Source organism: Engystomops pustulosus, chromosome 10, assembly GCF_040894005.1.
Source record: "Engystomops pustulosus chromosome 10, aEngPut4.maternal, whole genome shotgun sequence".
NCBI classification, from domain to species: domain Eukaryota; kingdom Metazoa; phylum Chordata; class Amphibia; order Anura; family Leptodactylidae; genus Engystomops; species Engystomops pustulosus.
This window is the reverse complement of record NC_092420.1, coordinates 48,691,363-48,835,541: the sequence shown is the minus strand read 5'-3', so window position 1 is coordinate 48,835,541 and position 144,179 is coordinate 48,691,363. Positions and strand designations below refer to the sequence as shown.

General features: G+C 41.6%; 4 protein-coding genes across 7 annotated transcripts; 1 reads left to right on the top strand and 3 right to left on the bottom strand.

Moving 5' to 3' along the window:
• Nucleotides 1-41,883: 41,883 nt before the first annotated feature.
• On the bottom strand, nucleotides 41,884-91,634 carry CDC73 (cell division cycle 73). The gene is made up of 17 exons (XM_072128235.1): nucleotides 91,385-91,634; nucleotides 83,363-83,468; nucleotides 82,246-82,315; nucleotides 79,655-79,717; nucleotides 79,497-79,549; nucleotides 78,201-78,289; nucleotides 73,477-73,693; nucleotides 70,369-70,467; nucleotides 68,243-68,321; nucleotides 63,162-63,226; nucleotides 52,532-52,589; nucleotides 46,820-46,855; nucleotides 46,647-46,734; nucleotides 45,971-46,132; nucleotides 45,124-45,224; nucleotides 44,293-44,434; nucleotides 41,884-42,469 (listed from the first exon to the last, which is right to left on the bottom strand). The coding sequence occupies exons 1-17, from the start codon at nucleotides 91,513-91,515 to the stop codon at nucleotides 42,433-42,435; spliced, it is 1,596 nt and encodes a 531-aa protein (XP_071984336.1). The 5' UTR covers nucleotides 91,516-91,634; the 3' UTR covers nucleotides 41,884-42,432.
• On the top strand, nucleotides 53,726-57,846 carry B3GALT2 (beta-1,3-galactosyltransferase 2). Its single transcript, XM_072128236.1, has 2 exons — nucleotides 53,726-54,260; nucleotides 56,189-57,846. The coding sequence occupies exon 2, from the start codon at nucleotides 56,328-56,330 to the stop codon at nucleotides 57,591-57,593; it is 1,266 nt and encodes a 421-aa protein (XP_071984337.1). The 5' UTR covers nucleotides 53,726-54,260; nucleotides 56,189-56,327; the 3' UTR covers nucleotides 57,594-57,846.
• Nucleotides 91,635-95,196: 3,562 nt separating the features above from the next.
• GLRX2 (glutaredoxin 2) lies at nucleotides 95,197-112,589 on the bottom strand. Of its 2 annotated transcripts, XM_072126795.1 has the most exons (5): nucleotides 112,275-112,586; nucleotides 107,813-107,893; nucleotides 103,046-103,109; nucleotides 100,823-100,999; nucleotides 95,197-97,907 (listed from the first exon to the last, which is right to left on the bottom strand). In XM_072126795.1, the coding sequence occupies exons 1-5, from the start codon at nucleotides 112,310-112,312 to the stop codon at nucleotides 97,785-97,787; spliced, it is 483 nt and encodes a 160-aa protein (XP_071982896.1). In that variant the 5' UTR covers nucleotides 112,313-112,586; the 3' UTR covers nucleotides 95,197-97,784. The 2 variants fall into 2 exon arrangements, with proteins under 2 accessions (XP_071982896.1, XP_071982897.1); XM_072126796.1 differs by lacking the exon at nucleotides 107,813-107,893 and having other exon boundaries at nucleotides 112,275-112,589.
• Nucleotides 112,590-118,276: 5,687 nt separating this feature from the next.
• IVNS1ABP (influenza virus NS1A binding protein) lies at nucleotides 118,277-134,628 on the bottom strand. 3 transcript variants are annotated; one of them, XM_072127425.1, is made up of 16 exons: nucleotides 134,459-134,628; nucleotides 132,489-132,566; nucleotides 132,276-132,401; nucleotides 131,679-131,799; nucleotides 131,066-131,235; nucleotides 130,096-130,171; nucleotides 129,346-129,519; nucleotides 128,366-128,491; nucleotides 126,335-126,442; nucleotides 124,532-124,661; nucleotides 123,836-124,060; nucleotides 123,634-123,755; nucleotides 123,286-123,412; nucleotides 122,550-122,681; nucleotides 121,827-122,000; nucleotides 118,277-119,309 (listed from the first exon to the last, which is right to left on the bottom strand). In XM_072127425.1, the coding sequence occupies exons 4-16, from the start codon at nucleotides 131,787-131,789 to the stop codon at nucleotides 119,056-119,058; spliced, it is 1,929 nt and encodes a 642-aa protein (XP_071983526.1). In that variant the 5' UTR covers nucleotides 131,790-131,799; nucleotides 132,276-132,401; nucleotides 132,489-132,566; nucleotides 134,459-134,628; the 3' UTR covers nucleotides 118,277-119,055. The 3 variants fall into 3 exon arrangements, with proteins under 3 accessions (XP_071983526.1, XP_071983525.1, XP_071983527.1); XM_072127424.1 differs by lacking the exon at nucleotides 132,489-132,566; XM_072127426.1 differs by lacking the exon at nucleotides 132,489-132,566 and having other exon boundaries at nucleotides 132,276-132,395.
• Between the last annotated feature and the right edge of the window lie 9,551 nt (nucleotides 134,629-144,179).

Genomic DNA, 144,179 nt, shown 5'->3' with positions numbered 1-144,179 from the left:
CGGTCCGTATCTTGACTTATATAGCCCACCTCAGTCAAACCCGATTCCCAGCATCGATTGCCATGTCCCCAGGCCCCGGGGTAGTGATGGAGGAGTCACACCATCTATCCCACACTTTATGAAATTTCGCAGGACATTTCCTATGTTTATATATCACCTTTTCATAGGGTATTATTGTGTTCACCAGGCCCTTCCACATGTGGCACATGGGGGGTCTAGGATTCATCCACCGCAATACAGTGGCTTTCCTAGCTAAGAATAAGGTTTCCCTCAGGAACACCCTTTCATGATGTGTCCAGACCTCCTCATCCAATATGCCAAACAAACATAAATCTAGAGTGTGGGGTATGGGCTTTTCCAGCACTGACGAAAGCAAAGTTAGGACCTCCTTCCAGTATCCCTGTAGAATCGTGCAGTCCCATATCATGTGGTGAATGTCAGCAGGTAACTGCCTACACCTATGGCATTCAGGGGTGGGGATCCGCTTCATTTTAAATAATCTTAGAGGAGTCAGGTAACTCTGATGAATAATATGCAATTGTATCATTCTATTATTTATAGCAGGTGAGACAAAGAGGTGTGGGCATTAAGGATTTCAACTTCTCTAAAGCTTGCAGGGGAGTGGAAGATACTTTAGCATCAGGTGCGAGTATATTAAAAAAATAAGTCATGCAGGGCCCTGGGATCGTATCACCCCAATTAGAGGGTATTTGGTGACATGCAGATCGGGGCTTGGGAACTGTGCAGATAGGGCATGGCGGATCTTGAGATACCTATAGAATTGTCTGTGGGGGATATCGTACCTTTCCCGCAAGTAGTCGAAGGAGACCAGTACGTCATTAATATATAAATTCTCTAGGGTCTATATCCCTATACCCAACCAGAAGTGACTCTCATTCAATTCTGCAAACATCATGTTGCGTCTTTTAGTGTCTCCCATCCCCCTCACGTTCCACGACATTATTTCATCTGACATTTCCCATTACTCTTGAATATGGCAGCAGTTAACTTAAACATAACATAACTATTGTACAAAAACACACCATTGTAGGCGTTAACTAAAGACCTTTCAAGGGTTATCTTGTACTTTACCATACGTGGCATAAAACAATGGGGTAGCCTGTACTAGATGTAACCGTATCAGACTATTGCTCCAGCATGCTGGGTTCCAAGATGCTTAGTGTAGTTATAGTCTGCAGCCAAAAAATAGTGACTTGTGGCCGTGTATAATGGTCCCATTATGTGTAATGAGGTGAGCATAATATTACCAGTGTCCTCGCTTATCTCCTCTCTCCTTCCCAGTGGGGAACAGCATGCGTGGAGGCGAGTTCATCAGCGTGGAGATATTCGATGGGTATTAACCCACACATCAGCATCCTCAGCGGAGGTGAAGAAGTGCGTACGTTCCTCATGAATTACTCGCAGGCAGGTGGGGAAGTTCATGCTATACTGGATATTTAGATCTCTCAGACGTTTCTTGACCCCTATAAACGATGCCCTAGATTTCTTCAGGGAATTCAGGTACTGGAAAGGGCCTTTGCGTCTGGCAGCTTGTAGTAGAGCGTCTATCTTTGCTGCTTATCAGCCGCGCCAGTAACGGTCTCGGTCTAGCCCCAGGTGAAGGGGGACGAGCCGGGACCCTGTGGGCTCACTCGATGGCAAAAAGCGTGGAGAGGGTCTGGCAGGACTTCTTTGAGCCAGGATTCCACAAATGCTACTGGATCCCTATCTTCAACCCACTCAGGTAGGCCCAGGATTCTCAGGTTGTTGCACCTTAATTGGTTCTCTGTATCCTCAGCCCTTTGCATCCACTGAGCCGCTGTCTGTTCCAGAGCTCGTATGCGACCAGTAGTTGGAGCAGTGGTGTCTTCAAGCAGGGAAATCCAGGCCTCTGTCTCCGTTACCCGTTCTCTTAGTTTCTGCATATCATTTCGGATAAGCCCCACATCAATTTTGACCTCTTCTATTCCGGTTGTCAGGGCAGTCGTGGACTCCTGTATAGCGGAGAGGAGTTGCAGAGATACCTCACGGTCAGTCTCTTCCATAATGGTGTACTCTGCAGCCCCCGGCGGGGTAGCGGCAGGCTTTTCGGCGGGAACATGGCCGCAGCTGCCAGTGGAGTCTGACCTTTCATATTTCCCGGAGCCCCTCTTGCAGAGGACCCCTTAGATCTTGCTCCAGGAATGGCTGCAGTGTTTTCGACAGGATAATGGAGAAAACCCAGGCTAGCTAACGGAGCTCGAGCTCAACATTAGCAACACAAAAAGTATGGGAATTTGCATTATACAGATGCCACAAAATGCACACCCTGGGAGAGGAGCAGAAATCACTACAGCAGCTGTGTGGATGTGAAACAGATTTCTCCTAGTGGCTTCAGTAACTAAAAAGAACTGCTATTTGGGGTGTACAGAACCCCCTAAACGCACACCCTGGGATTGGAGCAGAAATTGCTACAGCACAGTACAGCAATAGGAGCTAGACACTACACACAGCACATGCAGTATGAAATGCCCAGCTTGCAAAGGGCTGACAGTTTTAATAGGGCTGTGGCATCACATAAGCCTGCCGGTCGCTGATTGGCTTACAGGTCTGCAGATGTCATTGAGGTTGTTCCTTCCTCCTTCCCAGAGTTCTCTGCCCCATGTAACACATTGTGCTCACGGCCATTTAACTAAAAAAATTGAAAAAAAAACTTTGTTCCCACGAATCAGCATAAACTGAATAGAATTTTCCGTGAAATTCGTATTGAATTCCATTTCCTTCAATCGATTCGCCCATCTCTAGTTTCAAGTTACCATTTTGTGTTATTTTTTTGGAGTGGGAGCATTATTCACCACAATAGTATAACTAATGAAAGTTATGCCTTATCCACAGGTTATAGACTAAGTGATCAGTAAAGGTCTAACACTGTGACCCCATTGATCAATAAAATTGGTCTGTCACTGTGCACTCTGCCACTCCTTTCATATTTATGTGGCTGCAGAAAATTGAGTGGCATTGCATGTGTCCAACATCTATTCTTATCAAATACAGTAACTTAGGACCCTATTTTTTAATTGGTGGGGTTTTGACCAGTGGGACCACCACCAATCACAAGAACTAAGATTCAGAGTCCCTCTGTTTCAATGCACTGCTGAAGGAAGTTGAGTACAGTGCTAGGCTTTCCCCTACTGAATAGAGCAACAACACATGCCCAGAAGTCAGTTCCCCACTGGTCGGACACCTATCATCTATGCAACAAATAGGGGATTTTACTGGGAGGAAAGTGCTAGCATTTTGCTTTGCATGCATTCATTAAACCGGTGGAGTAATCTGATATGCTGCTATGAAAACATTGGCAGTTTGTGCTAGGACAGTTTAATACATGAGACATCATGTGTTAGAAATTGTTAAGACTATCAAGATTTCGCAGGCACTCAGTAAATGATAACATTCCACCTCACATTCAGAGGCAGAACATTCCCCCTAGCCTAGTTCTACTGGCGCACAGATGCAGTTTGTTACAGTGTGCTTGCTATAGTTAAAATAATCGTTGTGGTCCAGTTGCAGATCATAAAATAGGTGGTGTGGTTCATTCAGCTGCCAATGGCCACTCAACCCTGACACTGTATATTGTATAATATATTTTCCCCTCTTGTCAGTATTTATGTGTGCAATCAGAGTGGTAAAAGGTAGAAGGTACTGGGGGCAATGTCAGGAGAAAGGAAGGAATTTACTAAATTGAGAGCTTCACCAAACAAGGCTGTGTGGGTCTTGTTGAAAGAATAATTTCCGAAAAGAGCTTCAGTCAGTGCTATTAAAGTCTCAGATTCTTAGAGAGGTTGTGCGGTCTTAGAGGATTTGCTCCCAACTGCAGTCCCTGGGTACTAAAATGCATGTGTACCAGTTCCTCATACTAAATATGTCTTCTGCCAATCAGTGTGCATTCCTGGTGATGAGCGCCTCCAGTGGAGGTGCGTGAGCATTGTCAGGCACCAGGGGTAGAGGACTCACTGGACCACTCCGGACCATGACGTAAACCAACACCTGGGAGCGGAGTCCCCAGTTTTCACCAGAGCCCTCCGCAAAGCAGGTTGAACTTGCTAAAGCATGGTACCACCAGGTCACTGCACAGGCGCCACTTTGTCCGTGGTGGTGGCCAAGGCGAAGTACGAAATCATATAGCAGAATCGTAGTCGGGGACAGGCAGGAGGTCAGGACAGGCAGCACAGGATCAGAGTTGGGGACACAGCAAAAGGTCAGGACAGGCAGCACGGGATCGAAGTCAATAACGGAAGCGGGGTCAAAACAAGAATTCACAATACAGGGGACACAGGAAGAATATTTAACAGAATTGGTAGCCGGCCAGCACCAATTATCGGTGTGCTGGCCCTTTAAATCCCCGGAAGCCGGTCCGTGCATGCCTTAGGAGGCAGGAACTGCCAGGGCCAGCGCTGGATCGAGGAAAGGTGAGACAGACAGCGTGGGTCCTGGGGAGCGGAGAAGGGCACTGATGCGCTTGAGACCCAGGAGGTATCTTCTGTATTTGCCCCAACTCCATTAGTTGACTACAATTCTGATTCTGTAACTCTGTATAGTGAATTCTGTCTGATTGCTGCCTGCCCAGAATTTGAACTAGTATCCTCCTGCCCACAATGCCTCAGAAGTGCCCTTTTGCAGTGGCAGCATGAAAAATTAAAAAACTAATACAATTTCCTGTTTCCTAAAATATTCTCTAGTTAATCATTCCAAAAGCCCCATCATGGTTATTTTATATGAAGGCCTCCTCACCCCCTTGAATTTTTTGTACAGCCTTATGTGGGCCCCAGCACTTGCACAGGTATGCTCAGTGCCCTGTCCCTGTCACAGAGAAGTCCAGTACAGAAGTCCCAGTACAGGGGTTAAACAGTGAATACTGATAGGGATACTTGGATGACACCCTTGGACCAAAGTAATTCATATTTTCCAGGTCGGTACTGTTTTGGACCAAGAAAAAAATAATACTGATATTATTTTTTTGCCAACGGCAGTGTGTTGGGGCTAGTTATTTGCAAGACAAGTTTTAGTTTTTAATCTCTTTTTAAAAAAATGCTTTATGACTTTTACTAAATACTTTCTGCTTTATATAAAATACAATTTGTAAAGGACATCGTAATTTTTTTTATTATTATTTTAAATTTATTTAGATTTCATCTAAATTACCGTATATACTCGAGTATAAGCCGACCCGAGTATAAGCCGAGACCCCTAATTTTACCACCAAAAACTGGGAAAAACTACTGACTCGAGTATAAGCCGAGGATGTAGTATACAGTCATCCAGCCCCATGTAGTATACAGCCAGCCAGCCCTCTGTAGTATACAACCAGCCCCAAGTAGTATACAGCCTGCCCCAAGTAGTATACAGCCTGCCCCAAATAGTATACAGCCTGCCCCAAGTAGTATACAGCCGGCCCCATGTAGTATACAGCCTGCCCCAAGAAGTATAAAGCCTGCCCTCAGTATGCCAAGCGAATAATAAAAAAATAAACTTAATACACACCCTCCGACGATACTCACCTTTGATGCTCGGCGGCGGCTCCCGATCCTCGCGGCGGCTTCTCTTTTCTTTCTTCACTAGCCGGCAATCGCGTCCATGCGATCTGCCAGCAGGCGCACACTATGATGCGCAGGTGTCGCCACTGATGACATCATCGCCGGCGACACCGCTGCATCATATTGTGCGCCCACCGGCAGATCGCATGGACGCGACTGCCAGCTAGTGAAGAAAGAAGAGAGAAGCGTGTCCGCCGCTGAGGATCGGGAGCCGCCGCAGAGGACCAGGAGCCGTCGCTGAGGATCGGGAGCCGCCTCTGAGGTTCCGGTTGCCGGAGGGTGAGTATTATTTTTTTTTTTTCGTTATTGACTCGTGTATAAGCCGAGGTGAGTTTTTTCAGCACATTTTTTACACGAGTATATACGGTAGTCCCATATTTGGCTTTTACATAATATATTCCACTATACCATCATTATTACTGATAGGTAATCTCTGATAGGGTCTAATAGGGAAATGAGGACAGACCTGGGGGCCTTCATTAGACACTACAGACTCTGAGTTCATGTTAAAGTCTTCTGGCTGCGGTTAAAACACTGTTGTCGTGTAGCTCAATAAAACGCTGCGGTTGCCATCACCATGGCATCTAAAAAGTAAACCAATGATTTTCTGCACCCTGCATGCTGTTAGCATAGTACAAGCAGTACTGCACATCATATTCACATCCTAATGGGATTGTGGCCCAATAATTAACATGTGAATAAGAAACACAGGGGACGCAGGGGAGCCAAGCCATTAATGGCTTATTCTAAGGCCAGTTTCACATTATTTCGTGATCACGGATGTGAAGAATGCCATGCTACGGACTGATCACTATGCGAGAGACTGTGTATAATATTGCTATATGGTGTACGCAGTTCTTGTTTCATCAAAATATGTAGCAGAGCCGACACTGTACTGTCATCATATATCAATATTATAAACAGAGTTCAGTCCCCAGCATAGCGATCAGTCCATGGGGTGGCACTCATCACATCCGTGATCACGGACTGGTCATGGAATAATGTGAAACTGGCCTTATGGATAGGTCATCAATCTCTAAAACATGAAAAAAAAACTTTAATAGAAAGGTTATGAATATCATTAGCATTTACTACCCAGTGACAGCAGCATAAAATAGAAAGCTAAAGTTTTTGTACTATTTTACTCATGAATTAGGGTACATCTGAGATCATAAGACAGAACTATAGTAGAGACTTGTACCATTTGAGATTTTCTACCATAACATTAGGCAGTAAACAAAATAAAGATAACTATACTTATTATTCCACTGTTTATTGTACAGCTGTGAATAACCCCATCTTCCCAATGATTGTGCTGTATTGTCTGCTTTTCTGTGTTAACAAATATAACTCACGGGGTGTTATACACATTGTGGGTGGAATCATTAATCATATGGCTTCCCTTCCCAGACTGAATTATATGGCATGTGAATATGCTAAATGGCATTTGCCACAATTACCATAATCATCCATCATTTTGTTACCGCCCTCCTTTCATGAAGGCTTGAGGACAACTGGCAGTTAAAGCAGCGGATGTGCAATTTGCAAAAACAGAATGGAGAAAACACACAAAATTCTGAATCAATGCAAATGCTAATTATTTAAGCAACAAAATATTGCAGCTAAGGGATATGCTGGTCTGCGGTGGAAATTAACTCTAAAGGTTTCAAGTCCTTACACTAATAACGAGACCACCACCATTTATGTGAAACCAAAGACCTTTGGTGAAATTCCAAATGAGCATAAAAATTCCTTTCACAGATTGACGTAACTCAATAGCCATTTGTACAATGGCAGATTCTGACCGCAATTGAAATTCATCAGTGCCTGTCATGCTCCTTAAATCATTAGGAAGCGATGCATTATTAAAGAGGGTCTAAGACAGAAAGGCTTAGTAATTGCTATTGATAAGAAAATGTTGCTGATATTTGCTGGCTAGATAGCAAAACTGCGGGAAATCACTGGAAGACTTCAGAGTGATTTATAGGGCAACAAAAAGCAACGTAACCAGGTAAAACCACATATTTGGTTTGTGTTTAAGCATTACCCAGTGACAAGTGTATTGATCACATAGTAGTAATAGAAAAATAGACTATGAGACTGTAAAACCCACAAAGAAGCCAAACTCTTGCCTTTCCTTCACCCTTTTTGATGCTGATCCGATCCTCCAGCTGCAGTGGACCTGTACATACTTTTTTCCTAAAAAATAAAGTGTATATGGACAGCAAGAAACAGATAGGGTACAGGTGAAATTAAAGAGAATCCTTTATTTCTGCCTAACAAACAGTCAGCTCTGTAATGTATAAATTAATTTGATTTGAAATAGGATTTCTGAGTAAATCATGACAGCCTTATATATACAGCCTTATATATTTTTTAACACATGAATATGCTTTGACGTAGATGTATGTTTAGAGCTGTTGATATTCTGGAAAAAAAATTAAAAAGGCAGCGGTTTAAGGATCAAGGTCAAACGCAGTGCAACTGGACTTTGTCAGGGCCTTCTTTTGGCATGAAATGAGTTGCCAGGAAGAAGCTGACACGGGAGACCAAATCCGTGAGTAACTAGATTTACAGTAAGTGCTGGTATTAACACAATCTACAACTATACAATCTACTATGAGGATGTTCGACATGAAGACTTTGGACACAAAAAGTTGATTTTCACGTAATCTTGTGGATCATCACTGCTCAAAAAATTAGGTGAAAAAGTCTCTGTGTAGCCCATAATTTTTTTTTGACCAGGCTTTACTAGTCTCTTTGTCAATAGGTTGAGTCTCCTATTGATGATTGGACACTGTCAGTGTTTAAAAAGTACAACTTTATGTAGTGGTCTTTGTTCTGGTGCTGTATCTATGGAGTGCACTTGCCTCTGATGTTATAATTAACTTGTATGTGTTCTAACTTCTGGATCTGTGCTGTTTACATTGAATTTTTGTATACATGGGGTTTGTAAATATTTTGTGAAGGTAGGCATGTAGCCTTTATATTCATAGTTAGCCAAATGTTCAAATTAAAACCGGATATAACCTGGGGATAAAGTTGAAAAATGTAAATAAAATGGCTTTTACATACAAAAAAAAAAATTATAACATAAAGTTTATTTTAAATATTGGAATTGTATCTTAGAGTAGGTATATTTTTTTGTCTACAGTCTTGCTGGACTACAATACAGACTTTTAGCATGCAAAGTAGGAAACCCATTGTTAAAAATGTTAATACCACCACAGCCTTGTGACACTCTTTTTTTGTCTGCATGCTCCAGTGAGAAGAGAATGTTTAATCATCAATTTCTTGCTAAATAAACTTTCACAGAGGATTTGCCACATATTTGATGCATGGAAAAGGGGTGCAATATACAATTTTGTGGGATAGGGGGAAGGGAACCATAGAACAGAATAATAACACTCCAGCAAAATGAAGAAGGAAAAAGATGTGAACTGTGAAGTTGTTAAGAATGAAAGTAGTGTCTAAAGACAGGCTCATTTCCACAACCTTTGTTGACTACAATGGAGAGGCTATATAGCAAAAGATAAGCTAACAGAGGTAATATTTAGCAAATACCATCACAGTGCATGCACCAAGTTCAGCTGCTGCTCACATACACATAATTCCTGAATCTGAGAAGCCAGGACTTTACTGAGTTCATTATCAGTTCATATCACTGTGATTGCTGCTGCCAGGAACTGTATCGTCACAGATAACAGAAGCTAAAAATATACTAAATGTCATTTTGATAAGGGGAATTGTGCAGCCAAACAGTGGACTGTTATTCTGACCACCACTGGGTGGGGAACCATTCCTTTTAGATGCCACTCAGTTACTCAAAAAATACTTATGTTCATGTCAGGGGGGTTGCTAGGGCTGTAAAAGATCCAGGGCCTGGGCCCCAATACATATGTAGCGCTCTTTTAGTAATGCCCCCTCCTGAACATAACCCATCACATAACAACTTTACTGACAGTCTATACAGCTACAGAAACACCAGAGAAAACCCTACTTTTTCCCTCTAGTGACTGCAGGTGACGCCTCCTCCATCTTCTCCATTAGGCATCACCACATCTTATGTTCCTCATTGTTCCTACATCTTGGTTCCCTGGAAGTGTTATCCTGCTGCCGCCCCTAACAATTTCTCCCAAATACTGCGCTCACACTTTGTCTTGCATTTAAACAAAACCAGGTGCGTGTTACCCATCACGCCCCAACAGTAAGTAATGTGCCAACACAGCCCCCCAGTAATGTGCCCACGCATCCCCCCAGTAATGTGCCCCAAACAGCCCCCCAGTAATGTCCCCACACAGCCCCCCGGTAAGAAAAGTGCTCCACCCAGCCCCCCAGTAAGTAATGTGCCCCACACAGCCCCCCAGTAAGAAAAGTGCCCCACACAGCCCCCCAGTAATGTGCCTCTCACACAGCCCCCCCACTAAGTAATGTGCCTCACACACAGCCCCAACAGTAAGTAATGTGCCTCACACAGCCCCCACTAAGTAATGTGACTCACACACAGCCCCCCCACTAAGTATTGTGCCTCGCACACAGCCCCCCACTAAGTAATGTGCCTCACACACAGCCCCCCACCAAGTAATGTGCCCACACAGCCCCCCACTAAGTAATGTGCCCACACAGCCCCCCAGTAAGAAAAGTGCCTCACACACAGCCCCCACCAGTAAGTAATGTGCCCACACAGACCCCCAGTAAGTAATGTGCCTCACACAACCCTCCACTAAGTAATGTGCCTCACACAACCCTCCACTAAGTAATGTGCCTCACACAGCCCCCCAGTAAGAAAAGTGCCTCATACACAGCCCCACCAGTAAGTAATGTGCTTCACACACAGCCCCCACCAGTAAGTAATGTGCCTCACACAGCCCCCCACTAAGTAATGTGCCTCACACAGCCCCCCAGTAAGAAAAGTGCCTCATACACAGCCCCCACCAGTAAGTAATGTGCCTCACACACAGCCCCCACCAGTAAGTAAAGTGCCTCACACACAGCCCCCACCAGTAAGTAATGTGCCTCACACAGCCCCCCACTAAGTAATGTGCCTCACACAGCCCCCCACTAAGTAATGTGCCTCACACAGCCCCCCACTAAGTAATGTGCCTCACACAGCCCCCCACTAAGTAATGTGCCTCACACAGCCCCCCACTAAGTAATGTGCCCACACACAGCCCCCCACTAAGTAATGTGCCTCACACAGCCCCCCACTAAGTAATGTGCCTCACACAGCCCCCCACTAAGTAATGTGCCTCACACAGCCCCCCACTAAGTAATGTGCCTCACACACAGCCCCCCACTAAGTAATGTGCCTCACACAGCCCCCCACTAAGTAATGTGCCCACACAGCCCCCCACTAAGTAATGTGCTCACACAGCCCCCCACTAAGTAATGTGCCTCACAGCCCCCAGTAAGAAAAGTGCCTCACACACAGCCCCCACCAGTAAGTAATGTGCCTCACACACAGCCCCCACCAGTAAGTAATGTGCCTCACACAGCCCCCCACTAAGTAACAATCTCCCCCAAATACTGTAAGGCTGCGCTCACACTTTGTCTTGCATTTAAACAAAACCAGGTGCGTGTTACCCATCACGCCCCAACAGTAAGTAATGTGCCCACACAGCCCCCCAGTAATGTGCCCCAAACAGCCCCCCAGTAAGAAAAGTGCTCCACACAGCCCCCCAGTAATGTGCCTCTTACACAGCTCCCCCACTAAGTAATGTGCCTCACACACAGCCCCAACAGTAAGTAATGTGCCTCACACAGCCCCCACCAGTAAGTAATGTGCCTCACACACAGCCCCCCCCCACTAAGTAATGTGCCTCACACACAGCCCCCCACCAAGTAATGTGCCCACACAGCCCCCCACTAAGTAATGTGCCCACACAGCCCCCCAGTAATGTGCCCACACAGCCCCCCAGTAAGAAAAGTGCCTCACACAGCCCTCCACTAAGTAATGTGCCTCATACAGCCCTCCACTAAGTAATGTGCCTCATACAGCCCCCCAGTAAGAAAAGTGCCTCATACAGCCCCCCAGTAAGAAAAGTGCCTCACACACAGCCCCCACCAGTAAGTAATGTGCCTCACACACAGCCCCCACCAGTAAGTAATGTGCCTCACACACAGCCCCCACCAGTAAGTAATGTGCCTCACACAGCCCCCCACTAAGTAAAGTGCCTCACACAGCCCCCCACTAAGTAATGTGCCTCACACACCCCTCCACTAAGTAATGTGCCTCACATACAGCCCCCCACTAAGTAATGTGCCTCACATACAGCCCCCCACTAAGTAATGTGCCTCACACAGCCCCCCACTAAGTAATGTGCCCACACAGCCCCCCACTAAGTAATGTGCCACACAGCCCCCAGTAAGAAAAGTGCCTCACACAGCCCCCACCAGTAAGTAATGTGCTTCACACACAGCCCCCACCAGTAAGTAATGTGCCTCACACACAGCCCCCACCAGTAAGTAATGTGCCTCACACAGCCCCCCACTAAGTAATGTGCCTCACACAGCCCCCCACTAAGTAATGTGCCTCACACAGCCCCCCACTAAGTAATGTGCCTCACACAGCCCCCCACTAAGTAATGTGCCTCACACACCCCTCCACTAAGTAATGTGCTCACACAGCCCCCCACTAAGTAATGTGCCCACACAACCCCCCACTAAGTAATGTGCCTCACACAGCCCCCCACTAAGTAATGTGCTCACACTAACCCCCCTTGTTCTCCCCCTTCCCTATCATGTCTCCCCCCTTACCTCAAAGATGCAGCTCTCTCTCTCTCTCTCTCTCTGTGCACTGCTTTCCCCGGCTGGTCATGTGACCATGACATCATCACAGGTCCTTCAGCCTCTGTGACTATTATTCACCGGAGGCTGAGCTGCTGGGGAAAGCAGTGACAGCAAACGTTCTCATCACGATCCGTGCAGGACACGGATCGTGTTGAGAGAGGGGAGGATGCCCGGGGAGATCCGGGGCACAGGCCAAAAGATCTGGGGCACGAGCATCTAGAAAAAAGGGTTTCGATGTAAATTTAGAAGTGTTTTTGATAATGCTTAGTAATGAAAAATGATGAAGGCAGTGGTGAGGAGAAATAAAATACCAGGTCCCCAAACTTCCAAGGCAACAATACCAGAGGTGTAGCAAAATCTTATAGCAATTCACTTGGCCGTGCTTTCTGAGGGGGACACCTGGGAGGTGCGCTTCTACTGCAATTCTAAAATATAACAGTTCAATTCCTGCTGGCCAAATGCATGAAAGCCGACTAAAATCCTTGTATGGTCATATGGGTCTAGTATTTTAATGTTTGGGTGTGAATAGGAAGCTTTGGTATTTCAACATTCAATTTTTTTTACACTGAAAGTTCATAGTTCCTCAGCATCCAATGAGAGTGTATAAAAAAATAAAAAGGGAATAAAAGTACAATGTCTTTGGTACTTAATCCGAGCTTATATTGCTTATATTTACATTCTCACAACCATGAAAGGTTAAATTTGAGTGACTAAACCAAGTCTTACTTATAATATAAGAGCAGCAAAGCTAAAGTGGCAGAGCTTCCACATATTCTATAAAAACTGTTATAGTTTCTATTTCTCTCTTGCGTCTTAAACATTTTTAGTTGTCTACGTTGTTACACTAGCTTTGGGTTGTAACTACAGCGTTAGCAGCCATAGCAGATGCATCCAACCTGACACAATAATAATTTCCTGGGAACAGATGTCCATGGAGACAGAAATGAATTTTTTCGAACAAAGTCCCTTTACTAACTAACAGAGAGAGGGCTAGCATACAGTAATGGTGTCATAGGATCGTTAGGAGGCAAGTCACTTTTATTATTTTAGTAGTGGCCGCAGTTCAGAGTGGATGTAGGAGGTATTTTATTTATTTTAATAAAATAAATTGCTGCTGAGGGTTGTTGTATTGGGGGCTGTATATAAATAGATTAATGGGAATGTAAAAAAAATATATTAAGTGACTGGTATTTGTAGGAACGCAGTGCAGGGCAGACAATGACAGACAATAAGACAGTGAACCCTAACGCTAAACACCGTTCACGGCTGCCCCTACCTAGTTGCACAGCCTACACTAAGCAGTAGATGACAACTGGTAGGCATACCCATTCTGCAACAAAACAAGCTCTGAGGAGTAGTCAAATATGGGTCAGAACCAAGAGGAAAATGCTGAAGAGAAACAAATAGTCTGAAAACAGGCAAAGGTTCAAGAAATGTGAGTGGAGGAATATTCTGTCCATCTCAACTAACTTAACTGTTTGCAACTCAAAGCAAAATCCACAGGAGAGAGTCCGTGTGTTGGAAATCAATTAATACATTCAGGGGGGGAATAATCAGAGTTGGGACTAGTAAGGACAAAATGAAACCATACATCCTCAGCCACACTACACAGACAGAGGAAGGCTCTGAAGTCTGAACTGGTACAGATATTACATGGTAACCTTAGGTGACATTATATAGCACTGAATCAGGTATTAGCTTCTGTATCTACAGTATATATTTATAAACCTGAGACTGACGGGGCTTCTATATCTCACAACAGCCTATAGAAAACACTGGGGCACATCCAATCCAGTTCCCTACACTGTACTGAGGAGTCCCAATCAGGTCGAAACAGTGCTGTCTACAGTTGGGAGTCTGTTCCTTCTGGAATAGATATACTGGTTTAGCTTTATCCCACACCATATCTTTAGACTTTTTGTAGATCATACGTGGTGTTAAGGGGGCTGCCTTTCAAGGTAGCAAAAGGAGGCACTGTTTTCCATTTAACACCTTGGAAAACTTTTTGCATACTTCCCAGAATTCCCTAGTGGAGCATCTATGGCTTTAAGTCTCCACATACCTTTAAGGTGGCCTTAATTGGCAATCTCTCCATAAGGAGAACACCTACTGTCTGAATCTTATGACCGGATGGTAATAAACAGACTAAAAACCTGTGAGGCATGACAAGAGAGCCCTGGCTCTTATCTGCTTGTGGTCTCCAGGTCAGAGATAGAAAGTCATTAAGCTCCATTTATACTCCCATTCTTTCCTTAATTGAAATGTCCAATTAAAATAGTGATCTGCAAATATTCCATAGTGTGATCCTCTGTTAAGAAATGTACAGCTACTGGGAGATCTTTCCTTTAATTTTAATAACATATCGGTTTGAGTTCATGCGCTGATGGAGTCTGTGGACTGTTTCTCCAACATAAAGCCTGTGGTTGGACACTGTTCACACATAATCCACATTAGAAAACCTCCAGTAAAATGTCCCCTTGCTTTCATGTAGCTTGTGTGATTGTGGTATAGGTACATGGTCACCCTTGCAAATGTGCTGGCACATTTTACATCTGTTTTGCAGGCAGGATGAGGTACCATTTTCTGATGGGGGTCTCAGGGCATTTCTTGTATCCTTATGAAGGATCAGTTGGAGTACCTAGGAGTACATTTGCCACCTGTTGGGTGTCCTTATATGTGAGTAAATGGTCTATGTTGAAGGCTTTACTTATTTGGTTGTCAGTCACTTTTGGTCGGTAGACCAACTGGAGAAATTTAGACCTGAGCTCCAGGAGGTGTTTTTCCAGGTCTTTCTTGTCTGAACAGATACGGTTGTAGTATAAAGCCTGGCTGTATATGATGGATTTTGTGGTATGTTTGGGGGTGGAAGCTGTTATTTCACAGGTAGGCTGTTCTGTCTTTTGGTTTATGGAATATTGTTGTGGTTAAGTGGCTGTCTTGTATTGTATTGTGGTGTCCAGAAAGTGTATTTCCTCATATGAATAGCTTACTTTCAGATTTATGGTGGGGTGAAAGTTTTTGTAGCCCTCATGGAATTGAATTAGGGCCTCCTCACCTGCAGTCCAGATGATCAGAATGTCATCAATATAACGGAGGTAGATCATGGGTTTTGTGGTGCATGTGGATAAGTAAGCACCTTCCAGTTCAGCCATAAAAAAATTTGCATACTCTGGTGCACACCTTGAACCCATCGATGTTCCCATACATTGTAGGTACTGTTCCTCTTCAACACGGCATATATCTATACTACTGGTTATATGTCTGAACAGGTTTCACATCTTTTCTGGTTTGCAGGCAGAGGACAGTGAGCTACTGATAAATTGTAAACAAATTTTACCCCATTTTAACCCCTTAGTGCTCTGCGCCATAGCTGTACTGCGCTGAGTTCTGCAAAGAGCGCTCAGCGCAGTACAGCTACTGCGCAGAGACAATGCCGGTTCAGTTCTGCACAGGAGCCGAACCGACATCGGGTGTCGCGGGATGTCAGCGGTAATCTACCGCTGACATCCCCGGCTAACACCTGCGGTCGGCGTGGGCTCCGATCGTGGGTGTTTTAACCCATTAAATGCCGTGGTCAACGCGACCGTGGCATTTAACCTGCCTTCCGGGGATCTTTCCCCCACGATCGGCGCCCCCGTGCCGTTTTTGGGGGCGCTGATCACTGCTATGGCATCTCTGGGGTCGTTTGGGTAGTGCCTTTAAGATGGCGTCTATGATATCATCTTAAAGGCACAGTGTCAGCCTATGCATGTGCATAGGCTGTCACTGCTAATACCCTGCAATACATAAGTATTGCAGAATATTACCATGAACAAGCAATCAGATGATTGCTTGTTCATGTCCCATGGTGGATCAAGTAATAAATGTAAAAAAAAATGTTTTTCAATAAAAAAATAACTTTATAAATCATTAAAAATGCCCATAAGCCCCAAAACATGTAAAGAGACATAGAACTCTCAAAAAAGTCTAAATCATAACACAATCCCCACATATATAGTATCACTGCATCCGTAACAATCCATAGAATAAAACCGAATAACTATTGAACCCGTACAATGAACAACGTAAAAAAAAAACTTTTAAAACCCGCCAAAAATTATGATTTTTACCTCTTGAATCCCACTAAAAATGCAATAAAAAGTGGTCAACAAAACATATGAACTCCAGAATAATACTGTTGCAAGGTACAACATGTCCCACAAAAAACAAGCCATCAACCAGCTCTGTAGCCAAAAACGTAACAATGTTATGCCACTTGGAAGACGGCGATGTACAAATGATAGATTTTCCCCCACATTTTATTTCAATTGGCAAATTTAGTAAAACATAAGAAAAAATATTCATGTCTGGTATCCCTGTAATCGTATCGACCCATAGAATTAAGATAACATGATTATTGGGCTATACGGTGAACAAGAAAAAAAATCCAGTACAGAATTGATGCTTTTCTACTCGTGACCTCAAAAAGAGTTCCTAAATTTTCAACAAAAGGGGATACCAACCCGAAAATGGTAAAACTGGAAAAAGCATCTCATCCTGCAAAAAAAATGCTGTCACATGGCCCCAATAACGAAAAAGAGAACATTTTATAGCCTTTAAAAGGGGCCAATGAGGAAACTAAAATCCTGGCAGTTACAGGGCGCTCCTTACCTTCTGCGCCTCGCTGTGCCCCCATAAAACAAGTAACAACCACATGTTGGGGGTCTCTGCACTCAGGAGAAATTTCATAACAAATTGTATGGCGGGTTTTCTCTTTTTATCTGCAGATTTGAAAATCAGTTGATTATATAGGGAGGTTTTAATGCTAAATATGTAAAATTTAATTTCAAACAGTATTTATCCCCAAAATAGCCAATTCTGAAAATACGGAAAATCGCTATTCGATTTGTAAGCCGCGTGACGTCAAAATAAATTATCCAGACATTTCAAAAATTATGAAAATATAAAGTAGACATATGGGAAATGTTATTCGGCAAGATAGTAAATCTATCTGCCTGAAAACGCGATGATTTCGCATTTCGAAAATGGCAAATTTTTCAAAAAATTCATCATTTTTTCTTTTTTTGTAAATAAGCACAAAACTTATCAGCCAAAATTTACCACTAAAATTAAGTACAACATGTGGGGAAAAAACTATCTCAGAATCGTTGAAATGTAAAAACTGCAATTTTCCAGAAATTGGCTTCCCCCACTGCTGGCTATATACTGGGGCAGGGGACTGCCTATATACTAAAGGGGGCTGGATGGCTATATACTGGGAGGCTGTGACCAATGCATTTCCCACCCTCGGCTTATACTCGAGTCAATAGGTTTTCCTGGTTTTTGTGGTAAAATTAGGGGCCTCGGTTTATACTCGAGTATATACGGTATATTGGGGGTTTATATTTTACTTTTATTTCTGAGCCTTTGCAGTTGTTCACCAATGCTGTAAAAGTCAAGGAATAAGGCCTCAAATGCTTTCATTCCTGAGCCCTGTCATATTTATTAACATGATTAAGAAATACATCATGAGCCTCATAAGTAGAGAGATTACTTTTTATAACAGCACAAGCTGGATATTGGACACTAAACTTAAACTGTAACTTTCACTGGATGTTTATCCATTGCAGTGGAAAGTAGGTGTGGGGTCACTAACACTCCATGAGGGGTGTCATTTAAAAAAAGGCATCACTCTTCATGGGTCTCTACTGTTCTGGAATCTTAGGGGCTCTGCAAATGTGACTTAGCAACTGAAAATTATGCAAAGTCTGCCCTTCAAAAGCCAACTGGCTCCTCTTTCCATCCAAGCCCCAAAGTATGCTTTTCAAGCAGCCTCTGACTAAAAGCTCAATGGTCCTGTTCTGGGTACAGAGAAATTTACATCCACATGTGGGTTGTTTCTGTACACAGGAAAAATTGCATATGATAAAAGAAATTACTTGTATCATGTTTGAATATTAATGGTTTATTGAAAAATAATACATATATTGCCAAAAGTTGAACATTCCAAATAAAACCTCCATTTTGTTTTAATTCACGTGAGATGCAGTAAGGGTTAAAAACTCTACTCTACTACATAGAGGCTTTAAAACCCTCACAAAAGTAAATTAGTTCCTAATATCATTGATTCCGAAATTTTATTGAAAATTTGAAAAACTGCTGTTCTATTTGCAAGCCAGCCTAATAAAATAATTTTAAAAAGTATGCCAACACAGAGCACAGTAATGGATTATAATATAGGTGATTAGGCCGCAGATGGAGGGGTATGTGATCTCTAACTGCCGTTTTTCATGGACAGTGGGAGATCACATGACCCTCCATTTGCTGCCATTTTATGGACAGGAATGTCTGGTTGATGAGGTAAAAGACAGGAGGTTTCACTTATCAAGAAACAGAGCAGAACTTTTAATTGATGTGTGTTGGTAAATTACCTAATATCCTGCTCCTCACACTTTTACACACACATTACAAAAACATGAAGTAAAGTGAAGTAGAAATATGGTACATCTTAATAACTTATTTGCATGGTTTGACTGTCTGTAAAGCAAGACATTTAGTATTCTGAAAATAGCAAATTTTCGAAAAATTTACAGTGCATTCATAAAAAAACACCGAATATACCAAACAAAATTTGCCACTAACTTGCACAACGTCACAAAAAAAACTAAAGTTTCTAAAGTTATTACTAGATAAAGTGACATGCCATATTTGAAAAATGAGGCTTAATCCTATAGTTGATAATGAGTCTGGTCCAAAAGGAGTTAAATATGAGGATATTATGTTAGGAAAGCACAGGTCACAACTGATAGATCACATTAGTCTCAATATAGCTCCTTCTCTAAGACAACAGGGCACAAAGATCCGGCAGGAGACAAAGGAAGAGGCAAGCTATATATCAGGGAGCAGCCGGCCAGCGGCAATTAGTGGCTGGCCTTTTAAATTTCACAGAGCCAAAGCGTGGTTTAGGTTCCCAACGAAAAATGCGGTAGCCTACCAAATCGCAGAGAATCCACCCAATGACGGATGAGATGACCAATGGCTTCTCAGGTTGAACCACAGGAAGATGCTACTAGGAGACCAGGGCAGCATCCAAAGAGTTTCCTGTAGAGCCGAAATCCAGGAAGGCAGAAACTTTAAACTGGCTACCTGTCCCAGAGTGGAGTAGGACAAGTATGTGACTCTGTGGACGGAGTGGACAAGTCCTGAGAAAGTGCTCCAGACTGGCACAGTAGAGACACAGATTCTCTTGTAGTCGTCTGGAGCACTCAGGTTTTATGTACCTGCATGGCCTCCTCTGCAGCAGTCAAGGAGGGCGGCTCTGGTGGTCTTTGGAAGACTGGAGCCAAGCAGGGCATCCGACAGGTCCTGATCTGTGCTTGTTCAAGGCACTGCTGCTCCATATGCTCTGAGAACCGGACGTCAATCCGAGTGGCCAGGGTGATAAGGCCGTTCAGTGAAGACGGCAGGTCCCATGCAGACAGAGCATATTTGATACGCCTAGCCAGTTTTTCGAAGGCAGCTTCATTCCAAAAGTATGGAAATTAACCACATAGTCGCCAACTGGTAAGTGCGCTTCACCTAAATTCAGCAGGGCGGTCTCAGCAGAAGATGTCCGAGCTGGTTCCTCAAAGACAGACCGAAATTCAGTGAGGAACGGGTTGATATTAGCAGTGACAGGGTCGTTCCTGTTCCAGAGAGGGGTAGCCCATGCCAAGGCTTTCCCAGAGAGCAGGCTGACCACAAATGCCACCTTAGACCTCTCTGTGGCAAACTGTGTAGGCATCAGCTTGATGTGCAGTGAACACTGGCTGATGAAGTTCCTGCACGACTTGGCGTCTCCGTCATATTTGGATGGCATAGACAAACACAGTCTGGGTTCTACGGAAGGTGCCGCAGGGACTGGTCCAAGCTGCTGGCAGGCCAATAACTGCTGCATGATGGTGGTAAGCTGGTTAGGCTGCTGAGCCTTGATGGCCAGATCTTAAAGTCAGGATCGGACGTGGTGGACCCACTGAACCACTGCGAATGAAGATGTAAACCGATGCCTGGGAGCGGAGTCTAAGTGGCAGTCGGTATTCACCAGTGCCGCTGAGCGGGTTGGACTTGCTGAAGCGGGATACCCCTGGGTCGCTCCACAGGCACGACTTGCTCGCTGTAGTGGCCAAGGCGGGGCACAGAAATGGCAGGCCTAATAAGAGTCAAAGTCAGGAAGGAGCTCACAGGATTGGCGTCACAGGATTGGAGTCGGGGAAGTAGCAAACGGTCAAGACAAATGGCAGATAATCGAGGTCAAGAAATGGAGCAGAGGTCACAACGGATAGATTACAATAGTCTCAATATAGCGCTTTCTCTCAGGCAGCAGGCAGATCCAGCAGGAGACAAAGGAAGAGGCGCTGGCCCTTTAAATTCCACAAACCCGGCGCGCACACCCTAAGGGGCCACGGGCACCGTCGCTGGAGCGTGGACAGGTGAGTAAGCCTGCAGCCGACGCAAAGAGGTGCCGTGACACAGAGGTACGCAGGGTGCGACTGCAACCCGAGACATGGGTTGCAGGAGTACCCATGACACATGTGCTAATGTGTCTACAAAAAAATAAGAATTTATGAACAGTCATATGTAGGAGTCACATTAGCCTTAATTCAATTCACACTAACACTCTAGAATTTACATACACTATGAGCAGAGCCATAGATTTGGAAGTGAAAGCTACAGAAGCAGAAAACATTTTGGCACATTCCAGGACTTATTCCAGAAGATAAACACAAATTTGTTACATCACATCTGCAGAGAATGTAATTTCTGTTCACTATAAACACCAAAGCACAACAATGGAAAATAACATGACTCATATTTCATTGAATATGTTGACAAATACGTGTAGTAAAGTTGATGTATCAAAACAATGTCTCGTAAATGAAAAAGCGGAAAACACAATTAAATAAAAACCACTACTCACCTATTAATCTCCTTGTGATGCAGCACATATGCTCCTGTGGGGGCATCAACAGAGACAACTTACTTGCATATAAGGAGACCCAACAGGAAGCTTGAGTGCCCCTAGTAGTCACCTACAGCATTGGAGATCTTACATCATATTGCCATATTTCATAAAGACACAAGACTAAAGGAAATATTCCCAACCCCTCCTTTCTTTTATTTCAGGCAACCACCAAACCTGAAACAACTTGTCGTCTGGAGTGCCCTGAGACCTCCATCAGAAAATGGTACCTTATGCAAAATATGTGCACATTCACACAGGTAACCATGCCCCTGTAACACAATCACAGCAGATACATAAGATCAAGGGGACGTTTCCTGCAGGTTTGCTTGAACTCCAATATTAAAAATAAAGGATCCCCCACTGGCCCACATTTCTGCAGAGAGGACCACACTATGGAAGATTTGTGGACTATGGTTTTAATGGGACCTTTCAAGACACAGAGGGAAAGGAAAGAATGGGAGAACAAATTAAAGCAGAGATATAACACCTTATAGCAGAGATATACACCTAATCCATGCCAGTTCCATGACTCTGCATCACTGACATGAACGCCACAAGCAGACAAGATCCAGAGCTCTCTTATCACGCCTCAGAGGTTTTTAGTCTGTTTTTGTTACCATTCCTGTTGTAAATAAGATGTCTGTGTATATATCAGTCTGTTGTTTCAAAGATTTTTTTTAATACTTTATTTGTATGTGTATTTGTACACTACTGAACTGTCCCATCTCGATCAGTGCTTCGGAGCAGTGTGACACTTATATGTATGTTTTTGCATCATCTTCTTTTTCGGCACTCCACAAGGCCTTATCCATAATAGAAATCCCCTATGTGACCCCTGTGGATGAAATGTATGATTGATTCTCTGTCAACATTTGTCAGACAACATACTCAACTTTTTATAAATGAGCGTATTGGCGGCTATTTATCAGGGCTTGTACAACTGTTTTCTAGCATACATGACCTGAAATAATTGCAATTTTTGGTACACCACCAGAAATGGTAAAATATTCCCCTCTTTTTGCCACCTCCATGCCAAGAGGGCGTGGAGGGGTGTAAAAGGGGGTGTGGAGGACTGACACGCACAGGATGATGCAACTGAATTGCCAACAAGTACATGCAAAGAAGCACATGTATGTATGTGTATTTTAATAACTAACAATCTTTTTAAATGATCCTTTATATACAATGTTTTCATTCATATTTTATTGATATTAACATTAAAGATTAATTTGAAACTTAGTACATGCTCCCATAATCAACAAACACTCACATATTTTAACATACAGCAGTTCTCACCAATATAGGCAGGGTACGTTTATAAATGGTACGATGCATGTCGAGAAGCGCGATTCCCTGACGAAGGAGACACTAACAGTCTCCGAAACGTGTAGGAAAGTTTGTCCTTCTGGATTCCCCGTAGCGTGGTGACGTCACCCATCAGACCGTATCAGAACTGTGAACGGAGCAGAAGCCACCGGCCGGGGCTCTGCTACCCTATACAGGAAACATCACTGCGAACCTGCCTATGCTGGATACAAGTAAGATTTCTTGCGGAGAACGACTTGTAACATCACTCCTGCGATATTGAAACCTACGTAAGGAGCCATCACCCACTGAACGCTTGGACTTACAGCTGTATCCACGAACAGTAAGCTGGACATGATCGTTCACCTATAGGTACCTACGCACATCTATTGTTTGCCGTGAATTACTTACATTTTCTTCTCAAACAACCATACTAGTTTGGTTTTGAGTTTGTGCTATGAACATACATGTGCTAGTACCGGTGTGGAAATTGAATGGTCTAGTACTGTCTTGCTGCAGTGTGTTATGTACATATAGGTTGGGGCAGGTGTACATTTTTGTTTTTACATGCAAAGAAACCTGCTAGATACTGGGCTGGAGCCTCCTTATATATCTGTCGCACCGGAGGGGAGTTGTGCCATTTTTCATTTTATTTGTATTCATACTTCCTCTCTGCTCACAGTATGGCAGATGGCAAACCACACAACCCCAAAACGACAGCATAGGAAACCTGTAGTCAAGGTTTGTTTACTACTTGTTAAGCCTGTGGTATGCAAATCTCTATTTCAAGAATTTATAAGTAAGCAAAAGAGTTCAAGGAACATAACCTTTTACACTAAACTTCAGCGTTCTTTAAAGGTCAGTTCTGAATATCAAATTATACATATAAATATGCCTTTTGTATTAAAGCAAATTAATTCAAAACATGTTTTATTAAAAAAAAATAGCTTTCTGTGCACCCACCTTGAGATCTCCTCAAATATATATTTAGTAATGTGAATCAATGTTCCTTGCTGCTTAGATTTAGATTAAATTTGATGAAACAGCATCTTTATTCAACTTAAACTTCTATGATAATAAAAACTAGACATAAAAGAATCAGATTTCATTTTAAATGTACATTTTTCATCTTTAATCTGCACACATTGGTTATATAAGAGGATAAAAAAAAGTCCTTAAAATTAAACCAACAACCGGGGAAAGAAGGTCACAACAAGTCTACCGGAGTGTGACTTGAGATGGTAAAAAGGCTGTAAAAATAAAATAAAAATAAAAAAAATAAAACAATAATTTCCAATTTAGGGATTACGAATGGCTCCCCCCCACCACCACCACCACAAATATGGGATAGTAAGAAGAGTTTTTGCCTTCCACTGGATCAGTACTGTAGAATAATTGTAAGGATGTGTGTCTGTATTCAGACCAAATAAATACCATACTGCTACTGCATACCTGCTTTCATGAAGCTTAACCAGTTTTTGATGGATATACTTTGAACCATATGAAAGCAGATTTGTTAATGATCTGACTAATTTCGCTAATGATCATTGTAATCCACCTGACTGAACTGGAATTTGAAAGATTCCATCTGTTGAAAGAATCCTGGAGCTGTAAAGCCAAAACTATACCCAATTCCTGTTATAGCTATGCAGTGAGAAAATCTTCTAACAGAGCAGGGCTGTGGAGTCAGAGTCTTGGAGTCTGGGTCAGAAATAAAATGGACCGACTCCAAAAATATACAATACATGGTTAGAAAGAGTTCACTGCAGCATGTGCTGAATACAGTTTTATCAGAATTTGGTGAAATTATGTAATCTCCTATAAATGTCTGTTCTATTCCTGATCTAAGGATATAGGCTTTTAGTTGAGATGAACGTAGATGCACCTTTTGCTCATGCTCCATTTTCAGCAGTAAAGCTCCTCAAATGCCTGCACTTATTGTAGAAATGCTATAGTGATCAAGAACGCGGTATTAAGGCAGGATTGTACAGTGTATCTTCTCTCTGTATACTGCTTTAAAGGGGTATACTCGTCTGGGCATTCACATTCAGTTTGATAAATCTGCTATATATACATTTGTTCAATTAGATGTTATTAAAAAAAATGTTCCTGTGTAAAGATAATTTCCCATAAATGTAGTCATATGGTTCCTTAGAAACGAGATAGCTTCCTCGGATACGGCCACCTCTGCTGGACTGATTGCACAAAGAAACAAAAGGTTCTTGTATATAACAAATGTGCGGGAGTTACTGCAGGTCCCACATCCGTCCTGTAGTAATGATCGCTTAATACAAGAGGTCAGGCAGGACTCTATAGCTCTTGTCTGGCCCCCGCTGCCAGAGTGTAGGGTGGTCGTAACCGAGGAAGCTATCTCGTTTCTAAGGGACAACATGGCTATGTTTATGAGAAATTATCTTCACACAGAAACATTTTTTTCAATAACATCCAATTGAAGAAATGTTTATATATGGAAGATTCATGAAACTGAATGTGAATGCCCAGACGAGAATACCCCTTTAAGTGTTATTTTGCTTTTCCTCTGAGTACTGTTTTTAGATTGATTCTATACACTATACATAGAAATGAGGGGAAAAATGTTTTCTAACATCTCAAAATCTGAAATTCAGAAACACTCACGTGCAGAAGTGCTATAGGTATAGAAGCCAAGCCTTCCTGTTATATAGTACTGCTATACTGTGCAGCATTATGAAGTGAAACACTTATTGAGCTATTCCCAGCGAAAAGCCTGATATTGAAAGTTCAACCATTCAAAGATAATGGTAAGTGCCGAGCGCGTACCTCCCTGCGCCGGCTATAAAGTTTAAAAAGTGTTTTAAACCGCAATACAGCGGTTTAAAACACTAACAAAAATAAGCTCCGGCACCTGCTCACCCTGAGCTGGTGCTCGGTATTTCCATCTGAAACCTGCCACTACAAGTGGTAGGTTTCCTTTAAGGATGACTGCACCTCAGTGATTCTCAGCTGCAGTTGAGCAATTTCTTTTTGCAGGTGATCTATGTTCAATACTATAAAGTCCACACCATACTTATTGGAAATATGAATGAATTTTGCACAATAATTAGTCCTGAGTCCTGTGCAAACAAATTTAGTTGTATATTTGATCTCATATCTCTAAATACTTTATAATATTAACCCAATGTTATCATATGTAGCTGTAAAGTGATTTGCTTTTTGGATAAAGTTTCAAATTTGCGTTTTAATTCAATGTCTCCAGGTTTCTTCAGGAATGTAGCATCACCATGTAACCCCAAGATTATCCTTTCCCAGTCCTCATCCGTATAAGTAAACACATTCAATAAATCATCCAGAGTAGACTCCATCTTCAATAACAAAACCAAAAGAAAAAAAAACATGTGCTGGAAAACTTGATGCCAAGTAAACAAATTGATAGAAAGTTATAAGTCAGAGTTGTAGCGATGGAAAATACGTAGGCAGCACTCCAACAATCCAGGAAAGTTCAACTCAAGGTGAGATTTATTGTGGCGACATGTTGGTGTTGATCACCTTTTTCAAGCAACTAACAAGTGAACGCTGCTGGGTTTTTATAACAAGTGCTACATGCCAGGAAATGCATAAAAAAGTGGGCGTATACAAGTGCAGAGTGCAAAATTATATAAAATGAGTGAAAATTCATATATAGATTTAAATACAGGCAGTCCCCGGGTTACATACAAGATAGGGTCTGTAGGTTTGTTCTTAAGTTGAATTTGTATGTAAGTCAGAACTGTATAGTTTATCATTGTGACCCCAGCCAGAACTTTTTTGGTCTCTGTGACAATTGGATTTTAAAAATGTTGGGTTGTCATAAGAATCAGTATTAACACTAAAGCTTAATTGTAGACACCAGTGGTAAGTGTTATAGCTGTTTATTGTAGCCTAGGACTAAAGTACAATAAATTACCAATATCCAGAGGTCCGTTTGTAACTAGGGGTCGTATGTAAGTCGAGTGTTCTTAAGTAGGGGACCGCCTGTATACATTTAAAAAGATTTCATATCAATACATCATCATCACCCATATTCCTATTGTGATATAGCTATGTGCAAAATAATGCATTTAACATATTTTTGAATATGTTTAGGTAATAGTAGTGTGAACAGGTGGTTAAAAACCTAAATAGAACTGGACATACCTCCCCACGTGGAAACATATCAGAAAGAGGACAAACACACTTTGGAGTACTCCCTGCTTAACTGCGCATGTGTGAGAACCCGCGCCTGCACAGTGGGGTCGGGTGCCGACTGCTCCTATACATAGTATAGCAGGACCACTGCAACGAGTGTGCCCCTTTATGGTAAATAGACGGAGGATAAAACAAAACACTTAAAGACCTAAGAACATCATCAAGACTAGAAGCATGTGACCCCTTAAGTATTGTTTAGAAGATTAAACTTGCTATATCCCATGATGGCTACTTCTATCACACCCATCAGCGCTTTATATCTATTAAAAAGATCTCTCTTTAAGGTTTTATGAACTTTTTATAGTTTGATGTTGTGTATGTATTTTTAGCAATATTTTATTATTTCCAAATGCGTCTCATGAGTTATATAATATAGAGACCAATCTGCAAATGTATTTCTGTATGAAACTTTATTAAAGTGTACATCATTTAATTAGCAATGTCAACTAGTGGCAGCCGCCTTTTTATCTGTTAATCCTCTTATAGCTATAGTGCCAGCTATATTTTGTCTGTAGCACAGTAGACGTTGGTTATCTGTGGTGTATCATGTGTAAGATGGAGTGCCATCTATTTATTACAAAATTGATAGCCAATACCCTCATCATTTCACGCTTGGACTACTGAAACATTCTTCTCTGTGGTCTCCCAGCTAACTCTCTAACACCCCTCCAATCCATCTTTAAATTTGAGCCAACTGTCTGCTTGTTTTTCCTCTATGCCAGTTTTTCCACTAGTTACTCATTGCTCAGTGAATGCAATTTTAAAAAACTAAACATCACTTAGGGTGATGTCACACATGGCGATTTTAGGCCGCTTTTAGTTAGAGCGATTTCAGATCGTAAAAAACACACGTGTTTTTGTCCGTTTTTAATTGCGCAAATTTGGAAAAATTGACAACGCATGCGTTTTCAAAAGATACGATCTGAAAACGCACGAAACAACTAAAAATAGCGCAAAAATGGCCTAAAAACGCCATGTGTGACATCACCCTAGGCTGGTGCCACACATAGCGCTTTGTCTGCGTTTGAAAGCGCAAACGCAGACAAAGCCGCACCCACCCGGGCGGTCCGCCGTCCGATCGCATTGGCGTTTCTATGGACACACATGCGATCGGGCCGCGGGCCGCCCCGGTAGGCGCGGCTTTGTCTGCGTTTGCGTTTTCAAACGCAGACAAAGCGTTGCGTGTGGCACCAGCCTTAAGGTGCAGTCACACTTGCAGTTAAAACTGCATCACAATCAGCTTTGGGGGTTTTAGGTGCAGTTTTGTCAATTTAACAGGTGAAAGACATGAACTGAACAAGTGAATTTGATTTTGAAGGGGAAACCTACTCCACAAATGTCTTTCACCTGTTTAATTGACAAAACTGCACCTAAAACCCCCCAAAGCTGATTGTGATGCAGTTTTAACTGCAACGTGTGACTGCACCCTCACATGCAAGTCCAGGACTTGTGATCCCGTGCATCTCCCATACTCAGTTGTTTTCACATAAAAGTAAATTTTGCATTTCATTTAGGAAATCAAGGTCCCAGAGTTTTGAGGAAGAGTGGAGAGACATAAACCAAGCTGCTTGAGGGGACATTCACACGAGGCTTCAGCCTTGATTACATGCTGAGGTTACATTGCGTTTCCACTGCATCTGCTAAAACGCAATGTAACCTCAGCATGTAATCAAGGCTGAAGCCAGGGGAATCCGCCAAAAACGCAACGCACAACGTGACGCAACGCATCGTGTGAATGCGTCCTGAGGTGTAGTGTGAAGTTTCCACAATCAGCGATGGTTTGCAGAGCCATGTCATCTGCTGGTGTAGGTCCACTCTGTTTCATCAAGACCAAAGTCAGCACAGCTGTCTACCGGGGCACTTCATGCTTCCCTCTGCAAACAAGCTTTTCGGAGATGGAATTTTCATTTTCCTGCAGAACTTTTGACAGTGTAGACACGTGCCAATACCTGGTTTAATATCCACAGCATCACTGTGCCCGATTGGCCAGTAAAATCGTCTGACCTTAACCCTATAGAGAATCTATGAGGTATTGTCAAGGTGAAGATGAGAAACACCAGCTCTAACATGCAAACGAGCTGAAGGCTGCTATCAAAGCCACCTGGGCTTCCTGAACACCTCCGCAGGGCTGATCGCCTCCATGCCAGTGATGAGAAATGATGCAGTCATTCATGCAAAAGGAGCCCCACCGAGTGCATTTACTATACTTTTTTTATACCAACATTTATCTCAAAAATTTTGAATACATTTTTTTTTTTACAGAGAATGAATTTTGCTGTTTCCTTGTCTGTAAGCCATAATCTTCAAAAGTAACCGAAATAAACACTTGAAAAAGTTCACCGTTTGTTAATACTTTATATAATATATGAGTTTCACTTTATGAACTGAACAAAAAACTTTTCGCTGATAATCTAATATCTGCCTGGTGGAAGAATTGTCTGTTGCCCTTTTAATGTGGAGTGTCATATAAATACCCGAAGGTATCTCGTTTTACACTATTACAATGTGCAATTTGAACACTGGAATAGGTGATGTGGAAAATCCCCATACAATAAGATCAATTAGACAACCTAAGGTTAAAGTACCCTAGGGGGTCTGAAAACTAGTACAAAAAATAGATATAAAATATAAAAAAAAGTTTAAAAGAAATAAATAAAACCTATAAATTTAAATAAAAATTTAAACTTTGGAGCTGGCTCTGGCAAACATTAAGTTAGAAGAGGACCTGCCAGGGGCGTACTCAGTTTTTTTATTTTTTTATATAAAAAAGTTTATTCAGTTTTAAAAATATATATATTATAAATATGTACAGCGTCATTCCATCACTCTTTTCTCAAACTCAGCTACAAATGCAGAGGGTGCATGTGAAGCGTGCGGAAGAGTTAACCCCTTAAGGACGCAGACATTTTGTAACTTGAGGCTCAGCCCCATTTTTGGATTCCGACTTGCGTCGCTTTATATGGTAGTAACTTTTGAACACTGTTACATATCAAAGGGATTCTGAGATGTTTTTTCCCCACATGTTGCGCTTCGTTTTAGTGGTAAATGTCGGCTGATAAGTTTTACGTTTATTTACAAAAAAAAGAATTTTTTTTTCGAAATTCTAAATCATTGCGTTTTCAGGCAGATAGATTTACCACCTAAATAACTTGCTCAATAACATTTCCCATATGTCTCCTTTACATTTTCATAATTTTTGAAATGTCTAGATATTCGATTTGTAAGCCGCGTGACATCAAAATAAATTATCTAACATCAAATATTTAACATTTAAAAACCCCCTATATAACAACCCATTTTCAAATCTGCACCCCTCAAACTATCAGAAACAGCTTTTAGGAAGATTGTTAACCCCTTGAGATCTTCATAGTAATTGAATCAAAATGGAGATGAAATTTAGAATGGTCAAATTGTGGCGGTTATACGTTCATTTAGCCCTAAAATTTACACATTTCCAAAAGATAAAAAGGGAAAACCCACCATACAATTTGTTCTACAATTTCTCTCTATAAAATTTTAGCTTTTTCGTTATTGGGGCCATGTGACGGCATTTTTTTTGCGGGATGAGATGCTTTTTCCAGTGTTGCCATTTTGGGGTGGGTATCACCTATTGTTGAAAATTTAGGAACTTGTTTTTGAGGGCAGGAGTAGAAAAGAATCAATTCTGTACTGGATTTTTGACTTTTTTTTTTCATGTTCACCGTATAGACTAATAATCATGTTATCTTTATTCTATGGGTCGATATGATTATGGGGATACCAGACTTGAATATATTTTCTAACATTTTACTAAATTTGTCAAATGAAACCCTAATGTGGGGAAAAATCTATCATTTGTGCATTGCCGTCTTCCAAGTGGCATAACATTTTTACTTTTTTGGCTACAGAGCTGGTTGATGGCTTGTTTTTTGTGAGACATATTGTACTTTGCACCAGTATCATTCTGGAGTACATATGTTTTTTTTATCACTTTTTATTTATTTTTTGTAAGATTCAATAGGTGAAAATGAAACATTTTGGCAGGTTTTTAACAGTTTTTTTTTGTAACAGTGTTTATCGTGCGGGTTCTATAATGATTTACTTTAATTCTTCGGGTTGTTACGGATGCAGTGATACTATATATGTGGGGTTTGTTTTATGGTTTAGACTTTTTTTGGGTTACATGTCTCTTTATATGTTATGGGGCTTATGGGCATTTTTTATTGAATAATTTTTTTTTTTTACTTTTTCACTGTTTCCACCATGGGACATGAGCAAGCAATCATTTGATTGCTTATTCATGATATTACTCTGCAATAGTGATGTAATGCAGGGTATTAGCAGTGTCAGCCTATGCACATTCATAGGCTGACACTGTGCCTGAAAGAGGACGTCACAGATCGTCACCCCTCGTAAACGGCACAGGGGCGCCGATCGTGGGGGAAAGACCCCCCCAAAGGCATGTTGAATGCTGCAGTCACGCTGACCGCGGCATTTAACAGGTTAAGCACCCACGATCGGAGCCCACTCCGACCGCGGGTGTTACAGTGGGGTGTCGGCTATATGTTATAGCCGGCACCCCGTGCTTGCCGATGCCGGTTCGGCTCCGATCCAAAGCCGAACCGGCAGCATCTCAGCGGCGGATACATCCGCCGCTGAGCGCTAAGTCACTGCACTCAGCGGCAGATATATCCGCCGCTGAGCGCTAAGTCACTGCACTCAGCGGCAGATATATCCGCCGCAGACCGGGAAGGGGTTAAAGGGATAGAGGAGAGGATTATGTTGTTATTAGTAGCAGAGGGTGTAGGTGTTTAGGCTTCTCTCCACTGTGTGTATAGCGCTGAGCTCTGGATTAAGGGGATTTGATGAGCTGCACGGTGGGATGGCTGGGTCTTGTGGTGCACTGAGCCTTACTTACTGACTTTTGACAGTCTCAGGTGGACATGAGGGCTATCACAGCAATAATCTAATATCTGGAGCTTCATTGTTATCTCTCTCTTCTGGGAGCTGCTGCAGAGGTTTTAGGGGGGGGGAGGGGTACAGAAGACTAAGTTTGCTCTAGCACCCAATATACTCAGGTCCACTTGAGTTGAGGATTTCCCACTCACAGTAGAGGTAATTATTGTATCCAATATGGTTTAACACCCGCAATCTGTCCCAGCACTGACCATAGGTGTTACCAGAAGGTGTTTGCTTCAATATGCAATAGTGCTTTAGTTCTTCCCCCTCCCTTTAAGATAGGGCACTTTGTGATCAAGTATCAATGTCAAGCTAAAAGCTACTATGTGTGGTTCCTAGAATAATCCAAAGGTCCTCATATAACTTTGCCTCTGAATCCCAGAAAGGTAAGGTACAGAAGACAAAGTTTGCTCTAGCACCCAATATACTCCGCTCCACTTGAAGATTTCCCACTTACAGTAGAGATAACTATTGTATCCATGGTGAATTGTCTTTCGCACCATCAGCCCTCTCCTTTGGTCTCCATTTTCCCAGGCATGTCTGGTCAAAGCTGGTTTGACCCGGCCTACTAACTAATCAACCAGTCCTTCCCTTCGGCTACAGGTAGCAGGGCCGGCTCCAGGTTTTAATAGGTCCCTGGGAGATAGAGCCTCATTGGGCCCCTTCGTGGGCCGCCCTCCAGTAGCCACATTGCCCCCTCCACCGCTTGGCCAGACTGTATCCCGACTTTCCCTCCAGCTACACAGTCCTCCTCCCCCCTTCCCCCCGCGCTGGCTCTGAAGCCAGCACACGTGATCCAATAGCATCATCATATGCGCTGGCTTCAGAGCCGTCGCATACAGTGCAGAGCGCTGCTTCGGGGGAATGAGGAAAGGTGAGTTTTGGATTCTGCCTCTATGCTGTACTACCGACGAGCAGATTATAGGAGCAGAAAACTACACCAGCCGGATGGTGACCATTTGTATCAGTGTCTTAAAGCGACACTGGTACAATTGATCCGGGGGCCCAAGTGGTCCCTTCCAGCACCCTGGGGCCCCGGCCCTTGCCCGGGTTAGCAAGGTGCTGGCACCAGGCCTAACAGGTAGGGTTTGTGTGTGGCCCATATAGCATGTCCCAGCTACCTTCCAGCATCTACCCGTGTAATCAAGATCCTCCCAATCAGGGATCCGATCACACCAACCCTATAAATGATGCTACTACAAATAACTATCTGGTCAATAGTACCCAGAATACAAACTGATCTATAATATCACTACCAATAAGAACAAAAAATATTGATTCTTTTTTCCACCCCTCCCACATCAAAGAAAAAGAAAAAAAACCAAACAAACGGGGGACACGAGGAGGACAGAATAAAAAAGCAACAGACAAACAAAAAGATACCATCAGCACTGTAAAAATATTTAATATAACAGACTACAAGCTTACTCAGGACGACATATCTTTGTTGTCTAAGGGACTATTATTTTGCCCCAGTCAAACACCAAATGATTTTGAGTTGTTCCTAGATATTAATGTGTTCACTAGGAAATTAACTATTAAACGACATTTCGCCTTAACAGAAAAACTTGAGAATCGGAATCCTACCATAAAAACTCTGCTTCTACAAATGAGAATTTGGAAGCACCACAAGAACACACCGTTAAAGTTCGTAATAAATCAAAGTTTTACCAGATACACAACCAGAGGCATCATATTAAAATGTTTCATGACATGGTACAGGAAGATCTTAAGTCCCATTCAAATATTCTGAAGACCACTATACCAAGCACCAAATCATATAAGAATCTTCCAAAGAATGAATCCCTTAAGAAAACTCTCAAAAAATAGAGTCCTAGTTTTTCGCAGTGCTGACAAGGGGGAGGGGGGTTTATGAGCAGGAATCTCTGAACAATCATATCTAGCATCGGATCAATCACAAGTAATATTTCTCATTTTGTAGACAACCGTATGTCACAAACCTACTTAGTTATCTTAAGGATTCTGATCAGCTGATTAAGGAAATAACCCATTTTACTTTACCAGATACCTTCTCATTTCTTATGCTGGACGTAACAGCATTATATTCCACCCGGCATGAGAAAGACATACAATGTGTCGAAAAATTTCTAAAAGAGGACCCATCCCTCTCAGATAATTTTAAAAATCTGCTTCTTCAACTCTTTCTACTAGTATTAGATAATAACTACTTTACTTGCAATACTACCCTATACCATCAGAAGTGTGGAACTGCAATGGGCACCAAACTAGCACCAGCACATGCCAATCTTTTTATGGGTGCCTTCGAAGGCCAGTATTTGTTATCGGACCATCCTTTCAAGCAATTTACTCATCACTATCGTCGCTATATACATGACCTGATCCTAATTTGGACAGTGATATCCAATGACGCAGAATCCTTCACAAAATATCTGAATACCAATAACTGGGGAATATCTTTCTCTGCAGAACACCAAGAAACCTTGATCACGTTTTTGGGATCTTACACTTTATATTTGGAATAACGCTATTTTTACGTCCCCGTTTTTTTTTTTTTTTTTTTAAAGGTGGACACAAATAGCTATCTAAATTATGAGGGTGCTCATTATAAAAAAAGGAAGGAGAACATCCCGTATAGTCAGTACAAGCGAGTGAGGAAGAATTGTACTGACCCCCGCATAATTAAAGAACAAGCTGCGATTCTGAAAAAACGTTTTTTTGGAAAAAGGGTACCCAATACGAATCCTGAAACATGCATACCAGAGAACAAGCACGTTAACCCAATACGACTGCCTATCTAAGAAAAAGGCATTGGAAAATGATCCCAAAAAAGGAAATAACTAACATACTGAGAAAACACTGGCACATATTACAAAAGGACCAAGTTTTAAAAAACTGCATCCCCATAAAACCCATCGTTACCTACCGACGCGCCTTTACATTGAAAAATATTTTGGCTCCCAGCCAAATAAAACAACATTACAATAAAATTGATACAACTGGTGACACTGTATCTAGGATCCGCAAATGTGGACATAAATTGTGTCTCTGCTGTCTAAACATCAATCATAATGTGACATAGTTCATATCAAATGTAACACAAGAAAAGTTTCCAATTAAAATGAATATGACGTGCCAGTCCAGACTCATAATAATATACCTCATAGAATGTCCGTGTGGTCTACAATATGTTGGTAGGACCACACAGGAATTTCATAATTGTATTACCAGCCTTAGGGGGAACATAAAAAAAAGGGTATCTAAAACGCGGTCTTTCCAAACACTTTCTATACAAACACCAAAAAGATGAGAAATTGATGAAAATGAGTCCAATTGACCATATCCCAGAAAATATACATCACCGATTACAGACTCTATGTAGGAGGGAAATATACTAGATCTTTAAATTGCATACTTTAAGTCCCGAGGGTCTGAATGAGATCTCAGAAACTATAATATAATGTGCGGTGAATAGATGATATTGGCAGTTTTCTACTTACCTTAAACCTGCTTGTTCTAATCTGATGAACTCCGGGGCATACGTAGTGGCGTACTTTATTCTTTTAGTTTTTCCCTCTACGGCCATGTCCTTCCCGGACACGTCTGTCTGGATCGAACCACGGGGTATCGTCTCCGTGCGTTCCACCAGAGCGCACATCTTCCGGAACAGTGCGTTCCATCCATTAGCACTCCCGATCACGAGACCACCAATGATTACTAAAGAGTATATTTATAGAATATTAGAGTATTTTAGAGAATATAATATTATCAATATTTGTGACAATCTTTGTATAGGTCATTTTCACATCATTTCCTGTTTGGCGTATTTAAAACCCACTAGTTTACAACATGCATCACAGACCTGACGAAGCGTCCAGTACGAAACTCGTTGCCTTGATATGATTTTATTAGTTCACTTTGTCTTTGAATAAATCAGCATATAACTGCTCGCTGCATGCTACATGTAATTTCTCATCAGGTTGAGCCGGAGTAGATGTCCAATTTTTCTTCTCAATACCCGGAAGGAGTAGGACTACATCTTCTTCACTACGGGTTACCAACCATTACCTTGCACCAGGTTCTAGAAAAACTGTAAAGGACTAACACTAGCTGAAGCAGTTCCCACCGCAGACTGCGGGTATCATTGTAACTTATTCTTTAAACAACCAATTAAAGAGGTACAAGGACGGTATAAGACATTTTACATTAGAAAATGTTACCTCATGAAACATATAAATTATCCCTTGAGCACAGGTGCCACCTTCGGCTCAGGCGCAGGAATTGTGCTCTGGCACACTACACATGTTCTTCTGAAAACTGTTAGCTAATTATTTCCAGCAGCTCCTTTTACAATTTGCCATCAGCTGACAGGCTGGGGGTGCACATTTCAAACACCTACATCTCTTGTGCTCTGGAACTTAGAAACAAAATCAGGTGTCATATTCACAGAACCAGAGATATCCACTCAAAGTCATAATCGGAACTTTTGGAAATAGAAAGCTGTACATATCTCTGAATCTGTGAAGCATCCATACATAAACCAGATATCATATTAAAGTGAGGATTCTCTTGTTTAATATAAAAGCATAATAGTCTTTGCCAGGGTTCAGGAGATATAGACGTTAGAAGTTGGCCACTGCCATTACATTTATTATGGTCCTTTCTGCACAGGGCAAGTACAAATAGGAAGTATATAGCCGTATTACAGTCATGAAGCGCTTAAAGGACTTATAAAGTCCTATGTATAAAAGACTCCCGCCCACAGGGGGGCGTGGCTGGCGGCGCATGGAGTAGGTCGCACTTCACTTCGCTCTGTGCATCCGGACCTAAGAGCGGCATATAGTGGCACCAACTCCCGGAGTTTTTCACCCTCAAAGCTGTTTTTTCCCATCAACTCGGTCCCAAGATGGCGCCGGCAGGAGGAGAGAAGCATCGAGGACGAAGCAGGATGTTTCCCCTGACCCCTCCGCACGGTCCTCCCCGAGATCCCAAGATGGCACAGGTACAGGGGATGGATTCCAGTCCCTCTCTCCCACGATGGGAGAAGAGGTAAGAGGGAATGCCTCAGGGTCTTCTCCTTTTCACCTAGCCCCTATGCCCATGGGCAACCCACATTAATATGGAGACACAGCACAATGAGTATCCGAACAGATGCTTAAGTCTTTATTGGGAGATTTACACTCTTCTATCCAAAAAGAGATTCAAGGGGCGCTGCACACTTTTCGTACTGAATGTACGCTGTTAGGTGAAAGAACTGCACATGTTGAAACTAATATGGCGGAATTCACGGCAGCTTAAAATGAGTTAGTGGATGCAAATAACAGTCTGGAGGAAGAAGTGCGGGAGTTACGTCTTAAAATGGCGGATATGGAAGATCAGTCTCGCAGAAATAATGTGAGATTCAGAGGAATCCCTGAATCAGTGAAGCCGGAACAACTTGAAGAATTCCTTAAGGACTTCTTTGTTGCTTTACTACCTGATACCCCTCAGGCAGACCTGTTAATAGATAGGGTACACAGGCTACCCAAAGCTAAGTCTTTACCAGCAGCAGTACCCAGAGACGTTATTGCTCATCTTCATTTTTTTCAAAAGACTCCCACCCACAGAGTCAGTCAGGCTCTAACCTCCACTACATGGACAAGATTAAAGAGCTTTCTAAGGATGTTAGGGACAAGATCATAGACCTGCAAAAGGCTGGAATGGGCTACAAAACCGTGAGACGCAGGATGAGAAGTAGGCAGCAATAGTGAGAAAATGGAAGAAATACAAAAAGACTGTCAATCAACATTGATCTGGGGCACCATGTAAAATCTCACCTTGATCATGAGGAAGATGAGAGCTCAGCCTAAGGCATTCCCACGAACGTATTTTGTACGTCCCCCTCACGGCGACGTGCCGCCATGTCCTATCTTTCAACAGAATAGGGTGCCAGCCCCTATGTTTTTCTATGGAGATGGGTGCAGGTGAGCAGCACCCTCCATCACCTCCTCTCCCCAGCACCGATGTACGGCGGGCATACATTTAAACGGACTGAAACCGCATGCTTTAAAATGGTCCAAAAAACATGAAGTGTGCCATCACTCTTTTCTAACAGTTATTTCTTACACCGGTGGTTTCCACAAATGCCTCACAAAGTCTTTGTTTCCAATAGATGTTTTCACATAGGTTTATTTTGTTAACTAATCTATTGTCCGTGGAAAATTTTTAAAACATGTCTGTTCTTTTTCGTTGTTGCAGAAGGCAATAAAAGTCCATGGACCCTCAGAAAAAAAAAATAAAAAAAAATGAAACATCTTTTTTTCCCACTGATGAGCCTGTGAAACCAGGTATGTTTTTGAAGCAATGTTAAACCTTCAGTATTTGTTTGCGGACGCAGAGACAAAATAGAAGCAAAACCAAGACTAAACACAATGGATGTGCAACCACAGCAGAGCACACACCACTGTGAAACCAATATAAAACTACACAGGGGGAGTATTCTCATGACAGGTAGAACCAGTCACCAAGAAAACCATTGGTAACACATTAGGCCGTAATAGTTTTTAATCTGACAGTGCCCACAAGGTCCCCCTGCTCAAAAAGGCACATGTGCAGACATCTGAAGTTTTCCAATGAACACTTGGATGATTCTGTGTGTGAATATGTTATGTTGGATGGCCTAGCCAGTCTCCACAGAGTGTCTGTACTGTGAGGCACTACTCTCTGTATATGTCGTTTATAATCATACTTATTGTATTCGTCTTGGTTGTCAAATCATTCATGTACAGGATAAAACGGTGGTGCTCACTATGATACTAATAAACTGGATCAAGAAGGAGAAGTTTTGGTGAGTGTCGTTTTTCCATAATACCTTAAAGAGGACCCGTCAACCCGAATAAACCCTCTAGGAGCGGCTTACTCTTTAACCCTACCGCAATAAAAGCAGTGTTAAACCGCTAGCTTTATCAGAAGATACTGATAAAGCTAGCAAATACTGCACTGCCATAGCCCTCGGAACACTGGACCAACCGTGCAGCGGTCTGGCCTATTCAAGAGTGGGCGGTCCGAGGAGGCGGTGACTGCCACTTGAAGCTTGGAAGTCACTGCCGGCATATGGTGTAGGAGTGATGATCTGGGGGAGAAGCAGAGGAGATCGCCTCGAAGCACCCCTTCACAAATACGCCAGACCGCTTTTAACTAGGTCTATGGCAGTGCAGTGTTTGCTAGCTTAATCGGTATGTTCCAAAAAAGCTATCTGCTAACACTGCTTTTACTGGGGAAGGGCTAGGGAGCTGCTTACTTTATTCGGGGTGATAGGTCCTCTTTAACCCCATAGAAAAGGTATGGAGGGAGTTGAAGCTCCGAGTTAACAAGTGACAGCCTTAAAATCCTAATGATTAAGAGATGATCTGCAAAGAGGAGTGGGCCAAAATTCCTCCTTACACATGCGCAAACCTCATCAACTACAACAAAAAAAACCCTGTTGTGCTTGCCTCTTGCCACCAGGTCTTGCTTGACAGAGGGATTAAATAATTATTTGTCAAATGCAAATAAATGTCATTTATACAATGTGCTTCTCTGGATTCTATTTTTGATATTCTTGCTCAGTGTCCCCCAACCACAAGACCGGGACGTGGAGCACCTGGTCCCGGGCCGCGGCTAAACTCTGTATAAAAAAAAAAAAACTATATAAAAAAATCAATACTTACCTTACCCTTTCCCCCACAGCAGTCCTCTCCTCCTTTACTTCATTTTCCATGTTAGCGCACACTGGCAATAGAGCAGTGCATTATGTCATGGCATTGGGTCTGCTGATAATATAGCCATACATTAATGCGCAAGAGAAATGTAGGAAAAGAACACTGCTGCGGGGGAATGGAAAAAGGCGAGTATGCTGTAGAAAAGGGGACATTTGTGTCCCCTCCAGTGTCCCATTTCCTGTAGCATTTAGGGGAAAGGGATGCTACAGGGGAGAGGACATTGGAAAGGGGGCATGCTACAGGAGAGGGGACATTGGAAAGGGGGCATGCTACAGGAGAGTGGACATTGGAAAGGGGGCATGCTACAGGAGAGGGAACATTGGAAAGGGGGCATGCTACAGGAGAGGGGACAGTATAAGTGGTGGAGGGCACTTTTTCAGAAAATGGGACCATATAAGCTAACCACACAGGGAGTTATAGCGGAGCACGCAAACATATATTTTTGGCTGTGAGACAATGACACTGGAAAGCTGGTAACTGGAAAATATTTATTCTCACAGCCGGTCCCTGGGCAAAAAATAAAAAAAAAGGGTTGGGAACCACTGTTCTAGCTCACTGAAACTACCCTTAAAATTGTAGGCTGTATTCACTGTTCATATCTTTGTCATTGGGCAAACTTGTAAAGTCAACCAGGGAACAAAAATATTTTCTTCACTACATCTCTACTTTTGTTAAAGTCACAGGGTCATAGAACTCATCTTGGTCCTTACAACCAAACAACAAGAATGCTAGTTTCACAAAAAAAAAAAAAAAAAAAAAAAACTTTGCCCACTAGAATAGACTTGTGCCCCCCTGCACTCGACTGTGCTTGGTCTGTTGAATCAGACCTGTGAGCTGGTCATATGCCACAGATAAAGCACAGTACAGTAAAGGGGATGGGAGTCCTAGCTTCATTAAGAAAGGCTGAACAGCAGGAACTCTATGATGCAATGACTCCTGTCTGATGCACTGTGCTTGGTCCGCAGGTTGCTACCAGCACATGGGTCCAGTTTTCACAGACTGAGCATATTCATGTGCCAGGGGCCTTACTCTTCCGCCAGTGCCACGGCGTATCAAGATAAACCCAATTAAAGAGTCCATACCCAGTATATAAAAGGGTTTCAACATTTGAAGGGCAGAGATATTTATTGTACCTTTATGTAGAATTTTAATTTATGGCTAATCTGATAAACTGTGCTATTAAAATATAAGCTGTTTTAAATGTACTGAACCAGAATTAAATCCCTTCACATTGTATATATTAGCCCTCCCATTTTAGGAGTATGTCAATAATAGATTTATCATTCATTTATCAACACCAATGTGTTCACTTTTATTTTCTCTTATACATTCACTTTAGTTCTACTAAATTTATCACACTTTTTGGCCAGGTTATTCTCTAGTTAAATTCCTAATAATTATCTGTTCCATACTGCTCTCTGCCCCCCCCCCCCCACCTTATCCTCAGCCCTTCCACAATGTCCAGTTTACCACCCAGCTGCGTCCCAGCTTCACCTCCTGCTGCTTATTCGGCCTTATGAACAGCACTCACATTTTATCTATTAAAACTATTTGAGAAATTCCAGCATATGACCTCTCATCAGGCATCCATACTTTTTACCCAAAAATGTCTCCATGTAGGCCTCATGCACACATGCCAAATGTCTCTACGTTAGCTCAGCTCACATACCAATGAAAAAGACTGCTTATCTGCAATAGAACTGCCTTATAATTTGCAGCCCAGACAGTCAGCTCCTAGGAAGGGCAGAAGGAATACACATGTGCACGAGGCCTTACACATGCTAATTTCTATATCCCCAGTTTACAGTTTTACAATTCACACAACAAAATCAATTGTATGAATTGTATGTAAATTTGGTCATTATAATTTTCCTTATCTGATTCATTGAGTTGAATAGTACCTAGGACAGACTATGTGATTGATTTTACCCAAGGTAAACTACTGTGACCACTACTGCCATACACAGACACTGACTGAGCTGCATGATGGAGTATGGAATACCCGACTGAGAGCCAGAGGTCGATCACCATCTTATCCAATGAGAGCGCACAAGTAACACTAAATTTTCTGCAATGAGCAACAATTTCTGTGTGAAAAAAAGCATCTACATTACTTCCTTTGACCAAAATCAACAAAGTGTGCATCTAGCCTTAAAGGTTTTTTATTCACATGAAGCACTCCTCTTATGGCATTAGGAGCTGGTTTTATATTTTTAAGTTTGTTAACCCCTGTACAATTCCTGCTTTAAAAAAATGTCATGTTCCAACAACAAAAAAATAAATAAATATTTTTACTGATATATACAGAGCGATGAAGCACCAATTTTATTGATTCTGATTTTATCATACTGCTTTGTGGAAAAAGAAAAACTCAATCTTTAATGTTCCAAAATGGTAAAGTTTATCAAGTTTGTTTTTACATAAACAAAAAATAGAGTATTTTGTTTTCATCCAGCTAACAGTTCATTGTAATACCATCCTCCCACTGCACCCATTCATCGCCACCATATCTGACCAGTCTGAGAACACTGCATGCTGCACTTTGCAGGAGGACCTTCTATGGAAAACAGATTTATGTACATAGATGAGGGGGGAAAAAAAAAAACGAGAGAAATGCACCTTATCATACAGGTTGTTGGTTTCTGTAAACAAAATCTAACCAAAATGCTTTTTAAAAAGAAAGATTTTCTTACTATCAAAATATACAATTTGAGTTGCAGACATTATGCAAATATTTAAAAAATAGTTCATTCCGGTTACAAAGAAACTGCACTCCTGTCTTATAGTGAAAAGATCAGACTGGCCAAGGTGAATTCATTTTGTTATACTGAACAGACATCCAAGCTCTAGGCAAGAGCTAAGCCACAAATAGCCGTCCAAACACAGGAGGGGAAAAAATAAAAATAAAAAAAATTTCCTCTGTTTCTCAGAATCGCAGATGGGATTTGTGCTTCACCATGTACCTATGCGGGGGGGAAAAAAAATTAGAATAAATAATCTTGTACTATAGATCGCATTCCCCTGTAGGCAAGAGACTATACATGTTGTTATATATCAAAACTATCGTCACACACTAGGAAAATAATGTATAATGGTCATTTTAAGTTTATATATAAACTAAATATGTATGCACTATACTTAACCCCCTACAGACTTTTTGTAACTAACCCCCACCCAAACTAAAAATGAAAAATAAAATTTTACATGCCAATTTTTAACTAGCTCTGTGTGTCATAACAGGGGTTAAATAGTTAGAGATTTTATTATTTGGCTGTAGTTTACACTGCCTTGTATTCACGGCGGCGGTCGCGTTCCGATGCATGGAGAGGGCTCGCGGGCCGAGCCCTCTCCATAGCCGGTAAGTCTCTGCTGCATATTGCAGCAAAGGCTTACCGGTAACACCCGCAATCGGTGCCGGCAAACAGATGGCGGCGCATGGGCCGTGACGTCATCGGGGAGCGGCGATCCGTTGCCATGGTAGCTTCGGGTCTCACAAAGACCCGAAGCTACTTCGGGTTAACCCATTCATTACAATGTGCTACCAGCACATTGTAATGTATGAGGAGTAAAATCCCCATATACTGCCATACTGTAGTATGGCAGTATATGGTAGGATCGATCAGACAACCTAGGGTTAAAGTACCCTAGGGAGACTGAAAAGTGGTAAAAATAAAAAAAAAAGTTAAAAAAAAATTATAATAAAAAAAACCTAAAAATTCAAATCACCCCCCTTTCCCTAGAACTGATATAAATATAAATAAACAGTAAAATTCATAAACACATTAGGTATCGCCGCGTCCGAAAATTCCTGATCGATCAAAATATAATAACGTTTTTTCACTGCGTTTAACCTCGTAACGGAAAATAGTGTCCAAAGTCAAAACTGGCACTTTTTTGCCATTTAAAAAAAATTTAAAAATTCTAGAAAAAGTGATCAAAAGGTCGTACAGTCCTAAAAATAATATCATTGAAAACATCATCAAAAGTCGCAAAAGATGACACCACCCTCAACTCCATACACCAAAGTATGAAAAAGTTATAAGCACAAGAAGACGGCAAAATAAAAAAAAATTTTTTGTTCATGAGGTTTTAATTTTTGTAAATGTATGAAAACATTATAAAACCTATACAAATTTGGTATCCCTGTAATCGTACTGACCCAAAGAATAAATTAGATGCGTCATTTGTGGCGTGAAGTGAAAGCCGTAATATCCAAGCCCACAAGAATACGACACAAATGCGTTTTTTCACCATTTTCACTGCATTTGGAATTTTTTTCCCGCTTCCCAGTACATGGCATGGGATATTTAATACCATCACTATGAAGTGCAATTTGTTGCACGAGCCATCACATAGCTTTTTACATGTAAAAATAAAAAAGTTATAGATTTTTGAAGGTGGGGAGTGAAAAATGGAAATGAAAAAACGGGAAAGGGCCCGGTCCTTAACCGGTTAAACACAAACAAGTGTATACGTGCCATACTGTAACAGTTCCGTCGCCCGGCTGTTCAACTGGCAGAGGGAATGCCAATGCATAATACTTCTATACAAATCAGGGACTCCCGTCCTCTGCCATGTGCATTCCATGTGATCAAGCCACCTTATGGCACATACACATAGGCTGCACACATTTGTGAGCAACAGCCCAAAATCTGAACAAAAACAACATGACTATTTTTTAGCACCCAACAGATTTGCCTTCAGAGAATCAGTGAGGAAATTAATAAAACATACAGCCGTCACATATATTGAACACATACAAAACGTCTGAACTAGCAGTCATTACCTGTCCAGAGTTTCCCAGAATTTCAAGAATACGGGTCTGTCCAAATGTCTTTTATGGTAACTTAACTCCAACAAGGTAACATCCCATTTCTGTACATTGGGATCAAGCCGAACTTCATCATACTTCAGATGAAAGGCTTTAACTGCAGGAAGTAAAACACAATCAAAACAGTTTAGAAAAAAAATTGGTGCACTGATCATGGAATTAGCAAAACAATGAATCAATAAAACCCTGCCAAAGTAGGGGAAACTTATGAAATAAGCTTTCACACATTTACATTTTGTGCTAGAATCTAAAACTTTCTGCTCATGTTCTGTGTAGATCCTCTTAAGCCCCCACGTTGGATGAGAAATGATGGAGGGCAGTGATTTAGTTCCCAGAGATGATCGATTGGGTACAAGTTAGGTTTCTGTATAGATAACTCAAGGACATTTATTGAGCTGTCGCTAAACCAGTCCAGTCATGGCTGTGTGCCTAAGATCATTGTTATGATGGAAGGTGACCCTTTCATCCGGTCATATGACCTTTACTAGGAAGAAGGTTTTTTTGGCAATTGTAGTAAAGCTCAGATGGGTGGAGTGCTCCATTTTAATCCCCTCTCAATTACTTAGGTGGGACAGTCTGCTATACAAAGAGTCCTAGTTGTTCCAAGCTTCCGTTTATGCATTACACAAGCCTCTGTGCTTTTTTTTTCTTGTACCGTTGTCAAGATCAGAAATGTGAGGCACCAATCCAATCTTCTTTTACATTCCCATTAGTACTCACAAGGTCAAACCATAACAACTGAATAGTCATTAGTAAAACCACATTCCATTATCAATGTCCACTTACTTTTTGCAAAGATATCTACAGGGGATCCATCTGGCAAAAGCCAAGGCCAGCCTTTAAACTGCCATGCGGGACCTTGAACAAATACTGCTACGACACGGTCCCTGGAGAAGGAGGAGGAGAAAAGCTGAATAGACTACACACACTATACAAAATTTAGCAAATATACAAAATATACAAATATACAAAGTGCCAACGTTTAAAAACATTCATTGGGAGGAAACACAAACTATTACCCACATTAATTTTCTCAGGGTTGAGTAAAGTCAAGTTGCAACTGATAGTACAGTGTCCCTGCCAAAACATCAACTTTTTTTCATAATATAAATGTAACCTATGCTTGAAGAGGCTTCCTGCTTTATGTATAATATTCCTGCAGAATAGTGTGTGACGCATCCATAGAGAAAGTCAATGAGAACAGAATATTTGATGGTCCCACTGTCTCAATACATTATCACACAACTTCTGTTTTAGCAAGGCCATCTGTTTGCCATCTCTTCTGACATGTCTTTTTCACTTAATACTTGTAGTGACCCCCAAATACCAATTCTGAAGCACATTTTCTCAAACCTCTTATTCCTGATGGAAAATTATGAAGAAAACCTACAACTGGATACCAACATTTTTCTTGTCAAAGGCATGTGTACCCAGGTTGTTGAGCCTCGCCAGTACACAAACTGAAGTAGTAGGAATGAGAGGAATCACACAGTTGTAAGTGCTTGGGGGAGCTACATGCAGTCAATGCCCCCATTACAAGGTTTGTGCAAACATACAGGAAAGTGGCGAGTTATACCAAGATGAAGAGAGACACAAATATCCAACTACCTATATAGCCCCTCAATAAACATACCAGTCCTGCGGCAGCAGCTTCAGCGGCTGATCTATGACTCTGTATGGCACCGTTACACTTATACTTGTGCCACCAGGCTGCATTTGGTCCTTTCGTCTCTGAATTAACACTTCATTTTCCCGCTGACAGCCTTGTTTCTTCTTTTCGTCTGATGAGACAAACCTTTTAAGCAAAAGAAATGTGTTCAGAATAAATGGAAAAGCGTCAAAGTACTAAAAAGTCACCGGGACAGTGAGACATCACTAGTGTGGGTGTGCGCATACATTTACCAGTCAAGGAATTTGGTGAATCACAATACTGTTTTTTTTTTTTTTTTATCTGTACCTCTTTCTCTCCTACTTGCACATTTTTTCCAGCCCAATTATGCATCAATGCTTGGGTCAGTCAAATAAATGCATATTTAGACCAAAATATACATTTTTTTCGCGTTCTGTAATTATTTTCTCATGGTAGATTTTTGTTTTTACCGATTTTCTATCTATGATTATGGGGACTGCCATCTTACCTCTAGCGCATAGGTAGTATTGGTATGACGCCGACTCACCAAGGTATATGGGGAGTTTATTTGGCATGCTCTGTACAGATAGGCATGGAGAAGCTGTAATATCCATTGTTGCTAATGATAGTGTGCATAGAAAAGAGTTATAGAAACGACCGTTCATGGACTACTACTTACTTTAGATCCTGCAGGAGATCTTTAGAATTGAGCATGGTTATGAGAGACGTTGTTGCGGCTGGTATAATAATAATGGGTGTTCTTGAACCTGCACAAAGTTTGAAAATAGAATTATGATTGGCAATCTTGAGGATGTAATGAGATATACGAATGTAAAAGATTTCAAGGCTTACCTTTCTTTTGGTTGGGTGGTGGTCTTGCTTGTGATACTAAATGGGGTGAGGGGAAAAGGCAAAAATGGTTACTCGTGTGTAAAAAAAAAATATAAAACAAAACAACTAAATGTAAAACAGATTCTATTCAAAAGTGAATAGACCTCCTTATACTTCACATTTAAGGAGTGTGTGTGACTTGAACTATCTTATAGGACCAAAACAAACAGGCTTTGTATAAAACAAGTACTGTATACTGGTTCTGTGTCTGCTGCCGCATCATTGCCAAGTCCCAAATTGGGTGTGATTGATCAATTGTTGAAGGTCTGGGAAACCTAGGTGTTCAGAGTGGCAATGCCTTGGTGTAAAAAGACAAGTCTGTGAATTACAAATCCGTATAATGGAGCCTGGAATCACTACTCTGAACACCCACATCTCAGATATAAAATTCAGCACTGCTGCAGGTTTACTCATGGGAATTTCCCATCACTGCTCCTCTACTTCACACTTACAAGCTGAGTCAGCATAACACATGATGTGTGAAGTACACCTTAACCTCAAATGTAAATGGCAGAAAGAAGAGCGTTGGGATTTATCATTTGCAGCTTTTGCCAGCTAAAACCCCTTGGATTCTAGGACTCAAGTTACAATGAGACTCTCCCATTGCTGTTCAGAAGTAAGTCTCCCTGTGCTTGCTGGTGCACCGGTTTTCTTCCTGCACCAATGAACGCCCCTCCCTTTATACAGTGGCATGCGCCATAGAAAGAGGGTGCAGAAGGAATAAGGCAGGTGCACCGGTCGACATGCCAATCTCCAATGAACAGGGAAAAAGGGTTTTTTTTTAATTTTAGAGATCTACGAGTCAGAGATGCTTGTAGAGGCGTTAATGTGATCTCTGAGCCAAACCCTTTTTTCATTATGAATAAATTAAAAATATCTACCTCGGCATAAATGGCAAACTACGAGTCCCACAAAATAATCCGGATATTTCACATCTGGATTTCACTGCAAATGTTACGAGATGCTTTATATCCTATTCAATTTAGATGTAATGATAAAGCAACGTCTCAATCTTCCTGCAGCAATCACAATCACATTTTCATCAGCGAGCTTATGGTTATTCTGTCTTTAGTCTTCTTCCAATTATACAGAGCAGCTGAGGAGATCGCTCCTAACAATTCAGAACAGGAAGCCCTGGAACGCCGTACAATTTGCCTGCATATATCAGTTCCATTCTCCATTGTGCTAGTGTAACACTAACTACATGTGCTACTTCACAAGATCAAAGATTTAGGAAGGAAAAAGTAAATTGATGTATTCCAAAAAACGACACCAGACCAATTTCAGACTGAAAATCTGCATAAAAAGTGTGTGTGTGTGCGCATTTAAGTGTAGGTGTGTGTGTTGCATAGGACAGTGACAGGATCACAAGGATGTCCTCTCAATTTGTAGGAAATTAAGCATCAGGTATTTAACACTGCATACAAGTCTCCTAGGTGGTGTCACATTGGTGGAGAAAATTCATCCAACAATGTCACCTCCTGAAGGGACAAGTTCATCATAAGCCACCTTAAGCAGCTGCCAGAGGAGTCGTGAGGTACCTGGAGTGTGGGATATTAATTAAAGCAGGAGGAAAGATTCTAGAATGACTCTCCTCCAGACCCATGACTGCTTACTACTCATAAGACACACATTTAAAGATATATTTCCGTGTTATGCTAAATCTACCAGAACATAGAAGGACATTGTTGTGACCCTGACACAATCTTGGATAATAGGTTGTGGCGACATGCGAGTCTAAATCCCAATGCCAAATTCTCTTTGAAGGAAATCTAATCAAAATCAAGCATGATAAACCTGAAGCACTTACGCATAGATACAAGAACTGTGACTGCGCTACTCTCCTTCCTTCTTAAGTCAACTTTTAAAATTCTGCAAATGAGCCTGAAGGGCTCCTAGGGACATTACCAGAGTGCTGCATATTTGTGCTTCATAGGCTGTTACACTGAGCAGAATCACATCTCCCCATCCCACTGTGGGAGATAACAGCAGGCAGAGTGGGGGAGTGTGATGTGCTCCTGCAGTGTAAGAGCCTGTGAAGCCATAGCATGGGTCAGACAGTAGGTGTTCTCCTTAAGGAGACAATGCCAATTAAGGCCACCTTAAAGGTGTGTGGAGACTTAAAGCCATAGATGCTCCACTAGGGAATTCTGGGAAGAATGCAAATAAGTTTTCCAAGGTGTTAAATGGAAAACAATACCTCTTTTTGCTACCTTGAAAGGCAGCCCCCTTAAACATCAAGTATGACCTACAAGAAGTCTATAAACATGATGTGGGAGCATGGAGAGGCTCTGCTAATGTCTCCCAGAACCCTTCTGGCTCATTAGTTTATTTTATTTTAGAAGGAAGGAAGCAATGGATAACAAATAAGAAGATAACCACAGTCATAGTGAATAGATCTATAAGTAACTTTTCCTGCTTTAGGTTTTGTTTTGACGGTTAATTTGTATTTGATACTTTTTTTTTAAAGTTTATAACATGATCTTTAAGCAACAGAATCCTATAGTGAGTACCATAGGAAAGGTCATCTGACATTTGCCCAAGGCCCCCTCTCTGAAAGGGGCTCCCTGCATGTGGACTTTTGTGGGCAGAGGATACTATAAAATACCCCTTAGGTGAATGCCCGGGTGAAGATGCTTATCATCTCCTATAATTTGCCTATTATATATAATATACATTTATTATATACCTAATCATTTATCTATCAAGCTGTTTATCTACATCTCTTCCATTATCCATCCATTTCTGAATCTATAAATCTATATCATGTTTCATATTTATCTTCTATATGTCAACTGATTTATCTGTCCATCTCCTATAATATTCTCCTACAGCCCCATATTTCAGATTACAAGTAGTAGTAGTGTAAGGCAAACTTCAAAGTGTTATTATTGCGGAGGGCTACAAGAATCCTCTTACTGAATGTGATCGTTCATAAAATAGTTTTATTTAGGGGAAACGACCTAGTTTTGCCTAGGGCCCCACTTTGTCTTAAACCGGCCCCAATGCTCTCCAACTCGTTTCAGAAAAACATCATAGCAATATAGATGTGCAGGTTAGTTCTAAGATACTACCAATAAATTGCAATTTCTAAAGAAACCTTAGAGATTTTGGGTCCAAATATTCCCCAACTATAAAACAGAACAGAGAACATGGGTCTTATTTGAACAGTCACCAAGACAATGAAATAATGTTGGCAGTTACTTTTTCAAATCACTGTCATAGTCAAATCAAAGTGTCCAGTGTCATTGTCACTTTAAAGACCTGTTTCCAAGTCCTGCATAAAATCTGACCTAAACTGAAGTTCTTTCAAACTGCAAGAAAAGATTTGGTTTCAAGCTGGTTGTTTTATTAAAAGCAAGCTCTAATTTCACCAAGTTTTATCACCCTGCTCATCATCTCCCGCCTATTCCATCCAATACTTGATTCTATTTTCGAAGCAACCAAAGATTTCAGGATAATGCTTCACTGCTCAGAATATGCAAAGTCCACAAAACGACATTCACAATTCAGACGAAAGAGAAGCTGAACAGAGCCCTCAGCAACACTAAAAGGGCTTAGCAGAGGTACAAGGAGCTGACTGCACATGCCCGACTGGAGAGCAGAGAAAGCAAACAGGTCCACAGCAGGAGCTGGCAGTCCACAGGAATTACTTTGATTTTATGAAAAGGGAGCAGAAGATTTAATGACACCGAATTAGTAAAGTGATAAGTGTGGGAGATAAGGTGTAGTGAGGTCAATCTTTGTCACGGAGAACCCCTTTAAGTAGTAGTTGTTATTGTTACCACCAATGCTCTGCACAAGGAGAGAAGCTAAAGAGGGATAGACAGGTTTTTACTGTCTTAGCATGTGTACGGGTCAGCATGGCATAAGAAAAAAAAATCCTGACTACCCATAAATAATCTATAGAGATGGTTTAATGTTTAGTAGAAGGTATAACACTATAGCTTGAAATGCTAATAAAGCTGGTTATGTTCAGCACTTGTTAGAGAGGAGTCTGTCCATATGCACCATCCAGTATTCCATTTAAGAGAACACATGCTTTACCTTATTTGACATCTGAGAAGATAAGGCGTAGGGAGGCCCCCACACCCATTCTACTGCAATGTGTGGGTCCAGATAACAGTATTGTATTGTCCACACAATCCCATGTGTAAAAGTATTCCATTATCTATGTAGTTCTTCAATAGTACCTACACTATGGCAGAGATTTATCAATGTGTCACACAGTAGATCAGTGCAGAGCAGGACTAGACAGTTCTGCACTAGATTTATTACAGTTTAATGCTTTATGACATCTCTGGTACATAGAAGACTGGCGAGTCATACCTTGCACCTTATATTCATTTTTTAGCATGAAACCATGCCCCTTTTTCATCAGAAAATGGTCTCAAAATGTTACAACACCCTTAATAAATGTGGCTCACAGCATTTGTTAGTTTTTCACTCCAGAATTCTGGTGCAGACAGCTTAATACATCTACCCCTATTATTTTATAGCTAATCCTACAACTGGGGCTTGGACATCGTGGTGATAAGGAAATTTACCTTCTCAACACCCAATCCATAGTGAATAAAGTACAGCTAGGAAAAACGTATTTAGTCAGCCACCAATGGTGCAAGTTCTCCCACTTAAAAAGACGAGAGGCCAGTTATGGACACAATATGTAGACCTCAACTGAGAAACAGAATATAAAAATAAGACAATGTGGATTACAGGATTTGTTTTCAAAGAATTCATTTACAAATGATGGTGGAAAATAAGTATTGGGTTACCTACAATCAAGCAAGATTTCTGGCTCTCCCCGACCTGTAGTTTCTTTTTTTAAGAGGCTCCTCTGTCCACTCCTGTTTGAGGTTGTGGATAGGTGTCTTATACTGTTAACAAGTTCAAACAGTCACACTGCAAACTCCACTATGAGGAACACCAAAAAGCTGTCAAAGGACACCAGAAACATTGTAGACCTGCACCTGCAGCTTGGTGTGAAGAAATTAACTGTGGGAGCAATAATTAGAAAATGGATGGGGGCTCCATGAAAGATCTCAACCGATGGGGTCAAAATGATCAAAAGAAAATGATCAAGAGAAAAATCCCCAAAATCCCAGAACCACACAGCTAGGACCAAAGGCAACCGTTAGTAACACTACGCCACCAGTACATATCCTGGCCCGTCTGAAGTTTGATAGGGAGCATTTGAATGTTCCAGAAGAATATTGGGAGAATGTCACATGGTCGGTAAAAACATGGTCGGTAAAAACACAACTATGGGGGTGGCAACGTGACAAGGGGCTGTTTCTCTGCAATGGGACCAGGAAGACTGATCCATGTACATGAAAGAATGAATGGGGTCATGTATCATGACATTTTGAGTGCAAATCTCCTTCCATCAGGAAAGGCATTGAAGAGGAAATGTTGTTAAGTCTTTTAACACGATAATATAGGCCAGCATACACCACCAGTTACTCTGTGAAATCCATGGCATAAAGAGTAGAGTATGGCCCCATAAATCATAGGATCTTTTAATGTAAACAAAACTAGAGACATTTGCCTTTAGTTTCAAAGGTTGCAAAATAACATCTTAAACCGTGGACATTTGAAGCATGCAAATGCTTCTTGGTCTATAAGAAGGTGGCAGCCAAGGACCTACGCTTATGAGACTTGCACAATAATTACCTGGTCTTGGAACTGGCTGTGCGGCAGGAGTCTGGGTCTTCCGGGCTGAAGCTCCTTCCTAAAACAAAGTAAAAAAAAAAAACAATTATCAGCCCAAATCGAGAGCAAATGTGTTAGATCAAAGGTTTCATAGCAAACCCCATTTTCCTGCTTTATCAGGCATACATATGCATGGTCCCTTTTCTTACTGTATTTGGAGCCCAATTTTCTGCTGGAAGTCCCACCAATTATACATGGCTGAAGATCATCGGTTTACCTTGTGCGGGTTTCTCAGATACATTCAGTAAATATATCCAGCCATATACATAATGTAATAGAATGCGATTTATCAGGACTTCCAATTTATTCCATTTCTCTATGGTCTAGTTCCAAAGTCCGTGAGCCTATTGTAGACATTTTTGCAGCGGACAAGGCTAGGCACTGAGCAGACTGTACATGTGCAGACCTCACACATACATCCTTTAGTTTTGGGTGTACCAAATACTTATGCTGCTTATTTACCAGTTGTCCTTCTTTAGAACAATTTGGGTAGGTAGTAACCACTGCATACAAGGGACAATCCACAATGGCGGCTTTGGCGCTGCTATGATTTAGTCATCAAGCAGTTAAAAGGTTACTTATATGTATACTTATATTTCCATATATGCCCCTTTCTCCACTTCACCTGCTGGCTAACACATCACAACCCTTAGCAAGCAGCATTGTTATTGGGCTATCATTCTTCATTTCCCAGATCTCCGCTTGTAATGATAGGATTTGTAATATGGCTCATGTGCCGATACATCATATTATCTAACGATACAAAGATCTGCTCCGATTCAGATGACTCAATGAAACCTGAAGTTTCTAATCAGTCAAACCTGACTCCAGTGGTCACCTGTACACCTGTATTACTACCACTGACTACATAGCCAGACATGTGTCCTGGCCTCCAGTAATGTAACATGGAGGGGGCAAAGCATCAGGTATTAATACTGCTGCACAATGAACATGGCATCTACTGCACTCCTCTGCTAAATTCATCCAAATCAGTTACAAGCAAGGAGCTGGTAACATAGACAGGAATCCCTACAGCCTCAGTAATAATCATCCATAGAAGCCGCCTGCCTCCAGAGCAGGAGCAATGAATGCACAGCATCACGTGAGCCTGATCCTTCTGTGACGTTGAATTGTGCTCTGTCAGAAGGCAGCATCTGTCGAAGCCCACATATAAAGCACAGCCTCCGAGAGAGGCAGAGGCAGCAGCCGTCTCCATTCTCTACAGCACATCCCTCCCCCTGCAAGCTCCAGCTCCTGCACAAGCTGCCTAGCAACAAGAACAGAGGTAAATCCTCTTGGCTATCTCATTCAGCACAACTACTATGTCCTTTTGGCATTTCCTACAGTCGGCACTGGCATGGATACAGACGGATGAACACTGCATTGGGGACAAAAGGAATGATCTGGGAAGGCTTTCCATGCAGAGGGAGCAGCCAGACCATCTCTGAGCAGAGACGACAAATACGGAGGAGATGGAGGGATATGCACAATGTCTGTGACGGGAAGAAGAGAAGGGGCAAGCCACTTACAGACGGGCAGTAGCCAAAAACATATACAGAAGGGAGAGATTTGATTCCAGCGCGCATGTTCAGTTTCTCCCCCAGCCGCCTCCCCCCCGAAAAAAAAAAATTATTACGTGCCAAAACCATAGGTGTATTCCAACACCAAGAATTATTTCATAAAAATCAAGGTATGTTACCATATTCCTTCATATTTCTGTTCTTTCACGATAGAAGTGGATGGCCTCATATGCCGGAGGGGGGGGGGGGGGCAGATTATCTGCAGAGATGACTTGTGCATTTACCACACACTTGGGATGATGTGAAATGACAAGCCTCGACAAAATATATTAATTTGGGAATATGGGAGAAGAGAGAAAAGTCTGTTATATTAGAGGAAGTAAATCTCCTTACAAAGTAGGTCATATCTAATCCTTATCTAAAGTAATCTTCAGCTTCTACCATCAGGTTGAAGAGATCAGTCCCCTCTCTAGCCGTATACAATGTGTGTGTATATTGTACATAGTGTGTGTGTGTGTGTGTGTGTGTGTGTAAGACTCATTCATGTTGCACCATTACATGCTGAGAGAATATAACGACACAGATGCATAAAGATTATATGACTAATCTTACATTTCCCATTTCAGGGATGTGAATATTGCATGCCACGCACTGCAGATATTGCATTAATCCTCGCTGTTAGCAGGGTACAATAAATCATGCAAGTGTAGCCAATATAAAATGTGCTTACTTTGCTCTGGGCACAGCTAGCTGGTAATGAAATTGGTTTTACTGTACAAAAATCCTACTAGCTCGGGAAGGATATTTTAAGACACAGATTAAACAAGTCACTGCCAGAATAAAACCTTCTGCTTCAGAAAATACATAAAAGTGGAGGATCTAGAAATCCTTTAGATACACAGGATGCAAAGCAACCAGAAAACAGGCAGCAGATTGTGTGAATACTATTCAGTCTGGCCTTGCTGAGAGTAAAGGTAGAAAAGAACATACATAGAATTTAAAAGTATGACCAATAAATCTTCTATGGATTATACAAAAGAATATAGAAAAAGTGGAGTAAATTCGCTACGTAATAACTTAGAGGGCGTAGGTTAAAAAAAAAAAAAAAAAAAAAAAAAAAAAAAAAATAAAATTGTAATGGTATTGTTGTCTATGTAATTAAAATATAAACCTTTTATCAAAAAAAAAAAAAACACCTTTTTATAAAGAACAGCTCTTTCCAAAATGTCAAAAGATCAAAAGTTCTAAAAAACAAAAACATTTTATACATTTGTTTGACATTTAATGGAGGCACTTTCTTAAAGAAAATAATCAGTGACTCTTTCTGGTACACCGATCCAATTGTTTGTTGTATCTTGTTTTACTTTTTATTCTAAATTTGTTTTGCATTATAAATTCCTACAAATACCTAGACGTAATGTGGGCATCCAGGCTGCAGCGACATTTCAAGGTAAAGTTGTTTATAGACTCCTATGCAGAGTGCAGTTCATTTCAGGCACTAGTTACTCGCAGTACACTGCCCCATTGCCAGGCAGCGGCTGTGTGCAAAGAACATGCTGCTGGCACCATCTAGTGGATGGTGCCACATTCTTCATGCAATACTCAGAGAGGACAGATACAAAGCAGTAAGCCAATATTAATTTATCGGAACCCTAAATGAAGATCAGAAAATGTTTACCCTGTAAACGCTAACTACTGTTAACTACTGCGATTGATCATAGACTTGACCATCCAGTTACTGAACTGTGAAAATGAGTTTTGACAGCGACATCTTCTCATTGACTTTTTAAATACAATATCCGGCAGGGATCACTTGAACGTGGTGTAGTCGCTAACCTCTCTGGCGTTGCCCGTTTCTGCATGTAGAAAATCCATCAGACTTCCTATTAATAAATTGTATCTGGCAATACGCAACTGACATTTAGGTGGAGCCCATCAGGGTAACATTTCCCTGCAGATCAACATAATCATGAGGAGGGTTAACAGCTGTCCCAGAGCAAGCACTGGACTAGGTACATAACCCCCCAAGTGAGGGAATAGACAGATGAGGTGGCAAAGTAGTCGTTGATATCTAACCAATTACTTTTTTCGCCAACAGGTTCTCGTCCAGGAAATGGTTAAGCAAACGCTGAAGAAAGCAGGCCACAAACTTGTGACTACGGCCACACTGGTGGGTGTGGATTAATAGACCGGGCATTGGAGCGGCTGCAGTAGAACTGCGCCAGGATCTCACAAGCATGCTTCAGTGGAGGAGACGTCACTGCTGCCTCGCCAAGATGACCTGGAACAGCAAGCGCTCGCTCTTTCGGACCCATCTCACGGGGCTCTTGTCACTTGTATTTTTATTTGCAATGTTCCTGTTTTTTAACCACCACAGCTCATTCACCGGCAGAGTTGGAATGAAAGAGAATCCAGTGACTCATGCAATACGTGGATTAAGAGCGACGAAAAGCGAGACCAATAGCTCCCTTAGGAATATCTGGAAAGATGCCATGCCTCAAACCCTCAGACCACATACCTTATCCAATATAAGTAACCCTGAATCCCAACACCAAGGTGTGACAGGCTTGGAGAACACCTTGAGCACCAATGGGAGTATTTACAGTGAAAAGGGCTTGGGTCGCCAAAACTTATACCATTACAAATATATCATAAATGAGCCAGAAAAATGCCAAGAGAAAACGCCTTTCCTCATTCTGCTCATAGCCGCAGAGCCCAGACAAATCGAGGCTCGACAGGCTATAAGGCAAACGTGGGGCAACGAGAGCCTGGCCCCGGGCATTCATATCGTGAGACTCTTTCTGTTGGGTTTGCACACCAAGATAAATGGGTTAATCGAACAGGCTATTGTGGATGAAAGCCGGCAATACCATGATATCATCCAACAAGAGTATTTAGATACTTACTATAATCTAACCATTAAGACCCTTATGGGCATGAACTGGGTAGCTACATACTGCCCACATGTACCATATGTCATGAAAACAGACAGTGACATGTTTGTGAACACTGAATATTTGATACACAAACTACTGAAGCCTGATCAACCACCAAGAACCAACTATTTTACAGGGTATTTAATGAGAGGCTATGCACCCAACCGAAACAAAGACAGCAAGTGGTACATGTCACCGGACCTGTACCCAAGCGAACGCTACCCCGTGTTTTGTTCTGGGACTGGTTATGTGTTTTCTGGGGACCTGGCAGAGAAAATCTTTAAAGTGTCTTTAAGTATTAGACGGTTACACTTAGAGGATGTGTATGTTGGCATCTGTCTGGCTAAACTACGTATTGACCCCATCCCCCCACCCAATGAGTTTGTATTTAATCACTGGAGAGTTTCCTATTCTAGCTGTAAATATAGTCACCTTATTACCTCCCATCAGTTCCAGCCCGGAGAACTGATCAAATACTGGAATCACTTACAACAAAACAAGCACAATGCCTGTGCCAATGCAGCCAAGGAAAAAGCCAGTAGGTATCGGCATCGTAAAATGCACTAAAAAGAAATGGACGATTACATGTGAAATCTTATGAGCATGTGCAGTGGGCAAACTTCTCTGAGCTGGAAATGGGATGAGAAATTATTTTTTTATTTCAAAAAGCAAATAAAATTATATGGGGGAGAAAAAAAAAACCTTGTATTAATAAAAATGTTGTGTGTTTAATCTGTGCAATAAGACGCATGCACACTACAGTGGTACAGCTGCTACTTTATGTGCCAATAAAATCCAATTGGGCAAATCTCCCACACAATTTGTACAGAAATGTATCTGCACTTCTTTACAATACAATGTACTTTCTGCAGTTGCCTTTTAGTTAGTGTGTGTGTGTGTGTGTGTGTGTGTGTGTGTGTGTGTGTGTGTGTGTGTGTGTGTGTGTGTGTGTGTGTGTGTGTGTGTGTGTGTGTGTGTGTGTGTGTGTGTGTGTGTGTGTGTGTGTGTGTTAGGGGGCGGGGAGGATACTCTTATGCCTCAACAAATGTGCAGTCTAAAATTAAGATGGTATTGTTTACACATCAAACTAACCAAAAATCCATACAATACAGCATTTGGTTTCTACAGAGAATTGTGACCCATGTTTCCTATCTGGGTATCACGGCACAAGTATTACAGAGAAGGGCACGTCACACCCGATGATGACTGGTTGGCAATCAATAAAGTCTTACTGGAGACATTTGGCTGAGCCATCCTTTCATTTAGTCACTTTAGTCATGGGCCAGATAGTCATATTGCAGATGGGGCTGTTCCTAAGCAGCAAGTTATTAGGTCATGTGTATGGCTAGAAATCTTGCACAGATTAATCAATGTGCAGGATTAAGCAACTGGTTTGTCGGATAGTAAGACAACTAGCTGGAGCAGGCTTCTGCTGTGCCTCACCTTTAGTTTGTCGCAGGACAGTGGAGTAGAAAGGAGGAGACAATGGATTAAATGTATTAGGGGACAAATGAACAGCAGGGCTATTCGTCTTTATATATGCATTTTCTGTGTTTAGTGTTCTTTTCTAATCAAAATCCAAGCCCTTAAAAGCACTAATGTTATTATTCTAATTCTCCACACAGTATTTTTCTGTTAACCAATACATTGGCTTAATTCTGCATTGGGACATTCAACACTCACTAGGTTTCTATGCAGGCAGATCCCAGACTACAACACTCAGTTCTTCTGGAACAGAAAGTTGAATTTGCTATAGCCGACGTCAAATACTAAAAATAACCTGTTATCTAGTGAGAAGGCAATGTTGGAGCAGATACCGATTAAATGTTTCCATAGGAGGACAGTACATATCAGAAGGTCTGTAACAATAGGATATAAGGGAGGGGGGGTTCTGCAGCAGTGGAGCTGTACGTAGGTAGTTCTTCCAATCCACTCTGCAGACTCTAAGCCCCATAAAAGGGGCATGCAATTATACTAAAAGCACTTTAAATCACTTAAATCCTTGTTTTATATGCGATTCCAGGCATATTGTGTATTGCATTTCAAGATATGCTCATCACTGGAAGAATGAAGGGATTGAATTCTAATCTATATATCAGGCAACAAGGGAGCACTTAACAAGGAAAAAGCAGAACGGTGTGTTGCATGCAGGAAAGTGCATATTATATACACATACACACACAGGTGGTCCCCGACTTAAGGACACCTGATTTACAGCTCTGGTGAAGCTCTCTGGATGTTACTTTAGTCCCAGGCTGTAAGGAGTCTGTAATTCAGTTTTATTGATAACCCTTGCTCCCACAACAGAAAGAAAGAAGAAATGTTGAAAATCCAACTGTCGCTGGGACAAAATTTGCCTACAGTTGAGCTACAATTAGAAAATAAACATGTTCTGACTTGATACAAATTCAACTTACGAACAAACCCAAAAAAACCTACAGTGACAATCAGACTTAAATAGGAAAATCTGAGCCAAATTAGTCAATAAGTAGAAAGTCTTTGTTTCCAGATGTATGTGCCATGGTTATTGCCATGACCAATGCTTTACCTTTTAAAATTACATTTATGGGTTACTTGTACAAGCCAAATGATTCCATTGTTGAGGATTATATACAGTATACCAATTTGAAGAGCTATATAAAAATTGTTACATTAACATTTTCTAAAACATTTCTGTTACTCAAACGTGGGAAAGACTCAAGTGACAGGTTTTCTCACGCTCCCACCTCAGCCACAGAGTAAAAGTAAGACACCCCCCCTCACAAGCACAAATCCCCTTTCATCATGTTCTGGAAGTCTGCGTTACAAGCCACCAGAATGACAATGGCCTAGGTAAGATTTAAAAAAAAAAAAACAAACAAAACAAAACCAAAAAACTAAAAACCTTGGATGAGGAAGAAAAAAAAATAGAAAAACTAATTTGGCAGTGGTCACATGGAAATGCAGTTGTCCTGTAGTTAAGAAACCTGGGCATAATACAACATTTAAAGATGGAAACCCTTTAGAGGCATCGGGATTGCCATGACTGAGCGCTCACAGTTTCAGGTAAAAACTGATGGGGAAGTACAAGATACCCTGAAATACTTCTAAATATAAAGGCTTGTGAACAGGGAGAAGAACCAAAAAGTCTTTCTTTAGGTTTGTGCATTTATACAGTTATTTTCTACATCCAGATTCATATTCCCCAACAGTGACAATGTGCTTTCTAATGTGCCACATGTCAAACAATGAGGGGACATCTCACACTGAACATATAGCACTTTTCGCCTAGAACCGAGCTACTAGCTGAAGAAATCTGAGGGGGAGCGAGCGATAGAGGGATTAGTGGACACTTGAAACCAGGGAAAAGGCCGCATTTACATGTAAAGAGCTGATTGCAGGCATCTTGTATACTCAGGCTCTTCTCCTCCAAGCCTTATTGAAAGATAGGTGTATGTTAGTAAAGAACAAAAAGGAAAATATTCAGCAGTAAATGCTCAGATGAAAAATCATGATGGAATTGTACAGAAATTACCATGGAAACCGTTCTAAAAGCTATCTGCAATGTATTTAAATTGCAGGAGCCTCGAGAGAAGGCTGATACTGAATGATAGCATGGCTTTTGTTTTGCTGTGCAATTCAACCACTTTCCTGGATGCGCCATGTACTAATGCATTCAGTGCTGCTGGTGATTTCCAGGCGTAATTGGATGTGCACACTATCTGTCTAGTACTCCAAGGTAGGATTTACAGACGGGTTTATACAATTTCATACAGCAATGGGGAATGAGATTATAAAATATACAAGAGTAGCGGCAACTCTTATCAAATGCAGGAGGGGATACACTATTACATTATCATACTTTTCCATCCAGGTAAACATATACATCATTTATAAACATCCTCCAAGATTGTTCACAAAAAATCCACCGCCTAAACATTAAGAACTTTTTCATTTTTTTTTTCATACTGGGTCCTGTTCATGCAAAACCGGAACGTGACATAGCCAGGTGGCCGTGTGGCTTTCAATGAAGAGAGAATGGATGAGGACAACTCACTCCCCTCCCTTATCCACCCGGCTCGGGCGAGCAAACAGTCGTGTGCACAAGGCTTTAATATGCCATTTGGGTTGTGCTAGTAATACACGTGTATGAATCTACCTAGTCAATTCCAATATACAGATGTTATTGGCATATATTAATAGTTTGTTATTTACAGGACGTTGCAGGTTTAAAAATGAATTACTAAATATTTACAGATCTTTGTTCACTCATGATAATCCAGAGACATTTACTCATAGATCGGGACACAGCGACTGTGGTACTTTTCTTATGTTTGACATCCATAGTCGCCTTCCTTCTAAAATTCTAACTTTAAAATTATGCTAATTATGCCTGATTGGTCCTGGGGGTGGCGTTACCAGAGACCCTCTGCGTTGCAGCTTTACAGGCTGTTACGTCGTCTCTCACAGCACTCCTCTCACCCTCTACCTGATGTTATCTCACTGCAGCAGAGGAAGTTTCAGTAACATGCGGTGGGGATCGGAGACGCTCCTTGAACATGAGCAACCTGCGAATCTGCAGAATGGAGGGGCTCTGATAACCACCAGGAGCCCTTCAGGCTAAAAGATAGATTTTAAAAGGATGGAAGCCATGGATAACAAACCTAAGATTATCACAGTCACGGTGCCTGGATCTAGGAGCAAGTTTGCCTGGTTTGTCCATGCTTGATTTTGATAAAAGATTACCTTTACAGGAAACAAAAAGATGTATATAATAAGCACCCGGGGGTGGGGTGGGTCATAATTATAAAGTGGCGGAGCCATGGGGCACTCAGGTGATGTGAATGCCTCAGGCATTCTGGGGCCAATAACTTTTTCATACTTTGGTGTACGGAGCTGTGGATAGTGTCATTTTTTGCGAATTTTGATGGCGTTTTCATTACTATAAATTTTGGGACTGTGCGACCTTTTGATCACTTTTTATTAATTTTTTTATATTTTTCAAAATGGCAAAAAAATGCCATTTTCGACTTTGGACGCTATTTTCCGTTACGGGGTTAAACGTAGTGAAAAAACATTATCATATTTTGATAGAGCGGGCATTTTCGGACGCGGAGATGCCTAATGTGTTTATGATTTTTACTGTTTATTTTTATATCAGTTCTAGGGAAAGGGGGGAGATTTGAATTTTTAGGTTTTTTTATTATAATTTTTTTTTTTAAAACTTTTTTTTATTTTTACTTTTACTATTTTTCAGACTCCCTAGGGTACTCTAACCCTAAGTAGTCTGATCGATCCTATCATATACTGCCATACTACAGTATGGCAGTATATGTGGATTTTACTCCCCATGCATTACAATGTGCAATTAGCACATTGTAATGCATGGGTTAAAACGAAGTAGCCTCGGGTATTCGGAACACCCGAGGTTACCATGGCGACGGATCGCCGCTCCCCGTGACGTCATCGGGGAGCAGCGATCCACGACAAGATGGCGGCGCCCATGCTAGCACCGATCGCGGGTGTTACCGGTAAGCCTTTGCTGCAATATGCAGCAAAGACTTACCGGCTATGGAGAGGGCTCGGCCCGCGAGCCCTCTCCATGCACCGGGACCCGGCGCGCGCCGTACTAGTACGGCGCGCGTCGGGAAGGAGTTAAAGGGGTTTCCCTTGGAAGAAAGTGCTAACATTATAATCGCCTAATAATGTTTACACAACAAAGATAATTTTTAACCCATTAATTTTAGTCATTTTTATTGCCATCAATTCCTTGACGGGTCAGTAAGAATCCAGGGTGTGGGGGCGGGGACTCTAAGCGGACACTTCATGATTCCTCTGTGCTATGAGATTCTGTGTGCTGACCATATGCTTAGATTATCAGGGCACAGGGTTTATCAACACTTATTTTGCTTCTGAGCATTTACTAGTATCTGACATCAAAAAAGGAAGATGAGCAATCATGAGAACCACAACATAGATATAATACACAATGAGACACTCAGCTTTGTTAGCTCCCCTAAGCAATGAAACACAGTCAGCTCTGCTATAAAGACCTAATTTTTGTCTGTAGCTTGTAAAGCAAGTCTCTGTATGCTGCTTCTTACCGGCAGGAAGTGCCTGTGTCTGAGCTGGTCTTGTAATGCATAATTAACTTACCGTTACAGATTTCAGGGTCATTCCATGGTACGTTCCCATAGTGTCAATTTTGAAGCCTTCCGTTTCTGCAAGAAAAAAATGAAACATTTTTACTATTGTTGTAAATACAAGTATATCTATTGCTATATTGGCTTTAACCCTTTAAGGAACCAGTCACACATTTTTCACAAATACAGGTAGTGGAAGGTTCCTATAGAGCCCTAGTAACTATCTGACACCCTGCTTTTCGCTATAAATAGTTTCCCTCAGATCCCCATAAAATCAGAGTTATAATCTTGCCTGGTATCTATGCATCTTTGGAGCCAGTCGAGGGGCCTGGCCTAATATCATGTAACCAGGGAGACATCACAGGTCCTTCAGCTACTTAACATTACCAAACTGTATCCCATGTACATATCTGACCATATAAAACAAATCACAGTAGCCTGCATGGAGAGGAGTAGAAGTCCTATTTTGGAGTGGCTATACCCCATTGATTACAATTTTGCATCACTATATTTTAAATCACCATATTTTGTACTTTTTATTGGAATCATTGTGGCATAATTGGGACCTTTTGTTCATTTTTCATTGCATTTTTTGGTGGGCTGCGCAAAAATCTGAATTTTTAAAATGGTGTTTCTTGTATGGGTTAATAAGAAATAAAATAATTATAATATGAGTAATCTGCAACAGATCGATTATTCTGCTGCTGAAGGCAGCTCTGGAGGCACCTCATCCGGACCCCGGGGCTGCCATAGATGCGATTGGAGTTTCCCGATTAAATGGGGTGTGCAGGGTTTTGTTCTCTTGTTTCCAAAAACAGTGCAACATTTGACCATGGTTTGTGCTGGTATTGCAGCTCAGCTGTATAGAGATCACTGGAGCTTAGATGCAATACCACACACTGCCTATGGACAGGTGTGGTTCTGCTTTTAGAAGAAAGAGCGATGTTATTCATCCCCCGGACAATCCCTTTAATGCCTATAGTTTTGGATGAACCCAATACAGGAGTGAGGGCCACTAGCCAACTTACTTTCGGTCATAGGGTCTGGCTGTATGATCACCTGGCATTTTGTGATCTATACAACCATTTGTCACATTTTACTATGAAACCTCATTTACATCCGAGGGAAAGCAACAACAGCCAAGAGACTAGGAGAAATAGAATGGCATTTCCCCTACCCAAAGATCCAGTTCCGTTTAGTTTTCTTTAAACCCCTTCCTGCCAAGTCCCTTTTTTTCAATGATGCATTTTTATTATTCACTCCACTCCTTCAAAAAAATTCTATCATTTTTTTTTTATTTTTACAGGGAAAGGACTGTATACAGGCTGGTTTTCTGCATTAATTGCACTACCTAGTGACAGTATGCAGTATTCAATGATGTTACAGGGAGCGACAATCTAAGCCAAGATGGCAGCGCCCACATGTTGCCTACAACAAAATGGTTACCGCCCGCAATCAGTGCTAGCAACGACTGTGGGTGTTATCGGTGGGCGTTTAATGGAATATGCAGCAACCACCCACTTTATATGGAGAGGGCTCAGCCCGTCATATGTCAGTAAGGGGTAAACAAATGGGGGAAAATGTTTTGGCCAAGTAGTTGAAGTTAAGGGAAACAACATCTGATATAAATGGCAAGCAGTATTAAAGAATCATAACAACAATTCTGAAATGTACTGTATATGTAAAAAACCTATTTTTAATACTATTTTTAAAATTGCTTTTTTAAACTATTGCTTTTGGCCTACCCATCAGATAGGTTAACAATAAAAGATGTGTGGATGGGAGGCAGTTGCTAGTGATATTATATAGTTCAGAATCTCATCTTTCAAATAGCATCACGATTGTGGTTCTTCAAGCTGCAAAGCATGAGATGGACAGTTTCCGCTATTACAGATTAACATGACGTGTCTGAATCGCTGACAGCACTGCGTCCCGTTTCACATATCACATATCGTATAATGATATATGATGCAAGGAGTCCCTAATTCAACACTATTAGTTTGGTACTGCCATTTTACAGGAAAGAAGGGTCTGGTCCCATACTCCACACCTTAAGTCAGTCTGTGATTCACAGATGGTCTTTGTTTATCTGTAGGTCACAGAACTCCAAGCATCAATGAGGTCAGAAAGAGGAGATTCTCACCTTTAACCCCTTAAGGACGCAGGGTTTTTCGGCTCATTTCTCACTCTCCAACTTCAAAAATCCATAACTTTTTCATTTTTACGTGTACAGACCTGTGTGAGGGCTTATTTTGTGCGTGACAAATTTTACTTTCCCGTAATGTTATTTATTTTAACATGCCGTGTACTGCAAAGCTGAAAAAAAATTCCAAATGTGGAAAAATTGAAAAAAAAAAAAAAACGGCACGAGCATCACGTTCTTGTGGGCTCAGTTTTTTCGACTTTGACTGTGCACTCAAAATAACACCTCAGCTTTATTCTTTGGTTCGGTGCGATCGCGGTGATACCAAATTTATACAGGTTTTATTGTGTTTTAATACATTTTCAAAAATTAAACGAATGTGTACAAAAAAGAAAAAAAAATGTTGCCATCTTCTGACGCTAATAACTTTTTCATACTTTGGTGCACGGAGATGTGTGAGGGGTCATTTTTTGTGAAATGAGGCGACGTTTGTATTGCATTTTGAGGTCTGTGCGACATTTTGATCATTTTTTATGTTATGTAAAAAGGTGTAAAAGTCGCATTTCGGACATTTGGGCGCCATTTCCCGTCTCGGAGGTCACAGTTTTTATATTTTGATAGATCGGGAATTTTGGGACGTGGCGATGCCTAATATGTTTGTGATTTTTACTGTTGATTATGTTTTATATCAGTTCTAGGGAAAGGGGGTTAATTTGAACTTTTAATATTTCATAAATTTTTTTTATTTTTTAAACTTTTTTTCTTTTTTTTTCCCACAATTTTTTAGACCATCTAGGGTACATTAACCCTAGATGGTCAGATCGCTCCTACCATATACTGCAATACTTCTGTATTGCAATAAATGGCATTTTTGCAGCTCATTCATTACAATGAGCCACTGGCACATTGTAACGAAACTGCAGAAGCCATGTAGCCTCGTGTCAAAAGAAGACCCGAGGCTACCATGGCAACCGATCGCCACACCCCCGATGACGTTCGGGGGCGCGGCGATCGCAATAAAGATGGCAGCGTTTTTTTAAACGCCGGCGGCGGCAATGACATGGTTAATAGCCGCGATCGGTGCAAGCACAGACCGCGGTTATTAGCGGTGGGGGTTTTCTGCAAAACACAAAAACCCCCACCTTTGTATGAAGAGGACTCAGCCCGTGAGACCTCTTCATACATCCCTTATACCTCTGCGCCGTAGTGCTACGGCGCAGAGCGTTAAGGGGTTAATAAAAAAAACGATATGCAAACAAACAGAAAAAAGTCACTGGGAGGGAGGGAGAGTCAAAAACATTGTAGGGAATGCAAACTTCAGATCTATTCATGACTAGGCTGTAACAATCCAGGGCTCATGGTATGATTAGTAGCATTACAAAAAACATGTTTCTAGCTGCCATAGAGGACACATTTTGAGCAAGTGAAGTGATGCTCCTCCAGGCTCTGTAAGGGCTCTTTCCAGCTTTTTTGAATGAGACTTTTTTCGAAGGAGACAAAAAGTCAAGTTGTAACAAAAATTCAAGAAAGGATATTTCACCTACCTACCTTATGGTTTCAGTGTTTTTTTAAATATATTACATAAAAATTATTCTATGTCCTGTTACAGCCCTCCCATCTTTCCAACAATAAACAAATATGAGGTCCATATACAGCAGATGGATAAATGTGTGGATAAGCTCAGTGAAGAGAAAAGGCTCTAGACAAGAGAATGTATTAAGTCCTCACTAGAAACTAAAAATGTGCTGTGTGAGTGAGAATGGAGGAAAAGTTAATTTAGGAAAGACTGCTAAGAGCAGGAAGGAAAGGAGAAAATAACAGGAGATATAAGGAAATTACAAGTGGACCTGTAATGTCTTTTATGGTTACTTTATCCATTATATACTAATTAATACTTATTTGTTAAACCATAAAAGTAACCAGATTTTTTATTTTTCTGTTTTTCCACAAGCCGTAATTTGGATTTTCTTTTGTTTACAACGCTATATGTTGGCTTGTTATATGCAAGACAAATTTTGTTTTCTAGTGGCACCATTTAATATTAGGTGCCATGTCCTGGGAAGCTAAAAAAAATTCCAAAGGTGGTGAAATTGAAAAAAAAAAAAAAAAAAAAAAAAAAAAAAAAAAAGATGGGTTTTTAGCTGTACAGCTTTTAATGAGTAGTAGAGATGATGCCTCTATTTAATTCTTTGAATCAGTACAATTACATACTTACCAAATTAATATAGGTAATGTCTAAATATCCAAAGCCATTCAAAAATGTTGAGTTAAATAAAAAAAAAAAGTTCAACACTTGAGGGACCCTTTCTTGTAGATGAAAATATTTTTCTTAAAAAATAGAATTTATATAGATAAACAGGTGGAGTTACCAATGATATGGATTTTCTACCCTTAAAGAAAAATAATGGGATATATGTGTTCTAAGTGAGGAGGGAGGCTATTTAAATTTTTTTTAAATGTTTCATATTTTTTAATTTTTAAATATATATATTTTTTTACTATTATTTCAGTTTGATCACTTGTAACATATTGTTGCAATATGAAGAATAACTGTCACTGCAGCAAGCGTGCCCTCCGACGACAGGTCATGAAAGATGGCAGCTCACAGGGATATACCTGTGCCACTGTCATTACACCTTACAGGTTAACTGCCATGATCATTGCCAGCACCGACCGTGGCAGTTCCCAGCAGGTGTCAGCTGTTTAATACAGCCACCCACAGAGTATGGAGAGGGCTCAGTCTGTGAGCCTGCTCAATACTCCCCTTCACGACCGCATAATATTGCTATCATTCCATATCTCTTATTTGGGATATACAGATGTTTGAGAAGAAATGGCCTCCATGAGCAAGAGAACTAGAAGAGGATGAACACATTTAAAAGGGACACTGCTAACAAAATGAACACACAAAAAAAAAAAAAGTATTTTTGCAGCTCAGAATAACGACTGACCTTCTTTTCCCTTAAACCTTTCTTGATCGTATCGATTGTAGATTTGTGGAGCGGGTTGTTTGTTTCTCAGTGTGGGGTCCTAAAGGAAAACATTTTTTTTTTTTTTTAAATGTCACAAAATTTTATTAAGCTTCAGGAATAGCTACTTAAGAAAAAAAAACAAAAAAAAACAGAACAATCAGACATACTTTTGCTATGCAGTCATATTGTCATGTCAACTATACACGTCTACACTATAGTTCATTAGTGAACTTAACCCCTTCACAACCAGCCAGCGTAAATATATGTCAGCTGGTCGTGAATGGGAATATGAGAGGCTCACGAGCTGAGAACTCTACATAGGTGGTGGGTGTCATCTGTATCACAAAGCAAAAAAAAAATTTGACAGGAACTGCCACGACCAGTGCCGGTACTAATCGTACCAGTTAACCTGGTCTGCTGCTGAGGAAATCTACCACCAAAGACAATGCATGATAAACCAGGGTCCCTTTCTCATAGTAGGTAAGGCTGGAAAAAGACGCAAGTCCACCAAGTCTAACCTTTAAGAATTAAATAAATGTTTTTCCCCATAACCCGTGATATTTTTGCTCTCCAGAAAGTCATCCAGGCCTCTCTTGAACATGTACATAGAGTCGGCCATAACAACCTCCTGCGGCAGAGAGTTCCACAGTCTCACTGCTCTTACAGTAAAGAACCTTTGTCTATGGTGATGGTAAAATCGCCTCTCCTCTAGGCGTAGAGGCTGCCCCCTTGTCCTGGTCACAGGCCTAGGTATAAAAAGATCTTTGGAGAGATCCTTGTACTGTCCGTTCAGGTATTTGTACATTGTAATGAGGTCTCCCTTCAGTCGTCTTTTTTCTAAACTGAATAATCCCAAGTTCTAGGTTGTGACTGCGTTTTTAATTTATTTGTTATCCATGGCTTCCTTCCTGCTTAATTCAACATTTATGCTAATGAGCCAGAAAGGCTCTGGGGGCGTTACCAGAGCCCCTTTGTGCTATGGCTTTAAAAGGTTGTTACGCTGGGCAGCAGGTCTCAGTCTCCCTCTCCCCCTGCACTTCCTGTACACTGGATAGCAGTGAGCACACAGTGGGAGGGCCAAGTGCTCCTTTAGTATGGTGCGGCCTATGAATCTGCAGCACTGAGGAGCCATGATAACACACCCATAGCCTTTTAGGCTCATTAGCATAATTTTAATTGTTGAAGTTGTAAGGAGGCCATGGATAAAAAATGTTAGAATATTATCAGTCACGTTGCCTGTATCTATGGTAAGTGTGCCTGGTTCAGCATGCTTGGTTTTGATGGTAGATTTTATTTAAGGCCGTGTTCACACAATGTATTTTAAAACATTGCAAAACATTGCATTGTTTAATCTGAGGCCCTATACTGGTACCGAAGATTTTCTGTACAAAATTGAAGAAGTGAAAAGAACATGCAAACTACTTGCATATATATTTATAAAGTGTCTGCGTGTTGTGGCTGCACTGTGTCCGACAAGACAGAAAAGAAGTGTACCTAGAAGGTGCGTGTTAGGGCTTTGCACCACATTTATTACGGACATCTATTACTCTTTTGATACATCCAATATTTTTATTTGCTATATTATGTAGAAGTCTGGACAAATCATTGGACACAGAGGAGAGTACTTTGCCTGGCTGATATGTACAGTTATCTGTAGCAATGCAGAAGTGTGTCACTTCCGCTAAAGCCATTACAGGACTCTGACAACATGATAAAGGTGGGCAAAAACATTTGGCAACTAAAAATATAGCAGTCTGTGATAAATCTTTGAGATTTCCTGTAATGTGAAATAATTGATCTCCAATAACTTTTTTCCCCCCCTTTTGTGTAGGGATGTTTCTCTGTAAACTGTATACAAAAATAAGTTTACCAACGCATTGGCTAAATTATAGGCATCTAATTTACCATGGGCTGTCTTGGGTTAAAATATTTATAGAAAAAAAAAACCCAAAAAGCAGTATGTATGCATATTTCATAATGCTGCAAATGTAAAACTAAACACTGCATGCTAACATTAAAATAAGTGCAAAAAAGTGGCTCTGGGATTGAGTATACCTAATGTCCAAAAGCAGTCACGTTTGAACAGATGAAAAGCCATCACCTACCGTTGGAGCAGTAGTCTGTACCGGTCTTTGTTCAGGAGCGCGACCTTCTTCTCTCGCCTTCACATTTTGCAGTATTGCAAATATGTTTTTGGCAAAATTCTGGAAGAAAAGATGAACTGAATGACAAAAGAGCTAGGAGCTGTATTAGGGGTGTAATGGTTTTACTTCTTAGTTCTGTGTGTTTGTAATATTTCAGTCTTCTGCTGTCCCGCTCTCTTGGAGATCATAAAGGAACCTCGTGAAATGTTAACATCCCAGGCCTCACATATCAATTCAAACAAAAAAGCTATCATCATACCATTTAAAGGAAACCTACCACTTGAAGTGGCAGGTTTCAGAAGAAAACACCGAGCACCAGCTCAGGCTCAGCTGGTGCCGGTGCTTATTTTTGTTAGTGTTTTAAACCGCGGTATCGCGGTTTAAAACACTTTTTAAACTGTATAGCCGGCGCAGGGAGGTATGCGCTCGGCGCTTACCATGTGCGCGGCTCTCTTTCACTTCCTATGTAGACGCGCGCACGGTAAGCGCCAAGCGCGTACCTCCCTGCGCCGGCTATACAGTTTAAAAAGTGTTTTAAACCGCAATACCGCGGTTTAAAACACTAACAAAAATAAGCACCGGCACCAGCTGAGCCTGAGCTGGTGCTCGGTGTTTTCTTCTGAAACCTGCCACTTCAAGTGGTAAGTTTCCTTTAAAAACAATACTGTACACAGATTTAAAAAAGCCTCAAACACATTCAGTTCTTGCCTTCAGAACAGGTCAGTCATTTCAGGTTTTTTTTAACCCTTTCTGCATGCAAATGAAAAGGTAGGGGCGATTTGTTTCTGCACTTTATGTTTTCAATTATTACCCATTTTCCATGTGTCAACATATTGGCTTTTTTCTACATGTTGCCATCATTCCAACCGTAGTTATCCTTTAGTTCTATAAAAAATTGTAATTGAAACAAATTCTTTGCTTGTGTCTTACATTCTAAGGCTACATTCACACTACAGTATGGGGGAGGTATATACGGCTGACGTATATGCGGCCGATATATACGTCCCCCATACACTTCTATGGGCTCACGGCCCTGTTCGGGAGCCGTACGGTGCAGCACACGTGCGGCACCGTACTGCTCCGTAGCCCGGGAAAAGATAGGACATGTCCTATCTTTTCCCGTATTACGGCGCCGCGGCCATATATCGCTATGGAGTGGGGCTCCAGTGCGCTCACCGTGTGCCCGCCGTGCTATGGTGCGGCGGGCTCACGGCAGTGTGCATGTAGCCTAAGGCTACATGAAAACAAATTTTTCATCCGTGTGCAAACAGTTTTTTTGTGGATGAGACACTGGCATTTATTTCAATGGTCCCATGCACACATTTTTTATTAATCAAGAGGTTGTAGGAAGCTCAGAGCAATTGGTATTCCGGCCTGTGTCTCCAGCCTGTGCTTTTTCAAAGAAGTCCATGGGAACATGAAAAGTTCATCCACATGAGGACTGTATTTGCAGGTCAAGTGCTATTTAGTACAATCATGCGATCCTTTAAGGGGCTGGGACAAGTGAGTGACACAATTGGCTAGTCTTCAGTTTTTTTTCTGCCGATACGCAAAAATGGATGATACTGACCGTATTCTGGGTGCATTTTTTAGTACTTAAAGGAAATTAGTTTGTAATTTTTAGCTGGTGATACGTTCCAATGGCCCATTTTATGACATTTTCTAAAATGCTTTTGTCAGCATTCTGAATCGTTTCAGCTGTATCAGTCCTCTCCTCAACACTCATGCAGTTCCCTCCCCCTTCCTGTCATGGGCATTAAGCAGGTAGAGAAGGGAGGGTGCTGATGTGGAGTACAAGAGGGTGTGCACACACAGGCTGCAGCAGCCCCTTCCCCTGGGACTGACACATTCTAATGTCAGGGAGCCAGGTAATGTATATAAATTGCTGAATTAATTCAGAATACTGACAAAGGATTTAAAAAAAAAAGTCTGCATAGCATAAGCTATTGAAACCTGCCATCAGCTAAAAATTAAATCCCTGGTGACAGGTTCACTTAAAGGAAACCTACTACCACAGATCTCCCTATTAAGGTAGATCCAGTGGAAGGTGCATCTAACGTATGTAAGGATAGCCCTTTTTAGGGCTAATCCCTTACTTCCCTCTATATTTTTAAATCTTTAATTGGGGTAATATGCAAATTTTCTAAAGAGACTACTGGGGCGTGGAGTAGCCAGATCGGAGGCTACACAATGCGGCTACTCCAAGCCCCAGTAGCTTCTTTGATCTTCCTACCCAGATATCTTCAGTGCACAGCTACGAGGAGCTGTACGCACTTGCCTGCGAAGCATGCGTTCTGGGCCAGTGGCTGCGTGTTTTCGGCTCCAAAGCCAGATTTGCGGACAAGTGTGCGCAGCTCCTTGTAGCTGTCCGCTGAAGATATCTGGGTGAGAGAATCAAAGAGGCTACTGGGGAATGGCTAATCCAAGCCCCAGTAGCCTCTTTGCTATTGCTATATTACCCTGTTTAAAGATTTAAAAAAAAGATAGAGGGGAGTAAAGGATTAGCCCTAAAAAAGGGCTATCCTCAAATACGTTTGATGCACCTACCACCAGATCTAACTTAATAGGGAGATACGTGGTGGTAAGTTTCCTTTAAACTATTTTATTATATCCATTATATTCCATTAGGGACATCACATTGCAATATTTGCTATTCAACTGAAAAGCCTCTGATCCAACATTAAAGATTTTCCTTCATGGCAGCCCTAGGAGAGCCTTGTAATTACAGTGTGAATTACCAATGACAAAAGAAACTGAGCGATAAAGGGGTTAAATTTGTGGGAACCGTGAGCATACTGACCACGGCCATTAGTGCAGGAATGGATTTTGAGCACATGCAAACACTAGACATACCTGTACATCCAGGTGAACAAAGCACTTGCTCACCCGAATGTTGTGGTAATGTTGTGGTGTGGTTAGAGGTTAAGCTCAATTTCCTGGGGCTCTCAGTTCCAAAAAAATATATATAAAAATAAAATATATAGGTCATCAGTTGCTGCAAAAAAATTTTTGAAAGAAGAAAGAAAATAGGAGGAGGGAACTGGCACAGTTTGAAAATGTAACACTCACTTTTCCTGTACTCTGCAGTATGGTTGTTCTTGTCCTCCACACTCGCTCCCTACTGACAATGTCCCTGGTGACATCCACCTCTGCATCAACAAAACTTCTCTGTTTTAAGGCTGTTATATCATCATCCAAATCCGTTTTGATAGTAGTTTTTCTTTTTGCCATAATTTTGGCTTTGATAGCAGCAATTTTTTCAACTGACATGGCTTCTGAGAGGGACCTAAAATATTAAAGGGATAAAAATTGAGAGAAAGCAAAGAGGGAAGGAGGAGTATAAAGTTGTGCTGTGTCTGGTCCCCACTTTGACCTTTAACCTCTTAACGCTCAGCGTCCGATATATCGGACGCTGAGCCGATGCTGGTTCAGCTCAAGATTTGAGCCGAACCGACATCGGGAAACACGGGGTGCCGGCTGTGACTGATAGCCGGCACCCCAGTGTAACACCCGCGATCGGAGTTGTCTCTGATCGCGGGTGATTAACCTGTTAAATGCCGCAGTCATCGCGACCGCGGCATCTAACATGCACCTGGGGGGTCTTTCCCCCACGATCGCCCCCCCCCGAATCATTTTCGGGGGGGCACCGATCATTGCTACGGTATCACCGGGGTCCGATCTGGACCCCAGTGTTACCTGCAGGAACTGCCGGTAAGATGGCGTCTATGACGTCATCTTACTGGCAGAGTGCCACCCTATGCAAGTGCATAGGCTGACACTGATAATGCCCTGCAATACATAAGTATTGCAGGGTATTATTATGAACAAGCAATCAGATTATTGCTTGTTCATTTCCCATGGTGGAAAAAGTGAAAAAGTAAAAAAAAAATTATTCAATAAAAAAATAAAGTAATAAATCACCAAAAATGCCCAAAAGCCCCAAAACATATAAAGAGACATATAAATAAAAAAAAAAAAGTCTATCCCATGGTGGATCATGTAAAAAAATTAAAAAAAAAATGTTTTTCAATAAAAAATTACTTTATAAATCACTAAAAATGCCCATAAGCCCCAAAACATATAAAGAGACATATAACACTCAAAAAAGTCTAAATCATAACACAAACCCCACATATATAGTATCACCGCGTCCGTATCAACCAGTAGAATAAAAATAAATAATTATTGAACCCGCACGATGAACGCCGTAAAAGAAAACTGTTATAAACCCTCCAAAAATTATGATTTTTACCTATTCAATCCCACAAAAAATGCTATAAAAAGTGATCAAAAAAACATATGTACTCTAGAATGATACTGGTGCAAAGTACAACGTGTCCCGCAAAAAACAAGCCATCAACCAGCTCCGTAGCCAAAAATGTAACAAAGTTATGCCACTTGGAAGATGGCAATACAAAAATGATAGATTTTTCCCCACAATAGGGTTTTATTTTACAAATTTAGTAAAACGCAAGAAAATATATTCGTGTCTGGTATCCCCGTAATCGTATCAACCCATAGAATGAAGATAATATGATTATTAGTCTATAGGGTGAACACCACAAAAAAAAAAAAAGGAAAAAAACCAGTAGAGAATTGATGCTTTTCTACTCCTGCTCTCAAAAAGAAGTTCCTAAATTTTCAACAATAGGTGATACCAACCCCAAAATGGTAACATTGGAAAAAGCATCTCATCCCGCAAAAAAAATGGCATCACATGGCCCTAATAGAGCAAAAGCGAAAATTTTACAGCCTTCAAAAGAGGCCAGTGAGAAAAGTAAAATCCTGGCAGCTGTAGGGTGCTCCTTCCCTTCTGCGCCTCACTGTGTGCCCATAAAACAAGTCATGGCCACATGTGGGGGGTCTCTGTACTCGGGAGAAATTGTAGAACAAATTGTATGGTGGGTTTTGTATTTTTATCTTTTGGAAATGTTAAATTTTAGGGCTAAATGAACGTATAACCGGCACAATTTGACTATTCTAAATTTCGCCTCCATTTTGATGTAATTACTATGAAGATCTCAATGGGTTAACAATCTTCGTAAAATCTGTTTCTGATAGCTTGAGGGGTGCAGATTTGAAATTGGGTTGATTATATAGGGGGGTTTTGATGCTAAATAAGTAAATTTTCATTCAAAACTGTATTTATCCCCAAAATAGTCAATTCTGAAAATCCGGAAAAGCGCTATTCGATTTGTAAGCCGCGTGACATCAAAATAAATTATCCAGACATTTCAAAAATGGTGAAAATGTAAAGTAGACAAATGGGAAATGTTATTCAGCAATTTATTTAGGTGGTACATCTATCTGCCTGAAAACACAATGATTTCAAAAATGGCAAATTTTTCAGAAAATTCATCATATTTTCTTTTTTTTTGTAAATAAACGCAAAACTTATCAACCAAAATTTACCACTAAAATGAAGTACAACATGTGGGGAAAAAACAATCTCAGAATCGTTTTGATAAGTAACAGTGTTCAAAAGTTATAACCATATAAAGCGACGCATGTCAGAATCCAAAAAATGGGACTGAGCCTTAAGCTGTAAAATGGCTGCATCCTTAAGGGGTTAAAGAGACTGTCTGATTGTTTATAAAATGAGGGAGTCAGGCTGGGGAGGGATTTTTAAAACAAACAAACCTGCACTTACCTCCTCCATCTCTCCCGCTATGCCATCTCGCTGCTGAGATCAGCTAGGGAATTTGGTTAGGCCTGCCTTGGCAAAACTAGTTAACCAGTACAGAGGGTAGAGCAAGAAGCATTTTTCTAATATTTGAATCCACAATGCTCTTAAGAGGAATTGTTTTTAAATTGGGAGAAATCATGGAAACTATTTGAAATAATATTATCGGCACTAGGTCCCTAGATGAAACATTGTTATGGTATAATGACAACTCACCTGATATGAGGTCAGTTCCGGCGAAAAGGTATTGAAATATGGGTTAGACATTTGTCACAAGTGTTTGTGGATGGGAGTTTATTATTGCTATATTACAGGCAGAGGTCGCACTAACATTTTCCCAGAAGGGTAATAATACTCCTCTCACCATTTTTGAGGAGTAATTTCAGCAGAGGAGTATGAAATTTTGAGTAATACAAATATATTACTCCTAGTCATATATAGTGTTAATAGACTTGTTCCATATGACTGTTTGTACTCTCAAATGTCTGATTTTATTTTTAGATGTCCACTATGATTTGGCGCTACAGAATATGATGGCTCTATATAAAGATTATTATTATAGACATCTATTTATAAAAAAAAAAATGTTACAGCCACTGTTTTTGTAGCTACTTGAGACAATTGTAGTAATTTCTGGCCCCAGACACACACAAAAAACTGGCCGGGGCTGACGCCGGTCCCAGACTTCCCCCACATAGCGGGTCGGGGTTGACACCGCTAAATTTATTTCATTTATCTTTGGGGGATTGAGTGTACAATGCTTTTATGTTTTTTCCTGTTTTTAATTTAATTTTTGCTGGTTTTTTTACTTACAATTTTTTTGTCAGAGACACGTGTGTTCCCTGCTAATCTTATCTATAGATCACAGATAAAAGTGATCTAATGGTAACAGCTCATTGGATCACTGTTTCAGTGATCTGTATACAGAGACATGCAGAGAGGATGCATATAGCATCTTCCCTGCATGCTTTTCACTGCATACAAGGGCGATTGTATGTATAAGGGACGATAGCATCAGCCCATGTCACCGTACAGGATTGGGCTGTCACAGACAGCTCAATATTATTCATTGCTCTGTGTGCACAATTGCACACAGCCATGGGGATGGATGGATCTACTCACTGCTCCAACCCCCGAACAATGTAGAAAGTCATGTGACATGAACTCCGGTTACATGACTTTCCATCGGCGCCGCAAGAGGACTCGGCAGGGGAGGACTGAGCAGCACTGTATTGTTGCCGAGAGGTGTGGGCGCGAGCTGGGATCCTGGGCAGCGCCGGCAGCCCAGGACCCAGCTAGCAGAAAAACCAGCAAGTGTATTTATATGCATGGTGGATTTTTTTGGAGAGTAAATCAGTATCTACAAGCGTCATAGATGTTTTCTTGATCTCTGATTACAGGGATGTTATGGGTTGAAGAGTGCATTTGTTATGGTATTGGCAGATATCACAGGAACTGAAAATGGATAAACATTTCATTAAAATAACAGGGGAAACTCATGTGTATCAAAATGGTTAAAACTACATAGAGCACCAAGAAGATTGTTTGGTGAAGTAATATTCAAAAAAAATTTCAACATAATTCTAAAGGGAAATGGGAATTCAAAATTGGGAAGAGTTAAGAATTTATAGGAATATTAAGAAATGTTCATTTTATTGTAGTTATTTTAATTTGGTAAATAGGATTTATTATACCCTTGTTCTGTAACATAAAATGAACATTATAATAAATTCGAGGTGCTGTAAATGTGAAAAGAGGCAGATTTTTTTTTAATTATAGTATGGTCTTGTCTATGATCTGTAGCTTTCGGAAAGCGGGGTTGTGGGTTAGTTGAAAGTGGTATTTTTTCATATTATATTTGTATATTGATATACATATTGCATAGTGCATATTTGAATTGTTACCCTTTTCTATAAATTATTGATTTCAATAAAAAAAAAAAAAAAAAAATGGTTTCCTTAAGACAAAGTGTATTTCAATAAATATGAAGTTCCCCTTGTGACATTGCACACAATACAGCTCAATACAAATGAGAAATAGAACAACCTTTTTCCACTTAAACTGTTTAAAACAATGCCAAAAAGGCAAATTATGTGAAAGGACTTCTCACCGAATCTGCTCAGTCTGCACAATGCCTTCTTTATGGCCTTCCAGTCTAGCGGCCAATCTCTCTTTGTCAAGACGGACACGTTCCTCATCCTAGAAACAAAGTAAACATATCTATAAGAACTACATTAACCATGTTATGCTCTTTGAACTATTAGTTGTACAATGAGAACAAAAAAACTGTTGAAATTCAGCCACAGAGCGACCCTCCACTGTTTATTAAAGAAGCAGGAACTACATGCATCATATTTGGCTATAATTCAAGGCGTTCAGCAGTGATGTTGGTCCGCGACACAGGATTCTGAGTGGCCTGCGCTTTATAAACCGACAACAGCAGTGTGATCATTGTCTACTGTCTAGAATATAAATCAGTAAATTTTTCTTGCTCTAGAGAAAATTACTTTAATTACAGGCAATTGATTGGAACCAAGTAACAGTTAAAGGAGGCTTTATTGATGGCCAATTTTCATTGAAGTGAGTGCAGAGCCTTCAGTTACAGTGCTTGGCCACAACAAGATACCAAATGATTATAGCTCAACACACACCATTTTGTTGGGCTGAAACAGCCGATTGTGGCCGACCGATTGAACGCCTCTAAATGGTTAAATATTGAGGGTCGATGCTGAGAACGGGCAATAAAAATAAAACTTGGGTCCATAAAGAAAAGAAGAAAATAAAAGAAGGGTCCATAAGCACGACAGGTTCCTTTCAAAAGATTTTACCAACATTAAAACTTTGACAACTCTTCTAAGAAGTATGACACAAGTGAAATACATATAACATTACGTTGTTACTAAAGCCTCTAGATCAGTGGTGGCGAACCTATGGCACGGGGGCCAGAGGCGGCACTCTGGGCCTTTTTGTGGGCACCCGGGCCATCATCCCAGCACACCAGACAGGACTCAAAGAATCTTAAAGTGATACTTACTTTGCTACTTAGGACTGTAGGAAGAAAGAAAATGAATAGATAGGGCCGAATTATCTTTGGAGGACCTCCTGCTGGCCTCACGATTCTCTGGAAAGCTAAAATGATGCACATTTTTCATCTTTCTACTGTGTTGGTGTCCTCAGGAGGCCAATCTTATTGAAAGTTGTTGAAAAACAGGGAGCAATAAGTTACTGCTTTAATTTTCGGTGGCACCCAGCGGTAAATAAGGGGTGGTTTGGGTTGCAGTTTGGGCACTCGGCCGCTAAAAGGTTTGCCATCACTGCTCTAGATGTACAGCACACAGCGAGTAAAGCTTGTAGTTTATTATTATTGTATTTTATTAGCAATGAAAGCTACAGTGAAGAAACTTACCTCTATCCTGGGCTTCTTTGCTTCAGCTAATATTTCATCTGTAGCTCTCTTTACTAGGAAAGGAAGGGCAACAAAAGAAATCTAAATTCCAAGTCCCAGAATCTTATGCAGAAAACTATCCCAGAATCCTTTGCCCCACAAATAATATTTCTAAATACCTTGTGAAGATCTTTGAAGGCCGATTTCAAGCGGAGCACTTCTGTCTATACTAGCAGAGGTCGCTACAGAGGGAGAAGAGAAATCAATGTTTTGCTCCTGACAGACACACTCACTTTCAGAACTCACTTTTAAAACAATTACTATGTGAATGTAGAAGATTGAGACCAAATTGAGGCTAAATTTTGGGCCATTAACCCTTAAGGACCATTTTTGCGTCTTTATTTTTTCAATCCCGACTTGTAAAAATTAAAAAGTTAAAGATTTTTCAAAGTAAAGAGCTCTGTGATTGTGTGGCTTGTTTCCTGCGTAACACATTACACTTCATAGTGATGGTATTTAATATTCCATGGCCTCTACTGGGAAAAAATTCTAAATGCAGTGAAAATTATGAAAAAATGCATTTGCGTCATTTCTTGTGAGTTTGGATTTTACGCTTTCACTGTGCGCCTCAAATGATAGGTTTACTTCATTCTTTGGGTCAGTACGATCACTGAGATAAAAAATTTGTAAAGATTTTATAATGTTTTCATACATGTACAAAAAGTTAAAACCTCCTGTACAAAAAATTTATTTTTTTTTAAATTCTTTATTTTCCAGTCTTCTGGCGCTTATAACTTTTTTTTCATAAATCTGTGTACAGAGCTGTGGGTGGTGTCATTTATTGTGACTTTTGATGATTTCATTGCTTCTATTTTTAGGACTGTGTGACCTTTTGATCACTTTTTATGGAATTTTTTTAGGGCGATACCACACATGGTGTTTTGAACCGGTTTTTTGGTCTGTTTTTAAGTAGTCCGTTAAAACACATCCGTTTTTGACCAGTTTTAATGAAGATAATTGGTAAAACCTGTCAAAAACTGATGCGTTTTAAAAACAGACGTGTTTTTAGAAAAATTGATGCGTTTTTTAACGACTGCTCAAAAACAGACCAAAAAAAGTTTCATAACGCCATGTGTGGCATCACCCTTATATTTTTTAAAAATGGCAAAAGTGTGCCATTTGCGACTTTGGGTGCTATTTTCTGTAGCGGGGTTGAACGCAGTGATCAGGCATTTTCGGACATGGCGATACCTAATGGGTTTATGATTTGTACGGTTTATATGACTTCTAGGGAAAGGGGGGGCGATTTGAATTTTTAGTTTTTTTAAATATTTTTTTTTTACTATTTTTAGTCCATAGGGTAATTTAACCCTAGGTTGTCTGATTGATACTACCATATACGGCCATACTACCGTATGGGATTTTGCTATAGATAGACTAAAGCATGATAGCCTCGGATCTTTGTGTGACCCGAGGCTGTCATAGCAACAGATCGCATCACGGGGAGCAACGAACGGAGCCAAGATGGCAACCCCCACGCGCCACCGGCTCATTAATACCACTGGCACCATTCGCGGGTGTTCGCAAACGGGAGTTTGCTTCATTGTGAAGCAAATGCTCGTGAGTATGAAGAGGGCTCAGCCTGTGAGCCCTCTACATACTCCCCCATATGCAACAACACATAAGGGTATGTATTTTTGCGCTGAGGGGTTAAAGCGAAACTAAACCCATCTCTTTCACTTTAAGACAAACCTGTCACCGGGAATTTTATTTTTAGCTGATCACAGGCTCTTTTAGCCTATGTCAGTGATGGCTAACCGGTGGCACTCCGAGCCCTTTCTGTGGGCACTCAGGCCATCACCAGAGATGACTCCAGGTATCTTCCTGCAGTCCCAGACAGCCCAGGACTTGCTGTGCACAGAGCTATTTTAAAGTGACAGATGTACCTGGGACTATTTTCTGCTTTATTGGTGTCCTCAGGGGGCTGGTATCAATGAAAACTGACAGAGCAGGGAGTATAAATCACAAATTAAATTTCTGTGTTGGCACTTTGCGATAAATAAGCGGGTCTTTGTTGTAGTTTGGGCACTCGGTCTCTAAAAGGTTCGCCATCACTGGCCTATGTTATGCGGATTTGAAAAATGCCTTTCTCAGCATTCTGAATCATTTAATACTTTATAAAACTTTATTTCGCAAAGATAATAGACAAATATTTGATTTTATTAAAATGTGCCATTGCAGTGGGCACCTTAGGGTTCTCACCTCAGGTTCCTTTACATATTCCATAATTTTTTTTGAACCAGAAGTATTTTATTAAGGCAGAGAAAAACAGAGCCCTACATTTTCCATTTTAGAATGAAGACACAACTTGACTTGACATAAATATCATACAGATTCCTGCCCGATTCCTGGACGCCGCCGGGGTTCAAATGTTCCATTAACATATTCTCACCGGCCGCAGCCAGGACCTATATGAACCATAGGAAAATATTCCCTGCCTACCCTTCCCGCCCCTGCAAATGCAACTCACATATTCCATTATTAACATAATGCAGCAGTCTGCGTCTTTTTTCCCCCACAATTAATGCGTAATGGAAGGTTACGTACACAGAATTTTAAAGGAAGACCTGCTGTCTACACACTCATTAAACAAAGTCACACTTTATTTTTTTTACATCATTGTTAGCACAGGGCAAGGCAAAACCTAAACTAACACTTATCCAAAAATGTTTTTATAATAAATATATATATTACACACACATATACTTACAGGTTTCCCCATTTAAGTAGGCAAGCAGGTCTTTTCTGTCAGGTCTTCTGACAACAGGAATGTTTTCTGTCTGAAAAATAAACGTACATATAATATGCAGTAATGTAAAAAGTAATATGCATGTACATAATGCAAATTATAAAAATAAAGTCAGTAACTATATCGACTTCTATAGTGTTTGGCAAAGACCATTGTCAAAGATGTGTAGGCTGACTGATCTACTGCTACAAAGCAATACACTGGGAGACATGTATCACTGCTATTGAAATATGTGGCAGACGAAAAACTATGATAAATGTGCCCCAATGTCTTTTGTGACATGAAATAAGGACCAACTTTAGCCATAGTTTTATGAAATGGACCATCACATGGGTAACCAGTCCAAGACCTTTCAGCACCCCAAACTTACATACCCGAATGTAGGGACTTTCTCACCGATTCAGGAGGTCTTTTAATTGTATTTCTAGCCCCCACCGTTACTGAGATATGAGCACCGTTCTCTGACCATTCAATGTAATGGATCGTCAGAGAGGAGGTGCTGCAGCAGGGGTGGGGGTGTGTATGTATGTTCATGTTCGCTGACACCGTCCAATCAGCGGACAGTCAGTTCAGATCTTCCAGAGTGGTCTTGCTGTTCTACAGCTAGAGACACCACTCTGCCTTCTGCTGCTCGTTCCCTGTTCGTTCTGCACATAGTGATTATTTCCTATGCCGGGTGCACGCTGCTGCTATGTTCAGCACATCTCGCAGAACGTCTACATACATTTATAAGTGAGTGGAAGCAGTATTATAACAGCAGGTTGGGAAATAGTAGTAAAAAAGACTACAGGAACCTTTCAGGTGAAAATTGGACAGCAAACATGTCATCACTGATTGTTTCACTTCAAATGTTACTATCTATGAGGCAAACCAGAAAATAAGTGAATGCACATGTAAAATAAGATGGCAATTTGCAAAGCGTACAAGGCTCAAAGATTTAATAAATTTAGAAAAATCCTGCAAAGTGATGTGAAACTGGAGATTGGAAAATAACTGTGATAGAAGGATTAAGAATATGTTTTCAAATGCTATAACACATTTCCTATGTGGCAAACATAGAAAACAAAGCAATACTTACTGCAGCTCTTCGGACGTAGACGGGATGGGAAAGATGTACATTGTTGAGCAAAAACAAGATGGAGTCAAGTGTGTAGTATTCTCTTGGCTGTCCTTCCTTTCCAGTTCTGTATACATAAAAACACACACACACATCAAACTAAGAATAAACTTACACTGCTACACAAAAATATTAGAACTACATGTTAGCATGGGACATGTAAAAAATTAATTGTCAAAATAAAATAATAACTCCTCTCTGCTCCGCTGCAGACATGAGCTGTCAGATTTGACTGAACTGTAACTTGTAACACACATCCCTGTGACACAATACAGTTTGCTGGCAGCGAGAACATCTATATAATAATGCTTCCACTCACTTATAGTTTAAAGGCAGATTAGAAAATAGTATTAAAAAGACTATGGGAACCTGTCAGGTTAAAAGACATTAATAAGAATGACAACACAGATAATTGTAAAATATATGTCAGTCGTCATAGTTGTGATGATCTTGGTCAGGAGTATTGTTATTAGCAGAAGAAATAAACGGTAAACCTAGATGCAGGACTCCAATCCTGAGTGCCTAGTACTATGTACATGGATAACATTTTCAAGATCACTGTGGGTCCAGCAGACAAACACCAAACAAACAAAAACATCTGTTATGCCTCCCCTGTTTTAAATTAATTTGAGTTCTATGAAAGAGGTTTTCCGATGAAAGAAAATTCTCAAATTTCAACCCGCTAGTTATTTTAAGACAATAAAGAGAATTTTGAACCCCTTACTTTACAGTATTACTCAGTTTTATTATTGCTTCTATCACTCAGTGATGGTTAGTGCAAGATTCCAGAGTGTGGACGGTGACTCTCTAAGCAGACACATTATGATTCGTCTACTTTTGCGAGCTGAGAATGTGGTTATATTATCAGGGTACAGGTTAATACCCTACCATCTCTTTGAAGCCACCGGTAGCTTTGCCGGCAGCGATCAACGGGTTAACACCCGCGAATGGTGCTAGCACCGATCATGTAGGTTACCAATAAGTGTTTGCTGCAATATGCAGCAAAGACTTACCGGCTATGGAGAGGGCTCAGCCCGTGAGCTCTCTCCTTTCACCCGCAGCCGTCACGAGATGTAGTACTACGTCACATGTCGGTAAGGGGTTAAGTTTTTTTTTTTTTAGTTATCAATATTTTTTTTAATAGCCCCCAAGAGTGGTTATACTATAGGGCAGTGATGGCAAACCTTTTAGAGACCGAGAGCCCAAACTACAACAAAGACCCGCTTATTTATCGCAAAGTGCCAACACAGAAATTTAATTATACTCCCTGCTCTGTCACAGTTTTCATTGATACCAGCACCTGAGGACACCAATAAAGCTGAAAATAGTCCCAGGTACATCTGTCACTTTAAAATAGCTCTGTGCACAGCAAGTCCTGGGCTGTCTGGGACTGCAGGAAGATACCTGGAGTCATCTCTGGTGATAACCTGAGTGCCCACAGAAAGGGCTCCGAGTGCCACCTCTGGCACCAGTGCCATAGGTTAGCCATCACTGCTATAGGGGGTCTGATTGATCATGAATTATACTGCAATGTTACTGTAAAGCAGTATAGTGTGAATATACCAGTCTTTTATCGCTGCCTGCTTCTGACAGACTGTGATAGCGAGTGTAAATAGGCAGCCAAAGGAGCCTCCTAGAGACTCCAAGCTGTCATGGCAAACAATCAACAACCCCTGAAAATTGTCACTGATAGCAGCAATTAATGGCAGGTCTCTGCTGTAAAATACATCAGATACCTGGCTTCTATGGTGAGGGCTTAGGCTGTGAGCCTTCTCAATACAGTCACAACCTCTTGAGTACACGTATGTATAGTGGGTAGTCTCCTAGAGGTTAAAGGTGTCATAGAGGAGATAAATAACCAATAGAAGGTTCTGGCAGAAGATCCTTTCCCTGTTCACTTTTCGTATTTTAATGTTTCTGGAACTTTCCTAGTAAGTGTTCAGATAGCCTAAGGCACCAACAGCAGTGCAGTTGGCAAACAATACAAATGCCAGCCAACTGCAAGGATTGGCTGGCAACAGATATATTATGTCTTGAAGGAGCAGTGTGAAAGAGATTCAGTTGTTTAGAATTTGGCTGAATGTTTACATAGCAGCAATGGAGGTGGCAAGCCCACATCTTCATTGCACTGTGGGAATTTATAGTGAGAAGACGTATGATAGTGGCCATCTAACCCCCCGCCACGTCTCCCCCCCCCCCCCACCCTCCGCAGTAGTAGCAGTCTTAACCCCTTTTCCCCCCCATCTTTAGTACAATTTAAAAAGCATCCCTCATGAAAGCTCTCCTGGTGTCCCAAGAGTTCCACTAGTGGGATCTTCACATAACAAATACATAAAGCAATGTTTACAAGTTTAAACCAATACCAGTAAGTTGTGCAGAATCTTAACCCCTCCCTATCATGTTTCTATCATGGCTCAGTATGAAGACATCACCCAAATAACCAACTTTGAAGTGAGATATAAATACGTTATATAAAGTCATGGAGGAAGAGAGTTTAGCACTGAAGAAGAGCTCTCCCAGCCTCTGAGCTGCACTGCACTAGATTTCTAGGGAGCTGGTATGTGCCTGGATGAAGGACCATCAATCACAGCAGAGGAGGAAAAGCTGGCCTTCAGTGCAAAGCTCTCTGCCTCAACGTTATACTAATTTGCATCTCACTTAAAAGTAGATTTATAAATTATGCCACCATGATAGGCCATGAAAGAAACGTGATCTGGAAGGTGTTAATCTGCTTTACAACATAGTGGATTATTAGGTAAATGTGCTGCTTATCAGCCACATGGCTCCTGAGCTGAGAACACAACTGCACATTTGTTTCAAGTGTTCCTTTAGATGCTGCCTATTGCTAGGAAGTATTAGCCTTACTCACAGGTTCCCTTTACACTCTGATGGGTTGCTACAGGCAATAACACCATAAACATCCTCCACTATAAACATAACAGGTGGCGAGGACTGTGGGTAAAGGCTACCACATTAACCTTAACCCCTTAAGGACGCAGCCATTTTACAGCTTAAGGCTCAGCCCGATTTTTTGGATTCTGACCTGCGTCGCTTTATATGGTTATAACTTTTGAACACTGTTACTTATCAAAACGATTCTGAGATTGTTTTTTCCCCACATGTTGTACTTCATTTTAGTGGTAAATTTTGGCTGATAAGTTTTGCGTTTATTTACAAAAAAAAAGAAAATATGATAAATTTTTTGAAAAATTTGCCATTTTCGAAATTCAAAATCATTGCGTTTTCAGGCAGATAGATTTACCACCCAAATAACTTGCAGAATAACATTTCCCATTTGTCTACTTTACATTTTCATAATTTCTGAAATGTTTGGATAATTTATTTTGACGTCACGCGGCCTACAAATAGAATATCGCTTTTCCGGATTTTCAGAATTGACTATTTTGGGGATAAATACAGTTTTGAATGAAATTTTACATATTTAGCATCAAAACCCCCTATATAATCTACCCATTTTCAAATCTGCACCCCTCAAGCTATCAGAAACAGCTTTTACGAAGATTGTTAACCCCTTGAGATCTTCATAGTAATTGAATCAAAATGGAGGTGAAATTTAGAATGGTCATACTGTTCCCTTATACGTTCATTTAGCCCTAAAATTTACACATTTCCAAAATATAAAAAGAGAAAACCCACCATACAATTTGTTCTGCAATTTCTCCTGAGTGCAGCGACCCCCCACATGTGGCTGTGACTTGTTTTATGGGCGCACAGCAAGGCGCAGAAGGGAAGGAGGGCGCTGCAGCTGCCAGGATTTTAGTTTCCTCATTGGCCCCTTTTGAAGGCTATAAAATTTTCGCTTTTTCGTTATTGGGGCCATGTGACGGCATTTTTTTTGCGGGATGAGATGCTTTTTCCATTGTTACCATTTTGGGGTTGGTATCACCTATTGTTGAAAATTTAGGAACTTTTTTTGAGGGCAGGAGTAGAAAAGCATCAATTCTGTACTGGATTTTTGACTTTTTTTTTTTTTGGTGTTCACCGTATAGACTAATAATCCTGTTATCTTTATTCTATGGGTCGATACGATTACGGGGATACCAGACATGAATATATTTTCTTACGTTTTACTAAATTTGTCAAACAAAACCCTAATGTGGGGAAAAATCTATAATTTTTGTATTGCCATCTTCCAAGTGGCATAACTTTGTTACGTTTTTGGCTACGGAGCTGGTTGATGGCTTGTTTTTTGCGGGACATGTTGTACTTTGCACCAGTATCATGTCTGAGTACATATGGTTTTTTGGTCGCATTTTATAGCATTTTTTGTGGGATTGAAAAGGTAAAAATCATAATTTTTGGAGGGTTTATAACATTTTTTTTTACGGCGTTTATCGTGGGGGTTCAATAATGATTTACTTTTATTCTACGGGTTGTTACGGACGCGGTGATACTATATATGTGGGGTTTGTGTTATGATTTAGACTTTTTTTTTGAGTTATATGTCTCTTTATATGTTTTGGGGGTTTGGGGCATTTTTAGTGATTTATGACTTTATTTTTTTATTGAATAACTTTTTTTTTTACTTTTTCACTTTTATACCATGGTACATGAAGAAGCAATCTTCTGATTGCTTCTTCATGATAATATTCTGCAATACTGATGTATTGCAGAGTATTATCAGTGTCAGCCTATGCACTTGCATAGGCTGGCACTTTGCCAGTAAGATGACGTCACAGACGCCATCTTACTGGCAATTCTTGCTAGTAACTCTGGGGACCAGATCGGACCCCAGAGTTACTATAGCAACGATCGGCGCCCCCCGAAAACGGTTCGGGGGGGCCGATCGTGGGGGAAAGACCCCCCAGATACTTGTTAGATGCCGCGGTCGCGCTGACCGCGGCATCTAAAGGGTTAAGCACCCGCGATCGGAGACAACTCCGATCGCGGGTGTTACACTGGGGTGCCGGCTATTAGTTACAGCCGGCACCCCGTGTTTCCCGATGCCGGTTCGGCTCTGATCCAGAGCCGAACCGGCATAAGCGCCGTGGCGGATATATCCGCCACTGAGCGCTAAGTCACTGCGCTCCGTGGCGGATATATCCGCCGCGGAGCGTGAAGGGGTTAAAGAGTCATTCCAGCCTGGCAAAGTAAGCTCAGTCCAGGAACTTCATAGATCCCAGTGGACATCACACTTAACACTCTCCAATAGCGTGCCAGATGTATCCAAGCATATCAGGGTACACAAAACATCTAATTCTGCCCCAGCTGTACCTAGTCTCCACACACTCCAGAAAAGATGAAACATCTAACTCTCCTCCGGCTATGCCAGCTGAAGCCTTGAACTGCATACAAATCAATGTACATGAAATATATAACTCTCCCACAGCAACATGAGAGTCCATGGGTCATCTAACTCAGCCCCAGCAATGCCAACTGTACATGAAATGTCCAACTCAAGTAGTTTTTATTAAGATTTTTAAACTTTTTGTAACAGCACAAGAAAGAAAATACATGCAAATGTACATACATACACACATACACTCCAATCCCCCTCCCCTCCCCCTGCCATTAGATCCATCTCTTACACACAGATATACAGAGAGAAAGACAGACGGAGCTTAATTGAAATTTGCAGGCCTATGTAGACCCCCAGGACTGCATAATGAGTCCCATGTCACTAAGAACCGCTGAAGACGGCAAGCCGGGTGTGAGGGTCCATTTCGGCCACTGTTTTTCAAACTGTCTTTTCAAACTCAATTTTTGAGCCAACGTTATAGGGAGATCCGATACAAACCCCAACACCCCAACTAATGGTGACTTCGGAATGTTAATTTTGAAAAAAAATTTCTAGTAGGCCAAATATTTTGCCCCAGAACGGTTGAAGAAAGGGGCATCCCGAGAACATATGCAAAAGATCTGCCGGTTCCTCCAGACACTGTGGACATTTTACATTTAAACGATACCACACTGTCTGCAACATGGCCAGTGTACGGTAAACTCTGTAACAGGAACAGTAACCCTGTTCTCTACACACAAAGGGACATGGCACATCTAATCTCCTGCAGCAATGCCAGCTGTACCCCTGATCACCACACATGAGGACATGGCACATCTAACTCTCCAGCAGCAATGCCAGCTGTACCCCTGATCACCACACATGAGGACATGGCACATCTAGCTCTCTTGCAACACTGCCATACATACCCCTGATCTACAGACGCGAGGGGACATGACACATATCTCTCTTCCAGCACATCTGGGCATCCCCAGAACATATGCTGGGTCCTCCGGCCGCCGTGGACATTTTGTGTCTAAACAATACCCCATTTTATGGAACATGGCCAGTGTACGTAAACTCTGTGCAACAGGAACAATAACCGAGATCTCTCCACACATGGGGACATGGCACATCTAGCTCACTTGCAGCAGTGCCATATGTACCCTTGATCTTCAGACACGAGGGGACATGGCACATCTAGCTCTCCTACAGTAATGCCAGCTGTACCCCCCATCTCCACACATGGGGACATGGCACATCTAGCTCTCCTGCAGTAATGCCAGCTGTACCCCCCAACTCCACACATGGGGACATGGCACATCTAGCTCTCCTGCAGCAATGCCAGCTGTACCCCTGATCTCCACACATGGGGACATGGCACATCTAGCTCTCCTGCAGTAATGCCAGCTGTACCCCCCATCTCCACACATGGGGACATGGCACATCTAGCTCTCCTGCAGTAATGCCAGCTGTACCCCCCATCTCCACACATGGGGACATGGCACATCTAGCTCTCCTGCAGCAATGCCAGCTGTACCCCTGATCTCCACACATGGGGACATGTCACATCTAGCTCTCCTGCAGCAATGCCATATGTACCCCCCCCCCCCCATCTCCACACATGGGGACATGGCACATCTAATCTACTGCAGCAATGCCATATGTACCCCCCATCTCCACACATGGGGACATGGCACATATAATCTACTGCAGCAATACCATATGTAACCCCCCCCCCCCCATCTCCACACATGGGGACATGGCACATCTAATCTACTGCAGCAATGCCAGCTGTACCCCTGATCACCACACATGAGGACATGGCACATCTAATCTCCTGCAGCAATGCCAGCTGTACCCCTGATCACCACACATGAGGACATGGCACATCTAATCTCCTGCAGCAATGCCAGCTGTACCCCTGATCACCACACATGGGGACATAGCACATCTAGCTCTCTTGCAGCAATGCCAGCTGCACCCCTGATCACCACACATGGGGACATGGCACATCTAGCTCTCTTGCAGCAATGCCAGCTGTACCCCTGATCACCACACATGAGGACAGGGCACATCTAGCTCTCTTGCAGCAATGCCAGCTGTACCCCTGATCACCACACATGAGGACAGGGCACATCTAGCTCTCTTGCAGCAATGCCAGCTGTACCCCTGATCACCACACATGGGGACATGGCACATCTAGCTCTCTTGCAGCAATGCCAGCTGTACCCCTGATCACCACACATGGGGACATGGCACATCTAGCTCTCTTGCAGCAATGCCAGCTGTACCCCTGATCACCACACATGGGGACATGGCACATCTAGCTCTCTTGCAGCAATGCCAGCTGTACCCCTGATCACCACACATGGGGACATGGCACATCTAGCTCTCTTGCAGCAATGCCAGCTGTACCCCTGATCACCACACATGGGTACATGGCACATCTAATCTCCTGCAGCAATGCCAGCTGTACTCCGATGGCCATGCGGGGACACAGTCTCTTATACCCTCCAGCACAATCGCCCATAACAAGTGCAGGACACATGAGCTTCCCCTCGTACACAGGTCACGTCCCAAGGCGGGAGATCTAGGGCCGCACAAGTTGTCCCGGAGCAGAGGGCACGGCGGGCGCCAAGTTACACTGATCAGCTGTACAGAGGGCACGGAGGGTGAAGCCACAACTTGTGCCCCACCAGCAGCACCTCATGCCCCTATGCCAGGCAGCCGCGCGCACTCACCCCCAGATAACGTAATTAGTCTTGACGTTCTTCGGCCACGAAAACTCTCCGAATATAACTTCATCTCCCTTGACGTTAATTTCCTTCTTCTGGATGTTGTACTGACGCAGAACGCTCAGCACGTCCGCCATCTTCTCCTCCTCCTGACTGCTGTGGCCGCAGGAAGGACCCCACCAATAGAGCTGGCTGGTGAAAGCGCCTGATTCGTCCCTGCTGAGGACCCAAACACATAAGCTGTCCTGCGTTATGCCTGTAGCTGGAAGGACTCGGACAACATAGGCGGCCTAATGAAAGCCTGCTCTGGTCTCTGCGCATGCGTACTCTTCTTGCATCTCTACCTGTTCACAGTGCTTTGGACTTGCACTGGAGATCAAAATTAGAGAACCACACACTACAGTATTTCTTAAGCGTCAACGTCATTATGTAGTCCTTTGTGAATATATCCTACCATGAGAAAAACAGCAATACTAATAATCTTTATTAGCACCTTTATATTTTGTAGCAATAAACAAATCATAGGGAACATATACAAATAAAATAAGACATTACAGAGAAATAACATAGTTATATGGAACAATAGGAATGAGGGTCCTGCTTGCAAGAGCTTACAGTCTATGAGGATGAAGGAGGTGACACAAGAGCTTACAGTCTATGAGGATGAAGGAGGTGACACAAGAGCTTACAGTCTATAAGGATGAAGGAGGTGACACAAGAGCTTACAGTCTATGAGGATGAAGGAGGTGACACAAGAGCTTACAGTCTATGAGGATGAAGGAGGTGACACAAGAGCTTACAGTCTATGAGGATGAAGGAGGTGACACAAGAGCTTACAGTCTATGAGGATGAAGGAGGTGACACAAGAGCTTACAGTCTATGAGGATGAAGGAGGTGACACAAGAGCTTACAGTCTATGAGGATGAAGGAGGTGACACAAGAGCTTACAGTCTATGAGGATGAAGGAGGAGGCACAGGGTATAAGAGCTTGTATAATAACCGAGCAATTACTAAGGGAACAGTATAAAATAATTTAATAAATAAAAATCCTGCTACTTGAACCAGTCATCAGCCCCAATCTTACATACAAAGTCAAATACCAAGCCGTGAGCTGGGTATCTATCTAGTGTTCTTTGCAAAACAAACAGGAAGACACAGGATGGATTAGTAGAAAGATGTGTGAAAGCCTATCACAAAAAGATGGTTTTTACAAGCCCGTTGGAAACTTTGGAGGGTGGACATTAGAGGGAAGGGCATGAAGTCCTGGAGACGGGCAATAGACTGAGATGAGAGAGGAGAGATAGGGAGGTGCAGCATTATGCAGTGGGTTGAGGGTTATTATTTTCAACTATTCATAAGAAGGGGGCCAACCAGTGCAGTGATTGGTACAAACTGGTGGCATCCGTGTAGCATTTGGTCTAAGAGACAAGCCTGGCTGCTGCATTAAAAATAGATTGGGGAGGAGACATTTTAGTGAGTGGAAGACCGATTAATCGGTAGTTACAGTAGTATAGTCAAGAGTGAATCAGAGCAAAAATGTTGCAGTCACGTGTTAGGAGGTTATTGGTGTATTTAAGTCAGATAGATAATTTAGGGTAGAGGGATGGTTTTGGCATTACGTTTGAAGTTTAATTGGCTACATATGCATCTACAGCCTACAACTGTATTCTGCTACACTGTAAGTATCATGTCTAACCCTGAGTCCCTGGAAGCTTCTAGATACTCAGATCCTGGAGCAGCCCTTAGTCCAGTCAGTCCCTCCTTATATGAGCCTTTTGGGGGGGGGGGGGGGGGGGGATGAAATGGTTATGTTCCCACTTTTTATGCTGTTTATGTTTCCTATGCTGTAATTTTGCAGGAGAAGAAATCCATCAAGAATTGACCAGTCTGTAGAAAATCTCTTTTTTCTTTCTACAAAAAAACCTTTCTACCTGCCTCATCACCCTGTTGGAATTGTGGAATTCTGATGACTGTGTTGCATGATTCCCATCTCAAAGCTTTGCGGGCCACTCTAGTATAGTAGAAATCTAAAGAGGCCTTGTTATTACAAGATCAGATGTTCTAGGAATGAATATAGATAAAAATGTACAGTATTTTGGGTTCAGAAGAACATAGATCCTTTGATCAAGAAAGAATGGGAAGACCCAGTGAAGAGATCAGGAGTTTTCAAGAAAATATTCATTTCTGGAAGAGGATTGTACATTTTAGAAGAGCGATCCCAAAGGTGAATGCTTCATTTTCGTGAATTACTAAGATATCTTCTCTACCTTTTAAAGACATGGGGTTAAGATTCCATGGCCATGGGCAAAAAAAATGTTATGTTTACTGTAGATGTTGTGGTAGAATTTGATAGTCATGCTATGCTCTAGTATTGAAGCAACTTCCACAGCTAGGATTTTTAACATCTGGTTGGCGCAATTGAAGAATCACCTAACAACCGGCATTCAGAGAGTTGAGTTTCACTGGCTGTGTTGTGTTGTGACAAGTGGCCAGAGGATTGGCTGAAACTTTACAATGGAGAAGCAGGTTCCAAAATGCACCTTACCATGTGAGGCTGAGCAGCTGTTTGGTTCTTGTCTAGATGACATCATAAAAAAAGACTTCAGATAAGAAAAAGGAATGTCCTTAAAAGCCAAGATTCTACCATCAGCACCAGTCTTTTGGAAACTAAGGAGAAGAGAGGAGCCCTATATAAAAACTAGGCTCTCAGAAGCTGTGATCAAACCAATGACGCCAGAATTTCGGTGGAGGAATTTACCTTCCTCCCCATGGATATACAGACTTATCATGTCGAGGTACAGACCATGCTCCACGCATTTGTGAGAGCAGAATCCCAGTTCTCCTAATTGTTGTGCTCCCTGAACTCCGGATTGGTGGGGTCCCTCCTACGAATTGGAGATAACTTTCAAAGTTGGAACCCCTTTAAAAAATGGCGAGTGTGACTTCAGCTAAAGCCTTATGCACACAACTATATTAGGCTGGATTTACATGGTGATAATACGTAAGGATGTACCATTTATTGCCGCAAATCTCATGGTTCACAGATCCAACAAATAGCAGCAGCATATGGTACTAATCATATATAAATTATAAAATTGATCTGAAACACATTAATTAAACCCTGCAGGACACAGGCTGAGAATGCTCGTCCTAATTAACCGCGTTAGGAGGACCATTCTCATCCTAGTGATCGCACTGGCACTACCAATCTACAGAATAATTTTATCATGTTTTTATACTCTACAGAAGCTGTATAAACTATTTAATAAAAAAAAAAAAAAATGGCAGAATAGCACTTTTATTCCGTAGGAAAGAATTAGTACATTTTTATTATTATCCCATTTTTACCCTAAAATTGAGCTCATTGCACAATACAACCGCAAAAAAAGTTATGTCTTTTGTACTTAAGTTGAGCATGAAAAAAATTGAAAGAAGTGTGGTTTCCTGCATTTTAGGCCTTGTTCTTACCACCAGCATGAAAGATTGTAAGCCAAGCACACTTACATACTGGTGTGTGCCACTTCGAGCAGAATCTTCTCTTAACTCTTCTTTTAGCTTCTTACGCCCTGGGTTTTTTTCTAAAAACAAAAGGCTTTTAAAATTATGCAAATGAGTCGGAGGGGCTTCAGGCACCACAGGTGTTAATGGAGCCTGGAGCCCCTAAAGCTCATTTGGGTCCAAATACACCACTTTTTTTTGTTATTTAGCAACATATAAAAATGTAATAAAAAGTGATCAAAAGGTTGTACAGTCCCCAAAATAGTAGCAATTACTACCATTGAACATGGGAGACACATGACTCATCTCGTAACACTGAATATATTTGAAAGTTTTATTCAAAATATGTCCTACATATTACACAGTATATTGTACACATACAAGCAATTAAAATGTAATCTTTCTCCAAATAATATTTTATACTTAAAAGGAAATCTACCCTTTGGTTTTATGCATTATGAACCAAACATACCTTGAGAATGCTGTAGCTACACTTATGCAGAAACATATCTTGTTCAATTCCTGGACCAAGTGTTTTTGCTGAAAAATGATAAAGAGGCTCTGCCGCTCCTGTCGCGTCCTTATCAACCTCGTTAGGCAAGGTTTTAGCCTTGTCCTACCTAGCATAAGCCGAGAATACGTCATCACTGTGTTGTCCCTCACAGGCAGAAGTAATCAATTGCAGCACCATCCCCTAGCTGCTGTGTATGAGTCATCCAGCTCAGGTTGATTAGTCCTGTTTAGACAGTTCAAGTAGCTCCTATGTGGAAGTATTGTGTTAATGTACAGCAGCCAGCCTGGTTTCTTCATCAGAGTAGCCACAGACGTATTCTCAGCTAATGCTGGGCAGGACAAGGCTCGAGCAGTGTATAATTAGGGTGAGGAACGCGTCAGAGCCTCATTATCATAATTTTATAATTGTTTTTCCAGCAAAACACTCAGTTCAGGGATTAAACAAGATATGTTTCTGCAGTATGTTTTTCTGGAGTATCACCATATTCTTCATTAACCCTGAATACACTTGGATATTTCACAATAAATGTAAAACACTGCATCCCAGAAAAAGCAAATCTATAGATTGGCACTGTTAACAGACTCATTATTGCTTTTCCCCATATCAAAGGCTTAACCTGTCAGGGTATTTTGGGACACTAAACCACACACAGGTACTAATGGCCCAGCGGTTTAGTGTCCCAATCCACCCTTAAGCAAGTCCCTATATGCAGCGTGTGGACGCACCCTGGCTGTGCCACAAATCCTATTGATATACGAGAATATAGAGCATAGGACTTGTTCTATATTTTGCAGTGTGGCCACCCAGTAATGTGTCCATACATAATAGACAGATTTATAACAACCTTGCCCCCTCGTTGCACCGGATACAGCAACAGTCCAACCATTCTTTTTAAAAGACCACAGGCACGGCCTCCGGTTCCCCATGGCGCTATGCGCCATTTTAAATTGCTAATTCTTGCACTGTACTGAATAGAATGCAGACTCCTTACAGTTGTGTGCATGAGGCATAGTACTGTGGACAACACCTATTTCAGTCCCCTTACGCCCCCAGTTGGTACACTTTATATTTAACTCGAAACACATTTCACAGCATAGATGTCTATGACTACTTGTAAACAACAAGTACAAATATGGTATAAAGGAATAGAAAGATTAAAAAAAAAAACCACAAAAAAAACAGCGACTCTCTGCATAAGGGAGACACCAGCCCTGAGGTATTGTGATACGAAGCATCATCTTCGGAAGGCAGAGCAAGATAAATCTTTAAATAAAAACCTACCACATATACTCGAGTAAAAGCAGAGTTTTGTGATGAAAAGCCCCACTCATCTTATACTCGAATATAAGAAAATTAACTCACCTTTTGGTGCTCCCCGCAAGCTGCTTCTCCTTGGAAGCTGCTTCTGGGCTGTATAATGCTGTATTTTTGTTAACCCCTTAACGACCAAGCCCTTTTTTGTTTTTGCATTTCCATTTTTTACTCCCCACCTTTAAATATCTATAACTTTTTTATTTTACCTTGTTTTCTGTTTAACAAATTACACTTCATAGTCACAGTATTTAATATTCAATGGCGTGTACTGGGAAGTGGTGAAAAAAATGCATTTGCGCCATTTTCTTGTGGGCGTGGATTTTACGGCTTTCACATTTCTCCTTCATTCTTTTGGTTGGTGCGATTGTGGGGATACCATATATATATAGGATTTATAAAGTTTTCCCACATTTACAAAAACTTTTTTTTTTTTTAATTCTTAATTTTGCCATTTTGGTGCCAATAAAACTTTTTCATACTTTGTTGTATGGAGCTGTGGGTGGTGTAATGTTTTGCGACATTTGATGACATTTTTAAGGCTATTTTTTATATTTTTCAAAATGCCAAAAAGTGGTATTTTCGTCTTTGGGTGCCATTTGCTGTTACAGATTTAAATGGTAGGAAAAAACGTTATAATATTTTTGATAGGTCAGACATTTTAGAACGCAGCAATACCTAAAATATTTATGATTTTTACTGCTTATTTATATCAAACCCCCTAGGGTTCTTTAATCCTAGGTTGTCTGATTGGCAGTATAAGGGAATTTTACACATCTTTTACAATGTGCAAATCGCACATAGAAATAAATGGGTTATAAATGGCACGATCAAATCCAATATGGAGGCGCCCACGCGCCACTGGGATTTAAATGCCTCTGCCAGCATTTCAGGACTCCCACAGATGTGAATAGACAGGGTCTTACATGATGAGTCACAAGACCACAAAAGAGGTGGATGCATTAATCCACATATGATAATGTTATTGACTATAGATTTTAGAAAGTGTTATAAACTAATGCTGAAGAATTAAAAAGAAAAACAACACACAATGTAGAGAATTCAGTTCCAGTATGGCTGCTCTTAGCTTCCATTGGTTGTGATGTTACACTGTCGTACTAGCTCAACTAATTTGCCGTCTTGGTTTAGTTTTCTGGTTTCAGAGCCACCTCCAATGCAGGTCCCATTTACAAATACTCTAGGTACCTAAAGATAAAAGAAACATATGTCAGCAATTCTCTAGCACAAGTCTATTTTTCTGTATGGACTTTGCTTTCATCGTTATAAAATGGAATAGACATGGCCGCCGGAGCAGCGCTGGATTCAGCTTCCGGACGGACACGACAACCTTCCAGCCCCCATACACAATGCTGTGTATAGGGACGGATAGGCGTACCCGGCCACGGCCGGCCGGTAGCTGAATGCAGCGCTGCTCCGGCGGCCATGTTTGTTTACATGGCGCCCGGACTGGAGCGACAGCAGCGCTGGATACGGGAGGGCACCGGAAAGTAAGTACAGCTTTATTATTTTAGGCAACCCGCTCCCAGCCACATATATATATATATATATATATATATATATATATATTTTTTTTTTTTTAAACTCGGACAACCCCTTTAAAGCCAATTATTTTTTGGTCCACTTCCTGTTTTACCAGAATGCTGTCCCTCTCTCTGCATGGTGAATTTAGCAGTGAGCGCTGTGTGGGAAACCACAGATCTCATGAAGAAGGAGAAAGTAGCGGCACTCACCGAAATTAACATCTTCTAAAAGTCACATCGCCAATACCAGGGAGGTTCCTGGATCGCACAAGCCACAACTGTTTAGCTGGGGAAGATTTATCATAAGTGTAAAGTTTCAGTTCCCTCCGGTAGAGACGTCTTTCTCCCCTTTCCCACTTATTGGGGTACTGCGCTCTCAGGGTACTAGGAGTCTGGTGTCTGTTATTTATACACACCTCTTTTCTGAGCAGTCCCTTTCTGCCAGTCAGAGCTCGCAGGGAGGCCCTCATTCCCTCACCATCTGATGAAGACTAGGGGGCAGCCCAGGAGTCTCACACCTCGGTATAACCAGCAGCCAATAATAAGTTGATTATGTTTATTAGTTGTTTATCACCCATCATGCTATATAACTCTGGTTTGATTGTTCTGTATGCATAGATTGCCGAACTCTAGATGCCACAGAAGTCAGGCGGACCAAGATGATTTCACCCACCTAATATGGGTTTGCAATTACATAGCCAAATTCTTAAGAGAAGTAGTCTCCCTACTGTCTGATATCCTGAACAAACCGGTTCCTGCCTAGCTGGCCCTATGCCTATTTGGAATTACCCGAGAGGATGAATGGTCCTATTAGGAAACTATTTTTCTGAAGGAAGCTCTGTTTCTGGCCTGTTTCTTGCTATACGCTGATGGCTGATCGCTCTCCTACCGTCTCTCAGTGGAAGAAAATGGTTAATTTGATCTAGTTTCCTCCCATACTCCCTAACATACATATAGGTTGATTAGAGTGTGAGCCCCATTGGGACAGGGACCGATTTGGCAAGCTCTGCGCAGCGTTGCGTAATCTGTGTGCGTTCGCTATATAGATAAAGAATCATTATAATTACCATATGAGAATATAGTCTACAAACACCGCGGCTACCCGGATAGGTTCTGGAGAATGTAGGGCTCCTGGTGCTTTTCTCCAGATACCCTATTTAATGTCCGTAGTCTAAGAGAGTCTCTCACCCCTTTTCAATGAGGGTACTATGATTCTAATAACTGGTATATAATGGTATATGTGGTATATGAGTAATGGACACACTTCCCGCTGACAGGAGGGATTTCTCACTTTATAGGTGAAAGACAGCTTAATACTGTGTTGCTTAATCCTACTTTTACTTTAACTGTATAGCCCGCCTGACACCACTCGTTTAGGATGGTTATTGCCATACGTATAAGTTGGGAAGGGAGTTTTAAAGTTGTTGCTTTTATGCAGAATTCTCCAGGAATGGCGAAGGATTACATTAAGATGTACCCAACATTATGATGTGGTTGTATGAGTTGAGGGTTTTCAGCACATTTTTTTTCAGATGAAAATCTGTAAATATATATATATATATATATATATATATATATATATATATATATATATATATATATATATATATATACACACACACACAAACACATGTATATATTTTTATTTACATATTTATTTATATACAGGCGGTCCCCTACTTAAGAACACTCGACTTACATACGACCCCTAGATACAAACGGACCACTGGATATTGGTAATTTATTGTACTTTAGTCCTAGGCTACAATAAACAGCTATAACAGTTATCACAGGTGTCTGTAATGAAGATTTAGTGTTGATCCTGATTCTTGTGACAACCCAACTTTTTTAAAATCCAATTGTCACAGAGAACAAAAAAGTTCTGGCTGGAGCTACAATGATAAAATATACAGTTCCGACTTACATACAAATTCAACTTAAGAACAAACCTACAGACCCTATCTTGTATGTAACCCGGGGACTGCCTGTATATATATTTTTGTAATTTTCAATTTGGCCACTAGATGTCACTCTGCATTCATACACAAGCACAGATTTCTATACACAGGCACAGAATGGCCACATACAGATATGCTGTACCACTCATACAGTCACAGTACTATTTTTTAATATATTGGAATTTTCTCTCTGCCGTCTAACAAAACCAAGAAAGGAAAGTGTAGATTACTGTTAGAAACAAAGCTCATAAGATTGGTGCAGGATACTGCCAGAAGGGCACATTTTGATCTACCCACTCTGGACAAACCTGTCATCCACGATCGAACTGTGTAACCAAAGAACATTCAATGTAATTTTGGGTAACTGTCATGAATATGATATACTATATTTAGCAGTGGAATTTTCTTTATAAGAACAGGGCTTGCTAGAATCCTGTGTCACCACTCTCTGAGTGCTCAAACACTTCTATAGTCAAGCCTCCCTACTGAACACCTATAGAAGGGTGAGACAGTTAGGGACCCTGCCTAATGATGTATGTGAGACTGCATATATCACACATGGTTGTGACTTTGGTATAAATGTCCGGGTTATGAATGCCCCTTTACAAGGAGTTATGCTTACCGTCCAGGCACCGGTCAGCTGATGAAGTGCTTCTTGAAGTTGCCTTCCATTATCTATTTCATCCAGTTCAATGGTCGTATACGTCACATTTATGCTGTCAAATGCATCTTTAGCCATTTTGCAATATGGACAAGTAGACTTTGAATAAATGACTACACAATTTTGAGAGACTGTCTCCTGTAAAATGACAAAACCCAATAGTTTACTATTAACAGTATATTTACAGTAATATACCAAGTGTTCCTATACATATAACCTATTAGATTACACTAAATTCACCAGCTATTCAAGGGTTAACTTGTTCAAAAGGGATTGCCCATGAAAAAAAAGTTCTCAAAATTATAACCCCCTAGTAATGGGGGGCGGGGGCTGGAGGCAGACAGGAGAAAATATTCATGAGTAGAATCTGCCATGTCTGACCATAATCAAAAGATATACCAAAATTGTATACACCAGGACTGAAAGAGACCAGTTCTAATTTTATCTGGAAAATGCTGTTTTTTTTGTTTAAGGGAACTTGTCACCTGACCTCATTTTCACTTAAATAAGGTTCATCACACCTGCTTTCTCAAAGGAATTGCATTACAATCTTTTCTTCGTGGGAATACCCCTTTAAGTTATATTTTGGTAAATAAAAACAGCTTATGTATGGTCGGGAACAACTGCCAGCATTGTACTGCTGTATGTGTGGTTTACAATATCAGGCATACATCTTTCCCAACATGAAAACATCCAGAGGAAAGAAGCAACACTCAAGTAGATCCAATTAAACGGAAACGTATTCCTGCACTATAGATGCAACCCAAACATATCTTTGTGGACGCGTGCCCTGGGGCAGTCTGGAACACAAAATGGCCTTACCTAAACCATTCCCAAAGTTGAAATGCAAAAGACCAGGCCCTAAGAAAAAAAACCTATAGCAGTAACCCTTCCGTCTACCAAAGCTTACAGTTGGCACAATGCAGGCAGGTGACATTCTGCTGCCATTACCCAAAACCTCAGATTTATTCAGCACAGTGCCAGATAGAGAACAGCAATTATGCCATATAAAACGTTTCATCAAGTCCTTTACATCACCCCACTCCTTCCAATGCTTGGCTTTGTGCTAAAATCACAGACAGCTACTTGGGAATTGAAACACATGAAGCTCCTGGCACACAGCTCAAAGGAACAGTCCAGTCAAAGCTGCTTCACTGAATTGTGCAGTGCCTGAAGGGAGGAGCATGACTCTAGGTTCTAGCAATACAATACAAACGAGTCATACTCCTCCCTTCAGGCCCCTTACCCTGAATTATTCAATAAATTGGCTTTAACTGGAGTGTTCCTTCAATGACAATATCTAGGAAGGTTTGGAGCTATGCAGTTATTGATGCTTTATAGTACAAGGTGCCTCAGCACTCAGTTTTATAGCCTTATATTGCCTGACACTTTACTGTGTTACTACGGTTCCTGCCATTCACTGTCTGCCAAAAGAGATGAGGGGGATTACACTCCATGAGTATACTTATACAGTAAGTAAATTCCCCTATAGCAGTGGTGGCGAACCTATGGCACGGGTGCCAGAGGTGGCACTTGGAACCATTTCTGTGGGCACTCAACAGACAGGAACAAATCCACCAAATCTTCCTGCAGAAGATGCGGACAGGGCTGCAGTATCTTTGAAGCTCATCCTGCTGGACCCTTCATTCTTCCTCTACAGAGAGACACTAGAGAAAAGCTACAATGAGAGTCTGAATTTGCCCTCCTTCTTTCAACTGTATTTGTGGCCTCAGGTGCTAATACGATTTAGAGATGTGGAAGAACAGATAGCAATAAGTTACTGCTTAAAATGCCATGTTGGCACTTCACAGTAAATAAGTGGATTTTGGTTGTAGTTCGGGCACTCGGTCTCTAAAAGGTTCGCCATCACTGCCCTATGGTCTGTAAATTGTACAGGCCCTTCAAAAACACTAAACAACCGAGGTCTCTGTTAAACTATTCCACAGTAGAACAACTCCTCAATCTTCTTTCTTTACTGCTGAAGTGTTTGTATCTTGCCAACATCCATATCATGTAATTAATGTTGCTCTATGACTACCATTATTATTATTATTATTATTATTATTATTAATGTACATGCCGGCAAGACAGGGGGTGCACAAATATTCATCTGACCATAACCGAGACAGCTCTGAATAAGATAAATGAAAGAAATGTGACCTGCACAAGGTACTGCCGACTTACCTCTACGGCTTTCAGAGCCCCAGACTGTGGCACATCTGTAGAATTAGAAAAATAGTTTCCCATTCTAAAAAATAAAATGAGATAAAGTTCTAGTTAAACAAGCCCACCAAGGGAAACCCAATTTCTCTGACTTTATATGACATGATAAGCACTATTGGCATTTCAAATCTGGGACCAACAGGTCATGTATATAAATTTGTGCACATACAGGGCAGCTTGTAGGCCAGCACTGGAGTGGCTTATTTAAAGAACAACTATAAAGGTTTTTTTTTTTTTTTTTGTTAAAACACACAAAATCAATAGCTCTTGGGATGTAGAACAACTATGCCCATCATCTTTGTTATCTATATCCAGCTGTTTCTTTGCTATACCCTTCAGATTATCTCAGTGCTGAAATGGCTCCTTCCTCTGCCTGTACCAACAAGCCCTGTGAATCTGTCTTCTACACAAGTCTACAGACTCATAGGAGGGGAGGGGCTGCTGCTCCCTGCTCACAGAGGAGGAGGTCAGGTGACAGCGCTCTCTGTGCATGTGGATACAGATGTCTTCTACACAAAATAGTGAAGTACAAGATCTCCTCAGTCCCTTAATCCCAATCTGTGATCCCAATTGTCTTTCTCTGCACTTCATGCTGCTCCCCTCCCCCACCTTGTACTCAGTGCACTGTGCAGATAAGCTATTAACCTTTAGTGCTCCTCAGCACACACTATAACTTGTGTGCTACTGCTTAACTTGTTACATGTTCCCTGCTCCTCCATGTGATGGAAGCTGCCAGGCTGGTCACCATATACATCCTGTATGTGCACTGTGCAGAGTTCAGTGGATTTGCTTCTGGGAAACTAAATGGATTTGATGCTAAATTACTTTCAAAAAGAACAAAATGTATCATGGGATCTGTGGGCAGCTTGAATTAGAACCTGCTTGAGGGCATGTACAAGAAGAGCTAGGTCTCCACCCACATCACCTCTGGTGGCAAAGATTTTTGTCAAACAGTTTCAGGCCTAAAGATCATGTCACTGTAGCACCATAACCATGGACTTGCAGGGCAAGGCAAAGATAAAGAAGAGAGTTTGTAAAATAACTTACTGTTCAGTTTATTGTTAAGAACTCCAAGAGCAGAAACAGTGTAACAGGCTGCCAAAAAAATCCTTGAGAGCAGCAGTTCTGTCAGCTGGCTGGATGTGGTAGTAGTATATCTTAAGCCAAGGACCAGTGGTCATTGTGGCTGGAATCAATGTCCTTCTTGTAGAGGGCAGCACAATTTGATGCAATCTATGGGTGTCGGGAAGGATCCATTAAATACCATGTAAACTCCTAGATTAGGACCTCCACCCTGTCTAGACCTGAGATGTCACTAATGAGCTTTTTAACACCGCAGTATGCAGCAACTAGAGAAAGAATCCAGCTGGTCTCCTGACAGGTGGTGAGAGAAAGACGCAGAACTGCAGACAGGGCTTATATTTATATCTTTATATCTATAGTTCTGAGGAACCAGCCAATGACAACCTTGCATATCTCGGGATACAACAATTGTAGAATTAATGCAAATGCAAAAATAGTTAGTCCTTAGGGTGCGGTCACACCTGGCATTTAATGCATGCATTCTAAAACGCAATGCAACAGAAGAGAGATTTGCCTAAATAAATTGCTGTTAACATTAGTGTTTATAAAACAAAACCATTAACTAATCAATTCATTAATAGAATTTTAACATGTGCATTAAACCACTAATTAACAGTTGCGTTTTGTAAACACAAAATATTAACAGCAATTTAATAAGGCAAATATATCCATAGCTGTTGCATTGTGCTTTAACCCTTTCACGACCCGCGATGAGGCCGAGCCCTCTCCATAGCCGGTAAGTCTTTGCTGCATATCGCAGCAAAAACTTACCGGTAACACCTGTGATTGATGCTAGCAACCATCTTGCCAAGGATCGTCGCTCCCCGTGACGTCATTGGAGAGCGAAGGGTTAACAAACTTTCTAAAACTGGTTGTGAAAAGCTGGATGGGGGCATTTCTGAGAATGGAGTAATTTGTGATGGTTTCTAATTGCAAAAAAAAGCTCTTTCTTAATTGCCATGGTCCATAAACACGGTTTTCAAAATTTTCATATAAATTGCTGTTACTATTGTAAGTCTGCTAACATCCTAGAAAAATTCAAGAATGTTTACAAAGTTATCACAATATAATGCAGAGCTATGGTAAATTTTATTTACTAAATAATTTGGATGGTAAGATAGTCTGAAAAAAAAAAAACCAACACTTTAAATTAGGAAAATTACTTATTTTTTGGGGGTTTTTTTTGCTACATTTCCCCTTTTTTCATAAAAAAAATATAAATCACATCAACCAACATTTACCACATAGCACAGTGCGTCATCTAAAAAAGTTAATAAGTTAATGTGTTCTGCAGTTATTATCAAACAAAATGATACGTTAGCACTAAAAAAAAAAAAAAAAAAAAAAAAAAAATAGGCTTGTGTCCTGAAGGTCATTTAAGGCTGCTTCCTTAAGTGAGCTCCTATCGCGGCTGGTTAACCCATTAAATGCCGCAGTCAGTGCCCCCCCCTCTGAACCGCTTTCGGGGGGCACAGATCGTTGCTAGGGCAACACTGGGGTCCGATCTGGACCCCTGAGTTGCCTGTGAGAACTGCCAGTAAGATGGCGTCAGTGACGTCATTTTACAGGCAGAGTGTCAGCCTATGCACGTGCACCCTGTATTACATAAGTATTGCAGAGTATTATCATGAACAAGCAATCAGATGATTGCTTGTTCATGTCCCATGGTGGAACAGTCAAAATTGAAAAAAAAAAAAAAAAGGTTATTCAATAAAAAATAAAGTAGTAAAATAAATAAAAATGCCTATAAGCCCCATAACATATAACGCAAAAAAGTAAATCGTACCACAAACCCCATATATATAGTGTCACCTCGTCCGTATCAACCAGTAGAATAAAAGTAAATAATTATTGAACCCGCATGATGAACGCCGTAAAAAAAAACTGTTACAAACCCTCCAAAAATTATGATTTTTACTTTTTCAATCCCACAAAAAATGCTATAAAAAGTGATCAAAAAAACATATGTACTCCAGAATGATACTGGTGCAAAGTACAACATGCCCCGCAAAAAACAAACCATCAACCAGCTCTGTAGCCAAAAAAGTAACAATGTTATGCCACTTGGAAGACGGCAATGCAAAAATGATAAATTTTTCTCACATTAGGGTTTAATTTGACAAATTTAGTAAAACGCAAGAAAAAATATTCAAGTCTGGTATCCCCGTAATCGTATCAACCCATAGAATGAAGATAATATGATTATTAGGGTATAGGGCAGCGGTGGCGAACCTATGGCACTCAAAGCCCTTTCAGTGGGCACCCGGGCCATCACCCAAGCACACCAGGCAGAACTCAAAGAATCTTCCTGCAGTTCTAAGCAACTTAAAAGATGCTGCTTTCAGTCATATATTTAAGTGATACTTCACTACTTGGGTATGTAGGAAGAGAGAGAATGAGCAGCCAGGGATGAATTAACTCTGGAAGACCTTCAGCTGGCCCTACAATTCTCTGTGTACAGAGGGACACTGGAAAGAAGCTAAATGATGCAAATTTTCCATCTTGTCCTCAGGAGGCCAATATGATGGAACGTTGTTGAAGAACAGGGAGCACTTGGCCGCTAAAAAGTTTGCCACCACTGGTATAGGGTGAACACCAAAAAAAAAAAAAAGTTCCTAAATTTTCAACAGTAGGTGATACCAACCCCAAAATGGTAACACTGGAAAAAGCATCTCATCCCGCAAAAAAAAAAAAAAAAAAAAAAAAAAAATGCCGTTAAATGACCCAAATAACAAAAAAGCTAAAAGTTTATCGCCTACAAAATGGGCCAATGAGGAAACTAAAATCCTGGCAGCTGCAGGGCGCTCCTTCCCTTCTGCGTCTCGCTGTGCGCCCATAAAACAAGTAACGGCCACATGTTGGGGGTCTCTATACTTGGGAGAAATTGTAGAATAAATTGTATGGTGGGTTTTTTCTTTTTATCTTTTGGAAATATGTAAATTTTAGGGCTAAATGAACGAATAACCGTCAAAATTTGACCATTCTAAATTTCACCTCCATTTTGATTCAATTACTATGAAGATCTCAAGGGGTTAACAATCTTCCTAAAAGCTGTTTCTGGTAGTTTGAGGGGTGCAGATTTGAAAATGGGTTGATACATAGGGAGTTTTGATGCTAAATATGTAAAATTGCATTCAAAACTGTATTTACCCCCAAAATGGTCAATTCTGATAATCCGGAAAAGCGATATTCGATTTGTAAGCCGCGTGACATCAAAATAAATTATCCAGACATTTCAGAAATTATGCAAATGTTAAGTAGAGATATGGGAAATGATATTCAGCAACTTATTTAGGTGGTAAATCTATCTACCTGAAAACGCAATGATTTCAAATTTTGAAAATGGCAAATTATTCAAAAAATTCATAATTTTTCTTTTTTTTTTTGTAAATAAATGCAAAACTTTTCAGCCAAAATTAACAACTAAAATGAAGTACAACATGTGAGGAAAAAAAACTCTCAGAATCACTTTGATAAGTAACAGTGTTCAAAAGTTATAACCATATAAAGCGACGCAAGCCAGAATCCAAAAAAATTGTGCTGAGTCTTAAGCCACAAAATAGCGGTGTCCTTTAAGGGGTTAAAAATGGTCCAAAAACACAACGTGTGGCATCACCCTATAGTTCGACCTTACAGCGACATTACCTGCTTACTAATGAAGCCGCAACTCTCTTACAGGATAGAGGATGACGAGTACCTTTTCTGAAGTACAATGAACACACTTTACTAAAATGAAGAAAAAAAAGGCAATAATTAACTTTTTACAAGATCCATCCATTGAAAAATTATACATATTTTTTTAAATCCTGATGTATTGTGCTACAGCAATTTTTTTTTAAGCATAACATTAACAATATTGATTTGAGTTTATCCTTTTACCTTCCTTGTAAAATCATTCTCACATATACGCAGCCACTATCTGTGCCTGACACAGCTTTACAAGATCATGGCTTGGCCTAAAAACTGCTCCCTATCCTTCTGGCCTGAGGATCTGTACACATAGGGTGATGCCACAGGTTGCGTTTTTGGACCATTGTAAAGCATGCTTTTTCAGCCCGTTTAAAAACATATGAGTTGTGAATATTTACCATGTGTTTGGCTGCTTTGAACCTGTTCATCTTTCTAGAAGTGTAAGCAGCTGTGAAACAGATTCAAACCAAACACATTGTAAACATTCAACATTGCATTTTGTTTTTAAAACAGTCCGAAAACTAAACTTGTGGCATCACACAAAAGACTTTTCTAGTAGATCAACCCCTAAGGCCGGCGCCACACGTGGCGCTTTTGTCTGCGCTTGCAAACGCAAACAAAGTCGCGCCCACCGGGGCGGGCCTCGGCCCGATCACATCGGCGTGGGCGCGACTTTGTCTGCGTTTGCAAGCGCAGACAAAAGCGCCACGTGTGGCGCCGGCCTAACCATTTACAAAATGATCCATCACTATTATCTGTGCAACCTAAACATTAAACCACTTTTTAACCCCTTCCCACGATTAGCGCTCAATGTTGTACAACACTGAGGCGATGCTGGGCGAGCCGGCATCGGGAGTCGCGGGATATCAGCGGGCAGCCAATATCCATGTTTAACCCGTAAAATGCCCGTGAGCCCTGGGTCGTTAAAGGGTTAAATAGTCACCCCACAGTGGCCATAAATACAAACCCAATACTGCATTTAGACAATAACTAATATAGACTAGACTATAGAACTAACTACATAACTAAACCCCAGAGCATACAGTAATTGAGACCCCTAGAGCTGACAAAAAATGGAGGCCCATAATATTGCTGGAGTCCCAAGAGTCCCCCTAATACTACTGGATACCCCACAGAGCCGCACTAATAATGTATATTATTAGGCCCCCCTCAGAGACAAAAAAAAAAAAAATGTAATACTCACATGGCTCCTGCTCTATATAGTGACACTGGTGATATATGCCCCAGGCAGAGCGGTGCCAAGGAACAGTGAGTACAGCTGCTCCCGCCTCTCCGCTCATTGCTCTATGCTGGGCAGCGGCTGCAGGCCACAACACGCGGCTCTGCAGCCACATGCGGCACTTGGGTTGTCCCTGGCCTGGAGCATCACCTAGCTTGTGGATAAATGTTATAGATGTTGTTGTCCCAACACTTTTACCTGCTCAAACTGATCTCAGACATAAAGAGACAACTGCATGATGGCCTACACAGAGGTATCCCTATTATGCGGTAATCATATGGACAACTCCTCTAAAGATCAAGAAGATTCACTGCCTGACTGATAGCACAGGTAAACTACTGGCCCATATACAAACTACTGGCCCATATACAAACTACTGGCCCATATACAAACTACTGGCCCATATACAAACTACTGGCCTATATACAAACTACTGGCCCATATACAAATTGAGGCTCCATGCAGAATGGAGAGAAACGCATGCGATTGGCTTAACATGCGTTCGGGCCAAGGAACTCCCTCTGTGCGCTTGTGTCGCGTTATCACGGACGCCTTGTGGTACGTGTGACCGCGGCCTTAGGGTCAAGTTGTCTAAGCAGAACTGTTCTTGTTGTCCATAGCAACCAATCAGCGCTCAGCTTTCATTTTGCACAGCTGTTTATAAAAGCACAGCTAAGATCCGATTGGTATACGTGGGCAACTAGAACAGTTTTACTTCAGACATTTCTGATAAATCTCCCCCACACTTAAGGACTTTTCACATTGGACCTGATCCACTCCTTGGCACTGACCATAACCGCTCCTGCCTAGTAGGGTGAGGCAACACTATGTAAAAGCCAATGAAGTGGTTATATTCATTTACTCATAGTCTCTGTAATGTGAAACATCTACCTATAAACTAGCAGGATATATCTACTGCTATGTGACTACTTGCTGGCACACCCTACTATAAAATGTGGGTCACGGCCAGTTATTAATAACACTGAAATGTTAAACAGACCAGAACATATCATTTATTTGTATAGGCAGTGTACATTTACCATATAAAGTGTAGTATCATTTATTACTGTGATGTACAGGATGTATGATGATGCAGGAGAATGGTAGTTGCATTGGAATGACTACACATGGAGACATGTAGTGACAGGGCTGGAGGGAGAATTGTGTCACTTCTAAAACCTGCAATGACTTATTCATATCTGACCTTCCCCAAAGGGTGCACCAGCAACGGGACCGGACCCAAAGGCGCAGGGTGCACCAGCAACGGGACCGGACCCAAAGGCTCGATCATAAGTTGCATTTTCTTTCCTTTATGATTTTTTCAAATGCATCACAACAGCTGAGAAGAGGAGATCTGCCTATGTAAATTGCTGCAACCATTGTGTTTACAAAATGCAAGCGTTAACGTGATGTTAACACCCTTAACGATCTAGCCCACTTTTGTTTTTTCATTTCCATTTTTTACTCCCCTCCTTCACAAAGCTAGAACTTTTTTTGTATTTACAAGTAAAGAGCCGTGTGGCTTGTCTTCTGTGTACCAAATTGCACTTCATAGTGATGTATCAAATATTCCAATACTGTTTATTTATATCAGTTCAAGGGGGAGGGGGGCAATATGTTTTTTTGTTATTTTTTTTTTTACTATTTTTCAAACTCCCCAGGGTACTTTAACCCTAGGTTGACTGATCGGTCCTACCATATACTTACATAATACAGTATGGAAGTTTATGGGGATTTTCTACCCCATGCATTAAAGGGAACCTACCACCACAAATCTACCTATAAAAGGTAGATCGGGTGGTAGGGGGATCAATGGGACGTGAGGATAGCCCTTTTAAGTGCTAATCCTCACGTCCCCGCACTTCTTTAGTAACTTTCATTTTACTTTTATGGTAATTTTATTATGCGGCGTGGAGTAGCCGCATCTGAGATTACACGAGGTGGCTACTCCAAGCCCCGGTAGCCACTTTACCCCTCCTACTCACCATCTTAGGCGCGCAGCTGCTCATAGCTGCGCGCCCTTGTCCGACGATCCTGCCGTCCGTGCATGCGCAGAACAGCAGGCCCGCGTCTGCGCGGTCACTGCTCCAAAGCCGGGGCTGCACAGGCGCGGGCCTGCTGTTCTGCGCATGCGCAGACGGCAGGATCGTCGGGCGAGGGCGCGCAGCTACGAGCAGCTGCGCGCCAAAGATGGTGAGTAGGAGGGGTAAAGTGGCTACTGCGGCGTGGAGTAGCCGCCTCGTGTAATCTCAGATGCGGCTACTCCACGCCCCAGTAGCCGCATAATAAAATTACCATAAAAGTAAAATAAAAGTTACTAAAGGAGTGCGGGGACGTGAGGATTAGTCCTTAAAAGGGCTATCCTCACGTCCCATTGATCCACCTACCACCCGATCTACCTTTATAGGTAGATTTGTGGTGGTAGGTGCCCTTTAAAATGTGCAAACCGCACATTGTAATGAATGGGTGGAAACGAGACAGCCTCGGGTTTTCACAAGATCAGAGGCTGTAATGGCGACTTATCACCGCTCCCCTATGACGCATGGGCCCGGCATCCTCTTGAAGCCACTGGGATATTTGCCTGCGGCGATCAATGGGATAACACCCGCAATCGGGGCTAGCACCGATTACGGGTGTAACCGGTAAGTCTTTGCTGCAATATGCAGAAAATACTTACCGGCTATGGAGAGGACTCAGCCCACCGCCGATGCACGCCACACTATTAAGATTATGTTAACGCATGTGTTTGTGAGCGCATGTGTTACCATCACATTAACGCTTACGTTTTGTAAACACAATGTTGACAGAAATGTAACTAGGCACATTTACTCTTTTCAGCTATTGTGATACATCTGAAAATGCATGTGTTAACGCAAACAAAACATATCATGTGAACACACACCAAAAGACACAGTGTCCACCAATTTGTAATACATACAAAATGAGACATACCCATATACAATACACAGCAATACAGTATAAAATTAATATAAAATCCCAAATTATGCCTTCATACTCAGAGAAAGAACAGACAGTATGTGTATAATTCAGAAACTTCCCCACAATGACATTTCCAGTCACATGATCTCCGGCCAGAGAATCTTGAGGGAAAACTGCTCTGTAACATCATGTTTAGTCCTATAACCGGCCCCGACCTCTGCTCTGGCGGACACTTACCTCACGACACCGCCGTACAGGACAGGCAACTGCAGCATCTCACTGACTTATCGTCCAGTCACCTTACTGTACACAGCTAAGAGACAACAATACCGCGAGAGGAAGCTGTGAAATAGTCTCCATTTAGAAACAGAGATGGCGGCCATATTGCCTGGTATCACAACAACATCTGCATAAAAGAGAGACTACAAAAAAATGGCTTCCACAGCGGACATCGCAAGTCTCAGCACCGATAAAAAAAAACTTGTATGTGTGAAAATTAGGATCAGCGTATCCCTGTGTCCTTCAGCAACAGAACTCCGGGTCACAGTGACGTGTGGTAGCTGAAAGGCATATGTCACACTGCAGTCTCTGGGATACTGAGAAATACTGAAGCGTGGAAACAAGTATGGCAATCTTCAGTGCTACCTCATCCACAGGTGGTTACATTGAAGATAGTGATAGGATTGCCACTAGAAGGTAGACAGTACGGTTAAAAAAAGCAGGTTTTGTGATTTCATAACAGCCCGTATACCAGGAACAACCCTTTCAATGCAAAATTTTTTTGTGTTATGATGACTAGTGCAACTGCGCCACATGTAGCACAGGCACTTTTTAAATACCTGTGCAAACAGTTTGCACTGAAAAGAAGTCCACCAGAAAACTGGTGCAAGCACCTTAGCAAATGTAGGGCATAATGTTCTTCAAAATAGTCTCAATGAGAACCTCTAACCTTGCAAAATAGCAAGTCCAAAGCCCCTTTCACATGAAATAGAGGAATTGCATTGGGTGAGATTTATTAGAACTTGTATGCCATTTTTCTGGCATATGCCAGAAACTCTTGATGTATCCAAAGGGTTCCTCAGTGTATCAATGGGTTTTGTTAGAAAAAAATGCCCTGTACAAGACTATAGGAACACATCAAAAACACATTGTTCTCTGCGACAAACATAAAAAATACAGAGGATGTTTGATGATGGCATGCAGTCAGCATTGTATCTGCATCCATTTTTTTCATGTCTGCATGTCATCTGTTTTTTTACGTACATGAAAAAATTAAATAACGATTGGTGGCTTTATAAACTGCTTCCTGCCCATCCCAGTTGGCACCTACATAAAAAAAAACATATGGATGTTTGCCGTCTGTTTTTTTCTGTGGATCCGGTGGAAAGAGCATTCTTCTATTGTTTACTCATGGTCCGCACATCCGTGAAAAAATGGACATGTGAACAGACCAATAGAAAACAATGAGAATGAAGCACCAATGCTCATGTGTGACCGAGATGAGTGTCAGTTACACAATAGCACAGCAGTAACGGGGGACCCCGCTTGCTGTGCTGAATGTAGAGCCGCCCACCCTCTCTCCCACCTCCCCCTCATAGCCGTAGAACCACCTGGACACCCCCTGCTGGCACATCCACCCCGCCCACGCCAGGCCCCCTTCCCGCCGGAGGACACTGCGGGAGAACTTGAAGGACCCCCTGCACACGCGTGGGAGAGACAGCCCACAGCACAAATTTATTAATGCTACACATAGACTCGAATACAAAAATTAAACCAAGCAATAACAGACTTATATGTGCAGGAGTTAAATCACGGTCAGAGATATAAACAATATAATATTTTGGAAGATTAGATAGTTCATTACTTGCCACATTTATGTTATTATCCGGCTCCTCACTTGTTTTTTCTATGGTTCCTCCCGCCTCCTATTTTTGAACTTATGATTTTCTTTTCTTTTTTAGAATAGGACGTTTTCTCAACATGGTTATGATGTTATGGCTGATTTCTTGCACACTATATGGTACTGCCCTGAAATTTACAAATTATTGAGTGAAATATTTCATCAGATGAATAGTACTTTAGATCTCTCTCTTATTACAACAATTATGATAGCCATTATTGGAAAAATCAGCATCTCCGAGAGTAGAACTGTCCATCAGTCAATTATTCCTGGACTGTTGATGATAGCGAAGGTACTTATAGTAAGAGAATGGGGTAGTAATAGTGTTAAGACTTTAAAGGTTCAGAGGTGGTTGAACTTATCTTTTAAGGTCAAACAATATGAAAAAATTCAAGCAGAAAAAAGGGTAGGATGAAAAAATGGGCTAGGACCTGGGAAAAATGAAAATAGATAAAAACTGGAATTTGATACCTATTTGATAATAGTCTGATTATTTTTTCTGTGTTGTTTTTTTTTCTTTGCCTTCTGCGAGGGAGATGGGGGTGGGTTTCTATCTCTACTGCCTACACATGGGTTGTGCCATCTGCACAGCCTAAGAAGTGTGCAGTGTAAATTTGCACGTTGGCTGCATAAAGTTATCACCCTGGGATAACCTGCACATTGAGCGCTCCTGGCTCTTGTATTTTCTCTCTGTTTATTCGATACTCTGGGATTCTGGACATGTATGAGATGTAAATGATTTCAGCCACTCCCACCAGCCCCACTCATAGACTTGGTCATTGGAATAGTGAAATAAATCCCGTTGGAACATGGTCTTTCTTTGTAAAAGTAATGTTATTTGCAGTAGATAAAATAGCATCATCAAGCTTCATAATGACTTCCTAAAATTCCTTTTCAATTTGGGAGTTTTTAATTGTAGTTTTGATACTATTTATTTGATCTTGTAAGTCATTAATGTGTGTCTTCTCATATTTGTGCATTAGCAGCATCCGGGCTAGGCAACATGTGGAAAGAATATTATTCCATTCCCTGACAAACGCGTCACAGTAAATAGTGGTGGGTATTTATTTCACTCTCAATATATCAATATAAGTTTGGATGTTGTCTTTTTCCATCATACCTTAGTTTCTTGAAGAAATAAATATTCCTGATACATTCATCCTGCCAATTAATCATTGCACTTCCATTGAAATCTGGATTGAGATGGCATCTTAACGTTAGTAGTGTGTATTTATTGATGCAATCAAAGTTCTGGCTCTTTGTTCTTTTTGAGCCATTGCAGCAGCCATAGGAAGGTTACCACAGCGTTCCCATAAAAGCCATTAGAATGCTGGTACCGCTTGTACAGAACATAAAATGTATCAGATTTATATGCATTACATCTACCTGTGCCTGTACAACTTATTTAACTATTCTTTTCAATAACTAGTAGCACCTATTTTGTGTCTTAATAACCACTCCAATACAATAGATTAGCTACTTGATGAAAAGAAATAATGATAAATCTGTTCTGTACTGTTTCGTTTTAAAATATTGGAGTTATACAATGGCGTAGTACAAAATCATCAGGCAAACTCGTGGTCAGGGACAGGAAGGAGGTCGAAACATGCAGCACAGGATCAGAGTCGGGACATAGCGGTAGGTCAGGACAGGCAGCACGGGATCGGAGTCAGAAACGGAAACACAGGAACGGGCTGGGAATTCATCAGGGAAGGCGGCAGGCCAGTGCCAATTATCAGCGCACTGGCCCTTTAAATCTTTGCGAGATGGGGATACGCACACTGGACCGCAGAGACTGCCGCTGGAGCCAGGAGAGGTGAGTTCTCCTGCAGGCAGGCTCTGGGGGCACCAGAAGGCACACGGGTGAGCTTGCTACCAGATTATGGGACATAGTGGCTCACTCCTGGGTATATCAGCAGCGCTTTTATAATATGGACAGGTGAGCGTCCAATCGTCCACTTGTCATTTCTTTATATATCTGTCGACCAGAGACACTCATAGATCCAGGTTATCTTATAATTGTTACCCTTGCCCCCCTTCCTTCTAAAACAACTTTTAAAATGATTCAAATGTCTCTGAAGGGTTCTGGACATCTTACAGAAACCCTTGGTGCTCTGGTTTCACAAGCTGTTCTACTGCTGCTGCACATGGTTTTTTAACTATTGCTGCTTCCCAAGCTTTTTTTAAGGAGGCCATGGGGTCTCTTAATTGAGGCAAGTGCACAAATGGAAGTGCAGTTTTGTATTCTTTTATACTACATTGGCCACAGGAACATCAACCTTAGGGATATTAACCAAAATGTAGGTTTCTTATTTATTTTACATTCTTTGGTATAGAGAGTATTTTCTCTTGGTCTTTCCACTTTTGTTATTTCTTTGAAGTTCATGTGTATAGGAAAAACCTGCTTACTTTATGTGTTAATCCAACTCGAGTTTATCTTCTACAGATCTAGGCTCTGGTACCTCCTCAACCTTAAAGAGAACCCGTCATGCAAAATAACCCCCCTAAACTAAATATATTTTCATAAACTGCCATTAGAGAGCATTGCCTCTATCCCTTCATTGTCCCTCTACATGCCTGTAAACCTAAGCAATGAGGTCCTAAAGCTGTATGCAAATGACCTGTGAAATGTCCAATGAAGCATTAGCATATTCAAGCTGTCCACTCTATTCATGAGTGGGAGGCACAGCCACACCCCCAGTGCATGACTGACAGCCTGTATAATGATGTGAGGCTGTATAATGATGTGCTTCCTGGTGCTGGTGGCCAGGTCTCCTGCAGCCTGTGTGTGCATGTGTGTGTGTATGGGAGAGATACAGCAGCTCCAAGCTGCAGCCATGTTACAGCAGCACATGTCAGATTCATGTGTAGCTGATGTCTGTGTCTCTCACCTGTATATTAGGAGGATGCAGCATGTCAACAGAAACAGCGCACACACTAGCCATGCTTTACTATACATTACACACAGACATGAGCAGGGGGAGGAGAGGGGAGGGGTAACAGGGGTGACATCACTGCCTCTGACCATGTGACCAGCCTCATTTATATAATAAAGAATAGATGATTTTACAATTAATAATGTATGAAATAACTAGATAAAGGCTGGGATGGGATCCTTGTGAGCTGCTCCAACAGGTAGAGGTGACAGGACTAGTGACACAGACCTGATGACAGGTGTCCTTTAAGAGTGTCTTTTATAGATTGTGCAGGTGCTTGAACTTTGACATTCTTCTTATTTAATGTCAGTATGTCAGAATCAGAAACAGTTTTCATTATTTTTTTCTTCTTACTGGGAGGTCAGCCAGTTTATAGTTTAAGGCTCATCCCCATTTTTTGTATTCTGACATGCGTTGCTTTATATGGTTATAACTTTTCAACTCTGTTACTTATCAAAGTGATTCTGAGTGTTTTTTCCCCTCATGTTGTACTTCATTTTAGTGGTAAAAATGAAAAGTTTTGCGTTTTTTTATTAAAAAAAAAAAATTTAGATTAATTTTTTTTTAATTTTGCCATTTTCCACATTCGAAATCATTTTTCAGGCAGATTTACAACCTAAATAAGTTGCTGAATAGCATTATCTATAAGTCTACTTGACATCATTTTTGAAATGTCTGGATAATTTATTTTGATGTTGCGCGGCTTACAAATCAAATATCAGTTTTCTGTATTTTCGGAATTGACTATTTTGGGGATAAATACTGCTTTGAATGAAATTTTACATATTTAACACCACCCCCATATAATCAATCCATCAGAAACAGCTTTTAGAAAGATTGTTAACCCCTTGAGATCTTCATAGTAATTGAATAAAAATGGAAGTGAAATTTAGAATGGTCACATTTTGTCGGTTATACATGCAATTAGCCCTAAAATTTACACATTTCCAAAAGATAAAGAGAAAACCCACCATACAATTTGTTATGCAAATGTGTCAGTTACTTGTTTTATGGGCGCACAGCGAGGCGGAGGGATTACCTATTGACTCCCACAAAAAATGCAATAAAAAGTGAAAAAAAAAAAACATACATACTCCAGAATGATACTGTTGCAAAGTACAACATGTCCCACAAAAAACAAGCCATCAACCAGCTCCGTAGCCAAAAAAGTAAAAATGTTCTGCCACTTGGAAGACGGCAATGCAAAAATGATAGATTTTCCCCCACATTAGTGTTTTATTTGGCGAATTTAGTAAAACATAAGAAAAAAAATTTCAAGTATGGTCGTCGTAATCGTATCAACCGATGGAATAAAAAACTAAAATCCTGGCAGCTGCAGGGCGCTCTTTCCCTTCTGTGCCTCGCTGTGCGAGATAACAGACAAAATAAAAACAATAGTGAAATATTTTGTCAAATGTCAATTTTATTTAAGAACCATGTATATTAGCAGCGATAGAAAAAGTTATTACAGAACATACAGAAAACATTTGGCTTTTAGGACACTCTAAAATGAAAATTGGCAGATAAACCTGCTCCGCTTTACACAGTTCAAGACACTTGCTGTGAAAGATTTCATCTTGAAAAAGCTGCCAAAGAATAAATAGCCTAGTTTCTAAAACTGTGGAAATATTCTTGGATCAACCACCTCACAAGTCTACAAACAATATTACACTTCTCATTAAATACACAGTATCTAAAGTAGAGATTGGAAAAAGTAACAAAAATGCATCTTTAGAATAAGGTTAAATGATCTTCCTTTTGTTGCAAAATTACAAAAAGTATTAAAGGCCATCTGAAAATATTGTTTGGCATTCCCGCACTTTAGAAGTAGCAGTTTTGCATGAGATTTAATAAGGCTCTTTAACATTCTATTTTGAGGGAGAATATTTGCATACAAGTATTATATATACATATGTAAAATTTTGTCCAGAAAATCCACTCTACATTTCAGTGCAGAAGGGTGAAAATATATATCTGAAATGTAGAGTGGATTTTCTGGACCAAATGTTACTTTTTTTTGTATGTATGTATGTATGTATGTATGTATGTTTTATAAATTAAAAAAAAACAAATACTACCTCAAGGAGACTGGAAATTATTGAAAAACAAAGTATTTACAAAATGTACACTACCAAACTGCTGGTGGAGGAAAGTCTGAGGTCAAAATCTACATTTACATCATCTACGATCTGCACATTTTGGTATAAGGGCTCCATTCATCTGAAGTGGCGTTATAAACTTCAACAGTGTTCAGAAATTCGTTTCCATCAAATCCGCCAGCAGCAAAAATATGGTTTCCGACAGCTACCATACCAGCATTGCTTCTCGGAGACATCATGCCAGCAACCATCTTCCACTCATTTTTGGCAGGGTCATAGGATTCCACACAACTTAGAGCACGAGAGCCATCAAAACCACCCCCTACATAAAGTTTACCTGTTGAGGAAAAAATAATATATAAGTGTTATGCATTCTTCTGATATTCTGTAAGGCCACTGGGATCTTAAAGTAAGATCAATTATGTGACTGTAGTTTGGGTCACAATGGACATAGTGATACCAATTTTTTCTTTTTTTAAACATAATACTTAGATGCATTGGAAATTTGATTTTTTATTGGATTTAAAGGGGTATTCTGGGAATATGGACATCTGATAAAAAAAAACCCATGATGCTATAAATAAATGAATCTAACAAAACTCAATGTTATTAGTCACAAAATGGAGCTTAAATAGTCTGATTTTATGATTCACAAAATTTTATGGCCTCTCTAAAGTTATCACCAAGATGGCCGCCACTGGAAACTACAAGTTCCATGATCCTTTAAGTTCTCAGTAACTCCTCCTACCTCTTATACTCTGCTTCCAGTGATGATGTAACAGGTTTTCTTGCTCTGTTACCATAGTAATGATGTGTAACTGCCATCACCACAACACTGGTCATACTGGATGCACTGCAACCAACCGATTACAGCCAAACTTGGTGGTGATCACATGACCTGCCCAGGAAGGTGCTGGACATGTGATCTAGACATGTGACCAGCGGCCATCTTCTGTCCTGTGTATGCTCTGCAATGGACCGCGCAGAGGAAATTAACGGACTGATTAAAGGGCCGGTAGCATTTTAATTCTCCATTACAGTTATGTCATCAGCATTTTCTGCTAAGCGGAGCAAAATTTTAAACAACAACTAATTACATATTAGCTTATATTTTGAGGACCCACTTATATATGAATTATGCCGGTTCCCGGAATGCCCCTTTAAAGCAGGCTTGAGTCCCCCAATAGGTCACTGAGGTGCTATGTAAGAACACTAAAACAAGAAGTTAATGTGTTAAAAAGAGAAATTCCCAACATAACCCCTTATCAAATGTAATAATCAGACACGATTTTTAGAATCTGACATGTCACAATAATTGGTTATAACTATGTTTAACATATCCAGGTGATTTTGAAATTAGTTTTCATGCGACACATTGTACACACTTGTTGAACAATTTAAGTGATAAGTTCGGCGTTTCGTTCAGAAAAAAAAAATTAAAATTTGTAAGTTTTAAATGTTCTGCTTTCTAGTTATTTAGTTAGACCACAAAAATAGCGTGATCACTAACATTTCTGGAATGTCTGCTTTATGATGACATGTTTTTTTTATTAAGTATCCTCATTTTTCTAGAATGTTATGAGGCTTAGAAGGTGTGTAGTTTGTTAACCCTTTAAGTCTTTAATTTCTCATATTTAACTAACATGGTGTCCATTTCCTTCTGATCCTCCTGGAGATGGTTCTACCCTTTCATTGTAGTCCAGCTGTGTTTATTTATTCTAATTTGACTTGATTAGGAAGGTCACACACCAGTCCATATAAGACCATGTCAGAGCACATGAGAATCATGAGGTCTAAGGAACTGCCCAAGGAGCTGAAAGACAAGATTGTGACGAGGCACAGATCTGGCTATGGTTACAAAGGAATTTCTGCAGCCTCCAGTGGCCTCCATAATCCTTATATGGAAGTTTGGGACAACCACAATTCCTTCCTGACCTGGCCATCCACCCAAACTAAGCAATCGTGGAAGAAGAGCCTTGGTGAGAAAGGTAAAGAAAATCCCCAAGATCACGGTGGCTTAGCTCCAAAGATACAGTACGGAGAAAGTTCTGCAAAGTCAACCATCACTAAAGCCCTGCACCAGTCAGGGCTTTATGGCAGAGTGTGCCGACGGAGGTTTCTCCTCAGCGCAAGACATATGAAATTCTGCATGGAGTTTGCAAACATGAAGGACTCCCAGAGTATGAGACATAAGATTCTCTGGTCTGATGAGACCAAAATTAGCTTTCTGTTGTTAATTCCAAGCAGTATGTGGAGAAAACCAGGCACTGCCTATCACCTGCCAAATACAATGCCAAAAGTGAAACGTGATGGCGGCAGCATCATGCTATGGGGAGGTTTTTGAAATGCAGGGATAGGACGACTGGTTGCAATTGAAGAAAAGATGAACGCGGCCAAGTACGGAGATATCCTGGATTAAAAGTCTTCAAGATTGTTCTGGACCTTAGACTGGACCAAAGGTTGACTTTCCAACAAGATAATGACCCTAGGCACACAGCTAAAATAAGAAGCCATTCTTGTCTGGCCCAGCCAGAGCCCCAACCTGAACCCAATTGAGCATGTCTGGAGAGACTTGAAAATGGCTGGAGAGGATCTGCAAGGAAGAATTGCAAATGTTCCCCAATTCCAGTTGTGAAAAACGTGTTGCATCATACCCAAGAATAATAATCTGCAGGGTCATTAGTTGCTGTGGTTGAACCTCACACTTTAACACATTAACTGCTGAAGTCGGTGTTAACACGCTGAGCTGAACTCTCGTTGTAGTGCATTGTGGGGCATGAAGGGGTTAAACTATGTTTACCTGGTACGCCAAACAGATCTTAAGGATTTATCTTTTGACCGATATATATCTTACCATTAAAAACTGTAACTCCAGCCCCACGGCGAGCTACGTTCATAGGTGCCACTAAGGTCCAAGTGTCATTTTCTGGGTTGTAGCACTCCACTGAATTTAAACAGTTCCATGACTCTGCTCCTCCAATAATATACATATGATTGTCAAGCTCGCAAACAGCAGATTGGTGTCTTCCTGCAAGTTACAAAAAAGAGATTGTTAACACAAACAACCTAATATTATAATATATAATGTTGGAAATATAGGGAGTGTGCATGCCAGTGATACTACTAACATTGCCCTCTATTTTCTTCAAATAAGCGTTTTGTTACAGTTGTCAACAGGCTTACAGAACGGGAACGGAACATGCGGGTCCATTCGATGCACACAACGCGTTCATCTGGGGTCGGCCTGAAGCTGTGTTCACATCATGTACTAGTTGAATACATAATCAATGGGCTCCAAGCACCACACAAGGCATCCATTTATTTCAAGAAAAGGAGGCTAATAAAAAAGGGCTAGACCATTATAAAAACACCTTCACCTCCAGTACCCCCCCCCATCCTCAATGATTGTAAGCTCTTGGAAGCAGAACCCTTAATCGTTTATATGACCAACTATGTTATTGCTCTGCAATATTTTTTTTTTGTATACGAACCCTGTGATTTGTGTAGAGCAGAATAGGATGTGCTATACAAATATTTATTATCTTTTTTAATCATAAGTGGCCTAGCTAGTACTTACGAATATTTAGGGGAGCGCAGCTTGTCCATGACTTTGTTGTGGGATCAAACACATCACAGTTCTTGAGTCCTTTCTGACCATAAGGATCAGAGCCTCCAACAATATACAACTTTCCACTGAGGGCACAAACACCTTAAGAAAAAAAAAAAATGTACATAATTATGAAACCATTTAAAAACATACATTCACATAATAAAATATATATATATGATTTTTGTTTTTTCAATGTATTTTTGTTAGTTTGATACAAATAATAATAAATACACACACAGTGCCCAGAATACAAGGTTCTTTAAGTTTGCTTTAATTTTGTCCCAGTGATAATATAATTTAAAAAAAAATCTGGGTTGTCATGTGAAGAAACCTTAGAAAATTATTGCAGCTTGGAAGTAAAGTTCAATAAGCTACAAGCAGGTCGTCTTTAACTAGGAGTTGTCTGCAAGTGAAGTGTTCTTCCAGCTAGATCCTTCATTGCCCGCTTGAAACTTTTAATACCCTAATATGCAAATATGTAAAAGACGCTACTGGGATGTGGAGCAGCCGGAGCTGAAGCTACAATAAAACTTTTTAAAAAAACTTAGCGAGCAGTTAAGGATTAGCCCTAAAAAAGGCTCTGATTTTTAGAAGAAGAACCTGCCACGGATATACCTTTATAGGTAGATCCGATATGGTAATTTGCCTGTAAGCTGCCTGTGTTTGTGTCTAGCCTAAAAAAAGACCAAAGAGAGCAGCTTACCTGCGTTGCATCGATTAGTTCTTAGCTCAGGAACCGGTGTCCACGTGTTGGCTGTAGGGTCATACTTTTCTCCGCAGCTTAGATCATCAGAGTGACCATTTGATCCTCCAACAACATACAAATCACCCTGTAGAGAGTTAGTAATTTATTCAATCAATTCAATTCATGTTTTTTGCTGGAATCACACTTGCCACTTTTCTAAAACAGCTGATGTGTGAGTGTACACATTTCATATAAGCTACTTCTAGCAGACTATTAGGCTCTAGTGTAAGATGACCTCTTCCATAAACAGCATACCCCTCTATGTGTGTGTTATAAGCTATAACCTGACCACACACTGGCACATACCATTAACACAGCCATTTGAAATCGCGCTCTAGGGGTCTTCATGGGAGATAAAAATGTCCAGGCATCACTATCTGGATCATAGCATTCCACGGTGCGCAGGCATTCTTCTCTATTGTAGCCACCTTTAGAGGAAGATAATGAGAAACTGATGCCACAATCCCAATGATCTGGAGATTAAAGGAGAAGTAATGCCATATCCTACCTGCTGCTATGAGCCTGCCATTCAATTCTGCTGTTCCCAGGCCAGATCGGGCATAATGCATAGGGGACATGACTTTATCACTTGAGCCTTCTGGTTGTATTTCCAGACTTAAACTCTTTATTAATCGAGGAGTACTTAAAGGCGAGTTCAAGGGAGTATTGCGCCCATGCAGGAAGATGACACACAGCGTGCTATTGAGGACAGCCAAACACAGGTAGGTCTTTTCTGAAAAAGCCAAGAGGTCTCTTAGTTATCTTAATAATAATTAATTCCTTTATTTATATAGTGCACAAAGATCACGCAGCACTGCCTGCAGCAGGTTACAGTGCATCCAGAACTAGCTAGTACAAATTAAAGATGCAGAATTCAATTCTTGATGCAGTGACCAAGAACACTGTTGAGCTCCCTTCAGTTTCACAAGCCAGGGGTGTTTCTATCGGTAACAAGTGCTGTTTGAAGCGCACTCCTATGCAAGTGAATATGAGGGAGCTGCATTAACAAGCACAGCCAATGTACAATGGTAAGCACTGTGCTTATGAGGAATGAAGAGACTACAGTGTTTCCCCAATCAATGGCAATGACAAACTTAATCCTGTAGTCTGGCTAAGAAATCTTAACACACAAATACAGACTATTCTTAAAACTGACAAGGAACTTTGGGTTAAACCAGTTAAACCTGGTGGGTTTAACACTTACTTGATTTCTTTTCCGAGGCAATGATTTTCCATTCATGTTTAGGGTTTTGGGCTGGAAAACCCGATGGTGAAAGTGTCCCAGAACTACTGCTACTCATATGCCTGTTATCACTCTCACGTGGAGACTTCTTCTACAAAAATGAAACCAACATAAAAAAAATCCAAGTATAAACTACATCTGGTTATGTATGTAATTGCTGGCACCATAGCGCAAGCTATAGATTTATAGGCTTACTAGTAGATAAAGCTATGTGTGCTTGCCCAGGCTGGAACCTGGGTGTAGCACATGGCTGGGTGCAGAAAAAGGGGGAGGGATGAGGAGTGTTCCATAGAAAGCCAAGCAACGGCTACAGATTCGGTCACAGTGAGACACCATGTGCTCACGGCACCATAACCGGGTGACAGACCTCAATGAGGAAAGCGATCTGACCGCTAATGGTGTGGCTAGATCACGGCCCCCAATATAGTTGTGTGCATGAGACAAAATTTATTCCCTTGGGTCTCGGATAGACTAATCTGAATGATTATCTTTTCTGTACTATATATTCGCATCAAATAACATGGAATGTAGGCTGAATGTATCTTCAGAGTGATGGGGTCCAGGTATGGGTTGACATTTAGTGCATTGTATAACGCTTACCACTACCGAAGCTAGTACATAAAACATTGTGAAATCTTATTAGCCACTTATACTTTTTGGTGCCTCACTCCTTTAATGATGTATGGATAAACTATTCAGCGTAGCCTGGTGGCCTCAAATGATGGTGTTAAAAGAAGAAGAAAAAAAAAAAAGTGTCAAAGCGAATAGGTGTGAGGGGTTTATACCCCTGGTGTCTGGCTGATGACTAGTAAATTTCTCCCAAGCAGGATGGGCTAGAAGCACATGACTAAATCAGTCAGTGAATCCAATACGAACCAAAGTACCAAGGACAGAACTCAAGAGCATCACTCAGTGATGTATAGTACAAGAACCCCGTACCCTGCTAAACTGTAACAAGCCAAATCATAAAATTAAATGTTCTCTAGGTAGGAAGAGTAAATTTGTAGTCTCTTCTTATCTATGTGCCGCATCCAGCTTTGAGGATGCTTTCTGAAGAATTTCTCACAAAAGATCAAATGGAGCTAACTTGAGACAGAGATAGATTAAAATCTACCATTTGATTTGATGCATTATGAGCCAAACATACCATGAGTATGCTGTAGCTACACTGATGCAGGCACATGTCTAGTTTAATCCCTAAGCTGAGTGGTTTTGCTTAAAAAAAACGATTATACAGTTATGATAATGAAGCTCTCGCTCCTTTGCCTGGCTCTTACTTTTTCGTCTCACATTAGTTATGCACTGCACCAGAGAATGATGTAATCACTGTTATTTCCCAAGTGGCAGAAGTAATCAAATCGCCGCACCATCCCCCAGCTGCTGTGTATGAGTGATCCTGCTCAAGTTGATTAGTCCTGTCTAGACTGTTCAGAAAGCTCAGTGTAATGTGTTTAGCGATGGCAGGCTTAAAGCAATCTAGCTTTCCCAATGTCCTGAAATGTTATAATTGTTTTTTCAGCAAAACCACTCAGCACAGGGATTAAACAAGATATGATCCTGCATCAGTGTAGCTACAGCATTCTCAAGGTATGTTTGGTTCATTATGCATCAAATCAAATGGTAGATTTCCTGTAATATTTAAATAGATGCAGCTATTTGAACACTTATTTGGTTTGGAAGGTTGTGCATTTGTCACTGCAGTATGTCCAACATTGTAGTGACTAAAGCGATAACCAAATGTGGTAGAGGTGAGAGGGACTGTACCTGGACCAACTGTATACCATCTTCATCAGCAGTAAATATGTCATTATGGCCACCAAGCACATTTCCATCAAGTAACTTGTGATCAGCTGAATAATACAATGTTTGCACCTGGAAAACAATAAAAAGATATACCCATATGGATACCGTTCCTATAGGAAAACATTTTTTATACCGAAGAAATTCAACTTCCTGCCATCTTCACTGTCTGTAGTCTCCAATTTGGGGGGTAAAAAACACTTTGGCGGTACAAGTTCTCCCAAAGCCTCAGGTCAGTGTCACTTCTATATCTTCATTGTCCAAAATTCAATAAAAGGAATGGAGGGAACATTGAAAGAAAAGGATATTCCAGTGCAAGATGAAATGATAAGGCAGAGGAAGAATACATCAAACATAGCAATACATAGAGTTTAAGAGCAATGTGTCTTGATACAGAACAGTAACAATCTACAAATAAATTACATTTAAACAATATTGTTTTCTGAAATAAAAGTAAAACTAATCAAATTATTTGTGAAAATAGAAACATGAAAGAATACTTAAAAAAAAAAAAAAAGTACTGATGCATGATGTACATCACATGATCACAAGTGGATTGGAAAAAAAAACAATATGGTCTTTATAGATTGTGGTAAAATTTTACAATTGTAACAGTTCCTGTTTGGTAACAAATTTTGCATGCAATAATATAGCAGCAAAAGGGATTGTACAGGATCATGTCATGCAACAGAAAAACTAAGAAATAGAAAAAAAAAATAGTTTAAAGCCAAAAAAAAGACTGGGCTCCCACTCTTTGCACAGCGAAGTATTGAAACCATGTTTACAACCATAAAAGACTAAAAACAGATCTGCAAGAACCGAGTGAAGTTAAGAACATATGTTTAAGTGCAGCAGAAACCATCTGCACAGATGGGAGTTCATCTACTCTAGCAAATATATTGCAGATTTATACAGGGTTTCTTTCTTTGGCAAATTTACAGAGACAACCTCTTAATCCTTGAGTCCACTGCAGATTATCAATAAATTTAAGTGGTGATCACAAGTGACTATAAGGAATCCGTTTCCATTAAGTAACAATTGCAAAATATAAGACAAAGCAAATAGTATTACAGTGGTAGTTATTTCTAGCAAAGCTGTAAAATCTCATCTATTTCTTCACCTCCTTTACACAAAATAAAGTGCCATGCCAAAGCAAGGGTACGCCATAAGGCAGCCTTAAAAAATGTGACACACCATTGTATGTACAGCAAAGGAGGTTATTTGTGTAAACTTTCACCGACAGAAATCTAAACAGTATGGCAGTGGCACACATGCTATTCCACATGTGACTTTTTTCTACAACCTGCCACAAGATCTGTTTACTTTAAACAAGGTTATGATGTCGTGTTACAACTAATCTTTGGAAACTTCATTACGCTTCCTGAAATGCACTATTGCACAATGTTACTACAGATACAAGAAGTGTAACGCAACTAGGATGTTCCTTCAATGCATCAGTATTATTAGAAAGTTCGGTCATATCATCTAAAAATGTGGAATGTGGTACAGTGCACACTGATCCTGTAAAAGGAGTAAACACTGTTAAATCATCATCATGGTTCTCTGCCCACAGTGGATTTTCTTAGAAGGGCTAGGGCAGACTGGTGCTTCATTACGATTCTATTAACCTTGATGTATCTTCCTTGTTCTTCATCTTGGGTATCCTACTTTTGTTAAATAACCTACGGAAAGATAATCAATGGGGAGGAAAATCTGTTAGTAGGGTTCATCATAAAGGGGTCAAGTTCAAGCAAACCTGTAAGAAAACATTAGAAGACTACAGTGATTTAAGACAAACAATATCCTCAGCACTTACACAAACTGAAAAAAAAAGAAATTAAAATAGTATAAAAATAAGAATTCTTCTCACCTTTAAACCTACCAGTTCTCTACTGAAAACAGAGTCTCTTTATTTTGGGCTCTGATCATCATAAAAGGACAATTTCAATTAGTTGTAAAAAGTTCTGCAACCAAAACCACTTGTGCAAGACTAACCTCATCCATCAAGGATTCCAAGCTTTCTCCATGTTCCCAAATGCTGCGCTGGACCCAGTTGATTACCTTTGTGTACAACTTGCCATTGCTTGGAAGGGAAACATTTTCTTCGATCATAATTTCCAGCTAGGTATATATATAAAAAAAAAAAAAAATTGTTTACTCAACTAATATTATTTAGGCTCAAAGGGTCTTCACACCTTGGATATTAGGAACATAAAAAGGATAAACGCCACAAACATGGGTCTGTACCTACCAGTGTTCTTTCATTGAGTAGCAAAAAGCTACTGCACTGGCTGCAAAGCAAACAAAGTCCTAACAACAAAAGAGCTGTAGTGACAGGGCAAATCACTTAACAGGATAAGAATAGAAACTGGCTTACACAAGAGCTTTTATTCATGAACACATTTATCCTCTATCCTGGAAAGTCCCGTTGAAATAATAATGGAGCTCAGGACAAAGTTATGCACCATTAAGTTCTGTAGATCCTACATGACAGCTTACATGAAGAGTCAAACTCCGTAGTAAAGGGCGGTTTTCATGGAGTCTTTCTGTTGATGTGGTGAAACTCCAGTGATCACACATATAACCAAGTATATATTTTTCTGTGTGAATGGGGAAAGTTCTTCAAACTACTAAACACATTGTTAATAGTGGAGGAGATTTGAAAGGTGATATCTTTAATATGATATCAAAAGCCTGGTTCTAAACAATTTAGAGCCCAAAATGACAAATTAATTTACATATGGCTTTGAAGTTTAACAGGAGAGAAAATAAAAAGGATATTACATACTCTACAAACACAAATAAACATAATGAGTTCATGAAAATATGGAGGACCTAATTGCATAATTATTTCATTGTAAGGGAGCTCAAAATTTTCAATCTCAGGAGCCGGTCAGAGTTAGAGGGCTGGATGTGGCCCACAGGCTGAGGTCTGATTATTAACCTAAATCGCAAACATGATAATATGGACTAACCTTAAGACGTGGAAGTTTAAGAAAATCATCTTGTTCAGATATTTCAAGAAGATTCTCCTGAATGTAACCGTCAATTTTACTCAGCAAGCGCCAATCTCCCATTGAATTCACAAAATTTCGGTAAGAGATGCAGCTCCTGACATCCATTTTGGACAATAAATAATCTCCACAAACCTTAAAGAAAAAAAATTATAAAAAGTCATTATGGAGTCTTATCCAATAAAATATAAAGTCTTATCCAATAAAATATATTACCAAGCAACATACACACAGTTATGCCGTTTATCCTCCATGGGACGACTGTCAGACGTAGCTGAACTCTGTGCTCAGTCATGGTCAGAGAATGGAGCAGCAGTGCGCACGCTCCGTCTGCTGCTCCTTTCAGACAGAGGTATAGGACATGTTCTTGTGATAAGACCGGTTTTTCCAACAACCCCACCAATCAGTGTGTAACGGAGACTTAAAATACAAAAATATCAAACCCACATTTTTCTTAGTACTAAAGTATGATGGTTTCAAGATGACTGCCCAGGTCACTAGTGCCAATCCCTAATTTACGCTCCAATTATTGAAATAAAGCAACGTCCACCACCTAATGGCAGCACCGGCCATAACAACTAACCAGCTGACAGGAGTCATAAGTGACAGCAACAATCGAGGTGCCATTCTTTGCCAGCATAAAACTTAATGAAGTGTGGGTAAAACACAGGTAGCAGAACATGAGTTGTAAAGCACAGACCACTAAGTTACCTGTTTGACTCGCTCAATCTTAAGTTTTTTGGCAGCAGAGTACACATCTTTTACCAGTTCTGTTTCAGCTTTAAGCCTGAAAGAAATACAGAAATCAATTACTATTCCAGGAGAAGAAGGGTTAGCCGTTATTATATATTGATCCAGTACACTGATTGTAAACATGTTTAAGCTGACATGTCTGAGAACCTTTAAATTATGCGGGGGTGGGTGTTTATATGGGCTGACAAAGAATTTCAGTATAACACGGCGTTCCCTACAGATTAAACACCAGGCCAAGGTGTCCCAGCACACTCCATGCCCCCTCCACTGACAGAAAAACTGGTGGACAAGGCATAATAACTGACCCCTATGTTGCTTCTAGAACATTTATACACATCATGCACAATTATGCATTTCAAAAACTTAATTATTTTGTTTTTCCCCAAAACCTTTAAAGGACACCTGTCCTGTCACCTCTACCTGTTGGAGCAGCTCACAAGGATCCCATCCCAACCTTTATCTAGTTATTTCATACATTATTCAGTGTAAAATCATCTATTTTTTTATCATGTAAATGAGGCTGGTCACATGGTCAGAGGCAGGGATGTCACCCGTTACCCCTCCCCTCTCCTCCCCCTGCTCATGTCTGTGTGTAATGTATAGTAAAGCATTGCTAGTGTGTGTGCTGCATCTGCTGACATGCTGCATCCTCCTAATATACAGGTGAGAGACAAGTACACGGAATACAGCGTGATCTCGCAAGATCACACTGTATTCCGTGTGCTGCCAGGGACAAGCGGCTGCGCGCACTCGGCACTGCAGACACATGATGCCGGGAGCGTATGTTCAGTTTGGGAATGGGTGGTGACAGGTCCTCTTTAAGCCAGTTATAATCACTAGCAGCATAGTATACAACCATAAGAGCCGACTGTGTGTTATTGTTTCAATATGTAAACAATAATTTGAAGTATTTGGACATTATGCTTACTGTGAAGTATATGCGTAGTTTAATAAGACCTCCACCGCCTCTGGGTTCAGATCATCAAACTTCACATGAGACATCCCAAGTGCCTCACTGTCATTATTGAAGATTTCAAACAGGAAGGGGCTGCAGCAGGCCAGAACGGCTCTATGTGCCAGCATCTCATGCCCGCACACCTAGAAAGTGGAATAAACACACGTGTTTAAAGGCAGGCATGTTATTTCTAAAGACTAAAGATAGTAGATGAAAACAAAGGACAATTTTTGTGTAGGGCAGATTAAGACCGGCAGAATTTCAATTTGCTACTGCAGATTTGATATGAATTTTCTATTTGAATGAGGATTTAATAGATGGGGATTTTGTTGTAGAATGTGATGTAGACAATCTTGATAATCTGCATTTATAAGAGCAGGAAGCACAAAAATCTAAACTGAGACCGGCAGTGAAAACTAAACATGCACGAATGTAAGAGCCAAAAGCGTACTTGGTACTTAGTACTTGCTGACCTGCAAATAATGTATCTGCCATACTACAGTCACAAAATACTCTGATAGAACCCACAGCACATTGCCAGACTTAGCAATTTACTGCTCTTGTAATACGGTGTATGGAAACATACCTGAAGCTTCACATCACAGAACTGGCCGCTTTTCCGTAAGGCATTTAATTTGGCAACAGATGATTCTATGAACTGTTCGTCCTCAAAACTGAGATAACCGTTTGGAACCATTTTTTTCAGGCTGTAAAATAAATAGGTCTACTGGTTACTTCTTGACATAAAATAAAATTGAATACAAATATCCTGAAGACATGCCAATGCAACGCAACAAGAGTCATATGTAGACACAAAGACACTAAACAGTGAACCTTTCCAACTGCAGAGATTATGAGATGGTGAATCAACTGAAATATTTTGATATGGAAAGAGTATTTAGAGGCTGATAGGACATTGGAGGGGTGAAAGAGACTAACAATGACTATCCTTTGATGCGTCCAGTCACATGGTTGTGGCATGACAAGTCCAAGCTTCTGAGAAATGATTCAGCACCGGTCGATTTCTGCTGCAGCTGGTAACATATGGATGCAGGGAATGCAAATGTTCCATTATTTTCCAACAAGTGATTTCTGTGCAAGTGTATTTTGCATTTTTATCTGGGCCTTACTTATATTCTCACAATGTATAATTAACTATTGTACCTAGTAGAAAATCACTTACCTTTCGTGTACAGTTGAATGTAAATGGACAGAAACTAAGATTGACTGGGATGCATTAAACTGTGAGCAGATCCCACTCGAGGTTATACAACCCAAAAGCTTTCAAAAATCATAGAAAAGTCTGTACCTAGGAGAAAGAAATATTGTTATGAGTGTACTTGTGAAACACCATAATTATAATAATAATAAAACTAGGTTGTAATTATGGGATTACCCAGGCAACCAGGTCACAACACAAAACCATATGACAGGTCAGTAATCAGGTCAATGCTGACAGTTTCAGGGACTTTCCCTGGAAAGACAAAGCAGCACCTTTATAATCAATGCAACCAGAACTGAATGCTAGGCCAACATCAGTCGTAGCTATAAAAAGGCCCCAATAATGCTGTCAGTAACAGAAAAATCCCTCTGTTCCTTCATCAGCGACCCATGGTACACACCTCTGACAACACCCACAAAGGATAACTACTAATAGAAATGCTCCATCTGTTCCTGGTAGATGAAATCTATGTTCTCAGTTTCTTATAATGTCAATGTTTTATGGCATACTGGGCTCTCAGGACAATAGTACAGACTAGTAGAAGACTGAACAGTGAGGTAAAAGCGGGGGGGGGGGGGGGGGGGCCGTATAAATAGGACCTGTCACCTGTAAAAACGGCACTAGCAGCTGCTAGGGGCTCCTAGTGCTACAACAGATGCAGCAGTGCTACACTGCTAGCGTTATCGGAAACCTCTGATAAAGCTAGTAGACACTGTCACGCTGTACAATAGAAACACCGGCAGGGTCATGCGGCACTCACCGCCCCCTCATGAATACGCCGGACTGCTTACAGCGTGGTCCGGCGGTTCTAATGTACAGAGCAGCAGGGTCTACTAGCGTTATCGGAGGTTTCCGATGTGTAACACTGCTGCATCTGTTGTAGCACTAGGAGCTTTTTACTTTAGTAAGCAGCTCCTTGTGCCGTTTTTACAAGTCCTCTTTAAGAGCAATTCTTAAAAAACTTGCTTTCATAGGACAATCCCTTTAAGGCATGATTTCCCAACAGCTGACCAGGATATTAACCTTCGCACTGCAAAGAGAAATTCCCAGCAATAATTGACAGCTCCATTTATCACACAACATGTGGGTGGGCATTCAGCTCTGTCATACATATGCGATATGGAACAGTATTATAAAGCCAAGTAAATGCATTCTATGAAGCGACGGTCCAAGACAGAAACTGCATTTATAAAGAGCAGCTAAAAAACACAAAAACAGGAAACCACAAGAATCCGGGGAAGAATGAGAAGCGCCTGACATCAGCCTGAGATCAGGTGGTGGGTGCATACGAGACCAGTCACAGAAATAAATATTTGCAGTGATTCCCGGAATGAAGTGGAGCCTGCAGTTAGTACCAGCTGTACCTTGCCCAAAGATCAACTGCAGTTATGGAACTGGATGAGAGCAAACCAGCTCTTACTAGAATACACAGATAACAGATCTCAGGCTGTGCAGAACAGGAACAAGTCAGTCTGTGACCTTCAGGACTCTGCAAAGGTCAGAACTCACAAAGGAGAGAAACACCTGAGGCTAACGGCGGACGTGAGAAACACCACACAACATAACAACCAGCCAGACGCCAAAGCAACCCCACACCAAGCGCCTGGTGCTAGGAGCCTGCTAGGTGACATGGCTTCCTATCTCCAGGGTAACAGACCTCAAATACCCTACTCCAATAACTAAAGCCTGGACCCCCAGGGATAGCCCCATCATACGGCCCATAACATAGGCACTACTGGCTTCCATCAAGCTTTATGTCATCCATATGACATCTGTAGAAGCTGCCAGCAGTGAAAGAAGCGGAAGACTTTATCTTCTGTATATTAATAGAGAGACATCAGATTCCACAAATAATCCTCAGCAGCGCTGGGACAAGCCCCCGACACAGACCACCTGGACACTGGGCCACATACAGTGACAGGTCAGCCCACTGTGGGGGAGATTTAGCAGACTGTACTAGCAGCTCATGGAAACCAGAGCAGCACATCACACAATAGCAGCACAGACGGGACTATATAGAGCGGTCATACGAGAGCGGCTGCTGGTGCCGCCACGCAGAGTCATAGCAGCCTCAGCACCAGCCCAAGCCTCCCTCATCACTAACTCCCTGCGCCTCCAGCAGCGGCAGCACACAATGCACCCACCTCCGGGCTGAGCAGCCACCGCTGATACCAGGAGACTCTAACCGACAGCGTCAGGACCACTTCATCATTGGCCTAGAACATGAGACAGATAGAGATGGCGCCAACGACCTCGCACACCAGCCTCCGCCACCTGCTCGACAGCCCAGCAACGAATGACGTCACTGGCGCGCCCCTAGTCAGCCGCTCTGATTGGACCGTGTGGGCGGAGAAGCCAGGAGAGAGAGGCCGGGATGCAGATTAAACTCGTGTCCTCACGTATCACAATCATTTTCCTGGGGATATGTAAATCATCAACACTGGGTTTGCGCTACTGAAAAATGTCTGAAGCTTCGCGTGCAGAAGAGACAATATGGAAACTAAACTGATGGCTAAGACTCGCTCTAGTGCCCTTATTGTGTGTGGTGGCAGGCGTCTGCTGTGCCGGCCTCTGTGGCATGTTCTCAGAGCAGCGCTGCAGTTGGTTGCACGAGTGACGCACAAGTTTTCTCCAGATGCTGCCAATAGGGAAGAGCCAGCAGACAGCGACTGTATAATACTATTGGCCGAGGAGAGTCTGGACGGGGAACACGCAGGCGGCTGATGGAAAATCACCAGCGCTATGGCGGTGCTGGTCAGACGGGGCTGTGTATATGACCTTCATTCTCGTCTATGGGAAGTCCCCAGCTGTATAGAGAGCCGCTGGTTATGTCACAGCTGACCTGCACCTGGGGAGACTCCATCATAAATATATATGCCATTACTACCATCTGGCGACCCCCATGTGGCAGGTCCTGCCCTACTAGAAGACAGGCCTCATATCTGCGGGTCTCCATTAGAAACTAGTGGAGATCCTTGTCTGATGTTCCATGATACAAAAATATGGAATCGTGGAGTGTCAGTTTAGCCCAGCTGTTAGTTGGTCTAGTTTACGTCACAATTGTCCGACACCCCAGACACACCCGTTTTTCAGACAAGTTCGTAAATGGTCTAAAACCTTCAATACATGTGGTTCACACTTACCATAGTCTCAGTAGTGACCCCCCCCCAAACAGATACATCAATACATCTTCCCTCACCCTAAAAATATGACTGCTGCTTGGATTATAGTTGTGTCTATTTTCAAACATGCCCTATAGAGTTTTCCCCACAGACATTTTATTTTCAGTACACTTCATGGAGCTTCCTCACTGTGACCCCATACTTAATGTCCTTCATATTACTGCCAACTCACTGTCTCCTCTCACTGCGGACCCTGAATTTAAAGGAAACCTACCACTTGTAGTGGCAGGTTTCCGATGGAAATACCGGGCACCAGCTCAGGGTGAGCTGGTGCCGGAGCTTATTTTAGTTAGTGTTTTAAACCGCGGTATCGCGGTTTAAAACACTTTTTAAACTTTATAGCCGGCGCAGGCAGGTACGCGCTCGGCGCTTACCGTGCACGCGGCTCTCATTCACTTCCTATGTAGCCGCGCGCACGGTAAGCACCGAGCGCGTACCTGCCTGCGCCGGCTATAAAGTTTAAAAAGTGTTTTAAACCGCGATACCGCGGTTTAAAACACTAACTAAAATAAGCTCCGGCACCAGCTCACCCTGAGCTGGTGCCCGGTATTTCCATCGGAAACCTGCCACTACAAGTGGTAGGTTTCCTTTAACAATGTCTACTCACTGTGGTCTCCCTTGTGATCCCCACCCTACACTGAATAGTAGGCCCTCGCTTTGGCCTCCCACTTTAATTGTGACCAACATACTTAAAGGGGTTTTGAGATTTTTTTTTTTTTTAATTCAGGAGGTGGGCTGGAGAGGAATTTTTTTTTTAAACAAACCTGTTCCAAGCAGCCATCTCACCTGGCACTGGACCTGTTTGTTTACAGGAGCCTGGAAACTGAGGTTAGCTTGTGGCCGGCGCGCCCACCCTTCCCTATTCCCCGCGCTGTATCAGGGGCTGAGATATTGAGCCAGGTTGGTGTGGCCGCCAACCTCGGACGGCTAGAAGCTGACCTCGGCAGAGCGAAGCGACAGGCTTTGCTACAAGGAGCTGCGCGCCGAAGATGTCAGGAGGAGAAAAGAGGCTACTGGGGCATGGAGCAGCCATGACGTGTAGCCTCATGTCTGGCTACTCCACGCCCCAGTAGCCGCTTGAGAAAATGTACATATTAGGGTATTAAAGATTTTAAAAAGATAGCGGCGACGTGAGGATTAGCTCTAAAAAGGGTGCTAGTCAGACAGGGCTGGCAGTATGTGTATATGACGGTATATAAAGTATAGACAGCATGCTCACATAGTTACCAATAGGACAAATGAATGTGGAGGATGCCAGCAGTCCATCAACCCCAATCCAGGGTTCCATAAGCATCCAGTAACATAGTAAAAAACATTGCAGCACTCACAACAGATCTTCACAAAATCGAAAAGTTGCATTTGGATGGAATAAAGCATAAAGAACAAAAGTTCCTGTGCTGTGGTTTTTTTACTTTGTTCCTGTATATATGACCTTTATTCTTGTCTATGGGAAGTTGCCAGCTGTATAGATGCACTTGAAGGAAATAGTGAAAGACCCCACTGCACATTAGGTCACTGTACCTGGGGGAGAGTCTGTCAGGACTCGGGGTCAGTGAACCCCCTGGACCACCGTGGGAAATAACACAAACCGACACCTGGGACTGGAATCGAAGTGGCACCCGGTCTTCACGAGAGCCCGCCGCAAAGCAGGATTGTCTTGCTGCGGTGTGGTGCCACCAGGTCGTTCCAGAATCAATCCAGGGCTCACTACCCCTGGTGTCTGACAGTAAGATACCACCATCGTGGTCCAGCAGTCTCAACAGATTGCCAAGCAAGGACAGCAACTTTGACAACTCACCGCCACCCTGCAGCAACTGTTAGCTACTCAGCACCAGTGTCTGGTACTACCCATTACTAAGGCTGCATAGTCTCCTTCTGAACTCAGGCTGTGTCTTTCCATGGCTGTGAATATAATTAAACCTTCATGCTGTATGTAACTGAGGAAGAGCCCGGTCCGGGCTCCAAATGAGCATTGTTCAGCCTATGAATAAAGATATTTGTTTATGAAAAGGAATTATTCTGAGTGATTTGCACCGCAGATAGCCTGGAATATCACCATACATTTACTCTTCCCTAATGCTGATAAAGATTGTGTATCTCTATGGCTATTTCTTTAACTCTTCAAGGTCTCATATTAATGAATATTGTGATATATAATTATTTAACAATGGCCTCCAAATATGACAGTGAGGCCAAGTTAAAGGGAACCTACCACCACGAATCTACCTATAAAGGTAGATCGGGTGGTAGGTGGATGTATGGGACGTGAGGATAGCCCTTTTTAGAGCTAATCCTCACGTCCCCGCTAGCGTAGCATAAACTTTATTGCCTTGATATGTAAATTTTATTAAGCGGCTACTGGGGCGTGGAGTAGCCGGACACGAGGCTACACGGCTCGACTACTCCACGCCCCAGTAGCCGCTTTCCCCGCCTACCCTGTGATCTTCGGCGCGCAGCTCCTGGCAGCTGCGCGCCCTCGTCCAAGAAGCCGGAGTTCTGCGCATGCGCAGTAACTCTGGCCTCGTTCCCGAGATCGCGCATCCTCGGGCCTGCGCTCGGAGCCCGAGGATGCGCGATCTCGGGAACGAGGCCGGAGTTACTGCGCATGCGCAGAACTCCGGCTTCTCGGACGAGGGCGCGCAGCTCCTGGAGCGAAGATCACAGGGTAGGCGGGGAAAGCGGCTACTGGGGCGTGGAGTAGCCGCGCCGTGTAGCCTCATGTCCGGCTACTCCACGCCCCAGGAGCCGCTTAATAAAATTTACATATCAAGGCAATAAAGTTTATGCTACGCTAGCGGGGACGTGAGGATTAGCTCTAAAAAGGGCTATCCTCACGTCCCATACATCCACCTACCACCCGATCTACCTTTATAGGTAGATTCGTGGTAGGTAGGTGCCCTTTAAGCAGGGGCTTCATTACTCAGTGCACCCTACATATCGAACTGATGCCTTCACAGTTCGTCACAGAGCGGGCTAAGGTGGATTTTGTGATCGGCCTTCTTTCCAGGAAAAGCCCTGACATAGGCTACTCTCCTCTGGAACAGGAACGATCCGGTCACGGCTACTCTCACCACGTTCCTCGCTGAATTCCGTTCCATCTTTGAGGAACTGCTTGGGCGTCTACTGCTGAGACAGCACTGCTGAACTTGTGTCAAGGGGACTCCTCTGTTGGAGAATACGCGGTCCAGTTCCGTACTTTAGCCTCTGAGCAGGATTGGAATGAGGCGGCCTTGATTTCTACTTTTAAAAAACAACTGTCTCGTCAGATCAAAGACGCCCCCTGTCTGCACGGGACCTGCCGACTATGCCCAGTGGTCTCATCTCTCCGGCCACTCACATTCACATCCGATTTACTAAGCACTCTGAGAAGCAACGTCTGGAACAACTGCAAGTCAGGACCCAACATCTGTCCCGTCTGGCTCCAGTCTTCCAAACACCACCTCAGCCATCTTCTGTGTCTGCTGCAGAGGAGCCCATGCAGGTGGATAGAGTTCGCCTGTCCTTCCAAGACAGGAGAACCTCTGCCACTATTGTGCCAGCCCCGAGCACTTTTGTATGTCTTGTTCAGTACGTCCACATCGTTCGGGAAACGCCTGCACCCACGGTTCTTGGAAGAAGTGTCCCTAGGTGAGAGCAAAGCTTCTCCTCGTCTGAATGTCCCTGTTCTCAGTTTTGGAACAGGCAACATAGTTCAAGTTTCTGCCTTCCCGAACTCTGGCTCTGCATGGAATTTCGTGGATGCTGCCTTGGTCTCCCAGCATCACTTTCCTGTGGTTCACCTAGAAAAGCCGCTGGTTATCCCTTCCGTCAGTGGACAGATTCTCCATTACCTGGTCCAGTATAATACGGAGCCTCTACGTCCTCGGTGCTTTTGGGCCTCCCCTGGTTGCAGCAACACACTCCAGTGCTCGACTGTCTAGCTGTCCATCCAGTGTCCGCCATGTCTTCTACGGACTCCACCAAGCAGCTGGCGGGTCTCCCTGCTTCTTATAAGGACTATGCACATGTTTTCTCTGAGAAGCGGAGATTCTGCCACCGCACCGTCCCTACAACTGCCCCATTGACCTGCTGCCAGGTATATCTCCTCCCCGAGGTTTGATATACCTTTTATCTGTGCCTGAAATTCCGGCTATGTTGGCCTACATAAAGGGGAATTTGCAGAAGGAATTCATCCGCAAGTCTTATTCCCCTGCCGGTGCTGAATTCTTCTTTGTGGCCAAGAAGGATGGTTCCCTCTGTCCGTGCATCGATTACCGTGGTCTCAATAAAGTCACAGTGAAAAAACTTGTAGCAAGCTTGTACATGCTTGTATGTAGAGCCCGGTACGGGCTCGAAACACGTATTATAAAGCTACCAAATAAAGGAACCTATTACTGAAATATTTCTAGTCCGAGTGATTGGCGCCATGAACACCGTGGAATCTACCCTTTAGTCGCTTCTGGTAATGTAGTCATCTGGGTGGTAATGGATCAGTTCTCCAAGATGTCCCACTTTGTGCCTCTGCCAGGTCTGCCGTCGGCTCCACGTCTTGCCAGCTTGTTCTTCCTTCACATCTTTCGGCTTCCAGTTTGTTTCCAGGTTCTGGAATTCCTTGTGCAGCCAACTGCAAGTTAAGCTGGACTTTTTTTTTCCATATCATCTGCAGACTAACGGGCAAGTGGAGAGGGTCAACCACACTCTGGGCTGCTATCTACGGCACTTTGTCTCTGCTCGTCAGGACAATTGGTCTACCCTCTTACCTTGGGCTGAATTCTCATATAATTCTATGGAATCTGCCGGTGCCACTCCCTTCTTTGTTGTCTTTGGATGACATCCATGCCCACCTCTTTCTCTGCTAGTGTCTTCTGATGTTCCTGCCATGTAGGAATTGGTTTAAGACCCTGCAAACACGGCAGTCTACTAAACCGCAACAAAACCCAGGCCGACAGTCTTCTCCCCAGGTGATGTGTGGCTGTCTTCTAGATACGTCAGGCTGAAGATTCCCAGCTACAAGCTTGGTTCTCGCTATCTGTGTCCATTTGAGGTACTGAAACGCATCAACCCCGTAGCCTATAAGCTGCGCCTTCCTCCCACCATGCGCAGCCGGAACTTCTTCCAAGTCTCCCTTCTGAAACCTGTCATTCTGAACCACTACTCATGGCAAGTACCAGCTCCTGCTGCAGATTCCACCGATGTCTATGAGGTAAAAGAGGTCATGGGTATAAAGTTGGTCAGAGGGAAGCGGTTCTTTCTTGTCGACTAGAATGGTTTGGGCCAGGGGAGAGGTCTTGGAAGCCAGAAGACAACATTCTGGATCGTGGCCAAAAAGAGGTGGAGGCCATGGGGGTGGGGGTGAGGGGGGTGGGGGGTTACTGTCACGGGTGCCCCTGCGACCTGGGGGCCAACAGGCTCTCATTTATTTCCCCACAAAATTGTATTTAGAGGAATGAGACTGTCTATATCCTCTAGGAGTCATTTCTCCACATGGTGAGCATAATGGCACAGGAGACCACATCAACTGCACAACGCTCTCAGTCACAGTGTACAGATAAGTGCACTGTACAGTGCACAGCTCCCATACCTGCCTATATCATTACTCCACCAAAAAGTGTATTTTACGGACCTGATGAAGAAGGTGGTCCGCTCTCAAAAGGCGTAGTTCCCTCTATGTACAAATGAAACAAAATCTACAATTTACCATGCTGCCTTAAGACTGTGTGGATAGCGTGTCCAAACTCATGAATCTCAGTGTAGCAGCAGAGGCTGGATGTTGTAGTAAGGTGCTGACGTCTCTCTTTCCCATCATTGAGTTGAATTTGGGGAATGCCACTTGGTCAACAAAAGAAATGTTCCACTGACTTGATGAAATCCAGGGCTCATGCCAAAAGATCTGAGGCTGGTTTTCCTCATTGCACAAGTGAGGATGCTGCGGGGAGGGAGGTATAGTTAATCAGCCTGTAGAACCAGAAAACAGAGAGGTGGGCATCATTTCTATATTGTCTATTGTGGGGGCATGATTGTGATCTCAAGTGTTGCAAGAGAACAGTATTATGTTTTTGTTAAGAAATTGGAGTCAGAGACAAGTTGTGGCTTTATTACGCTGGCGCATGGAGGTATTCAGACACAACAAAACTATTGCATTTTGATATCTCTGTCGTACTAAAGACTAAAAGAGATGTGTCATTTGGACAGCACAGTGAAAGATGTTGCAATTTTTTTTCCAGCTTCACAGTAGATTTCACTAAATGGTGCCACTTGAAAGTGCAATTTTACCCACAGACAGTAAGCCCTGGTATGATAGTGTAAATGAAAAACTAAAAAGTTTGGGCTTTTGAAAAGTCTTAGATGAAAAACAGAAACACAAAAACTGTGTTTTACTTGTACACTAATCTAGAAATAACTTCCCTATCTAAATATCTCTACAGAAACAATTACCGTATATACTCGAGTATAAGCCGACCCGAGTATAAGCCGAGACCCCTAATTTTACCACAAAAACCTGGTAAAACCTTTTGACTCGAGTATAAGCCGAGGGTGGGAAATGCATTGGTCACAGCCCCTTCCCCCAAATATATAGCCAGCAAGCCCCCAGAAGTATATAGCCAGCAGCCCCCCAGTATATAGCCAGCCAGCCAGTCCCTGCCCCCCAGTATATACCCTGCCAGCCCCTGTGCACCAGTATACAGCCTGCCAGCCCCTGTGTCCCAGTATACAGCCTGCCAGCCCCTTTGCCCCGGGAAATATAGCTTGCCAGCCTCTGTGCCCCGGGAAATATAGACTGCCAGCCTCTGTGCCCCGGGAAATACAGCCTGCCAGCCTCTGTGCCCCGGGAAATACAGCCTGCCAGCCCCTGTGCCCCGGGAAATACAGCCTGCCAGCCCCTGTGCCCCGGGAATTACAGCCTGCCAGCCCCTGTGCCCCGGTTTATATCCTGCCAGCCCCTGTGCCCCGCTATATAGCCTGCCAGCCCCTGTCCCCCGCCCCATTGATGTAAAAAAAAAATAATTAAAACTCACCTTTCCGGCGGCCCCCTCGGGTCTTCTTTGCTGTCCATCAGTCAGCGGCAGGTCCGTGCCGCGCACAGCGCTGACGTCAGCCGTAGCCACTGACATCACAGTGTGTGCCGGCTGCCGGCACACACAATACTATTGCAGCGGCGGTGGCTGATGTCAGTGCCTGTGACATCGGATGAACCTGCCGCTGACTGCCGGATCACACAGAAGACCCGAGGGGGCCGCCGGAAAGGTGAGTTTTGATTTTTTTTTCAGTGGCAAGTCAGCGGCAGGTCCGCACAGCGCTAACATCAGCCGCAGCCGCTGGCATCACAGTGTGTGCCGGCTGCCGGCACACACAATACTATTGCAGCAGCGGCGGCGGCTGATGTCAGTGCCTGTGACATCGCACGGACTTGCCGCTTACCAACAGATGGCACAGAAGACCCGAACGGGCCCCCGGAAAGGTGAGTTTTGATTTCTTTTCTTTTTTTTGTGTGTACATTTTATGTTTGACTCGAGTATAAGCCGAGTTTGTGTTTTTCAGCACATTTTTTGTGCTGAAAAACTCGGCTTATACTCGAGTATATACGGTAACTTATCAAGTAACCTTATAGAGGACAGATTATAGTTAGAAAGAAATATATGGGATATATCAAGCTTAGTAATGGCTAACTAAGGTATTTCATGTCCATACACCTTAAAGTGAACCTGTCACCAGGGACCTCATTTTGACTAAAGACAGATTGTAAAAGCCCATGACACCTGCAGTTCAAATCTGCCTTTCTGCCTTTTCTAAGCATTTACATAACAATATAATTGTGTGTTATAACTTACTCTTGAATCCTGACAAAATCCTGGGGTAGTCACAGGGGCTGGACTTTGGTTTGCATGCATTTCAAAAAACAACATGTGACCTGTCTGAGCTGCAGGCTGCCTCCATGTTTGTGCTCCTGTACAGCTCTGTCCCTCCCCCACTGATGTCAGGTTGACCAGGTTGTGACCTCTGAAAAGAAGCAGGATGTGGAGCTAGACAGGAGCACAAAGGTGGGGGCCAAGCTCTGAGGAGTAACACAGACAAGTCACATGTTGTTTTTTGAAATGCATCCAAACCAAAGCCCAGCCCATGTGACTAGAATAGAAAAGGCAGAAAGGCATATTTGCACTGCTGGTGTGAAGGGCTTCTGCAACCTGTCTTCAGTGAAAATGAGGTCCCTGGTGACAGGTTCCCTTTAAATACAAACATATTCCTCCCCATTCAACCCATACCTATGCATTTGTGACTATAGTGTGTACCAATAAATTAACCCCTTAATAACAAAGCCAGAAAAGGTTTTAATAAGGTTTTTACGACATTGACTGTGTGCTCCAAATAACACCTCAGCTTTATTCTTTGGTTCGGTACGATCGCAGTGATACCAAAGTTATACAGGTTTTATTGCGTTTTAATACATTTTCAAAAATTAAACGAATGTTTTTGCCATCTTCTGACGCTAATAACTTTTTCTTACTTTAGTGCACGGAGCTGGGGGAAGTGTCATTTTTTGCCAAATTAGCCGACTTTTTAATGCTACCATTTTGAGGTCTGTGCAACATTTTTGATCACTTTTTATTCAATTTTTTATGTGATGTAAAAAGGTGTAAAAGACGCATTTCGAACATTTGGGCGCCATTTCCCGTCTCGGAGGTCACCGCCGGCTGTAACCGTTTTT

Coding starts and splice junctions, on each gene's coding strand:
- GLRX2 (XM_072126795.1), bottom strand. CDS start 112,312: ATGCTGCAGTTGCCTGTCCTGTACGGCGGTGTCGTGAG. Junction 103,110..107,812: donor GCGGCTTCATTAGTAAGCAG/GTAATGTCGCTG, acceptor TTTATTTTTTAG/AATGGGAAACTATTTTTCTA. Junction 97,908..100,822: donor AGCTGACCGGTGCCTGGACG/GTAAGCATAACT, acceptor TTTTATCTTTAG/GTACCTAGAGTATTTGTAAA.
- IVNS1ABP (XM_072127425.1), bottom strand. CDS start 131,789: ATGGTTCCAAACGGTTATCTCAGTTTTGAGGACGAACAGTTCATAGAA. Junction 130,172..131,065: donor AACTACGCATATACTTCACA/GTAAGCATAATG, acceptor TATTTCTTTCAG/GCTTAAAGCTGAAACAGAAC. Junction 123,756..123,835: donor TGGCAGGCTCATAGCAGCAG/GTAGGATATGGC, acceptor CTTCCTCTAAAG/GTGGCTACAATAGAGAAGAA.
- CDC73 (XM_072128235.1), bottom strand. CDS start 91,515: ATGGCGGACGTGCTGAGCGTTCTGCGTCAGTACAACATCCAGAAGAAG. Junction 83,469..91,384: donor ACTAATTACGTTATCTGGGG/GTGAGTGCGCGC, acceptor TTATGTATACAG/AACTGGAAAGGAAGGACAGC. Junction 45,225..45,970: donor AAGCTGCTGCCGCAGGACTG/GTATGTTTATTG, acceptor CTCCTTCTCCAG/GGACCGTGTCGTAGCAGTAT.
- B3GALT2 (XM_072128236.1), top strand. CDS start 56,328: ATGCTTCAGTGGAGGAGACGTCACTGCTGCCTCGCCAAGATGACCTGG.